A 142,034-nucleotide genomic window follows, 5' to 3' on the forward strand; every position below is an offset into this window, starting at 1 on the left:
CATATTATACAAATTTGTAGAGATGGGGTCTCTCTGTGTTGTCTAGGCTTCTTCTCAAACTCCTAAACTCAAGTGATCTGCTCACCTCGGCTTCCCAAAGTGCTGGGATTACAGGCATAAGCTACCATTTCGGCCCACATAGTAATTTAATAGGTCCACTCAGAGCAAACCAACTTGAACCTGTAACATTTCATTAATTAGAATTCAGCATGCTATTCTGGGAGGCTTCCCTCCAAATCATTCTGGCAAGATTGGCATAAGTCCAGCGCAGTCTCATCTCCATATTTATACATTTCTCCTGTATGTGCTGCCTTGGCCGTTGTGTATGGCTGTACAGTTTATGCACTGCCCAAGCATGCCTAGTCCAGAGGACGAGTAGGGTCTGGGCTGAACTCTAACCTAAGATCCACTCAACAAGCTGGCTGCCCCTTGGTACATCTGTGTCTATCTGGAGGAAGAGGCTCATTTTTCTAATTTGTTACCTGTGCGGTTTGGTCAGGACACTTTGTTTGCAAGTAACAGAAAGTGACCCTGGCTACCTTAAAGACAAAGGGAATTATTTCAAGCTGCAAAGAGAACTCACAAGATTAAAAGGAAGGCTGGACAGATAGAAGCCATTCAACTACCAAGGAAACTTGATAATAGCAAGATTTATTAATGGGTTACCCCAGACACCACCCTGAAATGAATGAATGGACAATTATCTTTTTCTATCTTTGCATCACTTAAGATTCAAAGCTCCTGCTGAGCATGGCGGCACGTGCCTGTCGTCCCAGTTACTTAGGAGGCTGAGGTGGGAGGATCACCTGAGCCCAGGGAGGTTGAGGCTGCAGTGAGCTGTGATCACACCACTGCACTCTGGCCTGGCCGACAGAGTAAGACCCTGTCTCCAAAAAACATCACACCACTGCACTCTGGCCTGGGCGACAGAGTAAGACCCTGTCTCTAAAAAACAACAACAACAACAACAACAACAACAGCAACAACAACAAAAACATTAAAAGCCCCAACATCCCAATAGAAAAATGACCAACGGAGTCGGAGTAGGTTGTGAGAGAGACTAGAAGAGGGTGACACATAAACTATCAGGCTTGAGTGCTCTCTAGGGCAGAAGCCAGGTCCCACTGCCTTCTCTAGGGCTCCCCATCAGATACTTTGTGTGAATTAGCTCCTTTAATTGTCACAACAGGCCCAGCGGTGGCTTATGCCTATAATTCCAGCACTTCAGGAAGCTGAGGTGGGCGGATCAACTGAGGTCAGGAGTTCGAGACCAGCCTGGCTAGCATAGTGAAACCCCATCTCTACTTAAAAAAATACAAAAATTAGCTGTGCATGATCACAGGTGCCTGTAGTCTCAGGTACTCAGGAGGCTGAGGCAGGAGAATCACTTGAACCCAGGAGGCAGAGGTTGGAGTGAGCTGAGATCACACCACTGCACTCTAGCCTGGGTGACACAGCGAGACTCCATCTCAAATAATAATAATAATAATAATAATAATTTTTTGGGGGGGGATTTTCTTTTTTCTTATTTTTTTAAATTTTACTTTAGGCATATACTATATCCAGCATTTCTCCCCATGTTATCCCTCCCCACCCTCCCCACCCCCTGCCGTCCCTCCCCTACCCTCCTCATCATTGCAGCTCTGTGTATAATAGCAAAGACCTGAAACCAACCCAAATGCCCATCAGTGATAGACTGGACAAGGAAAATAATAATTATTACTATTATCACAACAACCTGGTAAGAAGAGTGCCAGTGTCTTCCAGTTGTCCAATGAAGAACCTGAGGCTCAGAGAGGGGTGATAGCTAGCCAGAGAGGTTGTCTAGCTGGGAGGTGAGAGAGCTGAGGCTGACCTCATAGCAGTTATTTCTCCTGTACGTGCTGCTTTGGCTGTTGTGTATGGCTGTACAGTTTATGCGCTGTATAAGCATGCCCAGTCCAGAGGACGAGTAGGGTCTGGGCTGAACTCTAACCTATGATCCACTCAACAAGCTGGCTGCCCTTTGGTAAATCTGTGTCTATCTGGAGGAAGAGGCTCATTTTTCTAATTTGTTCTCCCATGTAAAAATTCTTTAACCTCACCTCAACGTCTGATTCTTTGATCCCATCACCTTTTAACTAACTGTCCCTCAGTCACCTCATGTCCTCATTTCCCTCCTTACCCAGTGTGGTAGGAAGAATTCTCTGGTGACCCTCCTAGTATGTCTACCCCCTGTTATCATGCCCTATATAATCCCCTTCCCTTGAAGGGGATGGGAGTTGTGACTTGCTTCTAACTGATAGAATATGGCCAGGATGGCCGGGCGCGGTGGCTCACGTCCAGCACTTTGGGAGGCCGAGGCAGGTGGATCACGAGGCCAAGAGATAGAGATCATCCTGGCCAACATGGTGAAATTCCGTCTCTACTAAAAATACAAAAATTAGCTGGGCATGGTGGTGTGTGCCTGTAGTCCCAGCTACTTGGGAGGCTGAAGCAGGAGAATTGCTTGAACCCAGGAGGCAGAGGTTGCAGTGAGCCAAGATCGTGCCACTGCACTCCAGCCTGGCACCTGGTGACAGAACGATCCTCTATCTCAAAAAAAAAAAAAAAGAATATGGCCAGGATGATAGGATTTCACTCCTCTGATTTGCCCTGTCTGTCTCTCTCCGTATAGCTATGGCTCCATCTTGCTTGCAGGCAAATAACTCAAACTGATGGCTTTGAAGAAGCAAGCAGCTGCTATGCTGGTGCGTACTACCTATGGAGATGGCCACATGGCAGCCAGCACCTAGGGCCTGAGGGCTTTAGTTCTATAGCCACAAAGAACTAAATTCTGCCAACAACCATGTGAGTGTGAAAGAGGATCCAAACCTCATGTGATGCCATCGCCCTGGACAATAAATATCCTGATTGCTGCCTGTGTGACCTGAACAGAGAATACAGCTAAGCTGTGCCTGGATTTCTAATGCATGGAAACTGGGAGATAATAGATATGTTTTTGTAAAGCTGTTAAATTTGCAGTAATTGGTTATGTGGCAATAGAAAACTAATACACCCAGCTTTGATTTCCTTATCTGTCATTATAATCACTCCCTTGCAAACATCCTTACCATTCTAGCGCTTGTGGCCAACAGATGCTAAAGTGACCTCCAGTAATCCCCACCACCTGGTGTTTATGTCCTGTGTAGTGTTCTGGAGTGTCAGCAGGACCTGTGACTTGCTTCTCGCCTTCTAGAATATGGCAGGCCAGGTGCGGTGACTCATACTTGTAATCCCAGCATTTTGGGAGGCTGACGTGAGAGCATCTCTTGAGCCCGGGAGTTTAATACCAGCCTGGAAAATGTAGCAAGACTGTTTCGACCAAAAAAAAAAAAATTAAATGAAAAACTATAGAATATGGCAAAGGTGATGGGATATCACTTTGCTGAGACTCCATCTTGGTATACTAGAGTTACAGAGATTCTCTTTTGCCAGCTTTAAAAAAGTAAGCTGGCAAATTATGAGAGGGTCACGTGGCAAGGAACTCATTACTAGCAGTTGCAAGCCACCTCTGGATGAAAGCCAGCAAGAAAATGAGGATCTCGGTTCTATAGCTTCAAGATTAATTCTTCCTTGATATGATATAGGAGATGTTAAACAAAAGATGAATTCTTCCAACAACCCAAGGGAGCTTGGAAGCAGATATTTTCCCTAGTTAAGCCTCTAATGAGACTGCAGCCCTGACTGATACCCACAATGCAGCCTTGTTAGACCCTGAAAGAGAGGACCCAGATAATTTGTTCCTAGACTCTTGACTCACAGAAACTGTGAGATAATACATGTGTGTTGTTGTGTGTCTCTAACTTTGTGGTAACTTGTTATGCAGCGTGGAAAACAAATACAGTTCCTGTCTCTCATCTTTGTACTCATGTGGCCAAACACAACCCGGGATACTCGGTACCTCTGTAAGACAGCAGCGGAACACTGTTAGAGAAAACAGAATGAAACAAAACCCCACACAAGCCAATGATTTCACTCTAAAGTATTGATTGCAGACCTCAAATAGGTATTACTAGCAAAGCAATCCTGCTATCATTACCTCCCCACCATCAGAGATAACTATTTTTTTTTGAGACAGGGTCTTTCTCTGTTGCCCAGGCTGGAGTGCAGTGGCTTGATCTCGACTCACTGCAACCTCTGCCTCCCGGGTTCTAGCGATTCTCCTGCCTCAGCCTCCCGAGTAGCTGGGACTACAAGCACCCACCATGATGCCCAGCTAATTTTTGTATTTTTAGTTGAGACGGGGTTTGACCATGTTATCATGGCTGGTCTCGAGCTCCTGACCTCAAGTGATCCACCCACCTTGACCTCCCAAAGTGCTGGGATTATAGTCATGAGCCACTGCGCCCAGCCAGAGGTAATTATTTCATACCTCCTCCTCTCCTCCCAATCCTTGCTCATCCCAGCCTCTATCCTAACCTTCAGTTGACGGCCTCACAATACCCTTCATTAAGAAGGTAGAGCTGGTACACAAAGAGAAATAAGACAAAAAGAAAAAAAAAAGAAGGTAGAGCTGGGCATAGTGACACACACCTGTAGTCCTAGCTACTTGGGAAGCTAAGGCGAGCTTGTGAGAATCCCTTATGTTCAGGAGTTCCAGCCTACAGTGAGTTATGATGGCACCACTGCACTCTAGCCTGGGTGACAAAGTGAGACCCTGTCTCAAAAAACAAAAAACAAAAAAAAAAAAGAAGAAGAAGAAGGGAGATAGAAAAATCAAATGGGAATTTCCTTATCTCACCATGAAATCTACAATCCTCTCTGCACCCAACCTCCTCTTTTGACTTCTCACATGGAGAAACTGTCCCTCCTCATATCAAAGACCAGGCCCTCTACTTTGGCTTTTGACCCCTCTTATCTACTCAAAAGCTTTGCTCTTCGGGTGAGTCTCATGTCACCAGCATCACCAGCTTCTCCTCTTTGAGCCCATTCTCATCATCACGTGCACATGCTTTATTATATACCACATTTTTTTTTTTTTTGAGATGGAGTTTCACTCTTCTTACCCAGGCTGGAGTGCAATGGTGCAATCTCGGCTCTCTGCAACCTCTGCCTCCCAGGTTCAAGCAATTCTCCTGCCTCAGCCTCCCGAGTAGGTGATATTACAGGTGCACCACTACTCCTGGCTAACTTTTTTTGTTTTTTTAGTAGAGAGGGGGTTTCATCCTGTTGGCCAGGTTGGTCTCGAACTCCTGACCTCAGGTGATCTACCTGCCTCAGCCTCCCAAAGTGCTGTGATTACGGGTGTGAGCCATTGCGCACAGCTTGTTTGTACTATTATAGTAGCTTCCCAATGCTCTCTGCTTCCACTTCTGCTCTTCTATAATTTCTTCTCCATATAATAGCCAAAGTGATATTTCAAAAACGTAAGTCAGATGACTTCATTCCTTGGCATAGAAGATTTTCCGTTGTATTTAAAATAAAATTCAAACTTCTTGCCATGAGTAACAGGGCCCCTACCTGTGTCGTTCACCTCATTGCCTGTAGCTCTTTCCCTCTCATACTAAGCACTGCCACCCTGGCCTTTGGGTTTGTTCTTCCCTTTTCTTGGAATCTTCTTCCTCTGGCCGTCCTTAAAATTTTTTTTTTTTTTTTTGAGATGGGGTCTTGCTCTGTCACCCAGGCTGGAGTGCAATGGCTTGATCTTGGCCCACCGCAACCTCTGCCTCCCAGCTTCAAGCGATTCTCCTGCCTCAGCCTCCCGAGTAGCTGGGATTACAGGCGCGCACCACCATGCCTGGCTAATTTTTATACTTTTCAGTAGAGATGGGGGTTTCACCATGTTGGCTAGGCTGGTCTCAAATTCCTGACCTCAGGTGATCCACCCACTTCGGCCTCCCAGAGTGCTGAGATTACAGGCATGGCCCACCTTAAATGTTATATCCTCAGAAGTGTCTTCCCTGACCACCCTCCCTCCCCTGTTATCCTCACTTGAATGTAAGTCCTGTGGAAGCAGAGGCTTTGTCTGTCTTACTGGCTCCCAGTGCTTAGCACAGTGCTTGGCCCATAGTCAGCATTCAATCAATATTTAATGAATGAGTGAATAAATGAGGCAGTTTCTCTGAGGATCTGAGTACAATGTATCCAGGTATAAGGATGGAGACTCGTGGTGTGAAAGGTAAAATGCAGTGGACAATTGAGCTTATTTTATTCAGGCCATTGCAATAGGGAGACCATAAACTATTGAGAAACATCTCAAAGAAAAGGAAGAAGACTGGAATTTTATGGAGGCAAGTAGACAATGGTTGGCAATCTCAGAATCTTATGGGGCAATTAGGAAGGATAAAGACAGGTTTTGTCTGCGTCATTGAGGAAAGGTGAAGGTGAGTCTTATCTTGGCCTATGTGGAAGTAGGGAGGTCTTTTGTGGTGAACCCTTTCTGGAGAGCAAAAGGGTGGAGGAATTTTTTTATTTTTTATTATTTTATTATTTTTTATTTTTTTAGACAGAGTCTCACTCTGTCACCCAGGCTGGAGTGCAGTGGTGCGATTTTGGCTCACTGTAGCCTCTGCCTCCCCAGTTTAAGTGATTCTCCTGCCTCAGCCTCCCGAGTAGCTGGGACTACAGGTGCATACCACTACGCCCATCTAATTTTTTGTATTTTTAGTAGAGACGGGGTTTCACCATGTTGGCTAGGCTGGTCTTGAACTCCTGACCTCAAGTGATCGCCTGCCTCAGCCTCCAAAAGTGCTGGGATTATAGGCGTGAGCCACCACACCTGGCCAATTTTTTATTTTTATTAATCGTTTATTTTTGTTTTGTTTTCAGATTCAGACCTATAGAAGGGTTGGGAAATTTTTGACCATGGCTGATTTCCAGGAATACAGGGTTCAGATAAGTTTCAACATTGTCAGTGGTTATTTCAATTTCCCTATAGGGACTTCGTCTAGAGATTTCAATCTGGGGAATCAGTTTGGTGGCCTACTCTAGGCACTCACTCTGGAGGCCTATTCTTGGATTCAATCTGAACAACCTGAGCGGTCCTGAGTGGACCATCTAGGGCTGTCATCGCAGGTCAGTCAGTCTGAGGTCCTAGCCTGAAGGACTCAATTTGAGGACTTCCTTTCGGCAGATTAGTTTCAGAGAACTCTACCTGGGAAATTTAGTCTGTAGAACTCATTTTAGAGGCTCTGACTGCGAGGGGTACTCTGTCTGTTAGGCACAGTCAAGGGGCTCATTCTGGATATGACAGGTTGGTGCTCCATCCAAGGGCTCATTCTAAGGTTGGTAGTATGACTTTCATTCTGCAGAGCTCAGAGTATGGCTTTGGTATGGAGATCTGAAACTTCATTCTGCAAACTGACCCTTGTACTGAGCTTGGGGAACTTCTTCAGGGGGCTCTGGGTCTTTTCTCTGGGAACATCATTTTAGGGGTTTGGTCTAGAAACTGTTTGGGCGACCTGATTTATGGTAGTTTGTCCAGAGGCTCAGGCGCTCAGAGCTTAGCACCTGAGATTGATCTCACTGTATTAGTCAGTCAGGAGCTCCGTCTGGATCACTCACTATTGGGTACTCAGCATAGGCATTCAAACTTTTTTTTTTTTGAGACAGAGTCTCGCTCTGCTGCCCAGGCTGGAGTGCGTTGGAACGATCTCAGCTCACTGCAACCTGTGCCTCCCGGGTTCAAGTGATTCTCCTGCCTCAGCCTCTCGAGTAACTGGGATTACAGGCGCCCGCCACCAAACCCAGCTAATTTTTTGTATTTTTAGTAGAGACAGGGTTTCACCGTGCTGGTCGGGCTGGTCTTGAACTCCTGACCTCAAGTGATCTTCCCACCTAGGCCTCCCAAAGTGCTGGCATTACAAGCGTGAGCCACCCTGCCTGGCCATGGGCATGTTATTTCCAAGTTCAGACATTAGGTTTTCAATCTGTTTCATCAGGTTTTCTAGGATGCTGTTTCAGAACATAGGCTCAGTCTACACTTTCAGTGGGGGGACGAGTTTAATATGAGATGGGGCTTTAATATGAGATGGGTTCTTCTGGGAACTAACCCTGGGTCCACTTGCAGGATATGAGTCCCCACACTCCAAGGAGCTAGGTTTGGGGACTCATTCCTATGGCTCTACCTAGATGCTCATTATGGGCATTATGGGGACATGACTTTAGGGTTACGGGTTTACATGTTGATGGTTCACTTTTTTTTTTTTTTTTGAGACAGGATCTGGCTCTGTCACCTATGCTGCAGTGCAGTGCTGCCATCTCTGCTCAGTGCAACCTCCGCCTCCTGGGCCCAAGCTGATCCTCCAACCTCAGCCTCCAGGGTAGCTGGGAGATGGCAGGCATGTGCCACCATGTCCCACTAATTTTTGTCTCAAACTCCTGGACTCAGGCAATTTGCCCGGATTGTTCACCTTTGAGACACTCCTTCTAGTGTTTCATTTGAGAGAGGATTTGATATGGGAGCCTGACATTTTGTCTGATATGTGACTAAGTCTCTCACCAAGTAAGTGCCAGTTTCAGAGCTCAGCCTGCTCAGGTATTAGAAGCTTAGTCTGGAGATTTAGCCTGAGGTCAAGCCTAGGCGATGTGGATGTCATGGCCTCACCCAGGGATGTCTGTCTGGTGGGCTCTGTCTTGGGATCCCAGGCTTGGTCCTTATCTGAAATCAACTATCTGGAAGCATCCTCTGCATATTCAATCTGGTGGTTCAACCTGCATTTTAATCTTGGAGCTCAGTCTGAGGTGTGCTGGGGCTGAGTTTGGGCTTAGGCTTTGAGAGTTCAGTCTTGGACATGTCAGTATGGCCACCTGAAGACTTCATGTAGCTTGAAGTTTGCTCTAGGGTGGGGTACTTAAACTGGGATACATGGACTTATAAAGCATCATGCATAGAATTTTGGGGTATCTCTGTCTTTCTTTTCCCCCTCCCTTCCTTCTTTTTTTTTTTTTTTATGGATTCTCACTCTGTTGCCCAGGCTGGAGTGCCGTGGCGCCATCTTGGCTCACTGCAACCTCCACCTCCCGGCTTAAGAAATTCTCCCACTTCAGCCTCCTGAGTAGAGTAGCTGGGACTACAGGTGTGCACCATCACGCCTGGCTAATTTCTGTATTTTTAGTAGAGACGGGGTTTCACCATATTATCCAGGCTGGTCTCGCCCTCTTGACTTCAGGTGATCCACCCACCTGGGCCTCCCAAAGTACTGGGATTACAGGTGTGAGCCACTGGACGAGGTCTGATTGCAATTTTAAAATTTGCAAAGAAATATACAACTTGGAATGGTGTTTTTTGTAATATTTTGATAACTGTATTTTGGTGTTTTGTAATATTTTGATAACTGTATTTTAACACGCTTGACTTCCTTTGTAAACCTATATTTTATTTTATGCATTTAAAAACATTATTCTGCACTAGGCTCACGCCTGTATTCCTAGCACTTTTGGAGGCTGAGGGAGGATCACTTGAGCCCAGGAGTTTGAGACCAGCCTGAGAAACATAGTGAGAATCTGGTCTCTGCAAAAGAATTTTTTTCCCATTGCAGTGGTGCAATCTCGGTTCACTGCAACCTCCGCCTCTCGAGTTCAAGCAATTCTCCTGCCTCAGAATTTTTTTTTTATTCCCCACTCTACTGGTAGAAATTTTAAAAATAAAATAAAAACATTCTGGGAAGGGTTATATTGACTTTACCAGATTGCTGTTGGGGGTTCAAGTCACAGAAAAAATGAAGAAGTATGTTACTTAGGATACTCGGCCTTGGGCATCAGTCTCAAAGCTAAATCTCAAGGTTCATTCAGAGGCCTTGGTTTGTTACGTCTCAGAGAGGGACTCCATGTGTAGGGAAATCTAGCAGGCATAGTCTCTCTGTGTATGTTTGAGGCCTCAGACTGTGGGAACTTGAACTGAGGTTTTCAATATCTTCACTTGGGCCTCTCTGGACTCAATCTACATTGCTAACTACAAAAAATGAGTCTCTGGAGCTATGGAGGAGGGTATGCCCCTGAGGTTCTCTCTCAGCCTGGAACTGCTCATAAGTACCATCACACACAATGTTGCTTCCCGCCTCTGTGTATTTGCACACATTTTTTTTCCCTGCACAGAAGGCTCTTTCCTCCTTTCAGTAACACCTTCCACCCCCATACACACACACTCCCCATCAGGCAGCAAAATTCTACTCAAACTTTTTTTTTTTTTTTTTTTGAGACAGAGGCTTGCTCTGTCTCCAGGCGCCCAGGCTGGAGTGCAGTGGTGCAATCTCGGCTCACTACAATCTCCTCCTCCTGGGTTCAAGCAATTCTCCTGTCTCAGCCTCCCGAGTAGCTGGGACTATCGGTGTGCACCACCACTTCCAGCTAATTTTTGTATTTTTTAGTAGAGATGGGGGTTTCACCATGTTGGCCAGGATGGTCTCGATCTCTTGACCTTGTGATCCGCTCACCTCAGCCTCCCGAAGTACTGGGATTACAGGCATGAGCCATGGTGCCCGGCCAATTCTACTCAAACTTTAAGAATCAGCTCCCGCGTCATCTTCTCCGAGAGGCCTGCCACAACCCCCGAGGCTGGGTCAGGGACCCTCTGCTGAACTCCCATGAGCCCCTGTGCTCTTTTCTCCTTAGGCATTGCACAGAGATAGATTTATCATAGAATTTATCTATTTGAAGAGTGTTTAAGATTTGTCTGGCTGGGCGCGGTGGCCCACGTCTGTAATCCCAGAACTTTGGGAGGCTGAGGTGGGCAGATCACCTGAGGTTGGGAGTTCAAAACCAGCTTGGTCAACGTGGAGAAACCCCATCTGTACTAAAAATACAAAAAAAAAAAAAAAAAAATTAGCCAGACATGATAGCGCATGCCTGTAATCCCAGCTACCTGGGAGGGCTGAGGCAGGAGAATCACTTGAACTCAGGAGGCGGAGGTTGTGGTGAGTTGAGATGGCACCATTGCACTCCAGCCTGGGCAACAAGAGTGAAACTCTGTCTCAAAAAAATATGAAGTTTGTCGCTGCGCAAGAAAAGTTAAAATAACCTGAAATCTTACAGCTGACGTGTAAAAGAAACTAGAGATTTTCCCGAGTTTTACAACAATCTTAAAACGTACTTTACTAATAATGAGTTGTGAAATTGAAACTTTTCTAAAATACCAATAATAAAAAAATTTGTTCAATTGAATTGAATTGAAATCAATTGAATTCTTTGTATTTTCTCTAGAAAACATTATAAAATACTTGTCATATGAAGATATCAAAAAGTTTATAGAACTCTTTGATATCAAAATAATGTAGAAAAATTAGTAGAGAGGTGAATCAGGTAATTAATAACAATATTTTATTTTGGCCAGGCGCGGTGGGTGGCTCATGCCTGTAATCCCAGCACTTCAGAATGGTGAGGCGGGTGGCTCACCTGAAGCTAGGAGTTTGAGACCAGCCTGGCTAACATGGTGAAACCTCGTTTCTACAAAACAAAAGCAAAACGACAACAAAATAATATTTTATTTTTCTGGATTAGAAGATGTTTGTGACATCTGTCAGTTTTTAAGAATTTGTAATTTGTAAATTAGATTTCTAATTTTAAGGAAATACTTTCATCAATAAATCAACAAATAAGTAAGTGTACAATTCAATGGCTTTTAGTATAGCTTCTTCTGATTTGCTCCTCGGCTTCCTCCTTAGCCTTCTCGCTGTGTATTCACTTCGTCGTCTCTGTGTGCACACCTGTCTGGTGTCCCTCTTTGCCTGTGTCCTCATCTCACAGGGTTTGTTCTGTTGCCCATGCTGGAGTGCAGTGGTACAATCATGAGTCACGGCAGCCTCAACCATCTGGACTCAAGTGACCCTCCCTCCTCAGCCTCCCGAGTAGCTGGGCCTACAACCATGACACCCAGCTAATTAAAAAAAAATTTTTTTTGTAGAGATGGGGGTCTTGTTTGTTGCCCAGGATGGTCTTGAACTCCTGGCCTAAAGCAATCTGAGCCATGGCACCAAGTTCTAATCTCCCCTTCTTTATTAGGACCTCAGTCATATGGATTAGGGCCCACTCATAGAACCTCATTTTACCTGAATTACCTTTTTAAAGGCTCTATCTCCCAGTACAGTCACATTCTGAGGTACTGGGGGTTAGGGTTTCTACACACGAATTTGGGGGGTGGTGAACACAAATTAGCTCATAACAGCAACCATTACCTCATCTAATTTTTAGAACATTTTCAACACCTCCTAAAGCAGCCCTGAAGCCATTTAGAAGTCACACCTACCCTTTCCCCATCCAAACCCTGGGCAACCATTCATCTATTTTCTGTCTCTGTAGATTGACCTATTCTGTATATTTCATATAAATGGTATCATACAATATATGGTCTTTTTTGACTGGTCAATAATTATACATCCTCTTTCATTCCTGATTTCAGTAATTTGAGTCTTCTTTCTTTTATTTCTTCCTCAGTCTAGCTAAGGGTTTGTAAATTTTGTTGATCTTTTCATATAACTGACTTGTCCAGTTACAGTCGCTCACATCTATAATCCCAGCACTTTGAGAGGCTGAGGCAGATAGATTGCTTGAAGTGAGACCCCCCTCCCAACACACACATGCGAGCGCGCGCGCGCGCGCGCGCACACACACACACACACACACACACACACACACACACAGAGTAGCCAGGCAGGGTGGCCTATTCCTGTAGTCCCAGCTACTTGAAGCGGAGGCAGAGGATCCCTTGAGCCCAGGAGTTTGAGGCTGCAGTGAGCAATGTTTGCACCACTGTACTCCAGCCTGGGCAACAAAAAAAGACTTCATCTCTAAAAACAACAACAACAACAACAAAAAACAATAACTAGCCAGGCCCGGTGGCTCACCCCTGTAATCCCAGCACTTGGGAAGGCCGAAGTGGGCAGATCACTTGAGGTCAGGAGTTCAAGACCAGCCTGGCCAACATGGTGAAACCCTGTCTCTACTAAAAATACAAAAATTAGCTGGGCGTGGTGGTGTGTGCTTGTAATCCCAGCGACTCAGGAGGCTGAGGCAGGAGACTAGTTTGAACCTGGGAGGCAGAGGTTGCAGTGAGCTGCACTCCAGCCTGGGTGACAGAGCCAGACTCCATCTCAAAAACAAACAAAACAAAACAACAAAACAAAACAAAACAAAACCCTGACTTTCGGTTTCACTGTTTTTTCTTTTCTCTATTGTTTTTCAATTCTCTAATTTATTGATTTCTGCTCTAATATTTATTATTTCCTTTCTCATGCTTGCCTTGGGATTACTTTCCTCTTCTTTTCTGGTTTCGTTAGGTGGAAGCTTAGGTTATTAATTTGATATCATTCTTTTATTTTTTTGAGACAGGGTCTTGCTCTGTCGCCAGGGTTTTACCATGTTGGCCAGGCTGGTCTCAAACTCCTGACCTTGGCCGGGTGCGGTGGCTCACTCCTGTAATCCCAGCACTTTGGGAGGCCGAGGTGGGTGGATCACGAGGTCAAGAGATGGAGACCATCCTGGTCAACATGGTGAAACCCCGTCTCTACTAAAAATACAAAAAATTAGCTGGGCACGGTGGCGCGTGCCTGTAATCCTAGCTACTCAGGAGGCTGAGGCAGGAGAATTGCCCGAACCCAGGAGGCGGAGGTTGCGGTGAGCCGAGATTGCGCCATTGTACTCCAGCCTGGGTAACAAGAGTGAAACTCCGTCTCGGAAAAACAAAAACAAAAACAAACAAAAACAAACTCCTGACCTCAAGTGATCTGCCCACCTTGGCCTTCCCAAGTGCTGGGATTACAGGCGTGAGCCACCGGGCCTGGCCAGTTATTTTTTTTAGAGATGAAGTCTTTTTTGTTGCCTAGGCTGAAGTGCAGTGGCACAATCACAGCTGACTGCAGCCTTGAACTCCCAGGCTCAAGCAATCCTCCCACCTCAGCCTCCTGAGTAGCTGGTACTACAGGCATATGCCACCATGCCCAGCTAATTTTGTTTATTTGTTTGTTTGTTTGAAACAGAGTCTCACTGTGTTGCCCAGGCTGGAGTGCAGTGGCATGATCTTGGCTCACTGCAACTTCTGCCTCCCAGTTTCAAGTGATTCTCATGCCTCAGCCTTCCAAGTAGCTTGGATTACAGGCGTGTGTCACCATGCCTGGCTAATTTTTATATTTTCAGTAGGGGCAGGGTTTGTCAATATTGGCCATGTTGGTCTCAAACTCCTGACATCAGGTGAAATGCCTGCCTTGGCCTCCCAAAGTGCTGGGATTACAGGTATGAGCCACCATGCCTGGCCTAAGTTTTAATTTTTTTTTTTTTTTTGAGACAGAGTCTCGCTCTTTCTCCCAGGCTGGAGTGCAACGACGCGATCTCAGCTCACTGTAACCTCCGCGTCCCGGGTTCAAGCCATTCTCCTGCCTCAAGGCTCCCAAGTAGCTGGGATTACAGGTGTCTGCCACCATGCCTGGCTAATTTTTGTATTTTTAGTAGATACAGGGTTTCACCATGTTGGCCAGTCTGGTTTCAAACTGCTGACCTCAACTGATCTGCCTGCGTCAGCCTCCCAAAGTGCTGCGATTACAAGCATGAGCCATCACACCCGGCCTAATTTTTTTTTTTTTTTGAGACGGAGTTTCTCTCTTGTTACCCAGGCTGGAGTGCAATGGCTCGATCTCAGCAACCGCAATCTCCGCCTCCTGGGTTCAAGCAATTCTCCTGCCTCAGCCTCCTGAGTAGCTGGGACTACAGCCGCATGTCACCATGCCCAACTAATTTTTGTATTTTTAGTAGAGATGGGGTTTCACCATGTTAACCAAGATGGTCTCTATCTCTTGACCTCGTGATCCACCCGCCTCGGCCTCCCAAAGTGCTGGGATTATAGGCGTGAGCCACCGCGCCCGGCCACCCGGCCTAATTTTTAAACTTTTTTGTGAAGATAGGGTTCTCACTATGTTGCCCAGGCTGGTCTCGAACTCCTGAGCTCAAGCCATCCTCCTGAATCAACCTTCCAAAGTGCTGGGATTACAGGCATGAGCCACCACACCCGACTCTTCTTTTTAAATACTAATGCTTACAGCTAAAGATTTCCCTCTAAGTGTTGCCTTAGCTGCATCTCATACATTTTGTTATGTTACGTTTTTGTTTTCATTCATTTAGAGTGTTTTCTAATTTTCTTTGTGATTTTTTTTCTTTGATCCATTTGTTATTTAGGAGTGTGTTAATTTCCACATCTCTGTGAATTTCGTAAGTTTCTTTTTACTAATTTTTAACTTCCTTCCATTGTGGTCAGACAACATACTTTGTATGTTCAATCCTGTTAAATCTGTTGAGGCCTGTTGTATGGCCTAGTGTATGATCTGTTCTTGAGAATGTTCTTGTGATCTTCAGAAAAACGTGTACAGTTATCCGTGGGTATCTGTGGGAGACTGGTTCCATGACCTCTGGAGAATACCAAAATCCATGGATGCTCAAGCCCCTGATGTAAAACGGTGTAGTATTTGCGTATAACCCATGAATATCCTACTGTATACTTAAAATCATTTCCAAATGGTGATTCACACCTATAATCTCAGCAATTTGGGAGGCCAAGGCAGGTGGATTGCTTCAGCCCAGGAGTTTGAGGCCAGCCTGGGCAACATGGTGAAACCTGTCTCTACTAAAAACACAAAAATTAGCCTGGCGTGGTGGTGGGCACCTGTAATCACAGGTATTCGGGAGGTTGAGGCAAGAGAATAGCTTAAAATTGGGAGATCATGCCGTTGTACTCCAGCCTGAGCCACAAAGTGAGACTCAAAAATAAATAAATAAATAAAAATAAAAATAAATCCAGGTTACTTATAATGCCTAATAAAGTGCAAATGCTATGTATATAGTTGTGGTGGTTTTTGGTTTTGTTTTGCTTTTTGTTGTTTTTTGAGACGAAGTCTCGCTCTGTTGCCAGGCTGGAGTGCAGTGGTGCCATCTCGGCTCACTGCTGTCTCTGCCTCCCAAGTTCAAGCGATTCTGCTGCCTCAGTCTCCCAAGTAACTGGGACTACAGGCGCGCGCCACCACGCCCAGCTAATTTTTGTATTATTAATAGAGATGGGTTTTCACCATGTTGGCAAGGATGGTCTCTATCTCTTCCCATCCAAGTACTAACCAGACACCACCCTTAGCTTCCGAGATCCGACGAGATCCGGCGCATTGAGGGTGGCATGGTCATAGACGATTGTCTTGATCTCTTAACCTGCTGATCCGCCCGCCTCAGCCTCCCAAAGTGCTAAGATTACAGGCGTGAGCCACCACGCCTGACCTCGTATATAGTTGTTATACTGTATTGTTTAGGGGGATAATGACAAGAAAAAAGTCTGCACGTGTTCAGTGCAGATCCAATTTTTTTTCCTGAATATTTTTCATCTGAGGTTTGTTGAATTCAGGGATGTGGAACCCCCCGACAGGAAGAGCTGATTGTATTTTACTGTTGTTGGTTGCAGTGTTGTATACAGATGTTAGGATGCTTTTTTTAAATGAAGATTTTTAAGGCTATAGTCACCGAGTCCTCTGCCCCAGGGCCCGATATCTGTATTGGTAATAAGTTCCCCACATATTTCCTGCGCCGTACCCACGGATCCGGAATCCATGGCCCCACAAGTCCTTCAGGTCTGGTGTCCTTTGATTTAAGTGAGTAACTCTGGTGGTGTCATCGATCGCTCTGACAGATTTTTCTTTTGCTCTAGTCTTTCAGCCAGGTCTGCGGGAAAAGAGAATCCTGTGTTCTCAGGCTCGGCTTGCGTCTCATTCTGCCTGGGCAGAGCTACCGAGGTATTAGGCCGCCGGGACGTCACGTGGACTGGGGCCGGATAATGGCGGGCGCTGCAGAAGATGCGCGATCGCTTTTTCGGGCTGGGGTCCGCGCGGCCCTGGAGGCCTGGCCGGCCTTGCAGGTCAGTGGGGCCACGGCAGGGTCAAGGTTAAGGCCCGGGGCGGAACAGGAATTGGTTGGGCTAGGTGCCTGAGGCTTGGCTAGGCTGCTTAAGAGGGGTTTGCTGGGTGGCGTAAGCGGCCTCCGGGCTACTCCAGTCTTCTCCCAAGTTGACGTGGTGGGCTTGGGCCTGTGTTTGCAGATCGCTGTGGAGAATGGCTTCGGGGGTGTGCACAGCCAGGAGAAGGCCGAGTGGCTGGGGGGTGCAGTGGAGGATTACTTCATGCGCAATGGTGAGTGAATGTGAGGCACTGCGACCTGCCTGTGGGGGGGGGGGGGGTGTGGCGAGGAGGAGCCCCCTCCCGCAGAACCTGCATTTTCTCTCGAGCAGTTGTGGATTGATACCTGAAGGCGAGGTGAAATGAATTCAGGTTTTGGAATTAGAATCCTGGATTCCAGTGCTTTACAGGCTGTACCGCTAACTCGTGGCATTACTCTGGACAAGGCAATTTACTTCCCTAAGACTCTGTTTCCTAGTTCCTAAAATGCGTATGCAAGTATCCAGCACAGCGCTGTACAGCAGAAATATTCTAGTCACATGTAATTTAATTTTTTTAGTAGCCACTTTAATAAAGCAAAAAGGAGATGAAATCAATCTTAGTAAATTCAGTGTATACGAAGTATTTCAACATGTAATCAGTATAAAACATTGAGATATTTTACGTTTTTTAGTATTGTTTTCAAAATCTGGTGTTTTACACTTTTAGCACATTTCGATTTGGCCTAGCCATATTTCAAGCGCTCAGTAACCACCTGTGGCTATTCGGACAGCGAAGATCTACGCTGTAGGCTTGTCTTGAGGGATATAGAGAGCAAGATGCCCAGTAGAGGGCCTGTTGCGTAGTATGCTTTTCCAAAATAATCTTCATTCGCTTTCCAGCTTTGGAGATGATATTAGGTAGAGTAATTTCTCTTAAGAAAGTATACTCTCCAGTGAGGGGATCCACACAAGTAAATAGTTACAGCATTGATAGATTTTCTGATAAAGAGGAGGTCAGGGTGCATGGGTTAACAGGCTGGGGAGACAGCTTCTCAGTGGAGGTGGGAATTGTGCTGGGTCTTAATGAGCAGGAGTTAACTGGGGTTGGGGGGAGCAGAGAGAGCAACACTCAAGTTCTGTGGCATGAGGATATAATTTGTTATATTTGGAAAGTATCGGGGAGCTCAGTATTGGAGTATGGGTGTGTGTGCATGGAGGGTGGAGGAGTGGTAGAGAATGAAGCTGGGGTGTGGGAAGCCCCCTTGAGAAGCCTAAGACATGGAAGGCCTTTGATTTTATCATTTAGACCAGTGTTTGCCAAAATTCATGCTAACTAGTCCTGTTAGATGTTCCGTGAAGAAGCTTCTCCAGTCAGGTTTTGTTTAAAAAAAAACTCTTTTCTTCGACTCCCGCTGAAAAGTCTTAACACTTGTCAACATATTAAAGGCTTGGATAAGAATGAGAACCACTAAAAAAAACCTGTTTGCTTTTGTTTCTCATTAGGTTTTTATGGATAGTGTCCCTTAAAACCTAGCAGAACAGATATTTCTCAAAGGCAAACTATAAAACACTGCAGTAGGTGGTAAAAGTTCGTGGGCAGGTTCTAGGTGAGAAATAGGATGGGATTTGCTGGCTAGAAAGTTCAGGAAGTCATCAGTATGAAGCATAGACTGGAGGGAAAGACTGATGAGAATGCTGCTTTTGTCTAGAAACTGAGTAGGCCTGAAGTAGGACAGCGGCAGAGGCATGGAAAAGAAGGGGTGGAATAGGGCTTTCGAGATTGGTTGGCTGTAGACAGGGAGGGAAAAAGAGGCAAGTTCCTGGTTTGAGTTGATGGGTGGATTAGGTGTCTTTTCACAGAGTAGAGGAACCCTGGAGGATGAGAAGCAGGTTTGAGGAGTGAGGTGATGAGTCTGGCTTTGGATATGGAGGGTCTGAGGCACCTGTGAAACATCCAGGCACAGAATAGTCTCAGTTAGAGATAGATTTAGGGGCTATTGTTTGAGTGGTAGGGAAAACCAAGAGTGTGGATGAGCTCTCCTAGGGAGAGCACATAAGAGGGGAGAGGGAGCTTTGTGGAAGACTTTGAGTTACTCTCTAATTCAGAAAAAGTAGAGCGTAGGCCCATAGGTAACTGAAGCCGAGAAGAAGTGGGGCTTGGCCAGAGTCACACAGTAGGATGTCAGTGTCAAGGCTATGATTTCATCATTGGAATTACTATGTGCATTTCTTCTTACCTCTCCCATTGGTCTGTGGCTTCTATTATCAGTGGAGCCACAGTGGTGAAGGTTCTTTACACTTCAAAAACTTCAGCTTTTGCATAAAAGTGAACATGGATTATGGATCTTCACTGTGCTAGGCATTGTGTTGGATGGTTCCTCATAACAGACCTTTGAGGAGGCCACCATTAGCCCCAGTTTACAGATGAGAAAACTGAGGCTCAGAAAGAAGTAGCTTGCTCAAGGTCTCATGGAGAGGAGGCTGGTTAGAATAGGCCAGATGAAAGAGGGCTGGGAGTTAAGAGAAGAGGCCTTGGGTAGGATGCAGGAGATTGGAAATGAGGTATTAATATTTAGTGGTTCTTAAACAAATGTTAAAACCTGAAATTCAGAGCACTTTAGCAGATAAAAGGCTCACTGTGCCTTTATCCACCCGGTTGCAGATCCACCAAGTAGTTATTGAAGAGTAGTGGGCAGGGGTGATGAAGTTGGCTGGTCTTTGACCCAAGGTCCCTGTCCTTTCTACTCAGCCGACTTGGAGCTACAGGAGGTAGAAGACTTCCTTGGGGAGCTGATGACCAATGAGTTTGATACAGTTGTGGAAGATGGGAGTCTACCCCAGGTGAGCTAATCAGGGCACAGCTGCCATCTCCCTACCTGCAGTCTGTCTTCTCCCCAACTATTTCAGGCCAAGACTCCTGGCTGTGAATCTCTGTTGCCTAGAGGAAAAGGTGTAGCTTTCCCCAACCCTGCCTGCCTTCTTTAATTTCTTTCTATACATCATTCCCATCTAGGCCTGTTCCTCACCCCCATCCCAAGGGCAGGTCAGGCCAGTCCAGGTCCATTTTCACCCCCGCTCTGGTTACCATTGCTCCCCAATAAGATTACCTTTCCTTTTACATCTTCCTTCTTTCAAAGCCCAGTTCTAGAGTCTTCCCTACTAGTAAGGTCCTGTTTTGATGCTTTAGGCCCTCACTTTAGCCCTTCATGTGTGGCAGTTTCATTGGTTAATTCCTTGGGGAGAAAAGAACCCCATTCTCTTCTGGAAAATTCCAACCTATTCCCCACTGTTGCTTCAGACACGGGCTGTTTGTCTAGTAGATTCTCTGGAAAACCCTAACTGGTTGAATGTTTTCTTGGTAGGTGAGCCAGCAACTGCAGACCATGTTCCACGACTTCCAGAAGGGCGATGGGGCTGCTCTGCGAGAGATGACCTCCCGCATCACTCAAAGAAAATGCAAGGTCACAGCCACCGCACTTAAGGCAGCTAGAGAGACTGACGAGGATGAAGATGACGCGGACAGTGTGGAAGAGATGGAGGTGAAGTGGGTGCCCCTGGGTTGGGGGGGATACGGATGTTTTCAATTTTCTGGGAGAGCAGCTAGATTCACAAGGAAGTGATAAGGGGATAGTAGTGGTTGGTGGTGGTAGTTATCCAGAGAGGGCAGGGAACTTTCCTCAAGTCACACAGCCAATCCTGGAAAAGCTGGAGCAGAACCTGGGTCACCAGTTGTCAGTGTATTCAGCTCTCTTTTCTATCTCCCCTCCAGGTCACAGCTACGAGTGATGGGGCTGCTACCGATGGGGTCTGCCCCCAGCCTGAACCCTCCGATCCAGAGGCTCAGACTATTAAGGAAGAGGATATAGTGGAAGATGGCTGGACCATTGTCAGGAGAAAAAAATGAGCGGGGTTGGCTGGAAATGGCTTTGGGCCCTTGTTTGCTAGCCCTGAGTCGACGACTGCAGACCTATGGACTGGTTACCCCATTCCCACCCTCTCCACTATTCCCCTGTCTAGCTCACTCCAAGGGAAGGAAAACCTAGGGTCCTCAGTCTTGGTGGTGGGGGGACCTGGTCCAGCACATTCCCTTGGGCCTTTAGTTAGCATCCAAGTGACGAGGCTGGGTTCCCCAGTACTGTGTCTTTCTAGAAGAAGGGGATGAGTGAGTGTGGGTGTAGCTGGGGGAGGAGCTAGATGCTGGTGGACAGTGGGCAGCAGGTGGATTTGGGGAGGAGAGGACCAGCAGCAGCAGCACTCAGTGATACAGGGCTGGCTGGGTCAGGAATGGTGAGATGAACATGCAGGTGGAAGAGAGAATAGTTGAAGATGTGACTGAAAATAGCTCTGGAGCCTCTCCCTTACCCCACCCCACGCACTCGCAACAGCTCTGTACCCCCATCCAGAACTTGCAACCTCCCAGGAATGCTCCCTTCCTGTAGCCCAGCCTCCAGCCCTGGGTTCCCTCAGGAATTCAAAGACTTTGGCTAGGTGGTAAGCTTGGAAGAGCTGGGCTTTGTTTTCTGTCTTCTCTAACCTCTTTCCTCCTTATCCCATCCCATTTGAGTTCAGGGGTGAGGGTTAAGATCTTAATAAATAACACCTTACTGTTTAATCTGTGGCTTGGCCTGTGAGTAGTGGCCTTAGAATCAGCCTTCTGGGAACTGAGCTTCAGAGTTTACATGGGAGCGGTTTCTGGGCCCACCCTAGCAGCCTGGCACTTTGAATGACCAAACAGATGGACGAACGGAGCACAGCAGTGCTATGAAAGTTACTGTAAGCCTGAAATAAACTGTATTTTTCTTTAAAAAAAAAAAAAGTATCCATTGTCCTCCCCCCATTCCCCTGTCCTGCCCGGTGGCCCTGCCATGGGTCTGGACGATAAAATACTGGGTAGCCTTGGGGCCGGGTAGAAGCTGTAAGCCATGGGAGGCAGGAGAGGTCTAGTTGCCACCCCCACGTGGAGTTGAATGTGTGAAGACACTGGCTGAGGAGGCAGGGGTGGGTTGGGGCCCCAGGGTCAGTGGCAGAGCTGGCACTTGAATCCAAATCTCCTACCTCTGGTGCTTTGTGGGAATTGGGTAGAGGCAGGATCTGTGGTAGGGTATTGGGGGATGAGGGGAAAAAAACGACCTAATTCAGGTGAGTCTAGCAACGGCTCCCACCCTGCCTTGGGACAGGGATTAATAAAAATTAACATCACTGTAGGAATATATTTTTTAAAAGCCCACGTTTTGTGAAAAGATGAATTAAAAAACCCAAGACCCAGCATTCAGGATTGAAAGTGCCCGTGATGGGAGTTCAAGTATTGACTGAGCTGGGAGGGAAGGGGCTGGAGCCCCCAGTCAGACATGGGCAGCTAGAGTGTGGGGTGGGGGCTCCCAGTTTGCCCCAAACCCTCTAGGTCTTATCTCGGGTCTGGGGGGATTCAGGGGGTTCAGCAGTGGCTCCTAAAGCGGCCACTGGTGCCTCCTCCATCTCCCTGTCCTCAGACAGTGTGGGCCGTGGGCAGAATGTGTCCCCACGGCCTGCCCGACCAAGCACAGCCATCCAGCGTCGCTGTAGTTCTTCTGTCTCAGGGCTGAAGTACCAGCTGAGGTGGCTCTGGGTGATCTTGAAGACATGCCTTCTGTCAGGCCGCTCCCCTGCCTCCGGTGGTCCCACCTCAAAGCCAATGAGGGGCAGGCTGCGCTGGGCTTTCACATCCTGGGCGGAGGAGGGACAGAGCTGGGGCCACCGTGGGGCTAGACCTTTCCCCCTGCCCCAGCTTCTAACTGGTTTGCATATGCTGTGTCTTCTGTCCCCTGCTCAGGAACCTTCCGTGGTTCCAGTGTTATTAACAGGAACATGTCAGAACTGGGGCTAAAATGTAGGCTGGTTTAAATACCTGTCTCCCCGCATTCCACAAAACTGCTGGGCTGGTCTCTTTAGCCAAATAATGTTTTCAGGCCTTTGTCTATGCTATTGCCCCTATCTGCATACTTTTTTTTGGGGGGGGTGGGGGACAGAGTCTTGTTCTGTTGCCCAGGCTGGAGTACAGAGGCACGAATGTGGCTGAAACCTCCACCTCCCAGGTTCAAGCAATTCTCCTGCCTCAGCTTCCTGAGTAGCTGGGACTACAGGCACACGCCACCACGCCGGGCTACTTTTTGTATTTTTAGTAGAGTTGGGATTTCACCATGTCGGCCAGGCTGGTCTCAAACTCTTGACCTCAAGTGATCCAGCCTCTCAGAGTGCTGGGATTACAGGCATGAGCCACTGCGCTCGGCCCCATCTGGATACTCTTACCCACTCCAAATTGGACCTAGCAGTTCCCCATCTCCACTCCTTCCAGGAAGCCAGGCTCTTTTTTTTTTTTTTTTTTTTGAGACAGAGTCTTGCTCTGTTGCCAGGTGCCAGGCTGGGGTGCAGTGGCATGGTCTCGGCTCACTGCAACCTCTGCCTTCCGGGTTCAAGCAATTCTCCTGCCTCAGCCTCCCGAGTAGCTGGTACTATAGGTGCATGCCACCACGCCCAGCTCATTTTTGTATTTTTAGTAGAGATGGGGTTTCACCATGGTGGCCAGGATGGTCTTGATCTCTTGACCTCGTGATCCGCCCGCCTCGGCCTCCCAAAGTGCTGGGATTACAGGCGTGAGCCACAGCGCCCAGCCCATCCTGTTTTTCCCTATGTACCTTGGCCTACAACCACTCCTTGTCTCTATAGCCAGTCTTCGTCTCTCAAGGGTTGGGGTTCTGAGTTCCTCATAGAGATGGGCTCACCTTATCCTCCAAGGCCAAGGAGAGGTCAAGGACCGGAGGTAAAGGGGTAACCTGGCTTTGCCAGGTGGCTGAAAGGACCCGAAGGAGTAGGATGCACACCTGAGGGGCTCCGTAGATATACAGCACCAAGGGTTCATTTTCAGGGACCACGAACCATGCCTTGTGCCATCCTTTGCCACCCTTCTCCATGTAGTGCAGGAAGCTGCAGATCACACTGTTCTCCGCAGCCACCGAGGCCTGTTTCTGTGGCCAGAGACACAGGAAGCATCAATGTTGACAGAGGGCGTAGCCTGGCTCTTGACTTTAACGCTCCCTCAGTATGGGGACTCCTATGCCCGTCTCAGATGAAGACGCTCAAGCTCAGGTGCAGGAGTGATTTGTCCAGTGCTACCCAGGGAATCAGCTAGAGCCGAGATTCAAAGCTAGGTCTGTCTGCCTGATTTGAGCAACCGCTGCTGCCTCTATAGGCCAGTGCAAGGAGTGTGCGGATCTCAGCAGGAGCATCTAAAATGCCAGTCAGGCATTCTTTCTTCAGTCAGGGCTTTCATACCTCAAGCCATTCATACATTTATGCCTCACATTTTTTTCTGTCTTTCATCATACATCATTTCCTACACTCAGTGAGAGGTAATCTCGCATTGCGGTTTTAAGGGAGTCTGTGGGTGGTTAATGAAGTCTGGCTTAGAGTCCCAGCTCTAGATGAAAATGCATTGACTTGGAAGGAGAGCAGAGAGGGCTGATGTGATAATTAAATGAATTAATAAACGCAAAATGCTTAGAATAGTTCCTGGCACAGAGTAAGTACTCTTTTAAGTGTTAATACCTATACTTGTTTTTAAAAAACTCCAAAATTGAGTATGAATTCTCCCTAATGTAAAAAAAAACCTCCAAAATGTACGTATGTGCATATATGCCTAGAAAGATAGGATAAGCCGTAACAGTGGTAACTTCGGGGTAGAAGGGATATGGGGTTTTTATTATGTTTTGTTTATATCGTCCTACTTATCCTACTTTGTAATAACAAAAGACAATTTTTTAGTTTAAAAAAATCTAGTTCTGCCACTCATTTACTGTGTGATTTGGGCAAATGACCTCCCTGGGCCTCATGGGCAGATTGGTTGCCCTGGGATTAAATGTCTAAGTATTAAAGATGACTGTCTTTCATTCACTCTTGCCCTCATTCTACTCACTCCAAGCCTGGGTCCCGTGATCACTACTGTTTCCCAGATGCCCGGACCTCCTCAACTCACTGGGTAGAGTTGCAGCCCATTTGCCCACTGTGGGAGAGTTAGTCAGGGGCCTGGCTCTTACCTCCAGGATGGACCTCCGGCGCTGGGGTGTATGCTGGCTGCAGGCTGGACTGCTCCCAGGCACCCCGTGCAAGGCCACATAGCAATCAGTGCACACACGGTTGGAGCGGTTGTTGTCATAGACGAGGCGGGCCCGGAACTCGGAGCATTTCCCACAAACCACCTGGGGTGGCAAGTGGGCAAGAGCAGCCTGATTCCAGCAGGTCTTCCCTTCAGCATATCAACTCCCACAGCAGACTTGCAGCCTCCCCCCGCTTGGAGGGAACCCACTCTGCGGCAGGTCTTTGGGCTGCCAGGCTGTCCCCTCCCTAGCTCTGCCCTTGCCTCCCAACACTCACATGCCCGCAGGCCTTGCAGTGGTGCCTGCGTTTGGTGATAGAATTGAAGGGCTCCTGGCAGCGCATGCACATGGTGACTTCCTTTTCGCGGATGGGAGTAGGTGCCCGCTTCCCAAGATCCACATTCTGTGGGGAGGGCCAGGTCTCAGGTCAGAGACAGGTACTCCCCAACCCAGTCCAGCCAGCCCTTGTCCCTGCTCCAAGGCTTGGATTATCATGGGGTGGGGTGGGGTGGGGTTAAGGGGAGCAGCCATATTCAGAAGACCTGCCTTTAACTCTTGGCTTTGCTCCTAGCTACTGTGCTACTGAAGACAAGTCACTTCTAGTACATTTTCTGGGCCTTGGTTTCCCCAGTGACTTCTCTGTGGCCCTACCAAGGAATGATTGCTTCTGAGGTTATGCATTGCCTCCTTGGTCATTACTCTCTGGGAAGAGGAAAGGATCATCTCAAGGTCAGGTGGGGACCTGGAAGTCTGGAAGAGGTCCCAGTGCAGGGGAAAGAGGGCGGGGACTCTTACCGGCGAGTTGGGCGGGGTGTCTTCATCTTCCCTGTTTGTTGAGTTCAACAGTTTGAAGGTCTCCAGCGTCTGTTCATGCTTCAGGAGGGTGGAGTTGATGGCCTGCGGAGGAGGTGTAAGAAATGAAAAGTCAGATCACCCCACAAACCACCCATTTCTACCCTCGCCTCACCTTCCTACACCCTAGCCTGAAGTTAGGAAAGCTGGGTTTCAGACCCAGCTCTGTCACTGGTAGGTGGATGACCTTGGATAAATCCCCTCCCAAATCCAGGTCTCAGTAAATAAATCTCCTCCCAAATCCAGGAGGAGGGGGAGTGGTGGCTGAAAAACCTCAGGTGGCTTTCCTGGCCACCTTCTGGGCTTAAGATTTTTTTTTTTCCCAAAGACGGGGTTTCACCATATTGATCAGGCTGGTCTCGAACTTCTGACCTCAGGTGATCCGCCCGCCTCAGCCTCCCAAAGTGCTGGGATTACAGGCGTGAGCCACCACGCCCGGCTGGGCTTAAGATTTTACAGAGCTTGACAGTTTCACCTTATACACCCTCAGAGAAACCAGCTTCCTAAAAGAAGAGTTTGTGAGTTTCTGCTCAACCTCTGCACCTCAGTTTGCTTATCTGTAAAATGGGGATGGTAAAGTTTGTTGAAAGATAGGGGTCCAGGACCATTCTGGTTAGAGGTGAGTTTTGAGGGAGAATCCAGCAACCCCTAAGAGACCCGTTAATACTTTTCTAGCCCTCTATCACAAAGCCTTGGATGTTACCTGGACCCAGTCTTTCTTCTCCTCCTCAGTCCTTGAGGTGGGGAATAAAAAAGAAAGATGTTTGGTTAGGCAGGCCCACAAAAAGCAATTGGAGTGGTGAAGAGCAGGTGTTCTGGAGTCAGAAAGACCTGAGCTTAACCCTCTGCTTATTCACTTATTACTAATATGACCTTGGGCAAGTCACATAATCCGTTTGGGTTTATTTATTTAACAATTACTAATACTTGCCAGACCCTGTGCTAAGAACTTGGGCTTCAGAGAGGACCCTCCCCTCAAGGAGCTCATGGTCTAGTAGAGGAGATAGATACAGGGAGATGGATACTATGATGGTGAAAATAAAGCCAAGGAGCCCAGAGGAGACATGCCCCTGTCTGAAGTTGGCGAGAGGACTTTCCAAGGAGGTGCTAGGCCTCAGGTAGAGGGGTAAGGGTGAAATGTGTGGGAGAAACAGTAGAGAACATACAAGAATGCCAGGTGCGGTGGCTCACACCTGTAATCTCAGTACTTGGGGAGGCTGAGGTGGGCGAATCACCTGAGGTCAGGAGTTTGAGACCAGCCTGACCAACATGGTGAAACCCCATCTCTACTAAAAATACAAAATTAGCCATGCGTGGTGGTCCATGCCTGTAATCCCAGCTACTCAGGAGGGTGAGGCAGGAGAATCGCTTGAACCCGGGAGGCGGAGGTTGTGGTCAGCCGAGATCGCACCATTGCACTTCAGACTGGGCAACAAGAGCAAAAATCCATCTCAAAAAAAAAAAAAATACAAGAAACTGTGTCAATAATTCTCAGTTGGCTGGGCATGTTGGTTCATGCCTGTAATCCCAGCATTTTGGGAGGTCAAGACGGGAGGATCATTTGAGGTCGGGAGTTGGAGACCAGCCTGGCCAACATGGTGAAACTCTGTCTATATTAAAAATACAGAAATTAGCCGGGTGTGGTGGTGGACACCGGTAACCCCAGCTACTCAGGGGGCTGAGGCATGGGAATCGCTTGAGCCTGGGAGTCAGAGGTTGCAGTGAGTGGAGATCGTACTCCAGCCTAGGCGACAGAGTGAGATTCTGTCTCAAAAAGGAAAAAAAAAAATTCTCTACTGCTGGGATGCCAAGTTTGAGAAAGGGGGACAAATTTTTTCATTTGTAAAATGGAGATAATGGTGAGCACCCTCTGGGCTGTTCTGAGCAGTAACTGAAGTAACATATACAGTGCTGAGCACAATATATGACAATGTCTGGCACAATGGACACTCAATCAGTATGAGATCCCCCGCCTTTGGCTTCCTTCCCTGACTCTTCTGCTCACTAAGAATGAGACCCTGGCTTCTCTGCTGCCTCTCATCTGGCCTCTTCTCATTTCCTTCCATATCTACACTCTAGACATCAAAAATATTTTTCTAATATGAAAGTCTGACTATATCTCTAGAACCACTTCATGAAAAATCAAGAATGTGAGTCAATATTTAGCTACAAGAATATCCATTGCAGGCCGGGTGCGGTGGCTCATGCCTATAATCCCTATACTTTGGGAGGCGAGGCGGGTGGTCACTTGAGGCCAGTCTGAGACCAGCCTGACCAACATGGTGAAAACCCCATTCTACTAAAAACACAAAAATTAGCCGGGCATGATGGTGCAGGCCTGTAGTCCCAGCTACTGAGGAGGCTGAGGCAGGAGAATGGCTTGAACCAGGGATGTGGAGGTTGTGGTGAGCTGAGACCGAGCTACTGCACGCCAGCCTGCATGACAGAGCAAGACTCTATCACCAAAAAAAAAAGAATGTCCATTGCAATGCTATTTATTATGGTAAAAAACTGGAAGCAGCTTAAGTGTCTAACAATAGGATATCAGGTTAAAAAACTGATGGCATTGGTCAGGCACAGTGGCTCACACCTGTAATCTCAGCACTTTGGGAGGCTGAGGCGGGCAGATCACTTGAGTTCAGGAGTTTGAGACCAGCCTGGCCAACATGGCGAAATCATAAAATTTATGATTTTATGAAAACATAAAACATAAAAATTAGCCAGGCATGGTGGCACATGCCTTTAATCTCAGCTACTTGGGAGGCTGAGACAGGAGAATTGCTTGAACCTGGGAGGCAGAGGTTGCAGTGAGCCAAGATCGTGCCATTGCACTCCAGCCTGGGCGACGAGTGAAACTCTGTCTCAAAAAAAAAAAAAAAATGATGGCCCGTTGCTACTGCAAGAGAACATTAATAATGTAGAAAGATGTTTATAATATGTTAAATGAAAAGAACATACATAAATTATATCTATTATCCCATTAAAAAATTTTATGTTATGTGAGTGTGTTCCCATTTGTCAAAACTCACCCATGGAACACTTAAGACCTGTGCATTTCACTGTATGAAAAGTTTGCCTTGTAAAAAGAGAGGGCTTTAAACAAATATTAGAATCTAGTTAATAATTTTCCATGCCAAACTTTTTTTTTGAGATGGCGTTTCCGTCTTGTTGCCCAGGCTGGAGTGCAATGGCATGATCTCGGCTCACCGTAACCTTCGCTTCCCAGGTTCAAGTGATTTTCTTGCCTCAGCCTCCTGAATAGCTGCGATTACAGGTGCCCACCACCAGGCCCGGCTAATTTTGTACTTTTAGTTGAGACCGGTGTTTCTCCATGTTGGCCAGGCTGGTCTTGAACTCCTGACCTCAGGTGATCCACCTGCCTCTACCTCCCAAAGTGCTGGGATTACAGGCATGAGCCACCGCACCTGGCCTACATGCCAAACTCTTGATGGGTGATGTATAGTGATGTCTGCAACTTATTTTGAAATGCACTAAAAACATCTGACGGATTGATGGATGAATAAAAGGACAGATGCCCATATGTGATAAAGTAAATTTAGCACAATGCTAACACTTGTAGAATCTAAATGGTAGGTTTATGGGTGTTCACTGTTTGATTCTTTCAACTTCTGTGTTTTGGAAAACTTTGTTTTTTAAATTTTTTTCTTTTTAATGTTCTTGAGTCATAGAAAACTTTTGAAATAAAACAGGGAAAGAAAAGGCCTAAAAGGGGTTCTGACAACACATCAGCACAGGTTGTTTCCGGGTGGTAAAGGTCTAGGGAGACTTCACTTTATTCTGATTATATTCTTTTTGTTTGTTTGTTTTTTGAGACGGAATCTCACTTTGTCACCCAGGCTGGAGTGCAGTGGTGTCATCTTGGCTCACTGCAACCTCCACCTCCTAAGGTTCAAGCCATTCTGCCTCAGCCTCCCAAGTAGCTGGGATTACAGGCGGTCACCACCACACCTGGCTAATTTTTGTATTGTCAGTAGACACGGGGTTTCACCATGTTGGCCAGGCTGGTCTTGAACTCCTGACCTCAGGTGAGCCACCCACATTGGCTTCCCAAAGTGTAGGGATTATAGGTGTGAGCTACTATGTCTGGCCTAGACTGACTGTATTGTTTTAAAAAATTATTTTATTTATATCTATTTTATAATTTAAAATTTATTTGCAGTGAACAAATGTTGCTTTTTATTTTCAAGAGCCACAACAGACTGGGAGTGGTGGCTCCTACCTGTTGTCTCAGCACTTTGGGAGGCTGAAGTGGGAGGATCGCTTGAGGCCAGGAGTTCAAGACCAGCCTGGGCAGCATAGTGAGACCTCATCTCTACAAAAAGTACAAAAATTAGCTGGGCATGGTGGCATATGCTTGTATTCCCAGCTACTTGGGAGGCTGAGGTAGGAGGATCACTTGAACCCAGGAGCTTGAGGCTGCAGGGAGCCATGATCATGCCACCCAGAGCCTGGGTGAGAGGGAGAGACCATATCTCAAAAAAATAAAGAAGAAGAGCTACAGTACAGTAGTGTTTTTTGGCTATTCATGCTGAAGTGTATAGGGGTGAAGGGTCCTGATATTTGTAACTCACTTTAAAATGGTTCAGCAAAAGACATATAACATAATGTCAATAGTACTGACTCTTAAAACAGTGGTTCTACACCCTAGTACACACATTAAAATCACCTGAGGGCTGGGCGTGGTGGCTCAGGCCTGTAATCCCAGCACTTCTGGAGGCTGAAGCAGGCTGATCACGAGTTCAGGAGTTCGAGACCAGCCTGGCCAATATGGTAAAACCCTGTCTCTACTAAAATTACAAAAATTAGCCCGGTGTGGTGGCACGTGCCTGTAGTCCCAGCTACTCAGGAGGCTCACGCAGGAGAATCGCTTGAATCTGGGAGGCAGAGGTTGCGGTGATCCGAGATTGCACCACTACACCCTGTCCTGGGCAACACAGTGAGACTATGTCTCAAAAAAATATAAATAAAAATAAAAAGTAAAATAAAATCCCCTGGGGAGCTTTTAAAGCTCTCCATAGTCAAGCTGTCCCCCAGACCAATTAAATCAGAATCTCTGTGGGTGGGTCCCAGGCATCAGTATTTTTTAAAAGCTCCCTAGCTGATTCCAAAGGTTGCCAAAGTTGAGAACAAGCTGTTGAAGTTGTGGGCATCTATCTGGGTGCTTATTGTACTTCCACTTTTCTGCATATTTGAAAGTTTGCATTAATTTTTTTTCTCCTTTAAGGGCAGTAAAAGTGATTACAAAGCAAAGCAAACCCTCCACACTTTTCTGCTGCCACTAGGAGGAAATCCTACACTGCTTGGCTGCTCCTTCTGGGCCCAGTGTCCCACTGCAGCCCCTTTCCTCTCTACAGATGAATCCCCGTCACAAGGCTTGTCAATCCGGCAGATGTGCAGGGCATCCGCTTTGCTCTCACTTTCCCTGCTGCAGGCCTCTATGAGGCTCTCATCTCCCCAAGCTTCAAGACTCACTTCATCTGCCAGGAGGACACCGTCTATCTCACATTCATCTCTCTCTCCCACCTCCTTGCAGTCCCAGCCAGTCATTTCTCTCTTCCTCACAGCCTGTCAGAAGCAGGCCATCCACTGACATGCATCCATCCTCTGGCCCTCACCATGACCCTGATACCCTTTCACCTGGGCCCTCAGAAGGCAGCATAGACAGTGGTTAGGAACGTGGACTCCAGGGCCAGATGACCTGAGCTCCAATCTCAGCTCTGCTCCTTTCTAGTTCTGGGATTTTGGGCAAGTATATAACTATTCTTTTTCTTTCTTTCTTTCTTTTTTTTTTTTTTAAAGAGGCACAATCTCGTTATGTTGCCCAGGCTGGTCTCGAACTCCTGGCCTCAAGTGATGGTCCCACCTTGGGCTCCCAAAGTGCTGAGATTACAAGAGTGAGCCACCACACCCTGCATGCAGAACTGTCCTACACCTTAGCTGCCCCAGTTGTAAAGTAGATTTATGATAACAGTAGCTACTTCTAGGGCTGTTGTAAGTTCCTGGCTAGTCAACTTAGACTTAAAATTTTATGTTAACATTAACCTAAAACAGTACTTGGCAAAAAGTAAGTCTTCAGGAAATATGAGCTATGATTACAATCATCCAAGTAGAGACTGGATATGAAAGGTCCCTCTGTTAAATGGCTGGCCATTATCCCATGCCATTATTTTATTTTATTTATTTATTTGTTATTTTTACTGTTTTTTTTTTCCCCTATGCTATTATTTAAAAATGTTTATTATAAAAAACTTTAAGCAGCTGGGTGTGGTGGCTCACACCTGTAATCCCAGCACTGGGAGGCCGAGGTGGGCGGATCACGAGGTCAAGAGATAGAGACCATCTTGGCCAACACGGTGAAACCCCGTCTCTTCTAGAAATACAAAAATCAGCTGGGCGTGGTGGTGCGTGCCTATAGTCCCAGCTACTTGAGAGGCTGAGGCAGGAGAATCACTTGAACCCAGGAGGTAGAGGTTGCAGTGAACCAAGATCACATTGCTGCATTGCAGCCTGGCGATAGAGCGAGATTCTGTCTCAAAAAACAAAAACAAAACTTCAAGTATACAGAAAAGGAAACAGAATAGCACAAGTACAATACCTATCTATATGCCCACTATAGAGATGCAAACATTTTTTATATTTTGCTATATTTACTTCATATATATATACATACAGTCATGTGTAACCATGGGGATGTGTTCTGAGAAAGGTGTCGTTAGACAATTTCATCATTGTGTGAATTATCAGACAGTGTACTGACACTAGTACACTAGATGGTCTACTTAGTACACACCTAGGTTATATGGTACAGCTTATGGCTCTTAGGTTACAAGCCTGTAAAGCATGTTACAGTTGTACTGAATATTGTAGCAATTTGTAACACGCTAATTATCTGTGTATGTAAACATATCTAAACCTAGAAAAGGTATAGTAAAGCCGGGCACAGTGACTCACACCTGTAATCCCAGCACTGTGATAGGCCGAGGCGGGTAGATCACTTGAAGTCAGGAGTTTGAGACCAGCCTGGCCAACATGGTGAAATCCTGTCTCTACTAAAAATACAAATTAGCTGGGCGTGCTGACATGCGCCTGTAATCCCACTTACTCAGGAGGCTGAGGCAGGAGAATTGCTTGAACCTGGGAGGCGGAAGTTGCAGTGAACCAAGATCATGGCCCCGCACTCCTGGGTGACAGAGCGAACTCTGTCTTAAAAAAAGAAAAAAAGAAAGAAAAGATATAGTAAAATATGGTACTTAATTTTTTTTTTTTTTTTTTTTTTTTTTAGAGATGGGGTTTCACCATGTTGGTCAAGCTAGTCACGAATTCCTGACCTCAGGTGATCCACCCACCTTGGCGTGAGCCACCATGCCCGGCCTTACTTAATCTTATGAGGCCACTGTGTATATATGGTCTGTCATTTACCAAAAATGTTATGTGGTATATGACTATATATGTGTATGTATGCATATGTGTGTGTATGTATGGTTACATATGTATTTTTTGGGTGCTGAACCACTTTATTTTATTTTATTTTTTGAGACAGAGTTTTGCTCTTGTTGTCCAGTCTGGAGTGCAATGGCATGATCTTGGCTCACGACAACCTCTGCCTCCTGGGTTCAAGTGATTCTCATGCCTCAGCCTCCCGAGTACCTGGCATTACAGGCATGTGCCACCACGCCCAGTTAATTTTGTATTTTTAGTAGAGACAGGGTTTCTGCATGTGGGTCAGGCTGGTCTTAAACTCCTGACTTCAGGTGATCTGCCCACCTGAGCCTCCCAAAGTGCTGGGATTACAGGCGTGAGCCACTGCGCCCGGCCTGAACCATTTTAAAGTAATTAACAGACATTGTGATACTAAGCCCTCAGCATACACTGCTGCAAAATAAGGACATTCTTCTGCGTAACCACCATACCATTATCACACCTAAGATAGCAATACTTTCTCAATATATAACGTTCACTTTACATCCAAATTTTCTCTTATCATCCTACAAATGTCTTTTAGGGCTCTTTTTACCAAACCAGGCTACTGTCATGGACCAAGTACTGCATTTGATTATTTCTCTTAGATCTCTGAATCTACAATAAACTATTTGTGGTGGTATTATTCATGTTAGAATTAGCATCACGTTCTTCTCTCTCCTCTAACAAAACCCACCAGAAGAAATTCTTGCTTTAATTAGGGGAGAGCTTATTCATTTTCCAAAAGGCTCTCCTGGCAGGAGTGCCACCTTTCCCCACATCTCGAAGTTACTCACCCTGAATCTAAATGGCATCTAGCCCTTAGGGATCACCCTCACCGCTGAAGAGCAAACCTGCATCTTTGGGGAAAGGTGCCCATCCTTTCTGTGGAACAATCTCTGGGCCTGGAATGCGTCAGCATATCTGAAGAAAGGGGGGTAGACGCTGGAGGGAAGAATAGGCAAGGACAAGTACCTGGCCTGGAGCTCCAGGGAGCGCTGCTTTCCTGACACCAGGAAGGTTCGAGGCAGATTGAGGTTGGAGCTCTCCTTTAGCTGAATGGAGGGAGAAAGGGGCATGGTGAGGCCGTTGAACTCCACAGGGCCCTAGCTGTCTACACACATACAAATACAGACTGGGGGTCAAAGCCAGCATCTTTGTTCCTCCCAACACCAATGCCCCATTCCAGGTTCCACTTCCCACCTTCTGGTTGCTCACCTCCATGCCATCTACATCAATGCGTGCCCGCACGCTAAACTTCTGGCCAAGGAGCCGCAGCCTGGGCACGCAGTAAAGGAGGCGGTCGTTGAACTAGGAAGGAAAAAATTTGGGATGTAAGTGCGGAGGGCCTAGTGGGGATGTGGCCCAGCTCCCTGCCCTATGGGACTCCTGAAGCTTTACTGCTGAGGACTGTAGGCAATAGATGTAGAAAAGACAGCTGAGATTGGGCACAGGGGTCAAAAGGAAAGAGGCTAGGCATGGAAGAACTTCCTGGGGGGAGCCTTAGGCAAGTCACGTCTCTGCAAGGCCTAGTTACCTTATCTGTAAAGTGGAGGAATAAAAATCCTAGCTAGGTCGTGAAAATACAATTTGTTGCTAGAGAAGAGAATGGCTAGCAGGAGGAATGGTCTTTTTTTTCCTCTTTCAGGAATGAAAGGAAGTATAGTCTTGAGGGAGTACCAGGCCACTATGTGTGTGTGTGTTGCAGGGGGCATGACCCACCCGCAGTTTCATGCTTGGCACTTACTAGTATGAGGTATCGGTCTTGAGTGGTCCCATTCTTTGCTGACAGCTTAAGGATGTGGCCTTCTTTTATGAGCTCTTTGGTGGGGCTGACAATGTCCTCCTCGCCCCCTAACAGCTCATATACCTTTAGCAGCTTATGCATTCGCTCCTGGCAGAAGACAGGGAACAAAAGGCATGGTTGGGGTGCCAGCCTCCTGTCAGATGCCCACAAGTCACAACACCCCCACCCCAGGATGGAGATACCACGGATGAGTGGCCAAGGAAGGGCAGGGGCAAGAAGGGCCACTCACCATTTTGCGGATGGCAGCATTCGAGTGCTCTGCTGCTGTGGCTATCAGCTCCAGAGACTCTACAGGCATAGAGAAGTGAGGTCAGATGGGGGACAAGCAGAGAGGAGCCTCTTCAGGGTTTCTTTCCTCCCTGATTACCTCATCCTGGCCTGACCACACCCTCCCATCTTAGAAAGTGCCACCCTCAAAGATGTTCACAGCAACATCATTTAAAATCAGAAGCCGTCCAATGTCACAATGGCAGAATCACAATACACGGAATAGTCGGCAGCCAAGACTATTGTCACCACTAATAATAACAATAAGTTACTATGTGACCAGAAGGAAACACACCCATGTTGTCTCTGGATGGTGGGACTATGGGTGGTTTTTATTGTCTTCTTTATGTTTTTCTGCATTTTCCATATTTTTTTTTAGATGGAGTTTCGCTCTTGTCACCCAGGCTGGAGTGCAATGGCGCGATCTCGGCTCACTGCAACCTCCGCCTCCTGGGTTCAAGCAATTCTCCTGCCTCAGCCTCCCGAGTAGCTGGGACTATAGGTGCACACCACCATGCCCAGCTAATTTTTGTATTTTTAGTAGAGACGGGGTTTCACCATGTTGACCAGAATGGTCTCGATCTCTTGACCTCGTGATCCACCCACCTCGGCCTCCCAAAGTGCTGGGATTATAGGCATGAGGCATTTTCCATATTTTTGACAAAGAACATGTATTACTTTTATAATCAGAAAAAGCCATATGAAAAAACAATGAGATGATCCTGTTCTTTGTCGCAAAGATTCCGATTCTGGTTGTCTACGCTAAGAAAATACACACACTGTGCTCGCTTCGGCAGCACATATACTAAAATTGGAATGATACAGAGAAGATTAGCATGGCCCCTGGGCAAGGATGACACGCATATTCATGAAGCGTTCCATATTAAAAAAAAAACAACAAGAAAATACACATACTACACATGAACACACTTTTGTCATATTGGTATTTACAACAATTCCAAATGGGAAACAAAAACATTCATCTATAGGGGAGCACACCTTCACTTGCACTGAAGGCTGTGCCTCTTCCCTGCTAAAAAAATGCCCAACTGTAGGGGTTCAGTTAAATACATTATGGTGTCTTCACATAACAGAATATTAAACAACCTTTACAAATGATTCTTATGCAGGGCTTTTAATAATCTGGGAAATGCTCAGGGTATTTTAAGAAAAGGATATGAACATGTTTATACAGAATGATCTCACTTTTGCAAGTATACACGTCTGAAAAACACCAGCAAGAATTTATGTCACAACGTTCATTGTGCTTATTCTCTGGGGTCTCAGATCACATGTGATTTTTCTCCTATTTCTTTCATCTTTGTCTGTAATTTCCACATTTCCTACAGTGATCAGGTATCATCAGAAAAAAAAAGCTGAAATGAGTCCCTATACAACTCCACACACTAACAAATCCCACCTATGCTTAAGGCCTGGCCATAGCTTCCGTGTACCCCACTCTGTATGTGCTAGATCTCCCTACTCAGATCAGCCCATGCTGGAGGAGCACAAGTGCTTCTGAAGAAGGTCCATATGGCTGGCTAGCCAAGTCTTGTTTTCCTAAGAGGCTCTCTCTTCATGACCAAGTTTTGGTGCTCAAGGAGCTCTATGGCCCCTGTCCCAGCTCAGGCATCCACATGCCTTTCAGGTGCTGGGCTCCAATCTCCCACCCTTCTTCCATTCCAGCTGCCAGAAGGAGCTTTCTCCCATAGCTTACTGCCACTCCTCTATTCAAATCTGTCAATGGCTCCCCTGTGCCTTCAGGGTAAAGATCTAGCCCTTTAGCCTGACATTCAAAGTCCTTGGTGAGGCTGGGCGAGGTGGCTCATGCTTGTAATCCCAGTACTTTGGGAGGCCAAGGCAGGTGGATCACCTGAGGTGAGGAGTTTGACACCAGCCTGGCCAACATGGTGAAACCTTATGTCTACTGAAAATACAAGTTAGCCAGTACTGTGATCCCAGTACTTTGGGAGGGCGAGGCAGGCGGATCACGAGGTCAGGAGTTCAAGACCAGCCTGGCCAACATAGTAAAACCTCGTCTCTACTAAAAATACAAAAAGCCAGGTGTGGTGGCACACACCTGTAGTCCCAGCTACTGGGGAGGCTGAGGCAGGAGAATCACTTGAACCCGGGAGGTGGAGGTTGCAGTGAGCTGAGATCATACCACTGTACTCCAGCCTGGGGGTCAGAATGCGACTCCATCTCAAAAAAAAAAAAAAGCCAGGCACACCCAGGAGTGGTGGTTCATGCCCGTAATCCCAGTACTTTGAGAGGCCAAGGAGGGCAGATCACCTGACTTCAAGACCAGCCTGGCCAACATGGCAAAACCCCGTCTCTACTAAAATTACAAAAATTAGCCAGACGTGGTGGCACGTGCCTGTAATCCCAGCTACTCGGGAGGCTGAGGCAGGAAAATCGCTTGAACGCTGGAGGTGGAGGTTGCAGTGAGCCGAGATTGCGCCACTGCACTCCAGCCTGGGTGACAGAGCAAGACTCTGTCTCAAAACAAACACAAAAACCTCAAAGCCCTTGGTGATGTGGCTTCTGCTGACCACTCCAGCTTCCTGTGCTTCCCTCAACATGTCCCGTCTTACTTCATCTGGCCAATTGTCACTCTGTCTTCTGGATCCAGCTCACGTCTTCTAGTGAGCCTGCCCAGAGTTCCCAGGCTGGGTTAGGACCCTGTCTGGGTTCTCACATTCCCTTTTGCTCCCTTCTGTCCCACTAGTCACAGTACTCATCGTGTATTTATACATCTGCATCCGTATTCCTCAGTAGACTAGGAGCTCCCTAGGACAGGGCCAAGGTCCCACTGCCCTCTCCAGGGCTCCTCAACAGATGAGTTTAAACAGATTGACATTCAATTTCTTAAACTCAACCTGGGACTGATTTTAGGGGGATGGGCACTAGCCAGGGCATTTAGTAATAAAAGCAGCTAACATTTATTGAGCCTTTACCATGTGCCAGCCACTGTGCTAGAAGCTTCACCCAGATTATCTCATTAATTCTCAAAACAACCATATGAGGTAGTATTGTTATCATCCCCATTCTACATGTGAGAAAACTTAGGCTAAGAGGCTGAGCAGCTTGCCCAAGGATACACAGCTAAGAAACTGGACTGTATCTGGAGCCCACTCTAGGCCGCTTTCACTGGCAGCTCACTTTGGGTCTAGTGCAGGGAGCTTACTTGGAGAATTTTCACCTGGGGATGTTATGCTGGAGATCCACTGTGGAAATAAAATTGCAGAACTGAGTCCTGGGAGCCCAATGTGGACATGTGACTAGGCACTTAGCCAGGTGGCTTAATTTGGGGGACAATCTAATCTGGGGCATTAGTCCTGGAGCTCAGCATTGGACTCTCCATCTAGTAAATGAAAAATAGGGGTCGTCAGTCTAGGGGACATGGGCTGGGGAGAAGAGAGCTGGAATCTCTGTCTGGAGCTCAGTCTGGGCTGCTGAATTTCAGGGTTCCCTCTGGGGAACTCAGGGAATCCAGTCTGAGGGCTCAGCGGGGCTTCAGTCTGTAGGGTGGACCTGGAGAGTCAGTCTTTTAAGTTCCGGCTGAAAGTTTCAGGCTGAGGGATATGAAATGGAGAATTAATCTAGGGTGCTGTTTGGCAATACTTGTGTATAGAATGGTGGCCAAGGAGATCAGACTGGGAAGCTCTTTGGGGGATCTCAGGCTGAAGCCTATCACTAGGAACCCACTTTCAGGGTTCAGGGTGGGAAGAGCATTCTAGATGCCCAGTCCGGGGATCTTAGTTTGAGAAACCAGTGTTGGGATCTACAATTGGGACCTCAGACTGGACTTAGTATGAAGGTTCAGTTTGGAGATGTCAGTCCACAGGGCTCATCCCAGGGAATCGGTCTGGAAGGCCCATTCTAGAAGTTTAGGCTGGCACTTCAGTGAGGGCTCTTTTTCAGCATGAGGAATGAGGTAGTTTCTTATGCTGCAGATGTATGTCTGTAGAGCTTAGCTATTAAACTTTCTAGAGGCCTAATTCTTTCTAGGGGTCCAGGCTTCATGTGTCCCATCTGGCTTGGGGGAGGAGGCTCAGTTTGGGAGGTGGACACAATTGTCCACTCCCAATTCTTTTTTTTTGTTTTGTTTTTTTGAGATGCGAGTCTTGCTCTGTGGCCCAGGTTAAAGTGCAGTGGCGCATTCTCAGCTCACTGCAGCCTCCACCTTCCGGGTTCTGGCAATTCTCCTGCCTCAGCCTCCCGGGTAGCTGGGATTACAGGCATGGGCCACCACACCCGACTAATTTTTGTATTTTTAGTAGAGATGGGGTTTCACCATGTTGGCCAGGGTGGTCTTGAACTCCAGACCTCTGGTGATCCGCCTGCCTCGGCCTCCCAAAGTGCTAGGATTACAGGCGTGAGCCACTGTGCCCGGCTTCACCCCCCCATTCTTATGGCCTTTAGGACCCCACACTTTCTTGGTTTTCCTCGGATCTTTAGGGCTGCCCCCCACTTTTTTTTGATAAGGAGTCTCGCTCTGTCACCCAGGCCTGAGTGCAGTGGCGCCACCTTGGCTCCCTGCAACCTCTGCCTCCCAGGTTCAAATGGTTTGAGATGGGGTGAACCATGTTGGCCAGGCTGGTCTCAAACTCCTGGCCTCAAGTGATCATCCCACCTTGGCCTCCCAAAGTGCTGGGATTATAGGTGTGAGCCGCTGTGCCCAGCCTAGGGCTGCTCCTTCTAAGTCTCCTTTGCTGATTCCACTTCCCTGAGCTTTGTCCTTGGCTGTCTTTCCCCTCCTTTTACACTCACTCCCTTAGGTGATCTCGGCCAGCCCTAAGACTTTGAATACTATCTATGTGCAAATGACATCCAAATCTCTCCCTGGAATTCTAGATTCATCTAACTGCCTGACAAGCCGCTCACTTTGAACATGTCCAAAATCAGACTCCTAAGATCATCTTAGGAACCATCAACACCAGTCAAAAACCTACAAGTCAGTCCTGACTCTTTCTCCCAAGCCCAGCATCCACTCCACCCTCGTTCTCTCAGTGCTGCTTCTGAAGAGAATATATCCTGAATCCAACCATTTCTCACCGATTCTACTGCTACTGTCCTCATCCAAGCCAACTTTTCTCACTTGGATTATTGCAAAGGCCTTCTTACTGATTTCTCGGCTCTCTCTCTCTTGCTTCCCAAGTAATCCAGATCAAAACCTTCCCATGGGCTACCCACCACATTCAGAATAAAATCCATCTCCTTATCTTGGCCTTCCAAGTCTTTATTCCTGTCTCCAACTCCACTTCTACCATTCTACCCTCACTTGTCACGTTCAGGTCACACTGACCCTTTTGCTGATCCAGAGATACACAACCTGTCCACCACCCCACCTCCCCTAATCTCTCCCCCTGCCTTAGACACTATACATGCTGCTGCCTCTGCCTGGAACATACTCCTCTCCAATAGGCATGTGCCTACCTTCTTTTTATTCAGGTTTTGACTCACTGTCTTCTAGTCAGAGAGGCCACTCAGTCTCAAATAGGCTCTCCAGCCACTGTCATGCCACCCTCTTCCAATACTATGAATGACACTTAGCACCTATCTAATAATCTACTGTGTATTTATTTACTTATTTATTTATTTTTCAGATGAAGTCTCACTCTGTCACCCAGGCTGGAGTGCAGTGGTTCAATCCTGGCTCACTGCAACCTCTGCGTCCCAGGTTTGAGCAATTCTCTGGCCTCAGCATCCTGAGTAGCTGGGATTACAGGTGCGCGCGCTATCACGTCCTGTTTTTTTTTTTTTTTTTTGAGACAGAGTCTCGCTCTGTCACCCAGGTTGGAGTATGGTGATGTAATCTCGGCTTACTGCAACCCGTACTCACTGCAATTGCTGAATGCCTCCTGGGTTCAGGCAATTCTCCTGCCTCAACCTCCCGAGTAGCTGAGATTACAGGTGCCCACCACCACACCCAGCTAGTTTTTGTATTTTTAGTAGAGACAGGGTTTCACCATATCGGCCAGGCTGGTCTCGAACTCCTGACCTCAGGCGATCCGCCCGCCTCGGCCTCCCAAAGTGCTGAGATTATAGGCGTGAGTCACTGCGCCCGACCTCTACTGTGTATTTATTACTTTTGTTTATGGTGTCTCTTGCGGACTAGAATATATGCTCCCTAAAATCAAGGACCTTGTCTGTTTTGTTCACCTCTATATCCCCAGTACCTAGAACAATGCACAAAAACATGGAGGTGCTCAGGAAGTAGCTGTTAAGTTAATGAATGAATGAATGAATGAAAATAACAATTTGGGGAAGACAAAGTGGGGCAGACCCTCGGGAGTGACCCTGTGTGGTTGAGGCTGATACTGGAGGCATCGGGATGGAAGACTTTTCTGGTGGTTCAGTGTGTAAGGATTCAGTCTGGGGAGGAGGTATCTCAGCCTAGAGATCCAAATTTGAGAGGTGAAAAATTTGGGGTCCAGTCCTAGGGTGCTCAGACTTGGAGGTTCTTTTAAGAGATTCGTTCTGTAGTGGTTGGTGGGCATGGAGGAAAGCTCTAAATCTGGAGGATGGAAAACTGATGAGCCAGGGCTCTTTCTGGGGAGCTCAGCTGTGGAGATTCTGTGATGAGAGCTTGGCCTGAGGGGTCAGTCTGGGCTCTCATTTGGTTCAACTTCATTTGGGGGTAAGTCTAGGGGGCCAGCCTTGGGGGTCTTGGCCTAGGAAATGGATGAGTTCCTTTAGGGGATCATAATGGGCATGCCCCTCAAACTCTGGGGTTCCAGTTGGGAAGTTCAGATTGGGGATCTCCTTTTGTATGTTCTCTCTGGGTATTCAGACAAGGATCTCAACTTGGAGGTCTCTGGCTGAATACCCAAACAGAACATTCAGAAGGAGGATCTCATCCTGGGGTCTCACTTCAGAACCTTGATGTGGACCTTTCAGTTTGGAGATCCTCCTCTGGGATCTCAATCATGTGGCAATGGAAGGCTGACCCTGTGATTTAAGCCTTGGGGTGCGCCTCAGAGGTCTGGCCTAGAGCTATTAGTGTAGGGGTGTAGGAAGGCGCCTGGGTGCACACACTCACTTTGGGCATCCTTGCTGTCCGGGGAGCCGTGGGGCAGCTTTAACAGATAGTCCTTGAGAAGAAGCTCATAGCGGGGGATGCGCTGCACAGGCTCCAGCATGTGGTGCTGCAATGTCAGGTTGCCACAGGCTTCCTCCTTCTGTGACAGGCAGAAGCAGAGGGGCTGAGATCTGGCTCCAGATCCCCCACTCGTCCCGGCAGACTTCTCCTCCCCGTCTGTTCCCTCCAGCTTGACCACTTACCTGCACCTCATGGATGATGACTTTAAACTGGGTGGAGCGCTCTGTCCAGGTGTTGACCAGCTCCACGGCCCGGTCAAAGTTCTTCACATACTCGCCATACATCTTGAGGAAGGGGGCCAGTTTCTGCAGGATGTCTCCAATGCGTGGGTAGCGGTCCCTGGGGTGGAATTCGGGGCTGATGTAGTCCTGCTGCTCTCTGCCCCTTAGGATCTTCCCCCACAGGTCTCCAGCCCCAGGCAGACACCTTTCATCTCAGTCCTAGAAACCTACTTCTCAGCTAGTCTGGTCCTTCAGAAATGCTGCTTACATTATAGGCCAATGAGGCCAAGAGGCTCCGTTTGACTTCAGACCACAGCCTGGGATGCCACCTGCGTCAGCTCTGTGCTGCCCAAGTATTGGTTGGAATACCCACCCTGAGACCTTACTCCCAGGACCACTTCATATACTGATTATCAATTGTGTGCTGAGTGATGCTGGGGACACAGAAATGAGTTACACCCATTTGATCCCTGAGAGGGTCACCATCTGGTAGGTGAGACAAAGAGACCAGGCCTGGCCATACTCCTCACTGGTCGGTCTGGTGCAGGAGAAAAGCAAACCAGACCTGGCCCCAGCCCTCAGGGGTCACAGACTCATTGGGAGATATAGGAACGCAGCTTCATGCTGGTCCTCTGTGGTGACAGCCTGGTAAGGGGGATACACTTGACTCTGTAGGTGTGGGGAATCTGTAGGTGTGGGGAATGTGGACATGATTTTAGGAAGGGAGACACATGGTCTGACTTGTTTAGAAAGACCATTCTCACAAAGGGTGTGGACTGTAAAGGCTGAATTGGAAGAAGGCCTGGAGGCTGGGAGGCTGCCTGTAAACCCTGCCTTTCTACTTCAGGGCTCAGTTTAGGCATCACCTCCTCCCTGAATCCTCCTGTAATCCCCAGGCTAGGCTTAGTCCATTTGTCTGGATTCCCACAGCCTACTATTCTCTGCTCTAATATAGCACTATAAAAATAACAAGAGCTCACATCCATTGAGCACTTATTGTATATACCTGGTACTGTTCTAAGCTCTTTTATGTATTAAGTCAGTTAATCCTTAAAATAGCCCTATTAGGTAGGCCGTTATTATTATCCCCATTTTAGAGATGAAGAAACTGAGGCAAAGCAATTTAAGAAACTTGCTCAAAGCTAACAAGTGGCACAGCCGGAATCTGAACTCAGCCAATTTGGCTCCTAATCTCATACTCCTGCAGGCTACGCTATTCTGCTGTACTTTCCTGAGTTCTGGTCTGTGTTCCACATCAGACTGGGAGGCCCTGGAAGGCAGAGCTTGAGCCTGATTCTTTTTTCTTTTCTTTTCTTTTTATTTATTTATTTATTTTAAAGATGGGGTTTCACCATGTTGGTCAGGCTGGTCTTGAACTCCCAACTCCTCAAGGTGGGCAGGTGATCTGGGCGCCTTGGCCTCCAAAGTGCTTGCATTACAGGTGTAAGCCACCATGCCTGGCCTTTATTTTCTTTTTTTAAGACAGAGTCTTGCTCTGTGGCCCAGGCTGGAGTGCAATGGTGCAATTTTGGCTCACCACAACTTCTGCCTCCCAGGTTAGAGCGATTCTCATGCCTCAGCCTCCCCAGTAGCTGGGACTACAGACGTGCACCATCACACCTGGCTAATGTTTTATATTTTTAGTACAGATGGGGTTTTGCCATATTGGCCAGGCTGGTCTTGAACTCCTGACCTCAGTTGATACACTGCCTCAGCTACCCAAAGTGCTGGGATTACAGGCCTGAGCCACCATGCCCGGCCCTGGTTCTTCTGTCAAAAGTCACTAAGAGGAACAGCAAGCAAGCAGAATTGAAGTCTTGTGTACACTTCTGGGTCTGGGCTTGGCAGGCAGGTGGACAGGGGATTGGGCTGCTTAGGTCTGGGGCCCCTCACCATTCCTCCATGCGCTTCTCTAGCTCAGGCAGCAGGAACTGCTGGTGGAAGCAATAGATGGAGCAGATGTTAGAGAAGATGCCATGGACGACGTCGGCCGGGAAGGAACTGCGGTTCCGAGCTTCTTCCAGCAGCCGGGCACAGAACACCTGTGGGGCAGGGCAGAGGCACTCAGCCCAGCTGGGCCTGGGGCTTGGCTGGTGAAAGGGCAACTTGTGGGTCAGAGCAGTATTTGTGGGGAGGCTTGTGGAGCTTTGGGATCAGCATTGGTCTTGAGACTGAGGAGACAGGAATGGGGTGAGGGTTATATATTGGGGAGATGGATTTCAGGTTATCCCGGCAGTCCCTGGCTTTGGCCCCACACTTGAGCTTGGTCCTGGCAGAGCAAGTATTCTGTCTGAGATCTACCTCAAGTGTGAGGGTGCCGTCTGAAGAAATGTTAGGGTACCGGGGCACAGAAAGGGGTCCCTGCTGCCAAGAGTTAGGCTTTGGAACAATTAGAAGTCAGGCTCAAGGTCAGGCTTAGCATTAGATTCAGGGTCAGAGAGAAAGTTGGAATTAGATCTGTTCATTTAATGAATATTTTTGAGTGTCTGCTGTGTGCTAGGCACTGTCCTATAGGCTAAGATAGAGCAGTGAACAAAGATAAAAATCTCTACTCTCAGGATTCTAGTGGATTTGGGATCTGGAATACGGGCCAGAGTTAGAATGAAGTTCACAGCTAGGGATAAATTCAGGATCTGGGTCCGAGACGGCACTAGTGTGAGAGTCGCAGTTAGGGCTGGTGTACCTGCCCAGCGTTAGGAGTGAGGGTTGATATCAGGATCAAGCTTGGGACATAATCAGAGTTGGCTTCAGGGACAAGTTGACTTCAAGGTCAGAGAGGAGTCTTACCACCTCTAAATTCTGGCTCCAATGGTGGGGTTGAACTCAGGCCCTATCCCTTCCTCCTTGAAACACACCTACAAGGTCCTGGGGCCCGGCCCTCCAAGAGGCTACTCACCTGATCCAGGAGATGGAGCCTGGAAACGTAGGCCTTCTCAGTTTGCAGGAGCTCATTGGCAATGTGAAACACCTTTTGCTGCACAGTCAACTGGAAAGGAGAAGCAGTAACCCCTGATCCATCTTCCTCTATCCTAACCCTCACCCAAGCCCCCAGAATTCTTAAAACTGTTCCCATGCTACTTTAAGCCTAATACTACCCTAGGATAACCCTGACCCCCATCTCTAGATCTGTAAGTCCTTCAGATTCATCCCTGACTCCCCAGTCCACCGTAAAGCCTACCCCTCAATTCTGATGATGTGCACTCCCTCACTCGATGACTTATTCCCCTGCTCCCTCTAGTCACTCAGCAGAGTGTAGTGGTTAAGCATGTGGGATGGTAAGTCAGACTTCCTGGGTTCAAATCCTAAGCTCTGCCATTCACTAGTCTGCGTAAGTTCTTTAACAGCTCTGTATTTAAGACGCCTCATCCATAAATACAGATAATAATGGATCTATTTAATGTAAAGGCTGGCGAGAAGCAAAAACAAAACAAAATAATAATAGGACCGAAGTCCATTGGTAATGGAGACAATTAGATAATTTAATATAAAAAAACATAGCAGACTATAGATTAAATGGTCTATAAATGTTAATTAATCATGTATTCACCCACTCAGTATACTATCAGCAAGGGCCTGCTGAGTACCTGGGCATGAGAAAAGCACAAAAGTATAACAACGTATAAAACTCATTGCCTGCTGGCCCAGTTTCCTATTCATTAGATATATTTGTTGAGTATCTGTCATCTCGGCAGTCCCTGGTTTTGGCCCCACACTTGAGCTTGGTCCTGGCAGAGCAAGTATTCTGGCTGAGATCTAACTCAAGTGCGAGGATGGTTTCTGAAGAAATGTAAGGCTGCATGGGCACAGAAAGGGGTCCCTGCTGCCAAGAGCCTTCACCTGCACAGCCTCAGGCCCCTGCAGGGCTCTAGCTCTTGCGCCCCTCCTCCAGCTGTTGAGAAGTCTCTATGGATGTGACAGACTTTCCATTTTACAAATAAGGAAACTGAGCTTACGGTGGGGGGAGCGGAGAGGGAAAAGACTTGCCCAGTGTCACAGAGCTTGGAAACAAGGTCCTAGTTTGAGAAATACTGAGCTAGGGGAAGAATCAAGCATAAAAGGCTCCCGGGTTCTCCACATGGTCCTGCCTCTCGGTGAACACATGTCAGTACCTCCACAGACTCCTGTCTCTCCATCAGGGGCACTGGGATTTCTCTGTCCTTCTCTTCCTCCTCCTCCTCGTCGTCCTCCTCCTCCAGGTCACTGTCAACCTCTTGGGAGCCAGGCCGGTGGGGGTCGGCCAAGGCAACAGGCACACTAGCCAGGGCAGGGGGCGCAGGGCAGAGGCTGTGGCTGGGGGGCCCGTCATCACTGACGAAGCAGGTCTCTTCGCTGTTGGATGGCGAGCTGATGCTATCAATGCCGCTGTCCCGGTTGGGCACCTTCTCGCCGTCCCGGGGCCCAGGAGCCAGCAGGAACAGGCAGCGGGAGCCCTCGCCCTCGGGGATCTGGGGCACTGGTGGCTGTGAGGGTGGCTGTGGCAACATGGCTGGCTCTGGGGGACCTGGGCTGGGGCCAGGGGCTGGCCTATCCGAGGCGACAATCGCAGGCTCTCTGAGGTGGGTGGTGGACACACATGGAGGCACGGTATGAGCTTGACTGAGAAACCTCTCCTGACTATCCCTTCCTGTCCCAGGCTCCCCCTTCCCCCTAGAGGGTGCCCTAGGGACCAGACTCACCTTTCAAACTTCTCAATCAGTGAGGATACTGCTGCAGAACTGGAGCTGGCCTCTGCCCTGGGGGCCAGGCCCTTGGCCACTCGTGGGTCAGCAGGCAGTGGGCGTGATGGTGGAGGGGGAATGGGCTCTGGTGGAGGGGGCATCCGGGGCATCTGCAGGTAGCTGGGCTTTGGGGGCACTGGAGAAACGAATGGGGAAGACAGAAGGGAGATGTCGTGAGCTGGATTTGAGCATGGCTAACATGGTGAAACCCCATTTTTACTAAAAATAAAAAATTAGCTGGATGTGGAGGCATGTGCCTGCAGTCCCAACTACTTGGGAGGCCGAGGCAGGAGAATTGCTTGAACCTGGGAGGCAGAGGTTGCAGTAAGCCAAGATCATGCCACTGCATCCAGCCTGGGTGAAGCGTAAGATTCTGTCTTAATAAATAAATAAATAAATAAAGAGCTGGATTTGGAGGTGGCTGTCATGGCCAGGCAGCAACCTCCTCCACAAACCCCAATCTGCACCTTTGCATGAGGTAGACACAAAGGGGCTGAGGTGAGATCGCTGTATGGACACATAAGCCTCAGGCTACAGCTGTCTGTGCACTAGGTAGGTAGCACTGTTCCGGGAGCACGGCGCCTCCCATCCTTCTAACAAGCCCTCTTCTCTGCCACTGGCTAACCTCTCCCCTCCTCTGTCCCCTCCCCTGAGCCTTTCTCTGCTCTTTTCCGGGACCACTTACCCTGTGGCTTCGGGCCCGGTACCCGCTTCAGTGGTGAAGGACGCTGGCTGGGGGTTTCGGTGGGGGGACCTGGGTCTGAGCGAAGCCTCTGGGGACCTTCTGGATGAGGCTCTAGGCTCTGGCCAGGGTCAAGGGACAAACTTTTAACCAGGATCCGGTTTCCCTGGAGCAGCCCTGCAGGAAGAGAGAAAATAGGTGTAAAGCAACTGAATTTAACCCAAATGGGACTGGGGTTCAAGTTAAGACTGGCATGTCTCAGCAGGTATCTGGGGTGTTGGGTTTCTCTGAGCCTCCTTACTGGTCCCAGTGTTTTTCTGGGAAGCCCCTATCCTAGCCCTCAGATGGAGAGCCAGACCCAGGGCTGGGGCTGGCCGTTTTCAGCAACAGATAAAAGTTCTTTGTAACTAGTGCATTGATTCCGTGTGTGTCAGCAGGCAGTATTACTAGGGAGTTTAACCAGGCTGGGGGTGGCTGTGAGCACCCTACAATTTATATATGCATTTGCAGCCCTTGTTTATACAGTCACACAGGTATCCTGGGCATCAACCATTCTTCAACGTTTTGAGAAAATCTAGACTTTCTTGTTTACAATGTTGTACAGCTGAGCGTGCTTAAAAATGACAAAATTGTGTTTCATGAGCAAAAGTTTTGCTTCTTGAAATCCTAGCTTCTGGTTGGGCACAGTGGCTCATGCCTGTAATCCCAGCACTTTGGGAAGCCAAGGAGGGAAGATTGCTTGAGCTCAGGAATTCAAGACGAGTTTGGCAACAAAATGAGAACCTGTCTCTACAAAAAATATAAAAGTTAGCTGGGCATGGTGGTGTGCACCTGTATTCCCAGCTACTCAGGAGGCCGAGGTGGGAGGATCACTTGAGCCCGGCAGGTGGGGGTTGTAGTGAGCTGAGATCACCCCACTGCACTCCAGCCTGAGCAAAAGAGTGAGACCACGTCTCAAGGGGGAAAAAAGAAAGAACAAAAATGAAAAAAAAAAATCCCAAGTTCTCACCAATCTGTACTACCCTCCTCAACTTCCACATCTACACAGACCCACACGCATCTTCCACCCCTGCCACACACACACTTGTAGCATCCAGAGTTCAGGTCACAGAAGTAACTTTAAGTCAAGCAGCCAGTTCAGAAAAAAGGGGAGGACGTTTTGTATCGTCCCTCTTCCCTCACTGTATGTTCCCTAAAGCCACCTCTATCTTTGGCTCTAGAGGAGATGACGGTCATGCTTAGGAGAGGATTTGGTCTGGGAGACAGTGAGGGACCCTTCACCCCAGGGATGACATGTCCCAAAGAAAGGAATGTGGGGCTCATGTGGTCCTGGCTGGGCAGGGGGCTGTGGGAGGGCCTCAAATGATAGAGAAGTCAGGTGGGGCCAGAGAGGAGAGGGAAAGGCCTTGGATGCCAGGCTAATATCCATCCTGTAGCAGAAGGGAGCCACAAAAATCCCTTGCATAGGGAGAGATGGAGGCAAACAGGTGTGAGGACAAGAGGGAGAGGTAGTGAAGAGCCCCTGGAGGTACCGCCATCACATGGTGTAGGTTATGCTGTGCCACAGCCACATGGCCTCCCACTCACAGCCACAAAGGGTGTATTACCTTGTATCACACAGTCTCATAAATGACTAGTCACAAATGGGCCCACTCAGTCACAGAAACAACTGGTGTTATTTACATCATTTCACACAACTGTAGGTGATCGCCCTTCTGAAAACCTAGTTACAAACAGTCACAAAGACCTGCAGTCACAACTTCACATATGATCACACAGCCTCACAGTATCACACATACCTGCAAACATGGTCATGAAGTCACAAAGACACACAGTCACACAGTGGCAATTCCATCTTATACACAGCCTCATGCAACCACCCAACCACATACGACCACATACCCAGTTATGTATTCTTCAAACATGGTTTCGCTGAGTCACAGAGATATATACATTGTCATTTAAACTGTGTCTCATAATTGCAGGACCATGGAGTGTCATACACACTATAATGTCACACCTGCAAACATGGTTACGCACAGACTATAGCCACAGAGTCAATTATACCTTGTCAGACACAATCACATACAGTGGCAAAACAGCATAAAGTCACATGATACTACATACTCAGAAACACAAACTCACAATCACAGACATGTGGCATACAGGTGGCTCTCCATATCCATGGGTTTTGCAACCTGGGCCTCTGCATGGAGGTTGATTGATCAAAAATATTTGGAAAAAAAACCTAAAAATAATAATACAACAATAAAAATTATATAAATAAACCCAATATAGTATAATGACTATTTACATAGCATTTACATATTATAAGTAATCTAGCGATGATTTAAAGTATACAAGAAGGGCTGGGTTCGGTGGCTCAAGCCTGTAATCCTGGCACTTTGGGAAGCTGAGGCAGGCAGTTCACCAGAGGTCAGGAGTTCTAGACCAGCCTGGCCAGGATGGTGAAACCCTGTCTCTACTAAAAATACAAAAATTAGCCAGGCATGGTGGTGGGTGCCTGTAATCCCAGCTACTCGGGAGGCTGAGGCAGGAGAATTGCTTGAAACCGGGAGGCAGAGGATGCAGTGGGTGGGCATAGATAGTGCTACACTGCACTCCAGCCTGGGCGACAGAGTGAGACTCCATCCCCCCAAAAAAAAGTATACAAGAAGATACACATAGGCTGGGCGTATGGCTCACGCCTGTAATCCAAGCACTTTGGAGGCCAAGGTGGGCGGATCACCTGAGGTCGGGAGTTCAAGACCAGCCTGAGCAACATAGTGAAACCCTGTCTTAAAAAAAAAAAAATGAAGATGCACATATTTTATATGCAAATAACATGCCATTTTATATAAGGAACTTGAGTGTTGGCAATTTTGGTATCTTCAGGCTGTCCTGGAACGAATACCCCATGGAGACCAAGGGACAACTGCAATTTACTATGTCATACTCATCTAACAAACACATCCACGGTGTCCCTGAGTCTTAGCCATAGGCCCAGGAATACACACACTTGTGGGAGACTTGCCTCCTCCTAAACAGTCACTGTGTCACATGCAAACTCTGCTGTGAAAACATACACATACAAAGACCTCTGCACCCTCCCCTCCAGGGTCACACAGGCAGAAAGAGTCACGGGATTTTAGCTCTCCCAGTCCAAGAGGGAAGAATAGCCCAACCCACAGGGTTCCAACAGCCTCCCTAGGCCTCTGACCTCACTCGTGGCTACATCCGAGCCAAGTCCACCCCAGGGGACAGACTAGGGTCATTTCCCAGCACTGAGGGAACAGGGTACCACAGGCCCCAGGCCGAGCGCCCCTCCCTAACCCTGTACCTTGCTTTGGGTGTCGTTCCTCACTTCCTTCCCCATCTGAGCTGGCAGGGCCCGGCCAGGATGGAGGAGGCGCTCCTCTCTGCTCAGCTGTGCCACTTACCCTGTCCTGCTCAGCACATCCTGGCCTGGTCTTGCCCTGCCCTCCCCCTGGGTGTGGAGGTGAGGAAGATGAATCACCTGGAGGGTGGCACAGGCAGAGACGTGGTTGGAGAGACACACGGCCAGAGCAAGGGAGAGAAACAGAGAAGAGCTCACAGGGCCAGAGACGCAGTGAGTAATGCCAGGCACCTAGCCATGCAAAGACCCCTCCTCAGATTTACACATGTAGGGGCCAGGGTCGCTGGTGCCCCTTGTCTGCCTCCTTGGGACTGGAGGAAACCACCTGTTTCCACACCTCAAAGCAGGCAGGACTCTGGGAAGGCCTTCCCTACCCTATCTGTAGCAAAGCAGCAGGGCCCCTGGACGAGGCTGCTCTCCTTCTGCTCCAGTGCTGGTCCTTGGGATGGGGTGACCACACTCGCCATCCTCTATGGCCCTGCCCTAGCCCACCGTTTGCTCCCTCCTCACCCATCTCATCTGAGAGCTGACAGGCGGGCCTGCCTCTCCATTCTCTGCCTCCTTGCAGGCAGCCCTGCTGAAGAGGCTGAATGAAACGCAGATTCCCTGGAGTCCCGGGTGAGAGGAACAGGGATTGTCAGCCCAGTTTCTAGTGAGGAGATGGAGACAGAGAGAGAGGCAGTGACTTGCCCAAGGTCGAAGAGCAAATCCATGAATGGTCCACTTTCAGGCAGACTGCTCATGGACTGGATTTGTTTCTTACTAACCCTGCTCTCCAAGGGGAAGCTGGAAAAGAGGGGAACCAGGAAGCGCGGGGTGGACCCCAGAAAAAGTCACAAACCACAGTGTAGCTAGTGAGAGGGACACCCCCAACCTTGTCCACAGGGCGATGAACAGGGGTCCAGTTTAGGAGCCTAGGCCCGGCCAAGAACCAAGCTAGGTTTCCCTGAGCAGGCTAAGGTTCAGGATCCCTCACTGTCGTTTCAGAACTCCCTCTAACTTGTGTCTCTGCCTACATTTCCCTGTCTCCTGTTTTCCCTCAGTGGTCTCCTTGGCCCCAAGTCTTGCTTCCTCCAGGTGGCTAAATGAACTTTCTTACAGGCCAGCTCAGATCATGCCACTTACCTGCACAAGAACCTTCTGTAACTCCCCGCTGTCCATGGGAAACTAGAAACTTCTCAGCTGCCCTTGGCAGCCCCTCATGACCATGCTCTATGACTTTCCTTGGCTGAGTTTGGTCTCCGAAATGTTTTTGAAGCTAGCAGACACTGTGCTTGGGGATGAGAAAATCCCATCCCTGCCCTTGGGGAGCTAAGGGTAGGTCCCCCTCCTCCTTCCTAGAAACCACAGCCCTTCCCACTGCCCCATCCCGTCCCTACCCAACAAGGTCCAGGATTCATTTTCTCCAGCCCATTTTTTATTTTTGAGACAGGGTCTCGCTGTGTTGCTTACGGTTAAGTACAGTAGTGTGATCAGCTCACCATAACCTCAAATTCCTGGGCTCAAGTGATCCTCCCCCCTCAGCCTCCCAAGTAGCTGGTACTACAGGTGCTCACCACCATGCCTGACTATTTTTAATTTTTTTGTAGAGATGGGGGTCCTTCTTTGTTGCCCAGGCTGGTCTCAAACTCCTGGCTTCAAGAGATCCTCCTGCCTCTGCCTCCTGAGATTACAGGCACGAGCCCATTTTTCCTGTGGTTGATAATCCACAACATTCTCACACCCACACTCACACCTCCACACCTGACAAGGTCCTCCACCAGCACCACCCCTTCCACCAATGGATTTGCAATTCCCCAACGCCCATTAGAGCAGAGATCACCAAAGAGCCCCCCTCACATGCATTTGGTCACACCACCAAATCTTTTTTTATTTTTCACTTTTGAGGTGAGGTCTTACTGTGTTGCCCAGGCTGGTCTCGAATTCTTGGGCTAAAGCAATCCTCCTGTCTCAGCCTCCCAAGTAGTTGGGACGACAGGTGTGCACCCCCACACCCAGCCACCACGATACCACTCTGTGGAAATATACCCAGCCACGCAGCAACTGTGTACATCCCTCAAAGACCTAGAGAGAGAACCACAGAGCTGCTCATGTGTCTGTGTGCACCATGCTCAGCACAACTGCACACACAAAACCACCGCTGCCACTCGGACACCTCTTGTCACTTACTGTACCAGCTATGCTGTGAGGATGGGGGTGGGGTGTGCACCCTTCCTGCCCCACTCTCAAACCCCCGCCCCCCAGCCATTCAGCAGACCAGAAGGGCAATCTTGACCGTTACCCTCAGGGAGTTCCCAGTTTCAAAGACAAAAGACTCTAGCTCAGGAAAGGTGGCCAGACAAAATACAGGACACTCACTCAGTTAATTTTTTTTTGTGAATGGAGTTTCCCTCTTGTTGCCCAGGCTGGAGTGCAATGGCGTGATCTCAGCTCACTGCAACCTCCTCCTCCTCCTGGGTTCAAGCTAGTCTCCTGCCTCAGCCTCCCAAATAGCTGGGATTACAGGTGTCCGTCACCACGCCGAGCTAATTTTTGTATTTTTGTAGAGACCGGGTTTCACCATGTTGGTCAGGCTGGTCTCAATCTCCTGATCTCAGGTGATCCACCTGCCTCAGCCTCCCAAGGTGCTGGGATTACAGGCATGAGCCACCCCACCTGGCCGCTCAGTTAAATTTGAATTTCAGATAAACAAGGAATGTTTTAGTATAATATGTCTCAGGAATATTTATAGTAAAAATTTATCAAGGTATACTTTAAAAACGACTTGCTGTATGTCTGAAATTCAAATCTAATTGTATTAAATACTTTTTGGGGACTAATTCTGGCAACCCTAGTCAGGGAAATCTTCCAAATGAATGTGGCAGAGCTGAGCTTTCAATATAACACCTGGTGGCCAGAGTCCCCCAAGACTCTTGTCCACTTAAGCCTCAAGTATGTTGGGGACTCTGCCCAATTTCCCCTGTAATGGGCATCTGAATGCTCAAGACAGTGCCGTTATTTCAGGGATGGCTTTGAATCTGTTCTTATTTTTTTAAAAAGTCAGTAATTTAAAAACGATGGTACTTGACTATTCCCAAGAAGGGTGGTGTCATCATGATCACTGATTGGACTGCCACAGCACCTGTATTAGGAACAGCTGGCTTAGGAGGTGCACAGACCTCACTTGAAATCCCTTTTACTAACTTTTACTAACTTTGTAACACTGGGCAAGCCTCACCATCTATCTGAGCTTAGGTTTCTTTATCTGGAAAACAAGACAATAATATCGGTTCCCTGGTTTGGGGGGGCCTATGGGAAGTGACCCCCCCACTCCCCAGCGTGCACATGTGCACACACACACAGTGTGATATGGGTTAAACTTGAAAACCAACAGAATCACACATCCACAAAGCCACAAAACTACACACAGAGATACAGAAGCCCAAGGGCTGCAGGCTGCAACCCAACGTAAAACCGTGGATACACTGAGAAACGCAAACAAACCTAGCCAGAGACAGACACAGAACCTAGCCCCACTCACCAGGAGGGCTCCGCAGATCAGGGCAGGATTCCTATGAGAGGTGGTAGGGCAGTCAAGAGACAATAGTGCCCTGTCCTCCCCATTCAAATTCAATTCAAAATGCAAACCAGAAAAAACTGTCAAGTAAGTGTCCCAGAAGTGTAGCCGAGGTTTGAATTTTCCCATGACAACCTGTTGTTGTTAAAATAGGAAAATCCTTCCAAAAATTGTTTCTGGTCGCTGCATGCCCCTGTGTGGCAGGTGCCCCGAGCACATGCTTCCGGGTTTACTGGCATAGCAGGTCCAGCATCTAGCTGAGTTTGAGGACAAGGACTCCTATTGCCCAATTCCCACTGGAACTGGACCCTGCATCTCCCTCACCCCTCACCCCTTCCTGGGAATTTCAGCTGCCAACTTTTCCCCCTCCCCAGCTAGTAGCAGCCTCCTCTTGCTTCTCCCAGCTGTAGCCTTGGCTTAATCTCAAGACAGCTATTAGGGCCCCAGACTGGACCTTGGCCATTAACTCTCTGGTGTCCTGTGACAAGGGGCTTCAAAGCTCTGGGCCCCCATTTCCCCATTTGGGGCCCAGAGCTATGAAGGATAGCTCTGGAGAGATGTGAGAATGGGAGAAAACAGGTGCGCTGCTTATGAGCAATCAGCGAGGTGCTAGGGTGGGCAGAAGACAGCTCCAGCACGAAGGCCTCCTGACGGCCCAGGCAAACTTCTCCCTACAGCCCTCAAATCTCTGCCATGTGTGTACCTATGCAACTGTCTTGCATGTTCTGCACATGTACCCCAAAACCTAAAATGCAATAAAAAATTTAAAAAAAAAATCTCTTCCTTTCCAGGCTGCCGAGAGGTAGGCTCCAGGGACAGCTGGAATTCCTGGGGGTGGGGTAGGGAAAGGGAACAGAGGGAGTGGAGAAGAAAGAACAGCAGAAAGGAAAGTGCCTTTTGGGAAGCCAATTCTGTGGGGGGAAGGGACATCCCTCCGCCTGAGGGAAAAAAGCCAAAGCTGTAACTTCCCCACCTCTTCCCACCTGCCCCTTGAAAGTAAGCTGCAGCCCAGCTGCCCCACTCCGCCTTCAAGGCCAGACTGCACCCAGGCCTCGCTTGACCTGGCAGATGTTGTCTCTGAAAGTTCAAACACAAAGCTCGGTCAAGTGTGAAATGCACAGAAGGAGCTGTTTACAGGAACCCTGTGGGTAGCTCAGGGGCTCCTTCCCTGAAGACCACTATTCTTCTGAACATTGGGAATCTGCAGAAAAATGAAAGCACTTTCTGCAGCGTGAAGACACTTTTGGAAAGTGGGGGCAATTCTGGCAAGTCAGGAGCTTCCTAACTCTTGAGAGTTTCCTGAAGAGCGTTCTATCCTGCAAAATGGAGACACTACGTGAAATGGAGGTCTCTCCGATAAACAGAAGGCCCTTCTGTAAAAGGAAGAAGTTTTAGCAAAATAGTGGAGCCTTCTTCAAAGTGGAAGGACATTCTGTAAAGTGAGGCGCGGTCTCTAAAGGCCCTTTTGTAAAATGGATGGCCTATTTGTAACTGACTCTGAAGGATCATGACAAAACAGAAGACTGTTACACAGGGGAACTCCTTTTTGTGAAGTGAGGCCCCTTCTGAAAAAGAGAAGGATGTTTCTGTAAAGTGCGGACCCTTGTATGAAATGAGGAACTTCCTGTAGAGTGGGACAGTCTAAGGCCATAGGGAATGGTGGGGACTGGGTTAAACTGGAAAGCATATGCCTCACCTAAAGTAGCAACAGCAGCTTCTCCCCGCCACCCAGGTGTCACCTTGCAGAAATGCGGCCCTGTATTGTCAAATCTTCCAATATTTCAAGAGAATTCAGAAATCCACATCTTTCTTTTCTTTTCTTTTTTTGAGATGGAGTCTCACTCTGTCACCCAGGCTGGAGTACAGTGGCACGATCTTGGCTCACTGCAACCTCTGCCTCCCGGGTTCAAGCGATTCTCCAGCCTCAGTCTCCTGGGTAGCTGGGACTACTGGTGCGTGCACCACTGCATCTCCCTAATTTTTATATTTTTAGTAGAGACAGGGTTTCACCATGTTGGTCAGGCTGGTCTTGAACTCCTGACCTCAGGTGATCTACCCGCCTTGGCCTCCCAAAGTGCTGAGATTACAGGCATAAGCCACCATGCCCAGCTGGGAAATCCAGGTTTTTCATGTGGAATCCCTTGATTTTAAAAACTGTGAGCAGGCCAAATGAAACTTGTGAGTCAAATTCAACTTGTGGGCCATCACGTTGCAGTATCTGAGTTAGATGGTCCTGAAGGCTGGTCCTGCCCCTGCTGTTTATGTCTTCCCCTATCTCACATGCTCTCTCCCTTGAGTAGAAGCCTTGCAGTTCCTGTCCCCCACTCCCTGCAAGGGCCCAGTCTCCTCTGTGTCTGAGCAGGCTCAGGGCGCTGGCCCATACGTTACTTGTCAGAAGTTCCCTGAGTTGGAATCTGCCTTTTGTTCTGTCTGACCCAGTTCACCTTCTGCCTTGTGTAGGATGCCTGAAGAGAGCAGGGGATTGTTAAGAACATGCAAAAATCTCTGGAACTCAAGCTGTTCACTTTTTAATAGAGGATATAAGATATGAGGATTTAACTGCTGAACACCTACTCTGGGCCAAGTGTTGTGTTGATGTTTTCTCGCATGGCATCCTCCTAACAATCTGGTAAGCTGTTACCCATTTTACGGATGAGGAAACTGATGCACAGAGAGGGAAAATAATTTGCCTGTGGACACACAGCTAAAAGTGGTTGAGCTGGGACCAGATCCCAAGTGTGTCTGTGTCCAGAGTCACAGAGCACATCTTCAGTGACTGCTGAGTTGGGAAGAGATCACATTTGGAGCGGGGAAGAGAAAAGACTTCCCAAAGGAGGTGGTTTTTAGTTGCGCCATCCAGGATGGGGTGTGTTCTTTTCAGGTATAGATGGGCTGAGAATGGTTCTGCAGACAAGGGAAGAGTGGGCAAAAATGTGGATCCTGGGTTGGGGGAGTGTGAGTGAAGCATATATTTGAAGGACATAGCGTCCTAGGTTTGCAAGAAGGCTCCACAGCAGGAAGAAGGATCAGGAAAGGCCAAAAGATACAAGCAGGCAGCCACCCACCTCCCACACTACAACCACCACCATAAACCTATAGGGGGCATGCAGAGACAGACGCAGGCACAGGAACAGACACATCCGCAAGATCTCAGGAGACCCACACACAGAAACATTTAGAAACTCCCACATGCTTAGCGCCAAGGGGACATACAGCTAGGCACAGAGAAGCACATAACACATACAGACCCAGAGACACACATGGATCTATATGCAAACACACAAGGCCATACAAAAACAAGAACATGAAGACACACGAAATAGATCCATAGGGACAAAGGCCAGACACATGCACGCATGCACACATTCACACACACACACACACACACACACACCCGCAGCCACAGGAGAGCACAAGCAGCCCATCCCTCTTCCAGTAGTTTGATTACTGTGAGGACCCGGCTACCTCCTCCCAGCTTCTCTGGACTAGAGGCCAGAGAAGGATAGGGGGTGGCAGCTCCACCCTCCGGGAGGAGCTGGGAACTTCAGAGGACAGGAAGGGAAGGGAGTGGAGCTGCAGCTGGGAGCACTGGGAGCAGTAATTACCCGGTTCTGGGGCTGCCACGCTGGCAAAGCCGCTGGGGGATGGTCCCTCTGACCCTTGCCTCAACCCCAGGGACCCTGACACCCACCCATTTCCCTTCCCATTCACCAGAGGCCTGGCCAAATCTGAAAGTTGGAGACACAGAGGGATTATGAGGGGAAAAGAGAGATGATAAGAGGAAGACACTGGGACAAAGGCAAAGGAGGGAGAGGAAAGGAAAACCACAGAGACCCAGAGATGGACATAGAGGGAGACGGACAAAAGGAAGGGGCAAGTCAGAAGGGAGACAGAGACAGAAAGGTCCACACAGGGCATGGTAGTCTCTGAGGGATACAGGCCCAGAGAGGCAGAGGGGCAGGACAAAAAGGGCAGGCCAGGGCCATCTGTTGAACATGGTGACAGTGTGCCATACTGAGGGCTGTGGGATGGATCTGTGGCATTGAATCTTTACAACCACCCTAGAGGGTGAGAATGGCAATCTCACTTTTCAGATGAGAAAACCAAGGCTCAGAGGGGTGAGGTGACTTGGCCAAGGTCACGTGACACTTTAGAAGTGGCAGACCTGGGTCTGGGGGGCTCTCTCTGCTGCCAGCCCCTGCCAGAGACAGGGAGGCCCAAACAGAGATCCCTGAGGGAATTATCCAGAGAGAGAAGCAGTCAGCGAGCCTGGGAGATGCTCCCTAAGAGTTGCGGTGAAAGCGACCCCAGCCTTCCCTGCCCCTCTCGCACCCGCGCGGTGGGGGAGGGGCTGCATCTACACCTGGAATGCATTAGGTAGGGGGCCCGGCCTAGGGAGCGGGGAAGGAGCTGGAGGGGGAGCAGGGAAGGCAAAGGCAAAGGCGGTGGTGTGGGCGGTGGCGGCCCAGGCCTAGCAGGCCCTGGGCAGGCGGAAGGGCTTCCATGCCAGCTGCAGCTCCCAGAGGCCAGCCCTGCCAGTCCCGCCTTTCCCGCTTTCCACACATGCCTTCCCTCCGCGATTTAACCCTTTCCCTGCAGATGCCATGGGGAAGCGCCAAGGAGGGCTCTTTCCTCTTAGTCTCAGCTACAAACCTGTGCCCGTCACCCACCTGCCCTTACTCTGGGACCCAGATAGGCACATCTGATGCCAACTGGGTGCTGTCAGTTAGATGTCCTGTCTTCAGGCTCCTCAGCCTCAGCACATCGTGAATGACACTCCCACCGCAGCCCGGTCCTCTGTCCTCTTCTTCTCCTGCCTTCCCATCACAGGAAGGACACCTCCATCCGGCCAGCTGCCCAAGTCCTAGACTTCTGCCTTTCCCTCAACCCACATTTCCTGCCAGGCCCCAAGTCTCTTAGACACACTGTGTGTGGTCAGTTGCTCTAGAATCCCTATGCTTCATTCCCTCTCTTTAACTGGTTTCTCTCCCATCTTCCAAGTCTCTATGAGGGATTCTCCACACCACTGCCAGCTTTTGGAAAACACAGTCCCCTTTAATCCCTTCAGCCTTGTGAAGGTCTCCCCTGGCCTTGGGAACTCCAAACTCCTGAGTACAGGGACCAGGAAGGCCTAGCTCAGGAACACTTACTTCCCCGCCCTCGCTCCAGCAACAATGGCCGTTTGTCTGTTCCTCGAAAGTGCTCTCTTCCGCCTAGGGCTTTGGCACATGTTGTTTCTGTGACCCCAAGTGCTTGTCTGCTTCTCCCTACCTCTGGACTCCTGTTTATCCTTCAGGTCTCAAAGCAAGTATCTTCTTTGCCCTGTCCACCCACTCCCCCGATGCTAATGTGTTCTTCCTTTTTTTTTTTTTTTGAGATGGAGTTTCCACTCTTGTTGCCCAGGCTGAAGTACAATGGTGCAATCTCGGCTGACCGCAACCTCGTCTGCCTCCTGGGTTCAAGCGATTCACCTGTCTCAGCCTACTGAGTAGCTGGGATTACAGGCATCCACCACCATGCCTGGCTAATTTTGTATTTTTTACTAGAAACAGGGTTTGTCCATGTTGGTCAAGCTGGTCTGGACCTCAGGTGATCTGCCCACCTCGGCCTCCCAAAGTGCTGGGATTACAGGCGTGAGCCACCACGCCTGGCCCCTAATGTGTTCTTGCAGAATCTGCACTTGAAATTGCTTGTAGTATGTCTTTCCTGCTAGGTATCAGCTCCATGAGGACGAGAATAGTGACTTGTTGCCTACCTGGCACCTAGCACAGGGCCTAGCACATAGTAGGCACTCAACAGATACATGTTAAATAAAGAAATGCCCCCCTTCCTCCCCTCTTTCACTATCCCTTCCCCTCTTCCCTATTTGCTCAGCAAGTATTATTTTACTGATGCCACAATGACTAGGTCTGTGATATTACAAATGGGGAAACTAAGACCCTGAGAGGGGAAGGGAGGCCTGGAGGCACAGTGAACCAATGGCAGAGCCAGGAGTGCTGAGGCTCCCTTGGCTACTGCCCTGCAGCCTTGTCTGAGGAGCTGTGTGTGTTTTCAGACACCTTTTAGAGGTGTAACACCTTCCAGGTCCAAGGAACTGGGCACCAGAGCCCAGAGAGGCTGGACTCATTGCTCCAGAGATGTTTGCGCTCTCCAGATGAGGGAACTGAACTCTGCGGTGCTAGCCTATGGCAGACTGCATTTCCTGCCCTCATTCCAGACAGGTCCTAGCCCCACCCAGCCAGCGTCTGGCCAGCTCCACATCTGCCTAAGGCATTTAGCTAACTGGCCCCCAGAAAGCCATGGCTTGGGTTTGTCTGGGGCATTGTTAGCTGCCACTCCACTCTCCCTTGAGGGAGCAGGCAGCCCCAGTTGGGCCCTCCCCCAGGGACAGAGGGGACTGAAAAGGCCAAGAGCGGACTGCCATCTGCAATTTGGAAGTTTCTATTCTTTTAGTCTTGTCTGGGGAAGTCCTTTTCCCAGCTACCCACAGTTTTTACATTTTGTTGTGTTTGTCTGGAAGGCCCTAGCAGACTAGGAACCAAATCTGGTTCTTTTCCCAGACTCTCCCCTGGAATCTCAAACCTCTGCTCTCCAAAACTCCCCAAATAAAACATATTATTTTTTTGAGGCAGAGTCTCATTTTGTCACCCACACTGGAGTGCAGTGGCACAATCATAGTTCACTGCAGCCTGGAACTCCTGGGCACACGTGATCCTTCCACCTCAGCCTCTCAAGTAGCTGGGACTAAGGCATACACCACCATGCCCTGCTAATGTCAAAATATTTTTTGTAGAGACGGGGTCTCACTATGTAGCTCAAGCTGGTCGTGAACTCCTGCTTTTCAAACAGTCCTCCCTCATCGGCCTCCCAAAGTTCTGAGATTATAGGTGTGAGGCACCGTGCCTGGCCTCAAATATGTTTTATTTTTATTTTGTTTATTGTTTTTGTTTTGAGATGGAGCCTCGCTCTGTCGCCAGGCTGGAGTGCAGTGGCGGGCGTGATCTCGGCTCACTGCAACCTCTGCCTCCCAGGTTCAAGTGATTCTCCTGCCTCAGCCTCCCAAGTAGCTGGGATTACAGGCTTGAGCCACCGTGCCCGGCCCTCAAATATGCTTTAAAAACTGCTGGGTCTTAGCTTCATGCAAATATACTTATGGCTTTCCCCCGAAAAAAAGACTTTCTATGACAAAGTTTCAGGAGGTACTGAATAGTTCACCTGAGTGTGACCCTGCCAACCTCACTGTCTGTCTTCAAGGATGGGACTGGCCCCCAGATTTATACATGGTATGTGTTGGTGGTGAAAACTCCCAAACGTCACTGACCCCAGCCTCTTTCCTGAGCTTTCCAATCCTACATCCAAATGCCTGCTGGTGAGATGACACAAACAAATGGAAAAATATTCCTTGCTCATGGATGGGAAGAATCACTATTGCTAAAATGGCCATACTGCCCAAAGTAATTTACAGATTTAATGGTACTCCTATCAAACTACCAATGACATTCTTCATAGAATTTTTAAAAACTATTTTAAAATTCATATAGAACCAAAATTGTCCAAATAGCCAAGGCAATCCTAAGTAAAAAGAACAAAGCCAGCCGGGTGTGGTGGCTCAAGCTTGTAATCCCAGCACTTTGGGTGGCCAAGGTGGGTGGATCCCCCGAGATCAGGAGTTCGAGACCAGCCTGGCCAACATGGAGAAACCAGGTCTCTACTAAAAATACAAAAATTAACCAGGCTTGGTGGTGGGCGCCTGTAATCCCAGCTACTCAGGAGGCTGAGGCAAGAGAATAGCTTGAGGCCAGGAGGTGGAGGTTGCAGTGAGCTGAGATTGTACCACTACACTCCAGCCTGGGTGACAGAGTGAGACTCAGTCTCAAAAATAGAAAAAAAAACCCGACAACAAAAAACAAAGCCAGAGGTATCACTCTACCAACCTTAAGCTATACTTACAGGGCTACAGTAACCAAAACAGCATGGTATTGGACAAAAACAGATACGTGGACCCAGTGGAACAGAATAGAGAGCCCAGAAATAAGGCCACCCACCTACAACCATCTAATCTTTGACAGAGTTGACAAAAAGAAGCCATGGGGAAAAGACTCCCTAGTCAATAAATGGTGCTGGGATAACTGGCTAGCCATATGCAGAAGACTGAACTGGATCCCTTCCTTACACCATATACTAAAATCAACTCAAGATGGATTAAAGACTTAAATGTAAAACTCAAAACTATAAAAACCCTGGAAGACAATCTAGGAAATACCATTTTGGACACAGGACCTGGCAAAGATTTCATGATGAAGGCACTCAAAGCAATTTCAACAAAAACAAAAATTGACAAACGGGACCTAATTAAATGAAAGAGCTTCTGGGCCGGGCGCGGTGGCTCGCGCCTGTAATCCTAGCACTTTGGGAGGCCAAGGTGGGTGGATCACTTGAGGTCAGGAGTTCAAGACCACCCTGGCCATCATGGTGAAACCCCATCTTAAAAAAAAAAAAAAGAAAGAAAGAGCTTCTGCACAGCAAAAGAAACTATCAACAGAGTAAGCAACCTACAGAATGGGAGAAAATATATGTAAACTATGCATCTGACAAAGGTCCAATATCCAGAATCTATAAGGAACTTAAATCAACAAACAAAAATCAAACAAACCCATTAAAAAGTGGGCAAAGGACATGAACAGACAATTTTCAGAAAAAGACATACATGTGGCCAATAAGCATATGAAACATCGTCCAGGCGTGGTGGCTCACACCTATAATCCTAGCATTTTGGGCCTCTGAGGTGGGAGGATCACCTGAGATCAGGAGTTCAAGACCAGACTGGCCAATATGGTGAAACCCCTTCTCTACTAAAAATACAAAAATTAGCCAGGTGTGGTGGTGTGCACCTGCTACTTGGGAGGCTGAGGTGGGAGAATTGCTTGCACCTGGGAGGTGGAGGTTGCAGTGAGCCAAGATCACGCCACTGCACTCCAGCCTGGGTGACAGATAAAAAAAGAAATGAAAAAAGAAAAAATGCTCAATATCACTAATCATTAGAGAAATGCAACTCAAAACCACAGTGAGATACCTCCTCATACCAGTCGGGATGGCTATTACTAAAAAGTCAAAAAATAAGATGCTGGCCAGGTTGCAGAGAAAAGGGAATGCTTATACACTGCTGATGGGAATGTAAATTAGTTCAGCCATTGTGGAAAGCAGTTCGGTGATTTCTCAAATAACTCAACTAGAATGACCATTCAACCAAGTAATCCCATTATTGGGTATATACTCAAAGAGTATAAATTGTTCTACCATAAAGACACATGCACGTTCATCACAGTGCTATTTACAATAGCAAAGACATGAAATTAACCTAAATGCCCATCAATAGTAGACTGGATAGAGAAAATGTGTTATATATATGCCATAAAATACTATGCAGCCATAAAAAAGAATGAGATCATGTCCTTTGCAGGAACATGGATGGAGTCAGAGGCCATTATCCTTAGCAAACTAAGGCAGAAACAGAAAACCAAATGCTGCATGTTCTCACTTATACATGGGAGCTAAACATTGAACACATATGGACACAAAGAACAACACCGGAGCCTATTTGCGGGTGGAGGGAGTGAGGAGGGTGAGGATCAGAAAAACTACTGGCCAAGCTCGGTGGCTCAGGCCTGTAATCCCAGCACTTTGAGAGGCCGAGGTGGCCAGATCACCTGAGGTCAGGAGTTTCAGACCAGCCTGATCAACATGGTGAAACGTCTCTACTAAAAACACAAAAATTAGCTGGGCATGGTGGTGCGCACCTGTAATCCCAGCTACTCAGGAGAATCACTTGAACCCAGGAGGTGGAGGCTGCAGTGAGGTGAGATCACGCCATTGCACTCCAGCCTGGGTGACAGAGCAAGACTCTGTCTCAAAAAAAAAAAAAAAAAAAAAAGAGCTGGGCATGGTGGCTCATGCCTGTAATTCCAGCACTTCGGGAGGCCAAGACGGGTGGATCACAAGGTCAAGAGATCGAGACTATCCTGGCAAACATGGTGAAACCCCGTCTCTACTAAAAATACAAAAAAATTAGCTGGACATGGTGGTGGGCACCTGTAATCCCAGCTACTTAAGAGGCTGAGGCAGGAGAATCACTTGAACCTGGGAGGTAGAGGTTGCAGTGAGCCGAGACTGTGCCGCTGCACTCCAGCCTTACGATAGAGTGAGACTCCATCTCAAAAGAAAAAAAATTAACTTTTGGCCGGGTATGGTGGCTCATGCCTGTAATCCAAGCACTTTGGAGGCCAAGGTGGGCAGATCACCTGAGGTCGGGAGTTCAAGACCAGCCTGATCAACATGGTGAAACCCTGTCTAAAAAAAAAAAAAAGAAAAAGAATAACTACCTGTCAGTTACTATGCTTATTATCTGGGTGACAAAATAATATATATACCAAAATCCCTGACATGCAGTTTACCCATACAACAAATTTGCAGATATACCCCTGAACCTAAAATAAAAGTTTAAAAAAAAGATTATGGTAAATCCATACAATGGCATATTATTATGCAGTCATTAAAATGTTAAAAAAAATACAATGTTCATGAAAAGTTTTTTATGATGTTAGAAAAATACATTAAACGAAGCATGATATAAAATTGAACATATAGTAAGATTTCAATTACATAAAATATATATCAATATGCAGAAAAAGATCCAGCAGAAAATATACTAAAATATTCAAAGTGATCATCCTGGGTAGTAGAAAACAAAAACAAAAATGAAGCAAACCCACAAACGCCTGCTGACCATCGTCACCTGGATGTACTCCCAGGCCTTTCAAATTCAAATAGTCTCAAACACGGTTCACTATCTTCCCTCAAACCTCCTCCCTCTCTGGTATAAAGATGGCTCCACCAACATCCACCAGGTCACTGTAGTTGGTTTCAGAAAACCACATGGAGCAATCTGGACTTTGCCTTCTGTCTCAGCATCTACATCCACACTACCATCCAGGCCTGTTCATGCTAGCACCTAAATATCTCTCAGATCTTACCCTCCTTACCTGCCATTGCTCTAACCCAAACTACTATCACCTCTCTCTGGGAAGACTGCAACACTCACCTGCCTGTCTCCCCGATTCCACTCTTGCACCCCTTCCATCCATTCTCCCCATGCAGCTAAGGAGAACTTCCGAACACCCCCATCTAGGCACTTCATTCCCATTAATAAACCCTTCAACGGTTTTTCTTCGCCCTCAGAAGACAGTTCCTTGTCAGCCTTGTCACTCCACTCCTCCCAATACCCGTCCTATGCCCCATGTCTCGCTGCCTTTGCTCCCACTGAACGTCTTACCTGGATTGTCCTCCATGTTCCTCTCTAGCTCTACAACCCTTTCTTGACACCCTCTAGACCCTTTCCTTAGGGCCAGGCCCTAAACTGAGCACTGATGACGCCAGGGTTTCCTCTGCCTAGAGTCCCAGAATGATAACTGCCTTCCCATTTTAACTGCCAAATGGCAGCCATTCACGAGAGCTGGGAATAAAGGGTAAACTGAGGCTGCCAGTGTTTATGTGTATGAGGGTGAGAGGTTGATTCACTCCCTTTGTATTTAATCCCGTGCCTCCATTTGGAGTTGGGAATAAGTTGACAGAAGCCCACAGGGGGCCTTGAGGAAAGGGACTTGCCCTAGTGATGCTGATTCACTGTAGAACCACAGCTAAAAAATCACTACCTCGGCCGGGCGCGGTGGCTCACGCCTGTAATCCGAACACTTTGGGAGGCCGAAGCGGGCGGATCACAAGGTCAAGAGATCCAGACCATCCTGGCCAACATGGTGAAGCCCCTTCTCCACTAAAAGTACAAAAAACTAGCGGGGCGTGGTGGTGCGTGCCTGTTGTCCCAGCTACTCGGGAGGCTGAGGCAGGAGAATTGCTTGAAACTGGAAAACGGAAGTTGCAGTGAGCCGGGATCGCACCACTGCACTCCAGCCTGGCTATAGAGCAAGACTCTGTCTCAAAAAAAAAGAAAAAAAAATCACTACCTCTCTGAGCCTCCACTGCCCCATCTGGAAAATGGACTTAAGTGGTGGTTCCTACTCTACGCTGCATATCACAATCACATAAGGAGCTTTTGAAAATAGATTCTTAGAATTCTCACCTGCCATGCTGGAGGCCCGGGTTCAATTCCTGGCCAATGCACCAAATAATTTTTTTAATTTTTAAATTAAAAAAGAAAGAAAGAAAGAAAATAGATTCCTTGGTTCCAACCCCAAGATTCTGGAGCTCTGAGGTGGAGTCTGGAGTCACATTTCTTTCTAAGGTCAACAAGAGATTCTAATGCTCACTCAGTTTGGGAAATGCAGAATGAGAGAGTATCTAGGGTCTTTTCCAGCTCCAATTTTTACTCTTGGAGTCTCTGAAGAGGCCTCAGGATCCAAATGAGAAAGAGCCAGCCCCTCCCCTTGCCCCCCCTCAACTGAGTCAGTTTCCCCCATTACCTGCAAAACAGTTCTAACATCAGCGACAACTCCTTTGACTTAGCTAGGGTCAGACACCAATATCCCCATAACCCCCCGCATCTGGAAAGACATTCTAGGCCTCAACCCTGAGGAATGGAGTGAGCCTCTCCTCGAACACCTGCAAGCAAACCCCTTTCAGACTCTCTCAAATCCCTCTCTGGCATTTCACTGGGTTTTCCCAATGACCCAATGAGGCTTTCGGTTTAATCAACCTGGAAAATGGGCATAATAACAACTGTCCCTTTCCCCACCAAAAAATCAGACAGGATCACTAAAAGAGAAAGCACTTTGAAGCAATTCAAGGCTCTTCGCATGGATAAGATACAATTATTATTTTTAAAAGCCTCCCCTCCACCTCCAGGATGAGCCACTGAGCCCTAAAGATGGTGATTCAATAAAGGTCTCAGCAGTGTGAGGGAGGAAGTGAGCAGACACACGGAAATCTTAACATGTGGACCAGAATGTTTCAACCCTTTAATTGAAGCTCAGGAAACCCTCTCTCTCTCTCTTACACACACACCCTACAACCACTAACCCTGCCCTCTTAGGGCCAATTATAGGCGAGTGCTGTGGAGAAAGAAGCAAGTCACTTGTGCCTACCCCTGGGCTGGCTGGGCAGTGGGGGAGGCGGGCCTCTCACAATCCATGCAGCAGTGAATCACATGGCCTGGCGCCCGCCTAGTCAGGGCCTGAGTAATTCCTCCACCTCCTCTTCAGAAGGTTTTTCTCTTATTTTTTAACTTAATGTTTTTAACTCCTGGTTGCTGAGGACTTATACCATGCTGCAGGCTTTACAACCATTATCTCATAGACTTCTCATTGCATTCTCTAGATGAGGAAACTGAGGTTCAGAGAAGGGAAGTCACTCACCCAGGGTGAATTAATCAGAATAAGAGGCCAGGTCCTTCCTTCCCTGACACTTGCCCTATTCCCAATCCCCATCTTGAATTAAAAAAAAAAGACACCCACTATGCAATTACAGAGACAGGGACTTCACTGGGGAGAAGGATCCTGGGAACTCTCTGTTGCCTTTTTGGGGGAGGAGGAGAGTGGTTTAGGAAGGGTATTATGATTTGTAATTTGAATGAACTGGTGGACTGAGAAGGCATACTCAGAATCATCACCATGTATTGATTACAGAGGCCGAGACCAGGGGTCTAGACATTGCCCAGCTACTGACTTTCAGATCAAGAGTATCTGGAGGGCAGGAATTCAGTGTCTTTTTAGGCAATAGTTACTGAGGGCCTACTATATGCTCTTTTAGTATCTGTTTAGGCATTTATTTAACAAGGATTTATTGAGCACCTACTGTGTGTTAGGCATTGCGCTAGTTGCTGGGGATACAACAGTGAGCAAAAGAGATATAATTGCCTTGACCCATGGAGCTCACATTCTAGTGGAGGAAGACAGGCAATAAACAAGTAGACACATACAATAAGATAATTTCGGATTGTATGAAGCGAAAGGATGGAAGCACACTCGTGGCTTTGATGGAGACTCGCAAGTGGCCTACCTAAAGTGGGCAGGGACGGTCTCTTGGAGGAGGTGACATTTGAGCTGAGACATGCGAGATGAGGAGCAAGCCAGGTGGAGGGTGAGGGGAAGAGCTCCCAGGCAGACGGAAAAGCCAATGCAAAGGTCCTGGGGTGGGAGTGCTTGTGGCCTGTTTTGGCATCTGAAAAAAGGCACTGGCTTTACATAGTGTCAAGGGGAGTTTGGAAAGTCAGCAGAAATAACATGCAGGCCAGGGTGTTAAGGGCCTGTTATCAGGTGGTTATCTTCAGCCCACACGGAGGGAGCCCCCTGAAAGCTTCCAGAGGTTCCATGACTAGCCCAAGGTCATGACAGCAGCAAAAGGCACATCCTGACCATGCTTTATACTTCACTGCTGCTACCTGGTGCTACGCCACGGTCCCAAAGATCTGTGGAGCCTGGGGTGTGAACCCGAGAGACCCCAGAGGCTGAACAACTCCTTCAGTCCCAGTGGAAGGCAGGGCAGACTTGCGTTGTTCTTCTTCCGTGGCTCCTGGGCTCAGGCCTATATGAGAATGTCCCCAGATGGGGGAGGTCCGGCTGAGCTCCTCAGACACTCAGGTCTGTGTAGCACAAAGACAGTGGTTTGTGGCCTCAGCCTGACCTCGAGCTGCTCCAAGAAACCATCCTGATTTCACCTCACAACCAACCCTATGGCCCTGCAGCTCTCCAGCTCCTGCCACAACTGGCTTCTGCCTCTGTTGGCTTTTCTGCTGTCTCCCTACCTACCAGCCCCTCCAGCCTTCTGTAGCCTGACTCCCAAGACCCACCTCTTCCACCTTTCTCTGTCATCAGCACCTTCTGCTCCTTCCTTTCCTTGTTCTCTTGCCACACACACCTGGCAAAACCCCAACCTTGGATCAATCCACCATCGTTCTTTTTTTTTTTTTTCCGCTCATACTCCAGGGCTGCTGAATAGTACAGGAGAAAATCACATAAGCAGAAGGCTTGGCATTACTTTCATGGTCTCCAGCCTCAGTTTGGGGAAGCAGAAAGATCACAGACTTTGGACACAAATAGATCTGGTTTGAATCCTGGCTCCATACTAGCTGTGTGACCTTGGGCAAGTTGCTTAACTTCTCTGAGCTTCAGTTTCCTTCCCTACAAAATGGGACTAATGGTATCTATTTAATGAGGGTTCCTGAAGCTGAAATGAAAATCCATGTAAAGAACCCAGTCCAGTGCCTGGTACAATGTAGGAGCTTGGCAAATGGAAGACTCCTTTTTTTCTTCTGTTCCCCCAACTAAACCCTAGTTTCCCCAACCAAATCTCCGTTGCTACCTTGCAATCCTCCCTCTTTTTCTCGCGAGTGCTCCCTCTCCCATTAGCCTCAGCAGACGGATGGGAAGGGGGTTGGAGAGGTTGAGGGGCACACGGGACAGAGAGAGGAGATGGGGACAGAGAGAGGAGATGGGGACAGAGGTTGAAAGGACTGGACACAAGGCCAAGGGACGAGGGGAGAAGGAGGAGGTTGAGGGGACCCAAAGGGCCTGGGTGAGCTAGCCTGTCCCGAGGTGGAGCTTAAGGGCTCCCGAACAAGAACCCGCTCCCAGTACCAGGCCCGTGGCCCGGGCTCCCATGCTCTCTCGGTCACTTACTCACCAGGCCGAGGCTGCGAGCCCTCCAGGTGGTAAGAGAAGCGCAGGGCCCGGTGGTGCTGTGGACTGGGGCCGCAGGGCAAGACCCGGTGGCCTGGAGCAGCGCCCAGGCTGGCGTCCGAGGGTCCGACAAACTGGGGATCCAGGGGGCCGCCAAGAGCCGAGCCTGAGCCCCTGCGCGCCGGCAGTCCGGGTTCCGAGGCTCCAGGGTCCGAGTCGGCACCGGCCGGCGGAGCGGCGCCCGGGGGGTTCGCGGCCGGGTGTTCGAGCTCCGAAGGCCCAGTGCCCCCCGGGGCTCGGTGGCCATGCATGGTCCGGCCCTGGGCGCGGGGCCCGAGCTCCCCGCTTGGCTCCAGCTCCTGGGGCGGAGGCGCGGGCGGAGGAGGCCCGGCGCCCGGCGGAGCAGCGGCCTCAGGATCGGGGGGCGGGGCTGCGGGCTCAGCCCCACTGCGGAGACGCTAGCCCCCGGCCCGGGCCCGGGCCAGCAGCCGTGGCAGCCGTGGCAGTAGCAGCAGCAGCCGCGGCCACCGCCGCTGCCGTGCCAGGCATCGCCGGCCCCGGCCCCGGCCCCGCGCGGGGAGTGGGCTCGGCGGGGCTGGGGGCCCGCTGGGGAGCGCTATCTATGCGGCTGCGGTTGGGCGAGGGTCGGAGGGCTGCGCTCGGCGGGGCTCTCCGGTGGACTGAGAGCCACTTCCGTGGCCCCGGGGCGAGAGGTCGGTCGGATCAGAGTGCGGGGTCTCTTCCTTCTCCACGAATGGGAATCGATCTGGGCTCTCCTGGCTGGTCGTAAAGCGTTCTTCCTCCCGCCGCAGCCGAGGCCGGGGGCGGAGGAGAGGGGAGGGGAGAGGAGGGGAGGAAAGAGAACGGCGGTGGCCGGGGGCGCGCGTCTGCGCCGCGCTTGGGCTGCGGGGCTAGCCTTCAGCCAGTAGTCCCAGACGATGCTCCAGCCGCGGGGGCAGGAGAACGGCCTGGGCCGGGCTCCACAGTCCTCCCCAGCTTCAGCCTGGGTCTCGGCGGCGGCGGGCGGGAAGGAGCCCTGGGAAGGGGGGTGGGGAGGCGCGAGCCTCGCAGAGGCAGCCGCAGCCACAGCGGCGCTGGGACCCAGTTACCGGGGCCCCGCCCCCTCGCCTGGGATGTGCGCCTGACCACGCCCCCTCGCTCAAGCCCGCCTCACTTCTCGCTGCGACCGCCCTCAAGGCCCTCCTGCCTCTTAAAAAAATTCCCCCTCAGCCTTTCCCCACATGCAAGTCTCCGGGCTCAACCCTCCTCCCCCCATATCTGCCCTTCCATCCCATCTCAGGTCTTCCCACCACCTCCGCTTGCCCTTCACTCTTTTTTCCAAAAGCTTTTCCACATGTTCCAGAGTGTTCCTAGGGCTTGGCTCCTAGAGGACCTGTCTCTTGATTCTCCTTCACTCTGCTCAGACCAGATATCATGGTCCTTTACTTAGTCACTTTCTTAAATACCTTCAGTTCCCTGATTTGTCGCATCCGTTTGGCCACATCCCAATCTTGGATCAGTCCAACTGTCCGCCTTTTCCATGCCTGCGCCCAGGCAGCTAAACATTGCTGGAGAAAACTATTCAACTTCACAGATTTGTGCCACTATAAACCCATGATTCCCAGCTTCTACCAGGCCCTCAGTTTTGACCCACAACTCTGCTAGTCAGCTCTCCCTCCCACTCTCCACAGTGGCCATTTCAAACCTTCTCCTTTCCCCTCAAACCCCCAACTTCTCCATCTGCCCCATAACCCTCAGCAAATAACCCGACCCACTGCACAGAGTAAACAGAAGCCACCATAGAGGAAGCTCTTGACTTCTTGCTACTAAGCCTAGGAATTTGCCCTTGCTCCTTCCCATCAGCATCTAAACATATTCAAGCCTCTTCCATCTAAAAACAAATAAACAATTACCAATAATTCTCCCTCTCCAACCACCTCCCTATCTTCTCTTCTACAAACTTCTCAAAAGAGTTGCCTACACTCAACTGTCTTTTTTCCCACCTCCCACTTAACTTTCAACCCACTCCAATCTGCCTCCACTACTTGCTTGAAACTGTTCTCTCATCAGGGTCTGTCATGAAACATCTCACTAAATCCCATAGAATCTTTTCAGAGGTTATCCTACGTGGCTTCTTGATACCATTTGGCACTGTTGACCACTCCTTCCTCCTTAAACCACTTCCATGACACTGCACTTTCCTTGTTTTTCTTCTACTTCCTTAGTAATTCTCTTTTACTCTCCAGGTTTCTCTTTGTCCAACCCTTTATGCTGCTGCTCTTTAGGGCTTGGGCCTGAGCTCTCTTGTCTTCTCTCTCTCTGTGCTTTTTTTTTTTTAGACAAGAGTCTGGCTCTGTCGCCCAGGCTGGAGTGCAGTAGCGCAATCTCGGCTCACTGCAACTTCCGCCTCACGGGTTCAAGCGATTTTCCTGCCTCAGCTTCCCAAGTAGCTGGGATTACAGGCATCCACGCCCGGCTAATTTTTGTATTTTTAGTAAAGACGGGGTTTCACCATGTTGGCCAGGCAGGTCTCCAATTCCTGACCTTAAGTGATCCACTTGAAGAAAGAGCAGTTTGGGATTACAGGCTGCTCTTTTTATTTTTTTGAGATGGAGTCTGACTCTGTCTCCCAGCCCAGAATGCATTGATGTGGTTTTGGCTCACTGCAACCCTTCGCCTTCCGGGTTCCAGCAATTCTCCTGCCTTAGCCTCCCAAGTAGCTGGGATTACAGGCGCCCGCCACCACGCCCGGCTAATTTTTGCATTTTAGTAGAGATGGGGTTTCACCATATTGGCCAGGCTGGTCTCGAACTGCTGACCTCAGGTGATCCGCCCGACTCAGCCCCTCAAAGTGCTGAGATTATAGGCATGAGCCACCATACCTGGCCCCCCTGCTCTTTTCTTTAGCTCATTTGCTCCCATGGCTTCAATAATCATATCTTTACCGACTCCCACATTGATACCTCAAGACCAGATATTTCTCCTGACCTATGCATTAAACTGGTCATCAGGCAGTTCTACCTGAATATCCCAGAGATACTTAAAACCTCAGCTTCTTCCCAACTCAAGGCATCCTCCTCCCAACCTGTTTGTCCTTCTGTCTTACCATAGGAATGACCCCAGTCAAAGCAGAAACCTGGGCTACACCCTTAATTATTTTCTCTCCTCCATCCCCCATGCAATCACCAAGTCCCATCATTTTGACCTCCTACCAAATTTATTTATGTAGTCTTTATTTCTGCTGCCACTACCCTGGTTTAGACCAGAACCATTTCTAACCTGCAATACTGTCACAGCCTCCCTATTTCAGTCTTGTTCTCTGGAATCTATTCTCTACACTATAGGCAGTGTGTATTTTTTTTTTTTGAGACCGAGTCTCACTTTGTGGTTCAGGCTGGAGTGCGGTGGTGCAGTCTCGGCTCACTGCAACCTCTGCCTCTCGGGTTCAAGAGATTCTCCTGCCTCAGCCTCCCGTGTAGCTGGGACTACAGGCATATGCCACCACACCTGGCTCAATTTTTTTTTTTTTTTTTTAGTAAGACAGAGTCTCGTTTTGTCACCAGGCTGGAGTACAGTGACATGATCTTGGCTCACTGCAACCTCTGCCTCCTGGGTTCAAGCAATTCTACTCCCTCAGCCTCCTGAGTAGCTGGGACTACAGGCACGTGCCACCATGCCCAGCTAAGTTTTGTATTTTTAGTGGAGACAGTTTCACCATGATGGCCAGGATGGTCTCAAACTCCTGACCTCATGATCTGCCCGCCTTGGCCTCCCAAAGTGCTGGTATTACAGGCGTGAGCCATCGTGCCCGGCCTCTTTTGTATTTTTTAGTAGAGACGAGGTTTCACCCTATTGGCCAGGCTGGTCTCAAACTCGTGATCCGCCCGCCTTGGCCTCTCAAAGTGCTGGGATTACAGGCATGAGCCACCGCTCCCAGACATCAATGTGTATCTTTTGAAAACAAAAATAAGGCTGGGTGTGGTGACTCATGCCTGTAATCCCAGCACTTTGGGAGGCCGAGGTGGGCAGATCACTTTAGGTCAGGAGTTCGAGAGCAGCCTGGCCAACATAGTGAAAACCCATGTCTACTAAAAAATACAAACATTAGCCAGATGGTGGTGTGCTCCTGTCGTCCCAGCTACTCGGAGGCTGAGGCAGGAGAATTGTTTGAACCCGGGAGGCAAAGGCTGCAGTGAGCCTAGATTAGGCCACTGTACTCCAACCTGGGTGACAGGGTGAGACTCCATCTCAAAACATAAAAATAAAATAAACGTTAAATCAAATTATATCACTCCCATGTTTAGGACTCTCCATTGAGTCTCTACTGGCTCAAAAGGAAATCCACCTTCCTCAGCCGGGCGTGGAGGCTCATGCTTGTAATACAAGCACTTTGGAGGCCAAGGCGGGCGGATCACCTAAGGTCGGGAGTTCAAGAACACCCTGAGCAACATGGTGAAACCCTGTCTTTAAAATAAATAAATAATAAAGGAAATCCACCTTCCTTAACAGGAAAAGTTAAGCTGGGCCCTTCATGATCTGTCTCCTTGCCAGCCTTTCCATGCTGAAATTCTTAGACTAGGCCGGGCGCAGTGGCTCACGCCTATAATCCCAGCACTTTGGGAGGCCGAGGCGGGTGGATCACAAGGTCAAGAGCTCAAGACCATCCTGGTCAACGAGGTGAAACCCCGTCTCTACTAAAAATACAAAAATTAGCTGGGCATGGTGGTGCACGCCTGTATTCCCAGCTACTCGGGAGGCTGAGGCAGGAGAATTGCTTGAACCCAGAAGGCGGAGGTTGCGGTGAGCCGAGATCGTGCCATTGCACTCCAGCCTGGGTAACAACAGTGAAACTCCATCTCAAAAAAGAAAAGAAATTCTTAGACTATTCCTTAGTCTTTCTAGCCTCCAAGTTTTTGCATATGCCATTCTCTCTGAGTGAAAGTTTCTTCACATCTACCCAATTCCACTTCATTTGTTCTTCAGATCTTAGCTCACTCAACGAATGTCTTTTGAGCAAAATCTCTGGGCCCAGGCACATGATGAAGTAGCTATGCAGCAGTGAATAAGGTAGACATGAACAAGACAATGGTGAACAAACTATCCTCAGAGTTACTGGCTGGTACCGGAGAGGATGTGAAATAAACACATAATTACAACACATAAGCACACATAATTACAAATTGTGATAACTTTATAAAGGGACAGAACAGGGTGATAGGAAAGAGAATAACGGGTGTGTGTGTTGGGGGGTGATTTAGCCTGACGGGTCAGGCAAGGGCTGCTATTTAAGCTGAGCCCTGAAGGAGTGGGAGTTGGCAGATGAGGAGTGGAGACAAAAGTGCTCCAGGCAAACCATACAGCAAGTGGGAAGGCCCTGAGGGGGAAGAGAAATGGTCTATTTAGGAGCTGTAGAAGGCTAGTATGGCTAAAGCTTAGCCCTTAGAAGGCAAGAGGGGTGGGATATGAGATTCAAAAGGTAGGCAGGAGCCAGATTATGCAGGGCTTTTTAAGCCGTGTTAAGAAGAATAGATTTTATTCTACAAGCAATGTAAAGGTATTGAAGCAGTGCTTTTAAATGTGGGTCAAACTGGAGAAGGTACTGAAATCAATTTAAGAATAGAAAATATGGACCGGGTTCGGTGGCTTATGCCTGTAATCCCAGCACTTTGGGAGGCCAAGGCTGTTGGATCACGAGGTCAGGAGTTCAAGACCAGCCTGACCAATGTGGTGAAACCCCATCTCTACTAAAAATACAAAAAATTAGCTGGGTGTGGTGGCATTCGTCGTAAGTCCCAGCTACTCGGGAGACTGAAATGGGAGAATCGCTTGAACCTGGGAGGCAGAGGTTGCAGTGAGCCGAGATCACGCTATTGTACTTCAGCCTGGGTGACAGAGCAAGACTCTGTCTCAGGGGAAAAAAAAAAAAAAGGCTGGGTGCAGTGCCTCACGTGTGTAATCCTAGCACTTTGGGAGGCCGAGGCATGAGAATCACCTGAGGTTGGGAGTTTGAGACCAGCCTGACCAACATGGAGAAACCCCATCTCCACCAAAAATACAAAATTAGCCAGGTGTGGTGGCGCATGCCTGTAATTCCAGCTACTCAAGAGGTTTAGGCAGGAGAATCGCTTAAACCCGGGAGGCTAAGGTTACTGTGAGCCACGATCATACCATTGCACTCCAGCCTGGGCAACAAGAGCAAAACTCTGTTTCAATAAGTAAAATAAATAAATAAATAAAAAGTGTATCATAGGATCATGTAGGAAGGGTAAATATGTTTCATGAAACTCTTCAGTTTGTATCGTGTGTGAACTGGATCAGGAGGAAATAGTATCTGTTTTGCAGATACCTCACGTCCCCAAATTGCTGAAATACTCATTGAAAGGTTTTAAGCTTGAGGTTTACAAGGTATATTTAACATTTTACAAAGATGACTTTGGTTGCTCTAGATTTAATTGGAGGTGGGCAAGATTAGGAACCTACTGTAGCCAGAGATGATGGTGAGCTGACTAAGGAGGTGGCAGTGGCGATGGAGAGAGACAGACAGATTTGAGAGAAATTTAGGATTGAGAGGGCTTGGTGTGAAGGCCTGGGAGAGGAAGGGGGAGGGAGGAATCAAGGATGACTCCAAGGGATCTGGTGATGGTAGGCCAGTCACTCACTGAGATGAGGAAGGCAGAAAGAGGAGCAGATTTTCAGGGGAAGATCAAGAGTTCGGTTTTGGATATGCTAACCTGGACATGCCCTTGAGATATCCAAGTGGAGAAGTCAAGTGGATAACGGTATATACAACCCAGGGGAGAAGTCTGTTTCAGATATAAGTGAGAGATGTCAGCAAAGAGATGGCATTAAAAGTCAAGAGCAGAAAAAAATTAGCCTGAAACAGTAAACACAGAGAAAGAAAGAGGATCCAGGACTGAGCTCTGACGAACTTCAACTTTATAGGTTGAGTGAAGGAGCAGGAGTTGGCAAAGAAGTTGAAAAAGAAGTAAAGAGGCAGTGACATAACCAGCAGTGTGTCAAGAATGTTCCAAGAGTGCTGAAAAGTAAGATGAGGATTTAAAAGGGTCCACTGGCGATGGCCACACTGATATCATGGGTGACTTTGATAGTAGTAGTTTTGGAGGAGTGGTGGGGGTGAACACCAGAATGGATGAAGAGTGAATGAATACCATTGGTGGGAGTGTAAATTGATACAACCACGCTAGAAAAAGTTGGGCATTTTCTAGTAAAGTTGAATGATGCACATACTCTGTGACCTGGCAATTGTAGGTATATACCCCAGAGCAGCAGGTCTCACAGTGTAATCTGGGAATCCTGTGGAGGGGGGGTCGTGCGGAGAACCAAAGCCATAATATAGCAAGATGCTACTTGCTTTTTTACTGTCATTCTCTCAAGAATGTAGTGGAGTTTTCCAGAGGCTACATGACACGTGATATCACAACAGATTGAACGCAAAGGCAGATTAGAGAATCCAGCAGTCGGCTGGGCGCGGTGGCTCACGCCTATAATCCCAGCACTTTGGGAGGCCGAGGCAGGTGGATCACGAGGTCAAGAGATCGAGACCATCCTGGTCAACATGGTGAAACCCCGTCTCTACTAAAAATACAAAAAATTAGCTGGGCATGGTGGCATGCACCTGTAGTCCCAGCTACTCGGGAGGCTGAGGCAGGAGAATTGCTTGAACCCAGAAGGCGGAGGTTGCGGTGAGGCGAGATCGCGCCATTGCACTCCAGTCTGGGTAACAACAGTGAAACTCAGTCTCAAAAAAAAAAAAAAAAAAAAAATAGAGAATCCAGCTGTCTTCTATTAAGCCATACAGTAAAGAGATTTACAAAAATGTAAAACAATGCCACTCCTCACTAAAATTTTTGTTTTGTTTTGGAAAATAGTCGTTTCATAAAAAGATGTTATGTTAAATGTAATGGGTTTATTATTATTTTAAAGTTAATGTATTTAAACTTTTTCAGCTTTAATTTCGAATACAGCAAATATCAATTGATATAAACCACATAAATCAAAGCTCTTTGGGGTCTGAAGTACTTTTTAAGACTTAAAGGGGTCCTGAGACCAAAAAGTTTGAGAACTGCTTCTTGTTTTTTTTGAGATGGAGTTTCGCTCTTGTTACCCAGGCTGGAGTGCAATGGTGCGATCTCGGCTCACTGCAACCTCTGCCTCCTGGGTTCAGGCAATTCTCCTGCCTCAGCCTCCTGAGTAGCTGGGATTACAGGCATGTGCCACCATGCCCAGCTAATTTTTTGTATTTTTAGTAGAGACAGGGTTTCACACTGTTAACCAGGATGGTCTCAATCTCTTGACCTCATGATCCACCTGCCTTGGCCTCCCAAAGTTCTGGGATTACAGGCGTGAGCCACCGCGCCCAGCGAGAACTGCTTCTAACAGCAACTCTTGCACATGTGTATTGGGAGTCATGTACAAGAATGTTCACAAAAGTCTGTAATAGCAAGAAACTGGAAACAGGAGTATGGGATAAACACACTCATACATATATGTCTATATTTTGAGACGGGGTTTCACTCTTGTTGCCCAGGCTGGAGTGCTCACTGCAGCCTCCACCTCTTGGGTTCAAGCAATTCTCCTGCCTCAGCCTCTGGAGTAGCTAGGATTATAGGTGCCCGCCACCACGCCCGGATTATTTTGTATTTTTAGTAGAGACAGGGTTTCTCCATGATGGTCAGGCTGGTCTCCTGACTTTAGATGATCCGCCCGCTTCTGCCTCCCAAAGTGCTGGGATTACATGCGTGAACCACCGTGCCTGGCCCACTCATACATATTTACACAACAGAATACTATAAGGAAATTTTAAAAATGAATGAACTGTAGCTACATGTATTAACATGGATGAGACTCAGGAAACCTAACACTGATCCAAAAAGTCATGGAAGAATATGTTTATATAAAGCTGAAAAACACACAAAATTAAACAGTATGTGGATGTTATATATGTTTTATAGCATGTTATAAAACAAGGAAAGCAAGGAATGAAAAATGAAAAATTCAGGACAGCTGTTACCTGTCACAGAATTGAAGGAGACTTGACTGGGGAGAGTCATACAAGGAGTTTTGTCATTAGTGAATGATCTCTTATTGAAGCTAGGTAATAGGAACACAGATTTTAAAAATTATTTATTCAAACTGTACAGATATGTATATTATGAAATTTATAATGTATATCATGAAAAATAAATACATTAATTAATTTAAAAAAACATGACTGGTGGGGGGCAGTGGCTCATGCCTTTGGGAGGCCAAGGTGGGTGGATCACTTGAGGCCAGAAGTTCAAGATCAGCTTGACCAACATAGTGAAACCCTGTCTCTAAAAACAACAACAACAACAACAACAAAAAACCCACGACTAATTGGCTAGAGGGCCGGAGGGAGTGTAGATTGTTATAGGATCCTCACTGAGGTTAGAGGGAACAGAACATCTCCTCCCACCCCAGTGAAGTGGGGTTACGTGTGTAGGCAGTTCCCTTGAGAAAGGTGGCTGTGAAGGGAAATAGATCCCAGGGAGATAGCATGATCATAGAAAGAGGATCAAAGAATGATTTTATTTTTTAAGATGAGAGATGCTGGACTATGTTTGCTTCTGGGAATGATCCAGTAGAGAGGGAGAGAGGGAAAGGGAATAACACAAGAGAAAGGAAAGGTTGGGGTTGGGATCTAGGGTTCTGAGCCTCAGAGAGTCCCTGGACCCTTAATTGTAACAGGAAGGAATGAGAAAAGGACAAATTTAGATAATGGTGGCTTTACAGATTAAGTGGTGGGAAGATTAAGGCCCTGTAACAAATTCTTTTTTTTTTTTTGAGACGGAGTTTCGCTCTTGTTACCCAGGCTGGAGTGCAATGGCGCGATCTCGGCTCACCGCAATCTCCGCCTCCTGGGCTCAGGCAATTCTCCTGCCTCAGCCTCCTGAGTAGCTGGGATTACAGGCACGCGCCACCATGCCCAGCTAATTTTTTGTATTTTTAGTAGAGACGGGGTTTCACCATGTTGACCAGGATGGTCTTGATCTCTTGACCTCGTGATCCACCCACCTCGGCCTCCCAAAGTGCTGGGATTACAGGCTTGAGCCACCGCGCCCAGCCCAAATTCTTTTTTTTTAATTTTAATTTTTTATTTTTTTACAAAGATGGGGTTTCACCATGATGGCCAGGCTGGTTTTGAACTCCTGACCTCAGATGATCCACCCACCTTGGCCTCCTAAAGTGCTAGGATTACAGGCATGAGCCACCACGCCTGGCTCTTTTTTATTTTATTATTATTTATTTGTTTTTAGGGATGGGGTTTCTCCATGTGGTCAGGCTGGTCTCGAACTCCCAACCTCAGGTGATTCACCTGCCTTGGCCTCCAAAGTGCTGGGATTACAGGTGTGAGCCACCACACCTGGCAACAAATTCTCAATGTTTGATGGATTCTATTTGTCATGGATGCATGAAGTAAGGTCATTTGCTACAGAGAAAATAGAGGGCCAGACACGATGGCTAGCGCCTGTAATCCCAGCAGTTTAAGAGGCTGAGGCGGGAGAATGGCTGAGCCCAGGAGTTGGAGACCAGCCTGGGCAACATAGTGAGACCTGTCTCTACAAAAAAATTTAAAAATTAGCCAGGCATGGTTTTGCCTGCCTGTAGTTCCAGCTACTTGGGAGACTGAGTCAGAAGGAGCCCTTGAGCCCAGGAGGTTGAGGCTGCAGTGAGCCATGATCATGCCACTGCACTCCAGCCTGGGTGACAGAGCAAGACACTGTCTCAAAAAAAAAAAAAAAAGAGAGAGAGAGAAAAAAGAAATATTAGTCTTTCTGAATAGCATGGTTGATAGAAATTTGTTTTTTACTACTGACAGCTTAGCAAAGTTTCAGTTTCATATTATAGTATTTCATACATTTTTAGGACTGCTATCAAATTTGGGAAATTTCATCTAGTTTCTTTCATATATGAGCTGTAAGATTTCAGGGCATTTTCATTTTTTTGTAAAATGACAAATCTCCAGTACTTTGATTGTTCACTGTTCATTAAACAGGGCCTTGGAAGAGACCTGTGCGAAGGAGGGGCCCTGAAGCTTAAGGTTCATTGACATCTATGTAAATCCACTTCTGGCCTCTTTCAATTACCTCCCTCCTCCAGGAAGTTTTCTTTGATTTTCCTAGACCAAGTTTCTCCCACAGGGCTTTATTTCTGCTGTTTCCCTAGTCTTTCTGAGCTTTCCCAGTTTCTCTAAGCTAGGTAGGTCTGCGTCCTCTACTAGAAGGAGGGAGCTCCAGAGGATAAGGAGTCAGGACACACTTGCCCTAGAGACCGCAGTCTTCCGTAAGTCTGTCAGCAAGCCTTCAATTGAAGTAGTATGGCATGGTGGTCAAATATATAGGCCTTGGAAGCAGGCAGACTAGAATTTGGCTTTTTGTATCTTCAGTGCAAGGAAAAGGATTCATCCCAATCCTTGGTTCATGTTATACTCTCACCATTGGTCTGGGCTGGAGCTTCATTCACTCTTAGCTGCTCTGTGTGATGCTGGGCAAGATATTCATTGTCTGGAGTTTCAGTTTCCCCATGTGTAAACTGTGGATGATAATACCTATTACATCAGAGCTGTGAGGTTCTGATGACATAATCCACGCACAGGTATGCACAGTACCTGGTGCCTAACGTTTAATAAATGGGAGCTCTGCATGTGACTGGCACTCTATTATGGGTGTAGGACACAGTAACGAATAGCAAAGGCCTGGGTTGATAGTCCAGTGGGCCCCATACAGCCCAGTGCTCGCCCTCATATAGCCAAGAGAAAGATGTCATCCTTTTGTTTCCATTTCTTTTTTTTCTTTTTCTTTTTCTTGAGACAGTCTCCCTCTGTTACCCAGGCTGGAGTGCAATGGCACGACCTCAGCTCACTGCAACCTCTGCCTCCCGGGTTCAAGTGATTCTCCTGCCTCAGCCTCCGAGTAGCTGGGATTACAGGTGTGTGCCACCACGCCCGGCTGATTTTTGTATTTTTAGTAGAGACGAGGTTTCTCCATGTTTGCCAGGCTGGTGTTGAACTCCTAACCTCAAGTGATCTGCCTACCTCAGCCTCCGAAAGTGTTGGGATTACAGGCGTGAGCCACCTCTCCCTGCCCGTTTCTAAATTTCTATGTGTTCCAGAATTTTGTCTTGTCTGTTTTCCTTTCAATTTTCCTTGGCTCCTTGGCCTCTTTTCTCTCTTTCTAGACGTCTCCATCACTCTGTCCCGATTTACCCTATTTCTGGCTGTCTCTCAGTCCTCTCTTTGTGTGGCTGCATTCGTCTGTCCTTGCTCCCCCTACCACCGACTTTCTCTCTCTCTCTCTCTTTTTTGAGACAGAGTCTTGTTCTGTTGCCAGGCAGCAGGCTAGAGTGCAGTGGGGCAATCTTAGCTCACTGGAATCTCCACCTCCTGGGTTCAAGCAATTCTCCTGCCTCAGCCTCCCAAGTAGCTGGGACTACAGGTGTGCACCACCACGTCCAGCTAATTTTTGTATTTTTTAGTAGAGACGGGGTTTCACTATGTTGGCCATGATGGTCTTGATCTCTTGACCTTGTGATCTGCCCACCTCGGCCTCCCAAAGTGCTGGGATTACAGGCGTGAGCCACCATGCCCAGCCCACTGATTTTCTCTATTCTCGCCTTTCTGTTCCGATCTCTGTATCTCTGTCTTCATCTTTTTCCTCTGAACATTTGCATTCTTGTTTCTTTCTCTCACACACACACCTCTATGTTGGTCTTCTTGCCTCCTTCTCCCTGTCTGATTCCCTCTCCTCATCAATCTATATCCAATTTTTACCTTTATTTCTCTGTCACCATCTCTCTTATTGGGCTGTTTTCCTCATGTGTCTGACTCTTGTCCCCAGCTCTCTGCCCCTAGGTGTGCTTCATCTGCTATCTTGTCCCCAGCTCCATGTCCCTCTTTCTCTACCTGTGTCACTGACAAGGCAGTCAAGAGTATGGTCTCTGGTATGTGACTATTTGGATTCTGATCCTAGATGTGCCATTGACTTGCTGTGCCTGTGTCCTCATCTGTAGAACAGGGCTGATAACAGTACCTGTGCTTCGTAGTGTTATTGCGAGGATTAAATAAGTTAGCACGTGTACACCTCATAGATGATGTTTCGGACAGAACAAATGCTCAAACATGTAGACTTTGACATCATTGGCATGTTCCTCTCCACTGTCATCACCATCTGTTTCCAGCTTTGTCTAATTCCAGTCATTCTGCCTCCATCTACTTGGCTGTTATTATTGCTTTTTCTTCCTGCCCACAATTGTTTTGTTTATAATTAATTTAATTTATTTATTTATTTTGAGACAGAGTCTCACTCTGTTGCCCAGGCTGGAGTGCAGTGGCGTCAGCTTGGCTCACTGCAACCTCTGCCTCCTGGGTTCAAGCGATTCTCCTGCCTCAGCCTCCTGGCTAGCTAGGATTATAGATGCATGCCACCATACTTGGCTAATTTTTTGTATTTCTAGTAGAGGTGGGGTTTCACCATGTTGGCCAGGCTGGTCTGGAACTCCTGACATTAGGCAATCCACCCACCTTGGCCTCCCAAAGTACTGGAATTATAGGTGTGAGCTACCATGCCCAGCCTAATTTTTGCATTTTTAGTAGAGACGGTGTTTCACCACATTGGCCAGGCTGGTGTTGAACTCCTGACCTCAGGTGATCTGCCCACTTCCGTCTCCCAAAGTGCTGGGATTACAGGTGTGAGCCACCGTGCCTGGCCGGAGTACATATAATTTTAAAAAATGCTTAGCCAGGTGTGGTGGCTCACGCTTGGGAGGCCCAAGCGGGTGGATCACCTGAGGTCAGGAGTTCGAGACCAGCTTGGCCAACATGGTGAAACCCCACCTCTATTTGAAAAAATAGTTTATTGGCCGGGCGCGGTGGCTCATGCCTATAATCCCAGCACTTTGGGAGGCTGAGGCGGGTGGATCACGAGGTCAAGAGATCGAGATCATCCTGGTCAACAAGGTGAAACCCCGTCTCTACTAAAAATACAAAAATTAGCTGGGCATGGTGGTGCGTGCCTCACGCTTGTAGTCCCAGCTACTCAGGAGGCTGAGGCAGGAGAATTGCTTGAACCCAGAAGGCGGAGGTTGCAGTGAGCCGAGATCGTGCCATTGCACTCCAGTCTGGGTAACAACAGCAAAACTCTGTCTCAAAAAAAAAAAAGTTTAATTTTTTGTTTCCAGATAGGGTCTCACTCTGTCACCCAGGCTGGAGTGCAGTGGCATGATCTTGGCTCACTACAGCCTCTACCTCCTAGGCTCAAGCGTTCCTCCCACCTCAGTCTACTGAGTAGCTGGGACTATAGGTGTGCCCAACACGTCTGGCTAATTTTTTATTATTTATTGTGGAAATGGGGTCTTGCTGTGTTGCCCTGGCTGGACTCCAACTCCTGGACTCAAGCAATGTACCCACCTTGGCCTTGGCCTCCCAAAGTAGTGGAATTACAGGCATGAGCCACTGCACCCATCCACGTATGATATTTTAATACATTTAAATAATTTTTAAAAATCAAGTAAGTGTGATTGGGATATCCATCACCTTAAATATTTGTCTTTATGCTAGAAACATCTGAATCATTCTCTTCTCGCTATTTTGAAATGTATAACAGGTAACTGTAAACTATCATAACCCTACTGATCTACCGAACACTAAGTCTTATTTCTTCTATCAAATGATATACTTGTACCCATTAATCTCTCACTCATTTTTAATGTAGCTGCTTCTCTGACCCCAATCTCTGTCTCTGTCCCCATCTCTCTACGTCTCTCCCTGCATTCCTGCCTCATTTCAGCCAGTCTCTCATTCTTCACTTTGCTCACTTCATCTCTCTGTACATCTGTCTCCATCCTTCTGTTTCTTCATATTTATATAAAGAAATATTTGAGACAAGGTCTTACTCTGTTGCTTAGGCGGGAGTGCAGTGGCACAATCTTGGTTGACTGCAGCCTCAACCTCCCAGGTTCAAGTGATCCACCTACCTCAGCCTCACAAATAGCTGAGGCTACAGGCATGTGCCACCACACCCAGCTAATTTTGTCTTTATTGTTCTAGAGACAAGGTCTCACTGATGTTGCCGAGGCTGGTCTTGAACTCCTGGGATCAGGTGATCTTCCTGCTTTGGCCTCCCAAAGTGCTAGGATTACAGGGGTGAGCCACTGCACCCAGCTTATTTAAAAATTTTTTTCTTGAGAGATGGGGTCTCCTTATGTTGCCCAGCTTGGTCTCGAACTTCTGGGCTCAAGCAATCCTCCCACTTCAGCCTTCAGCTTCCCAAAGTCCTGGGATTACCAGCGTGAGCTACAGCACCTGCCCTCCTTCTATTTGTTTTTTTCACACAAGGTCTAACTTTGTCACCCAGGCTGGAGTGCAGCCGTGTGGTTGTGGCTCATTGCAGCCTCAACCTCCTGGGCTCAAATGATCCTCCTGCCTCAGCCCGCTAAGTAGCTGGGACTACAGGTGCAAACGAACATGCTTGGCTAATTTTTTTGTATTTTGTAGAAATCGGGTTTCGCTATGTTGCTGAGGCTGGTCTCAAACTCCTGGGTTCAAGTGATCTGCCCACCTTGGCTTCCCAAAATGTTGGGATTACAGGCATGAGCCACTGCACCTGGCCCTCCTTCTGTTTCTTTATCTCCTTTTTTTACTGTCTGCTCTCACCCTTCAAACCCGATTTCTTGGTCTCTGTTTGTCTTTCTGTCTTATATCTCTCTTTATTTATTTACCTAACACAAGCCTTATGCTGCTTCTTTGTCCCCATCTCCATGTGTTTTCCTCTGGCTGCTCTGGATAATTTAGAATGGAATTGTTCTGGTAGATAATGTGGAGCTATAAAAGGTTCAAGAGGAAGAAGTAGGCCTGGCAAGAGGTGAGTGGCAGGGTGTGGAATTTCATGGGTCTGCCAAATCCTCCTGAAAGACTTGGCCTCTGAGGTCAAGGTTAGCATAAACCCCCTCAACTCAGTCTCTTGAAAGACAAAGAATGCTGCATTTATTGGGAGGACCAGGAAGGGGTACTTTTCTGAGTGAAATTCCATCCGGAAGCTGGAATCCAGAGCATTTCCTGTTGTAATGTTTCTTCCAGACTTGGAGAGTCTGAATTTGCCACGTAGCACGTGCACTCCATGCATATGCTTCTACAGCGAAACACAGGGATGCATACAGAATCTCCTATCCTTAGAGATGCAGACGTGTGCAGAGACATAGAGACACACATAAAATCACAGACTCTCACAGATGCAGGTACTCTGAGACATGGAAAAGCACACAGAATGAATCACTGGTTGGCAGAGGTGCAGACGTACATAGGGGCATTGAGAGACCCACGTGATTACCCCTCTCGGTTCAAGGACCTGTGTGAACAAATACAGAATAGCTACACAGAGGATAATTTAACCAATTTCCTTTTGAAAAATTGTTCTCCTTCAGTGTTATATTTTCATATAAACAGAAGCACAGCAGAACATCATGTATAAACATACACATTCCTAGAAGTACACACAATCACATACAGTCACAAATATCCAAAGTCACAGAGAATATCATTCCTTTGCTGGAAGTACAAAGGTAGGCAAACTCCCTCTGTTCCCCAAATGACAGGCATGCTGTTCCTCTGGTGCCCCTTCTCTGTGAAGGCACCAGGCACTCAAGTCAGAAACCTGACCATTTGGAACTAGATAGGCTGGGTGCAGTGGCTCATGTCTGTAATCCTAGCACTTTGGGAGGCCGAGGAGGTGGGCATATCACTTGAGGTCAGGAGTTTGAGACCAGCCTGGCCAACATGGTGAAATCTTGTCTCTACTAAAAATACAAAAATTAGCCAGGCGTGGTGGTGCATGCCTGTATCCCCAGCTACTTAGGAGGCTGAGGCAGGAGAACTGCTTGAACCTGTGAGGCGAAGGTTGCAGTGAGCCAAGATTACACCACTGCACTCCAGCCTGGGTGACAGCGAGATTCCGTCTCAAAAAAAAGAGAGAGAAATATAAAATAAGAAAAATGGTATCTGAAGAAATAGAGAACTTGAATAGACCGTTATGTACTAATGAAATTAAAATGGGCCAGGCACAGTGGATCACACATGTAATCCCAGCCCTTTGGGAGGCTGAGGCAGTTGGATCACCTGAGGTCAGAAGTTTAAGACCAGCCTGGCCAACATGGTGAAACCCTGTCTCTACTAAAATTACAAAAAAAATTAGCTGGGTGTGGTGGCGCGTGCCTGTATTCCAAGCTACCTGAGAGGCTGAAGCAGGAGAATTGCTTGAACCCAGGAGGCAGAGGTTGCAGTGAGCCGATACTGCACCATTGCACTCCAGTCTCGGTGACAGAGTGAGACTCTGTCTCAAAAAAGAAGTGAAATTAAAATGATAAACAAGGATGTACCCCCAAATTCAGGCCCAGATGGTTTACAGGTATATTGTGCCAGACTCTGAAGGGAACCCTTAATTCTCTGCTTGTAGAAATTATTCTGGAAAACAGAAAAGGAGAGAAAGCTTTCTGGTTCACTTTATTAGTCTAGTACAATCTCGAAATCTTGATTCTAAAACCCAATAAGGACAACACAAGAAAAGAAAATTTTAGGCTCATTTCACTTATAAATATAGACGCACAACTCTTAACTGCCTGGGCAACATGGTGAAAACTCACCTCTACAAAAAATAATAAGGCCGGCACAGAGGCTGACGCCTGTAATCTTAGCACTTTGGGAGGCTGAGGTGGGCAGATCACTTGAGGTCAGGAGTTCAAGATCAGGCTGGCCAACATGGTGAAACCCCATCCCTACTAAAAATACAAAAAGTACCCAGGTGTGGTAGTGGGCACTTGTAATCCCAGCTACTTGGGAGGCTGAGGCATGAGAATCGCTTGAACCTAGGAAGCAGAGGTTGCAGTAAGCCAAGATGGCGCCACTGCACTCCATCCTGGGCAACAGAGCAAGACTGCATCTAAAAATAATAATAATAATAGAATTAGCTAGGCATGGTGGTGTGTGTCTACAGTCCCAGCTACTCAGGATGCTGAGTATCCAGAAAACAGAAAAGGAGAGAAAGAATCGTTTGAGTCCAGGAGGTCAAGGTTGCAGTAAACCAAGGTGATGCTACTGTACTCTAACCTAGGAGACAGAGTGAGACCCTGTCTCAAGAAAAAAAATAAAACAAAACAGAAAAAAAAGAAAATACAGGCCAGCGGCAGTGGCTAATACCTGTAATCCCAGCACTTTGGAAGGCTGAAGCAGGAGGATCACTTGAGCCCATGAGTTCAAGAGCAGTCTGGGCAACAAAGTCTGGGCAACTTTGTCTCTACAAAAAAAAAAAAAAAAAAAAAAGCTGGGTGTGCTGGCATGCCCCTGTAGTCCCAGCTGCCCCAGAGGCTAAAGCGGGAGGATTCCTTGAGCCCAGGAGGTCAAGCTTACAGTGAGTTGTGATCATGCCACTGCATTCTACCCTGGATGACAGAGTTGAAACCTTGTCTCAAAAAAAAAAAAAAAAAAAAAAAACCCAGAAAAGAAAAAAGTAATAAAAAAATACTTAAAATTAATCAGCAGACCAAAATATAAACTTTTCTAAGTGTCAGGATAATTTACAAAAACAAGCAAACAAAACAGACTATATAGTGAGATACTTTTAATATATAAACATATAGAAAGACGTGGTCGGGCGCGGTGGCTCAAGCCTGTAATCCCAGCACTTTGGGAGGCTGAGGCGGGTGGATCACAAGGTCTAGATATCAAGACCATCCTGGCCAACATGGTGAAACCCTGTCTCTACTAAAAATACAAAAAAAATTAGCTGGGCATGGTGGCGCGTGCCTGTAATCCCAGCACTCTGGGAGGGTGAGGCGGGCAGATCATGAGGTCAGGAATTTGAGACCAGCCTGGCCAACATGGTGCAACCATCTCTCTATTAAAAATACAAAAATTAGCCAGGTGTGGTGGTGGGTACCTGTAATCCCAGTTACTCAGGAGGTTGAGGCAGGAGAATTGCTTGAACTACGGAGGTGGAGGTTGCAGTGAGCCAAGATTGAGCCACACACTGCACTCTAGCTTGGGTGACAGAGTAAGACTCCACCTTGAAAGAAAAAAATAATGTGGCAATACTAATACCAAACATCTTTCATAGATATAAATATAAATTGTCTTAGCTCAAGTGTTTAAGGAAATATATTTTCCTATTGGATCACTGAACAGAACTCAACTGCTATATTCCAGAGAATCAACTAAAACAAATTGACTCAGAAAGGCTAAAAATACAACAAAGGGCAAATGCATACCAATCAAAGGCAAAGGAAAAAAGCAAAAAAGTTGTATCTTAATTTCCAATAAGTTAGGAACTCATAACAAAAAGCATTGTCTGTCAAGAAAAACAAGGGAAGACAGGGAAACTGTCACAGATTGGAGGTGATATGGTGACTAAATGCAATGTCGTATCTGAATTGAAGCCTAGGATAGACAAAGGATATCTAGTGGAAAACTGGTAAAATCTGAATAAAGTTTGGAGTTTAGTTAATAGTAATGTACCAATGTTAATCTCTCAGTTAACTCAGGTGAATATAGTCATACAAGATGTTAACATGAGGGGCAACTAGGTAAAGGGTATATGGAAACCTTGTAGTATCTTTGCAACCTTTCTGTAAATCAAAAATTAAGCAAAAATAAAAAGTTTATTACAAAGAAGCATTAATTGAGACAAAGAAGGGCACTGATATGGTTTGGCTATGTCCCTACCCAAATCTCAACTTGAATTGTATCTCCCACAATTCCCACATGTTGTAGGAGGAACCTGGGGGAGGTAATTAAATCAAGGGGGCCTGTCTTTCCCATGCTATTCTGGTGATAGTGAACAAGTCTCATGAGATCTGATGGGTTTATCAGGGGTTTCCACTTTTGCTTCTTCCTTATTTTCTCTTGCCGCTGCCAAGTAAGAAGTACCTTTTGCTTCCCGCCATGATTCTGAGGCCTCCTCAGCCACGTGGAACTGTAAATCCAATTAAACCTCTTTTTCTTCCCAGTCTCGGGTGTGTCGTTATCAGCAGAGTGAAAACGGACTAAAACAGCCACAATTCACAATGAAGAAATAAAGTTATGAATATGTTTGTATCACATAAAATAGCAATTTTCCCAAAGCTGATATAATGAGATACAAGGAGAAATAGATTATAAATTGAAACACACTAAGAACAGGAGAAATTAAACTCAACTTTCTCATTCCAGAACAGAGCAAAGGAACAAAAGTCCCAGTAAGAACACAGAAAACCTAAACAGCAAACTCAATATTAGGACAAGAAGAAAATCTCAGTAAATGCAAAAAGTAAAACTATTTATATATATATATATATATATATATATATTTTTTTTTACACCCCACTTTGCTGGTAAAAACTACTATAGACAATGTTCTCTGATCACAACTGAATAAAACTAGAGATCAGTGTAAAATGGATCTGAATATGTGAAAACTCTTAAACAACTCTTGGGTCAAGGGGAAATTCAAGCTGGCTTCAGTGGCTCATGCCTGTAATCCCAGCACTTTGGTAGGCTGAGATGGAGGGATCACTTGAGGCCAAGAGTTTGAGACCAGCCTGGGCAACACAGTGAGCTCCCTATCTCTACAAAAAATAAAAAATAAAAAAGTAGCTGGGTATCATGATGCATGCCTGTGGCCTGAGCTACTCGGGAGGTTGAAGTGGGAGGATCCCTTGAACACAGGAGTTTGAAGCTGCAATGAGCTACAATTGCACCACTACACTCCAGCTGGGGCAATAGAGCAAGACTGTCTCAAAACAAAAAAAATGAACAAACAAAAAACAAACCAAGCAAGAAACCAAAATTGCTGAATTTATAGGCAATAATGGTAATAAAAACACTCCGTATCAAAATCTATGGATAGCTAAAGCAGTGGTCAGCGGAAAGCTCATAGCCTTCAAATACTTATATTATAAACAAAAAAAACTAAATGAATCAGCATCAGATATAAAAAGTTAGAGAGAGAAAGACAAAACAAATCCAAGGGAAGCAGAGGAAAGAAATGACAAAAATAAAATTTAAAATAAAGGAGTTAGAAAATAGGTAACAGTAGGACTGATAAATAAGTGGGTTGATTCTGTAAAAAAGAATTATATAAGCTATTAGATAACATAATCAGGAATAGAAAAAGAGAAAGCACAAATACTCAAAATAAATGAAAAGTTGCACATAACCATAGTGAGAGGACATTTTAAACATCACAAAATACAACTCTATGGAAATCATTTAAAGATCTGGAAGAAATGGGTAATGTCCTAAGAAAACATAATTGACCAAACTGACCCTAAACGTCCATGTAGATCAATTTTCTTTCTTTTTTTTTTGAAACAGAGTTTTGCTCTTGTTGCCCAGGCTGGAGTGCAATGGCATGATCTCGGCTCACTGCAAACTCCACCTCCTGGGTTCAAGCGATTCTCCTGTCTCAGCCTCCCGAGTAGCTGGAATTACAGGCATGTGCCACCACAGCAAGCTAATTTTGTATTTTTAGTAGAGATGGGATTTCTCCATGTTGGTCAGGCTGATCTCAAACTCCCGACTTCAGGCGATCCGCCCACCTCAGCCTCCCAAAGTGCTGGAATTACAGGCATGAACCACCGCACCTGGCCTTGTAGATCAATTTTCATGGAAATAGAGAAAGCTATAAAGAGCTCCCCAAACCCTCAAAGCACCAGATAGACCAAGATCCTTTCACAAGGGGAAGTGTTTTCACACAAAAAAGCCGATAATTCAAATACTATTCTTATTTTCCTGAGCCTAAACGAAGAACACTTTAAAAATGTTTTTATCAAGTGAATATAACACTGATATCAAGATCTGACAAAGATTCCACAAGAAAAAGAAAACCATATAGACTAATTCTTACTGATGAATATTGACACAATATCCTAAATATTAACAAATAGAATCCATGACTGTATGGGATTTATTGCAAGAATGCAAGAATTGTTCAATATTAGGAAATCCAATGATATAATCTAACTTATTATTATATCTAAGTAAAAACATTCTATCATTTTATTCAGAGATACCAAAGAGTTGCTCGACAAAATTCAACACCCATTCTTTTATTTTTCTTCTCCTTCTGTAACTTTGGTATCAATACCCTTTCTTTATAAAAACATTCAATAAAAGAATATGTGGTTTCTGGCTGGGTTCGGTGGCACACGCCTGTAATCCCAGCACTTTGGGAGCCAAGGCGGGTGGATCACGAGGTCAGAAGTTCAAGACCAGCCTGGCCAACATGGTGAAACCCCGTCGCTCAAAAAAAAAAAAAAAGAAAAAAAAGAATATGTGGTTTCTTCCCTGATATATCTATCTCATTCTCTATCAATAGATCTCCCAAATCCAGCATTTCACTTAACCAGTTTATATTTCACTTACCAATGTTTATATGCTAAAATCAGAAACCAAGTAAGGGTACCTACTCTCTCCACTACAATTTAGCATTGTATTGGAGGTTGTCTGGGCGCAGTGGCTCACACATGTAGTCCTAGAACTTTGGGAGGCCAAGGCGGGTGGATTGCTTGAGGCCAGGAGTTTAAGATCAGCCTGGCCAACACAGTAAAACTCCATCTCTACTAAAGTTATAAAAATTAGCCGGGCGTGGTGGTGCATACCTGTAATTCCAGCTACTCAGGAGGCTGGGGCATGAGAATCACTTGAGGCTGAGAAGTGGAGGTTGCAGTGAGCCAAGGTCATGCCACCGCACTCCGGCCTGGGTGAGAGAGCAAGACCCTGTCTTAAGAACAAAAAAACCAAGGGCCGGGCGCGGTGGCTCACGCCTGTAATCCCAGCACTTTGGGAGGCCAAGGTGGGTGGATCATGAGGTCAAGAGACCGAGACCATCCTGGTTAACAGTGTGAAACCCCGTGTCTACTAAAAATACAAAAATTAGCTGGGCATGGTGGCAGGTGCCTGTAATCCCAGCTACTCAGGAGGCTGAGGTAGGAGAATCACTTGAACCCGAAAGGCAGAGGTTGCAGTGAGCACAGATCGTGCCATTGCACTCCAGCCTGGGTGACAGAGCAAGATGGCATCTAAAAAAAAAAAAAAAAAAGAAGGAATAAATGAGAAGTATACCATTAAAATGGAGGAGGTAAAGCTATCACCATTTTTATTTATTTAATTTAAAAAATATTTTTTGAGATGGAGTCTTGCTGTTCCCCAGGCTGGAGTGCAGTAGCATGATCTCGGCTCACTGCCACCTCTGCCTCCTGGGCTCAAGTGATTCTCCTGCCTCAGCCTCCTGAGTAGCTGGGATTATAGGGGCCTGCCACCCTGCCAAGCTAATTTTTGTATTTTTAGTAGAGATGGGGTTTCACCATCTTGGCTAGGCTGGTCTCAAACTCTTGACCTCGTGATCCACCTGCCTTGGCCTCCCAAAGTGCTGGGATTACAGACGTGAGCCACTGTACCTGGCCTACTATCACCATTTATAGATGGTCAGATTGTATAGCCACAAAATCCAAACAAACCAATAGAGAAACTACTACAAAGAATAGGATTCATAAGGTAGTAGGATATAAAATTAATACATAGAAATCATTCAGTTAGAAGACAGATGGAAGAGAAGGCTCCATTTATTAGAGCAACAAACAAGATAAAATACCTACAAACAACCTTAACAAGAAATGTCCAAAACCTTAATGAGAAACATTCAGAACACTCTGAAGGAACTAATGGAAAGGCATGCCATGCTCTTAGATGGGAAGACTTGAAATCATAAAGATGTTAAATTAATTTATAAATTTACTATGAGCCCATTAAGAATATCATATTTTTTTCTTTTTCTGGAACAAGACAAGCTGATTCTAAGTTTACATGGAAAAATAACAAGCAACCATAGCCAGCATGATCTCTGAAAAGAACTAAGAATGATGGGGGCCTAGGCCGGGCTAGTGGTGGCTCACGCCTGTAATCCAAGCACTTTGGAGGTCAAGGCAGGCAGATCACCTGAGGTTGGGAGTTCAAGACCAGCCTGACCAACATGGTGAAACCCCGTCTTTAAAAAAAAAACAAAAAGAATGGTGGGGTCTACTGCAACAATAATGCTGTGTTATAAACCAAAGTGAATAATTACGTACCAAAACTTAGAGACTATGGGTCAGCTGGGAAGTTCTACGATCTGGACCAGGCTGTGTTCACCTCAACTGGGCTAGCTTATGTTTCTGCACCCAATTGGTGGCTTGGCTGGAGGCTGGTTGGCTGCTATAGGACACATCGGCTGGGATGACCAAGCTCATTTCTACATGTCTCTCACATCTCTCCAGCAGGCTAGTCTGAATATATTCTCACAGCTGTGGCAGGGGTCCAAGACAGGAAGCAGAATATGCAAGAGCTTTTTCGAGTCTCTGCTTATATCAAGTTTGCTACTATCCCATTGATTAAAGCAAGTTGTATGACCAAACTCAAGAGTCAGTGTGGGAAGGCGCTACCTTTACCAAAGGTAGACAAAGAGATAAATAAAAAATTGGGGTCATGAATGCAACCTATCACAAAACTATGACTCAGTATCTAGAATCCATCAAAGAAAACATAGATAAATTATTTATATAAACATAAAATTTTTGGCCAGGCGCAGTGGCTCACGCCTGTAAATCCCAGCACTTTGGGAGGCCGAGGTGGGTGGATCACCTGAGGTCAGAAGTTTGAGATGAGCCTGGCCAAGATGGCAAAATCCTGTCTCAACTAAAAGTACAGAAATTAGCCGGGCGTGGTGGCAGGCACCTGTAATAACAGCTACTCGTGAGGCTGAAGCAGGAGAATCGCCAGAACCTGGAAGACAGGGGTTGCAGTGAGCTGAGATTGCACCATTGCACTCCAGCCTGGGCTACAGAGTGAGACTCCATCTAAATAAATAAATAAATAAAATTTTGCTTTGGAAAAAAGTCCATTAGCAAAGTCTAAAGAATGGTGAACTAGGAAAAAAGATTGATAACTGAGATCACTGACAAAGGTCTAATCTTTTTTTTTTTTTTTTTTGAGACGGAGTCTCACTCTGTCACCCAGGCTGGAGTGCAGTGGCGCAATCTTGACTCACTGCAACCTCCGTCTCCTGGGTTCAAGTGATTGTCCTGCCTCAGCCTCCCAAGAAGCTGGGACTACAGGCATGTGTCACCACGCCCAGCTAGTTTTTGTATTATAGTAGAGACGAGGTTTCACCATGTTGGCCAGGATGGTCTTGATCTCCTTACATTGTGATCCGCCTGCCTCCACCTCCCAAAGTGCTGGGATTATAGGTGTGAGCCACCGTGTCTGGCCATCTATTTTTTTAAATTTTTATTTAAAGGAGTTTATATAATCTTTCTAATTATATAACGAAGTCCTAGAAGTGAACGACAGACCAAATACTGAACAGAAAAAGGGACAGAGGATATAAATAGATAATTAATAGAAAAAGACATACAAAGTCCCTTAAACACATGAAAAAATTATCCACATCACTCATAAAAAATGTAAATCAAAACTACACTGAGATACCTTTTTTTTTTCCCTTGTTGCTCAGGCTAGAGTGCAGTGGCTTAATCTTGGCTCACTGCAACCTCCACCTCCCAGGTTCCAGCAATTCTCTTGCCTCAACCTCAAGAGTAGCTGGGATTACAGGTGTGTGCCACCACACCTGGCTAATTGTTGTATTTTTAGTAGAGATGGGGTTTCGCCATATTGGTCAGGCTGGTCTTGAACTCCTGACCTCGCGATCTGCCTGACTTGTAAATCCCAAGTGCTGGGATTACAGGCGTAAGCCAACGCACCCGGTCTATTTTCCTTTTAATCTGTAATTTTCCTGTTCTTTTCTTCCTTCCATTTATTTGTTGAACATACTGGCTCATCTGTCCTGTAGAATTTCCCAAGTTCTTGCTTTGGTTTATTGTTTCTGCTGGTATCATTTAACATGTTTCTCTTCCTATATTCCCTGAATTTCTTGTAAATGAAGTGAAACATAAATACTTGATTAAATTGTTCTTTTTTCCTCCTTGTTTAAAAGTATACGTCATGAATAATGCTGTATACTTCTTATTGCACAACATAAGAAGGCACATATGTCTTGTTTTCTCTTAAATGATAAGTACGATGAGTAGGATCAGATGTTATCAGCCTAATTTCTTTGTTATAATTCCTCAAATGTTTTTCACCTCATGGCTTCAGCAGTCATTGATGATTTTTTCTTAAACCATTATCTCATTAGAGATTGAATTGTAACACTTCCATTTCCCTTTCATTTATAAGTTGTGAGTCTTCCATAAAGAAGCTCTTTCCCTAATTATCTATTTGATTAACCTGAAATATGATTCATGTGGAAAGGCAGAATAATGCCAGATTTTTTCCATTTTTGATTAATTATCAGCAGAATGAGTTGATGCCTTGGCAACATCTATGGTAACCAATTCATTTTTACTTTTCTTAAGACAGAGTCTCCTTGTGCCACCCAGGCTGGAATGCAGTGGTGCAATCTCGGCTCACTGCAACCTCCGCATCCCAGGTTCAAGAGATTCTCCTGCCTCAGCCTCCCAAGTCGCTGGGACTATAGACGCCCACCACCACGCCTGGCTAGTTTTTGTATTTTTAGTAGAGACAGGGTTTCACTATGTTGGCCAGGCTGGTCTTGAACTCCTGACCTCATGATCTGCCTGCCTCAGCCTCTCAAAGTGCTGGGATTACTGGTGTGAGCCATAGCACCCGATCGCATTTTTATTTTTTAAAATATACAATTCTTAAGAGAAAACTTTAAACTCTAATAAAGAACACAGAAGAGGATGAACTGAATAAATTGCAGTATATTCCCTATTGTTGGATGAAATGAGTAATTATTACAATGATGGCAGTTCCTCCAAATTAATCTGTAAGTTTAGTGTAATCCCAATCAAAATCCTAGTTGGATTCTTGAAGACCTTGATAGACTCATTTAAAAATGTATGTGGCAATAGATCTAAAACAACCTAAAAAGAAGACTAAAGAGGAGGAAATGCTCCATGTGGTATTTAGATACATTCCAAAATACTAAAACCAAGGTGGTATTAGCCCAAGGACAGACAAAAATGTATGTGTGTGTGTATATAATGACATATGATAATGGTGGCATGGCAAATCAATGGGAAAAGGAGGAATTGTTCAGTATTTGATGGTGGGAAATCTGGCTCACCCTGTGGAAAACAATAAAACTATGTCCCCACGCATTACCACGTATGAGGGTGGAATCTAGATGGACTAAAACCTAGTCCACCTGTTTGAACCTATTACAGCTATCAGACTGGAAAAAATCAGCAAGCTTGGCTGGGCACAGTGGCTCATGCCAGTAATCCCAGCACTTTGGGAGGTGGAAGTGGGTGGATCACAACGTCAGGAGTTTGAGACCAACCTGGCCAACATGGCAAAACCCCGTCTCTACTAAAAACACAAAAATTAGCTGGGTGTGGTGGCGGGCACCTGTAATCCCAGCTACTTGGGAGGCTGAGGCAGGAGAATCACTTGAACCTGGGAGGCAGAGGTTGCAGTGAGCTGAGATTATGCTATTGCACTCCAGCCTGGGAGACAAGAGCCTGGGCAACAAGAGTGAGACTCCATCTCTCAAAAAAAAAAAAAAAAAAGCAATCTAGAAAATGGCAAGTGTTGGTGAGGATGTGGGGATACAAAAATCTTGACACATAGCGAAAGTGTGAATTGGTACTGCCGTCCCAGAGAACCATCTAGAAGTATTGGTGTTCTTAGTCAAACTAAGTATATGCACACTTTAGAATGTAATCATTTGGATATATGTTCCAAAAGAAATCCTCACGCAGGTCAATAAGAGCACATGTACAAGGATGGTCACTGAAGTAGTATTCGAGAGCTGGAGGCCATCTATGCAGTAAAGGCACAGTATGGTTACCATGAGCAGATAAAAGCAATGGATTAGGTCAGGCACAGTGGCTCATGCCTGTAATCTCAGCACTTTGGGATGCCAAGGCGGGTGGATCACCTGAGGCCAGTAGTTCAAGACGAGCCTGGCCAATATGGCGAAACCCTGTCTCTACTAAAAATACAAAAATTAGCCGGGCACAGTGGTAGGCACCTATAGCCCCAGCTACTCAGGATGCTGAGGAGGGAGAATGGCTTGAACCCGGGAGGCCAAAGTTGCAGTGAGCCCAGATAATGCCACTGCACTCCAGCCTGGGCAATACAGTGAGACTCCACCTCAAAAAAAAAAAAAAAAAAAGCAATGGATTACGTGTATACACAGCAATATGGGTAGACCTTAAAAACATGAGGCTGAATGAAAACAGTAAGAAACTGAGGTTTTTTTTTTTTTTGAGACAGTCTCACTCTGTCGCCCAGGTTAGAGTGTACTGGTGCGATCTCAGCTCACTGCAACCTCTGCCTCTCAGGTTCAAGTGATTCTCATGCCTCAGTCTCCCCATTAGCTGGGATTACAGGTGTGCACTACCACACATGGCTAATTTTTGCATTTTTAGTAGAGACAGGGTTTTGCCATGTTGGCCAGGCTGACTCCTGGCCTCAAGCAATCTGTCTGCTTTGGCCTCCCACAGTGCTGGGATTATAGGCATGAACCACCTAGCCTGGCCAGAATGAGATATTTATGTAAAACAAAAACAAGTACAAAGTATGCTCAGTAGTGAGACAATCTGCTATCATGTGCCTCTTGAGGTGATATGATATGAAGTAAAAAGGATATCCCCTATGTACTGTTCTTGCTGAAAATATTTATTCTGAATCTAATCCTGTGGAAAGAACAAATGAATCCATAATATGGGACATATTACCAGACAATTGGCCTGGACTCTTCAAATGATAATGGAAGAGTTATCATGGAACTCTTGAAAACTCAATGGAAGGCTGGTCTCAAATTTCTGAACTCAAGCAATTCACCCGCTCCAGACCCCAAAGTGTTCAGATTATCTTTAAAAACATAAATGTCATTTGAAACACAAAAAATATAGGAGTATTATTCTAGATTAAAAGAGGTTAAAAGGGATATAACAATCAACGTAATACATAAATGCCGGGCATGGTGGCTCATGCCTGTAATCCCTGTACTTTGGGAGGCCAAGGTGGATGGATCACTTGAGGTCAGGAGTTTGAGACCAGCCTGGCCAACATGCAGAAACCCTGTCTCTACTAAAAATACAAAGATTGGCCAGGCCCGGTGGCAGGCACTTGTAATCCCAGCTACTCGGGAGGCAGAGGCAGGAGAATTGCTTGAACCCAGGAGGTGGAGGTTGCACTGAGCCAAGATCACACCACTGCACTCCTGCCTGGGCAACAGAACGAGACTCTGTCTCAAAAAAAGAAATGTAATAAATAAACCTTGATTAGATCCTGGGATCAAGAAATGAAAGCATATACACAGCATATGTATAATTGGGGATAATTAGGATATTTGATAATGGGATATACGTGATGGCATTACAGAATCATAGTTAAATTTTCTTAGGTGTGATAATGGCATTGTGGTTATGTAGGATAATATTTTGCAAAGTATAAGTGTATATGGGCTTTCATTATACTATTCTTTCAACTGTTCTGAATTTAGAAACAATAAAAAATAAAAATTTGGCCAGGTGCAGTGGCTCACGACCATAATCCCATCACTTTGGGAGGCTGAGGCAAGCAGACTGCTTGAACCCAGGAATTCAAGACCAGTACAAAAATCTTTAAACATTAGCTGGGCATGGTGACGTGTGCCTGTAGTCCCAGCAACTTGGGAGGCTGAGGTGGGAGGACCCCTTGAGCCCAGGAGGCAGAGTTTGCAGTGAGTGGAGGTCATGCCACTGCACTCCAGCCTGGGTGACAGAGCAAGCCCTGCTTCAAAAAAAAAAAAAAAAAAAAAGGAGGAAATACACATAAAGCAATAATACATATTTTGCAAGAACGCATATATACAGGTCGGGCATAGTGGCTCACACCTGTAATCCCAGCACTCTGGGAGGCTGAGGTGGGCGGATCACCTGAGGTCGGAAGTTCAAGACCAGCCTGACCAACGTAGTGAAACCCCATCCTAAAAAAAAAAAAAAAAAAGCCGGGCGTGGTGGCTCACGCCTGTAATCCCAGCACTTTAAGAGGCCGAGGTGGGCGGATCATGAGGTCAAGAGGTCGAGACCATCCTGGCCAACATGGTGAAACCCCATCTCTATTAAAAATAAAATAAAAAGAATGCATATATACAAAAATATGCATAAAATATCTTAGAATGGCTGCCTATAAGGAAATTAAAGTGGGAAGTAGAGATGAAAGAGATTTAAAAAAATAACACAATCTCTCACTAAAGTAATAACATATTCATCCAATACATGGAAAACACAGAAAAGCACAAGGAAGAAAATTAAATTCACTGATAATCTCACTTTGACTTGTTAGAAATGCAAATCCTGGGCCCTAAACCAGATTTACTGAATCAAAACTCTGGGCATGAGGCCCTGTAATTGGTATTCTAACAAGCCCTCCCAGTGAGTCTGATGCTGGCCAAAGTTAGAGAAACACTAATCTAGAGTTAACTATTATTAACATTTTGTTTCAGATTCTTGTAGTCTTTAAAAAAAAATGGAGAAGTGGCCCTCAAAAGCAGAGTGCCAGAGAGTGGCAGTGGCGACCAGAGTGGTAGGAGCAGCAATTTATCCGTGTGTAGTCCCAAACTGGAACGAAGATGCTAAAGTGAAGACGCTGACCGGAAAGGAGATTAAGATTGACATTGAACCTACAGATAAGGTGGAGCGAATCAAGGAGCGTGTGGAGGAGAAACAGGGAATCCCCCCACAACAGCAGAGGCTCATCTACAGTGGCAAACAGATGAATGATGAGAAGACAACAGCTGATTACAAGATTTTAGGTGGTTCAGTCCTCCACCTCATGTTGGCTCTGAGAGGAGGAGGTGGTCTTAGGCAGTGATGGATCCTCCATTTTACTTCCTTACCCTGTCGCTCATAATGAGGCATCATATATCCTCTCACTCTCTGGGACACTAGAGCCACTGCCCCCTCCCTTGGATGCCCAGTAATGTATGTCTACTGGTGGGAGACTATGAGGACCCCAGGATGCAGTATTCCTAGCCCAGAGAGCCCTTGTTGGCTATTGGGTGTTAGTTTGCAGTCCTGTGTGCTTCCCTCTCTTACGGCTGTGTCCCTGGTTGTCAATAAAATATTTCCTGGCCAAAAAAAAAAAAAAAAAAAAGAACTCTTTCAGACATACAAATAAGTATAGAGAATATAACAAAAACAAACCCACGTACCTACTACCTAGCTTACAATGTAAACTATTAGAATGTAAACAGTTGAAGTCCCCTGTGTATCTCTCTCTCATTTCGTTCTTTTGTTTTCTTCCCCAGAGGTAATCATTATTCTGGATTTAGTATTTCTCTTTAAAAATTATTTCGTGGTGGCTCAAGCCTGTAATCCCAGCACTTTGGGAGGCTGAGGTGGGTGGATCACGAGGTCAAGAGATCAAGACCATCTTGGTCAACATGGTGAAACCCCGTCTCTACTAAAAATACAAAAAATTAGCTGGGCATGGTGGCGCGTGCCTGTAATCCCAGCTACTCAGGAGGCTGAGGCAGGAGAATTGCCTGAACCCAGGAGGCGGAGGTTGCGGTGAGCCGAGATCGCGCCATTGCACTCCAGCCTGGGTAACAAGAGCGAAACTCCGTCTCAAAAAAAAAAAAAATTATTGTTGGCTAGGGGCAGTGCCTCACACCTGTAATCCCAGCACCTTGGTAGGCTCAGGTATGGTTGGATCATTTGAGCTCAGGAGTTTGAGATTAGTCTGGGCAACATAGCAAAACCATCTCTTCAAAAAGTACAAAAATTAGCCAGGCATGGTGGTATATGTCTGTAGTCCCAGGTCCTTGGTAGGCTGAGGTGGGAGGATGGCTTGAGTCAGGGAGGTGGAGGCTGCAGCGAGCAAAAGTCAAGCCACTGCACTGCAGCCTGGGCCACAGAGCAAGACCTTGTCTCAAAAAAGTTATTGTTTATATATCTATATAATCTATAAACAATATTATTCGCTGTTTAAAAACTTTGTATAAATGGTTTGATATTTTATGTATCCTTCTGCAATTTGTATTTTTTTTTTTTTTTTGAGAAATCCTGACCTCAGGTGATCTACCCGTCTCTGCCTCCCGAAGTGCTGGGATTACAGAGCCACTGCACTTGGCCTCTGCAATTTGTATTTTATCTCAGTATTGTGTTTTTGAAATTTAGCTGGGTTGATGCACGCAACATGATTCACTCTTTTTCATTATAGTATTCTGCATAGTATTCTGTCCAATGGCAATACCATAATTTTTTTATTCATTCTCCTGTTGGTGGAATTTAAGGTTGTTCACATTTTTTTCCTCTATTACAAACAGTTCTGCAATGAACATTCTTTCACATGCTCATTGAGCAAACATGTAAACATTTCTCTACGAGTTAAAGTTTAGGGGTGATCTCTATTTATCTATCTATTTGTTAATCAGTCATCTCAAATACTAGAATTGCTGGGTCCCAGGATCATCTTCAGCTATTCTGGATACTTCCTAATTGTTTTCCGAAGTCGTAATAACTAGCTTCCACTTCTATCAAAGATTTCATTGTATTTTTTTCCTTATAGTTTGTGCATTTTGGATTTTGTTTAAAAAGTCCTTCCCCAGTCACAAGTCACAAAGATATTCTCCTGCGTATATTAACTTCGTAGTTTTATCTTTCACATTCACAGGTCACCCTCTTAGGTAGAATAAAGATTCAGTTTTATATTTCTTTTCATGGAGAGCCAAATTTCCCAATGCTATCTACTAAACTGCCCGTTTCCCATTGATTTGTGGTGCAGGCCTGTAAACTTGCCCAATTAACATTTGTTGGCCGGGCGTGGTGGCTCACGCCTGTAATCTCAGCACTTTGGGAGGCCGAGTTGGGCGGATCACCTGAGGTCAGGAGTTCAAGACCAGCCTGGCCAACATGGTGAAACCCTGTCTTTAAAACAAACAAACAAAAAACCATTTGTTGAAGACTGCCTCCTACCAGTCTTGTCCTGGGTCTTGTTGAAGGCTTGAAGATACATAGCCCCTGTAGGGAGTTCACTCTCGTGTGGAGACACAGCCACATAAACAACTACAATATTAAGTGATAAGTGCTAGCTTAGCTGCATAGGCAAGGTGCTCTGGGTTTCTAACTCATCTGGGAAAGTCAGGGCAGGTTTCATAGAAGTGACAAGAGTTAAGTCTTAAGGAAGCAGAAAAAATTTGCCAATGCAGGGGTAAAGGTGAAGGTGGTCAGGGCTGGTTTGGGGTCCAGCGGAATTTCATGTGTTTCTAGGATGAGAGGTTAGAAACCCTCCAAAGATGTAGAGAGGTAGTGAGTCCTGTTTATGTAAGGGGTAAAGGGATAGAGGGAGTCCTTTTCAGCCCATCCATGCTTGAAGTGGAGAAAGAAACCCACCCTCACAGGCACAGTCCCACCTACTCTGTGCCCCACCCCACAGTTTAGGTTTGAGGAAGAGGAGGGGCTGGAATGAAACCATCAGGAAAGAGGCATTTCAGACTAATATTTACTGTTTTCTAGGGGAGACCTTACTTCCCAGCTAGCTCCTTGAGATGGTTTCAGAAACCCTTACTTGCCCCAGTCCAGAGATATAAATTCATTCCCTTCTGCAGGCGCTGCTCCGTGATTAAGGGAAGGATGGAGTAGGAGGGGAAGAAGGCAAACGGGTGGGAGAGGCTTCTAGTTGTGCTGCTCCATTTCGGGTCGGGTCTGGCCATAGATCTGAACTTACGCATAAAGAGCTGGGAGTGCTCAGGGAGTGTCTGGGGCCCAAGGACCCGGGAAAGTCGTTGGGAACAGCTAACCATTCACTTTAGGTGGGGAATACTCGGCCAGACATGTGACCCAGGCGGCCATTTTCTTACACCCTGCTGACGCCATCTTCCATGCAGACAAAGACATCATCCCCCACCCTTGTTTGATTCGGGCATGGTGCCTGCCTGGTTACTGAGGTTTGGAAGTACGCATATTTAACCCCAGACAGATCCCCGCAGACAAAATTTTGACTTGCAAGTAGGGTATATGGCCGCAGTAGTCGGCCCGCCGCTTCTTCCTGTCACTTCGCTGTCCTCCCTCTACCTCCTCAGCTGTTTCCTTAACTATGGGGCAGCCAGGAGGCGGGGCCAGCGTGGTAGCGAGGAAGGGACCGGCGGGCGCGAGCTGTCAGTCAGAAGCCCGCCCCCCGAGGAGAACGCACAGTGGGCGGAGTCGGGCGCCGCCGGCCTAGGATCCGGAAGTCTGAGCCTAGCTGCGCCTGAGCATTTGCTCGCGCAACCGAGTTGTCGTGTGGCTGTTTCTTCTCACATCCCCGCCGGAAGTATAGGTAAGAAACTACTCTCTTTTCTCACGGTGTGCGCTCACGTAGACGACTGGGCAGTTAGGATCCTGTATTGAAGGTGAAACCACAAATGCCCGCCAGCCTGGAATAGAGAGGTAAACAGCCGGATCCTTTCTAGGCTACAAGGGCCCAGCAGAGGAGCAGGGATCGCAGCACACGTGGAGACGCGCCGAATTGCCTTTTCGCGGGGTGGAGTTCTCTGGGAGAGGGGCATTGCCGCATCGCATCTAGAAAGGTGTAAATCCGGGACACACTGTGTAGAGAGGCACAAACCTCACTTGTGTGGTGAAGCGTTGATCGTCCTCAAGATAGTGAGGCTCCATTCTGCGTTAACCCTGTATACACAGGAGTCGACTCACCGAAGGCATAGGGGACATCCACCCCAATCTTATGTATAGAGACATCTCTTTCCACTCAGCTGAGCAGTGCAGACTTCTCCCGGTTTAAGGCACTTCCTTGGCCTGGCTCTAGACAGCCGCCTCGAGGCACCTCCGACCTCTGGACAGACCAAGGCTTTGATGTATCTGTCCCCATACCAGTATAGAGGAGCTCAGAAACATTTAATACACAGGTGGAGGGCAGCTCCTCCCCATTCGTGTAGACCTACAGCCCTCAGTATCACTCCCCAACTCACGCATCCCCAAAGTGGTTGCAGATACAGTTGTGGACAACTAAGCCTATTGCCTCCTCCTCTTAGGTTAAAGTGAGTCCCTGTTGCGGAAAATCAGATCTGATCCCTACCTCCGTAGCCCCCGTTTTACCGAATGTGTATTTTTTTTTTTTTTTTTGAGAGGGAGTCTCGCACTGCTGCCCAGGTTGTAGTGTAGTGGCGCGATTTCGGCTCACTGCAGTCTCCGCCTCCTAGGTTCAAGCAATTCTCCCGTCTCAGCTTCCTGAGTAGCTGGGACTACAGGCGTGTGCCACCACGCCCAGCTAATTTTTTTGTATTTTTAGTAGAGCCAGGGTTTCACTGTGTTGGCCAGGATGGTCTGGATCTCCTGACTTCTTGATCCACCGGCCTTGGCCTCCCAAAGTGCTGGGATTGCAAGCGTGAGCAACCATGCCTGCCCCCGAATGTGTAATTTTTTGAGGCACCCAAAGTGCTTCGAAGCAAGCAGGAACAGACCTTAATCCATGAAGAGACAGTCAGGTCTGCCCCTTGAGGTGCCATGGAGGTAGAGGGGCTCAGATGTGTTCCTCTCCCTTTGACATAGACACACATCATCCCCCAACCTCCTCCAAGGATTTAGAATCACTAAATGTAGCAAGTGAGATACCCCACAGGAGCAGCGATGCATGCCCCCCTCCCTGTAATGTTGAGAGGCAGTGATATCATTCATTACCTGGCAGTGCAGTGCATATGGTCTCTCCCCTTCGTCCAACGTAGTGGAGCTCAGATCTGTTTCTCACCACCCAGGGTAGAATCATTGATCCCCCCTCCTGCCCCCAAGTATTAGGGCTGATCTATTAATTTATAGCTGTATTGCCTGCCCCCTCCACACACCACCCATGCAGAGAACCAGAGGCCTTATTTCTTTCAGTGTTAGTGTGCTGCTGACTTCAATCAGCATAAAAGATGAAAGCTGTCACAGTCTACTTCCCACAGAAGGGTGCAGAATAACTCACTGAAGGTAAGGTGCAGACCCACTTATTCAAAGCTTCATTGTTGTGGTGTCAGGCATATCGATCCTGCCCTACAGCCCTTTCCAGGGTAAAGAGACCCAGGACCCATCCCCACAATCTAGAGATAAACAGATCTGTGGTTCTTTTCCCATGTAGCAGAGATGCACACAGCCACTTTGTGAGTTTCCCCAGTTTCTCTGTACCCGAGTAGAGGGACAGTTGGTAATCCCCCCAACTCAAGTCACCAAGGTATAGACCCCAGGCAAATGCAGGCACAGATTTTTTACCCCCTCCTCCAAGATTTTGTACTTATCTCAGTCCATATAGACACGCAGGTAAAAATCCCTGTTCTCAGGCCCCCTTTCCCCAGGGTAGACTCCTGGGATCTATTTACCCCCTTCTCCACCATCTCTCCTAGGTAGATGAGATATAGAATTCCCTACTTGGGAAAAGAGGCACTATTATTGGCCCATGTAGAAATGGACCATCCTTGCATGCCCCTTTCCCCTCAGTGTGAAGGGGTTTAGCACTAGTTTCCTACCTAGGGTTTAACACTACGGTGTGGAGGAATAAGGACCAAAGGCCCCATCTGATGCGTTGAGGCACTGACTCCACCCGGGATGAGGTTGAGACCTATCCCTCCCTTTGGGTAGTGTGGACTCCCTTCCCTGTGTGGACTCAGCCATATGAGGCTCTAGCTCCAGCTTCTCCCAGTTTTCCTAATTATTATGGCTTCTTCATAATGTGCTTTAACATTTTACCTTTAGGGGACTTAGGTGAAGGCTTGTGGCATTGTGGTTCCCCGCTGTCTTCAAATTGCTTCTCCCATTCTGACAGGAAGAGAGCAAGCAGATTTGAACCTGCTTTCAAGCTGGTCGTCATGATGAAGCTTAGACACAGTGAGTTTCCTTTACCACCCCTACCAATCCTGTGCTTTTAATGAATGTTCATAGAATTTCACAGTAACTTTTTCTTTTTTTGTTTTGAAACAGAGTCTTGCTCTGTTACCTAGACTGGAGTGCAGTGATGCGATCTCAGCTCACTGCAACCTCCACCTTCTGGGTTCAAGTGATATTCCAGCCTCAGCTTCTCGAGCAGCTGGGATTACAGGTGCCCACCACCACCACGCCTGGCTAATTTTTGTATTTTTAGTAGAGACAGGGTTTCACCATGTTGGCCAGGCTGTTTTTTTTTTTTTTTTTTTTGAGACAGAGTTTCGCTCTTGTTACCCAGGCTGGAGTGCAATGGCGCGATCTCGGCTCACCGCAACCTCTGCCTCCTGGGTTCAGGCAATTCTCCTGCCTCAGCCTCCTGAGTAGCTGGGATTACAGGCACGCGCCACCATGCCCAGCTAATTTTTTGTATTTTTAGTAGAGACGGGGTTTCACCATGTTGACCAAGATGGTCTTGATCTCTTGACCTCGTGATCCACCCGCCTCGGCCTCCCAAAGTGCTGGGATTACAGGCTTGAGCCACCGCGCCCGGCCCTTCTTTTTTTTTTTTTTTTTTGAGATGGAGTTTTGCTGTTATTACCCAGACTGAAGTGTAATGGTACCATCTCGGCTCACCACAACCTCCACCTTCTGGCGGAGCCTCCTCAATTCTCCTGCCTCAGCCTCCTGAGTAGCTGGAACTACAGGCGTGCACCACCATGCCCAGTTAATTTTTGTATTTTTAGTAGAGATGGGGTTTCACCTTGTTGACCAGGATGGTCTCAATCTCTTGACCTCTTGATCCACCGCCTTGGCCTCCCAAAGTGCTGGGATTATAGGTGTGAGCCACCGTGCCTGGCCTGGTTTTGAACTCTTGACTTCAGGTGATCCTCCCGCTTTGGCCTTCCACAGTGCTGGGATTACAGGCATGAGCCACTGCTCCCAGACTATTTTTATTTTTTACTTAAAAAAAGTATTTTATTGAGATGAAGTTTTGCTCTGTCCCCCAGGCTGGAGTGCAGTGGTGCCATCTTGGCTTACTGCAACCTTTGCCTCCTGGGTTCAGGAGATTATCCTGCCTTAGCCTGTAATTCCTGTGGCTGGAATTACAGACGCCCACCACCACGCCTGGCTAATTTTGTATTTTTAGTAGAGATGGGATTTCACCATGTTGGCCAGGCTGGTCTTGAACTTGTGGACCCAAGTGATCTGCCCGCGTCAGCCTCCCAAAGTGCTGTGTTTATAGGTATGAGCCACCACACCCGGCCTAGTTTTTATTTTTTTGAGATGGAGTCTTGCTCTGTTGCCCAGGCTGGAGTGCAATGGCATGATCTCGGCTCACTGCAACCTCCGCCTCCTGGTCTCAAGTGATCTTCCTGCCTCAGCCTCATGAGTAGTTGGGGTTACTACTACTAGGATGTGTGTACCAGCATGCCCAGCTAATTTTTTTGTATTTTTATTAGAGACGGGGTTTCATCATGTTGGCCAGGCTGGTCTCCAACTCTTGACCTCAAGGGATCCCCTGTTTCTGCCTCCCAAAGTCCTGGGATTACAGGCATGAGCCACTGTGCTGGGCCACTGTTGTTAATTTTTGAGTGGCTATTTTAAGAGGAGAATGTTTTATCACTTAAAAAGTTTACAACTATCGGTGTCGGCGGCACAAGTATATAATCCATGGAACTTTTCTGCCTGCCTGTCTGCCTGCTGGTCAGTTAGTCGCCAAACACTGGTAAAGATGTCATAGTAGGGCAATGGGAGGGGCAAAGGAATTGTGGCTTTGTGCAGGAGCACAATTGTAGTAACAGACTGTGGAATGTTAGCTGGACAGGGAGGGAAGAAGGATGGCTGACAAACAAGGAATCGAGTAGAAGGTTCAAGCCTCTAGGAGGTTGGACAAATGAGCTTGAAGATAGGAGAGAGGGGTGTCTGAGACTGCTTTCAGAAGTCCAAGCAGTTACAGGTGGTTCCCCTATAGGTGTAACCATAGGAATGGGTGGGTAAGTGGCTGTGATTGAGTGGAGATCCCTGGAGGTGAAGATGTCAAGGAAGTGGGAAATCTAGATTGTTGGAAGGGTTGTCCAGTGATCGCCAAAGTTACCCAGGTTGTTGGTGGCAGGAGTTGGGTCAAAAGAAAAGCAATGAGCCAGGTGCTTCAATAGATGAGGAAAAGTAAGTCATAGATGACAGCCTCTACCTCTTGGGCCCAAGCTATCCTCCTGCTTCAGCCTTCTGAGTAGCTGGGACCATAGGCATTTGCCACTCTTGGGCCCAAGCTATCCTCCTGCCTCAGCCTTCTGAGTAGCTGGGACTATAGGCATTTGCCACTATGCCCCACTAGGTTTTTTTTTTTTTCAGTAGAGATGAGGGTTTTTCTATGTTGCCCAGGCTGATCTTGAACTACTGAGCTCAAGCAATCCTCCTACCTTGGCTTCCTAAAGTGCTGGGATTACAGGCATGAGTCACTATGCCCTTTTTTTTTTTAATCCTTTTTAACGAGAGGCAAAAATAGTCTTAGCTTGGCAGTGGTGAGTCTGGAGGACTATGTTCTCTACCTACTGACCCCAGGATAAACATTTGCCAGAGAAAACAACTGCCACCTTTTGACAGGCCTGCAAGTGAAGCATTGTCCTTGGGAGAGCCAAGTCTCAAGGCAGGAGCTTGGGGAAGTGATCCCAGGGAGAGGTTGTTAGGGGAGTGCTGATCACCCAGGTTGGGAGTTTCAGATGATATTGTGGGAAGTTTGATGCTAGGGCAGAGGAAGGATGAGGGGGATGAAGTCAGTGGGTGTACAGGGACATCTGTGGGTGAGGGTATTCGAGAAGAGGGATTAATGAATACAGAGATTTGCTTTTGAGTACTCATGTGAGAATTAGTGATTTTAGGGGATGTCTGGTGGATGCGGACATTGAGGCTCAGAGAGGTTTTAAAAAATTCTTCAAGGTCGGCCGGGCTCGGTGGCTCACGCCTATAATCCCAGCACTTTGGGAGGCTGAGGCGGGTGGATCATGAGGTCAAGAGATCGAGACCATCCTGGTCAACATGGTGAAACCCCGTCTCTACCAAAAATACAAAAATTAGCCGGGCATGGTGGTGCATGCTTGTAGTCCCAGCTACTCGGGAAGCTGAGGCAGGAGAATTGCTTGAACCCAGGAGGCGGAGGTTGCCGTGAGCCGAGATTGCGCCATTGTGCTCCAACCTGCGTAATGAGCGAAACTCCCATCTCAAAAAAAAAATCTTCAAGGTCATATAGCTAGGTTGTTGTTGAGCCAGAGTAAGAATGTCTGCTGGTTATAAAATGGTAGCTATTTTCTCTCTGGAGTTGTTGAAAAACCTATGAGCAGAGGCTCCTGAGTGCTGGGAGGGATGACTGACTGCACCCTCTTCTCCTTTTCCCCTCCTCCCTTCTCTTCCCCTCTGAAGTACATGCTTTTTCTTTCCAAGTGATGTATTTTCTTTCATTGTGTTTTTGTATCCATTGCAGGCACTCAGTTTCCAGGGAAGTTCGGCAGATGGAAATTGTTGAGTAAAATGCCCAGACCTGGTTCATTCCAAACCTCACATTTTTTTTTTTTGTTGCAACATGAGTGCTTTAGAAGAAAGGGAGACTGGGGGTCTGTTTTGTGTTTATTTAAACTGTGTTTATTTAAATTTGACCCATTCACATTTGTTATGAGACGTTTATGTCTGGTCAGATTTCTACCATCTTATTTTGTATTTGTTATTTATTTTGTTTCCTCTTATTCCCTTATTTATTTATGTTTTGCTAACCTGATGAAGTTTTTAAACAATCCTCCATCAGTAATTAAAGTTATGTTAGTAATTGCATTCATATTTATATCAAACATAATTAATTCTGTATTTCTCTATCACTTTACCAAAGTTAAATAATGACAGTTTTGTAACCTGCCCTTTCAATATGAAACCCTTAGCATGCTTTCATGCTTTTGCTTTTCCAACCCCCATTACTTGATTCCTGGATTATGTTGAAATAATTTGGTATTTCAGTTCTGAGCTATTTCCTTATGATACGCTTCTTGGATTTTATGAATCCTTTCTTCATTGTTTATTTGAGACAGGGTCTCACTCTGTTGCCCAGGCTGGAGTGCAGCACTGTGATCACGGCTCACTGCAACCTCTGCCTCCTGGGTTAAAGTGATCTTACTGCCTCAGCCTCCTGAGTAGCTGGGACAACAGGCATGAGCCATCACACCTGGCTATTTTTTTTTCTTTTGTGACGGAGTCTCACTCTGTCTCCCAGGCTGGAGTGCAGTGGTGTGATCTTGGCTCACCGCAACCTCCACCTCCCAGGTTCAAGCAATTCTTCTGCCTCAGCCTCCTGAGTAGCTGAGATTACAGGTGCATGCCAACACGCCGGCTAATTTTTGTATTTTTCGTAGAGATGGGGTTTCACCATGTTGGCCAGGCTGGCCTTGAACTGCCAACCTCAAGTGACCCATCTGCCTCAGTCTCCCAAAGTGTTGAGATTACAGGTGTGAGCCACTGCGCCTGGTCCCCAGCTGATTTTCCCATTTTCTTGTAGAGACAGGGTTTCACCATGCTGCCCAGACTGATTTTAAACTACTGAGCTTAAACGATACATCTGCCTTGGCCTCCCAAAGTGCTGGGATTATAGGCATAGCTGCCACGACCGGCCCTTAGAATCCTTTCTTAATATATCTTCCAGTTCTTAGCCACATGACATCTTTCATTTTTAGATTCAGTGATTTTTTTTTTTTTACTGCCGTATGCAGCTCTTGAGGCTGCCCTGCATGCTAGGAAACACTGCTCATACAGCAGTGCCAGCCTTCCAGGTAAGCCACCCTTCCTAGGGCAGGGTTGCCTAGAGGTGCTTTTGTGTAAAAGATTTTTTTTTTTCTTTATGAGATGGAGTCTTGCTCTGCTGCCAGGCTGGAGTGCAGTGGCACCATCTCGGCTCACTGCAACCTCCACCACCCAGGTTCAAGCGATTCTCCTGCCTCAGCCTTCTGAGTAGCTGGGACTACAGGCATGTGCCACCCATGCCCAGCTAATTTTTTGTATTTTTAGTAGAGACGGGGTTTCACCATGTTGACCAAGATGGTCTCGATCTCTTGACTTTGTTATCTGCCTGCCTCAGCCTCCCAAACTGCTGGCATTACAGGCGTGAGCCACTGTACCACTTGACCTCTTTTTTTTTTTTTTTTTTTTTTGAGATGGAGTCTTACTGTGTCACCCAGACTGGAGTGCAGTGATGCCATCTCGGCTCACTGCAGCCTCTACCTCCCAGGTTCAAGTGATTTTCCTGCCTCAGCCTCCTGAGTAGCTGGGATTACAGTCATGCACCACCACACCTGGCTAATTTTTGTATTTTTAATAGAGATGGGGTTTTGCCATGTTGTCCAGGCTGGACTCGAACTTATGACCTCAAGTGATCCACCCGCCTCAGCCTTCCATAGTGCTGGGATTACAGCTGTGAGCCATCGCTCCTGGCCTCAGTGATAAGTTTTAATAGATTTCCTGCCCACCACTGTTAGTTTTCTTTAGCTTGGGATCTTTGTTCTGATTTAATTTTTATTTTGCCAGTAGTTTTATCCCAAAGGAAACACAGGGCCGGGTGTGGTGGCTCATGCCTGTAATCCCAACACTTTGGGAGGCTGAGGCAAGCCAGTGACTTGAGGTCAGGAGTTTGAGACGTCTGGCCAACATGGTGAAACCCCGTCTCTACTAAGAATACAAAAATGAGCTGGGAATGGTGTTGTGCATTTGTAATCCCAGCTACTCTGGAGGCTGAGGCAGGAGATTTCCTTGAACTCAGGAGGCGGAGGTTGTAGTGAGCTGAGATTGTACCACTGCACTCCAACCTGGGTAACAGAGCGAGACTGTGTCTCAAAATAAAAGGAAACGCAGGTGGCAATCTTTGCTCACCTGCAAATGTCTTTTTCTTATTTATTTATTTAAAAAAAATTTTTTTTTTTTTGAGACAGAGTCTCACTCTATCACCAGGCACCAGGCTGGAGTATAGTGGTGTGATCTCGGTTCACTGCAACCTCTGCCTCCCGGGTTCAAGCAATTCTCCTGCCTTAGCCTCCCAAGTAGCTGGGACTACAGGCGCATGCCACCACGCCCAGCTAATTATTTTGTATTTTTAATAGAGATGGGGTTTCACCATGTTGGTCAGGATGGTCTCGATCTCTTGACCTCGTGATCCTCCCGCCTCAGCCTCCCAAAGTGCTGGGATTACAGGCTTGAACCACTGTGCCCGGCCGAAAATGTCTTTTTCTTAACTTCATATAGTAAGAGTGGCCTATTGGTTAGAATTTTATCTTTTTATCTTTGGAGTTTAGAAATTTCATCAGGATATGTCTAGGGTATTCTTTTGGTTGTTAATCTTTTTTTTTTGTTGTTTTGTTTTGTTTTTTGAGACAGAGTCTCTGTTGTCCAGGCTGGAGTGCAGTGGTACCATCATAGCTCACTATAACTTTGAACTCCTGGGATCAACCAGTCTTCCTGCCTCAGCTTCCTGAGAAGCTAGAACTACAGGTGTGGACCACCACACCTGGTTAATTAAAAAAATTTTTTTGTAGAGATGAGGTCTCACTATGTTGCCTGGATTAGTCTCAAACTCCTGGCGTCAAGCGATCCTCCCACCTCAGCATCCCAAAATGCTGGGGTGACAGGGTGAGCCGTAGCTCCTGGCCTTGGTTGTTAATCTTGCTGCTCCCTGTGTCTTTCCAATCTGAAACCTCAAGCTTATGTTCAACTTAAGGAACTTTCATCTGTTATTTCAGAAAATTATTGCTTTTCCACTTGTACCATTTTCTCTCTTAGAAACTCCTGTTGTTTAGATTTTAGCTGTCTTGGCTGTATTCTCCATTTTTTATATTTTTTATATTTTTGCTCATCATTGCCATTTCTTTGAATTTTTGCTCTAAGTAAGCTCCCTCCTTTGGTCTTCTAGCTTATTAATTTGGTTGTTAATGATGCTTTTTTTTTTGTTTTTCAGTACTTCTATTGAATTTTTTTAAGAGACAAAGTTTCACTATGTTGCCTAGGCTGTTCTCAAACTCCTAGGGTCAAGTGATCCTCTTGCCTCAGCCTTTTAGCTAGCTACAGGCAGGTGGCACTGTGCCCAGCTTAAGTTTTGACTGTTAGAGCAGTCCGTGTTTATGTATTTCTTTAAGAGATGGGATCTTGCTTTGTTGCCCAGGCTGGATTAGAACTCCTGGGCTCAAGGGATCCTCTCTCCTACCTTAACCTTCCATGTAGCTGGGATGACAGGCATGTGGCACTGCACCTGGCTTTTGAATTTTTATTCAATATCAAGTTTAGGGAAATCTTTTTTTCTTACACAGTTCCTTTAAAGTATCTTCTTTTTTTTTTTTTTTTTGAGATAGAGTTTCGTTCTTGTTACCCAGGCTGGAGTGCAATGGGGCGATCTCGGCTCACCGCAACCTCCGCCTCCTGGGTTCAGGCAATTCTCCTGCCTCAGCCTCCTGAGTAGCTGGGATTATAGGCATGCGCCACCATGCCCAGCTAATTTTTTGTATTTTTAGTAGAGACGGGGTTTCACCATGTTGACCAGGATGGTCTCGATCTCTTGACCTCGTGATCCACCCGCCTCGGCCTCCCAAAGTGCTGGGATTACAGGCTTGAGCCACCGTGCCCAGCTAAAGTATCTTCTTGATTCTCCTTAAGAATTTGCAGGCCAGGCGTGGTGGCTCACGCCTGTAATTCCAGCCATTTGGGGGCTTAGGTGGGCGGATCACCTGAGGTCTGGAGTTCGAGACCAGCGTGACCAAAATGGAGAAACCCCCCGTCTACTAAAAATACAAAAAAATTAGCTGGGCGTGGTGGTGCATGCCTGTAACCCCAGCTACTCAGGAGGCTGAGTCAGGAGACTTGCTTTTAACACAGGAGGTGGAGGTTGCAGTGAGCCAAGATTGTGCCGTTGCACTCCAGCCTGGGCAACAAGAGTGAAACTCTGTCTCAAAAAAAAAAAAATAGAATTTGTAGTAGCCCGAGACCAGCCTGTCCAACATGGTGAAACTCTGTCTCTACTAAAAATAGAAAAATTAGCTGGGTGTGGTGACAGGCACCTATAATCCCGGCTACTCAGGAGAGTCGCTTGAACCCAGGAGGCAGAGGTTGCAGTGAGCCCAGATCACACCACTGCACTCCAACCTGGGCAATACAGCAAGACTCAGTCTTGGAAAAAAAAGAATTTGTAGTAGAATTTAAGTTCTGTTTCCTACATTAACTCTGCAGTGGGAGCCAACTGATGTGATTGTGGAGCCTGTTCTCTGTGTGGTAATCTTGAGCTACTCATGTAATATATTTGTTTGTATTTATCCTGATCTTCTAGAACCTCTCTCCCTAGGAATTCCTTGAGCCCTGTGAAGGTGGTAAGAATTAAAGAGAACCATTCTTTTCAATAGGGCAACTGTGAAAGGGATGAGAGATGGGACTTCTTATTGAAGAAGGGGAGAGGCCTCCTAAATCCTGGACTCCATGACTGGAGAAGTGGCAGGTCTCTCCTTTTGGTATCTGAGGGAGGCCGTAGCATTTTGGCTGAGTAGGTCAAGTCCCTTTGGAGGCAATGGCCTGAGCAGCGTCAGCAGGAAGGGATAGTTCTTTCCCCACATACTGATGGCATCTGCCCAGGCTTAGTGGGCTGGGACTCCTCAGATTACCTTCTCATGCTGCCAGCTCCCTCACCTCAGCTGGCATTGAAATTCTTGAGTTGCCCCCAGCAGGAAGTCCTGGGGGAGGGAGGTGTCACAAGCATACATTCAGGTTACTTTCTTTATAGAATTCATCTCAGAATTATTTGAGTTTGCAATGAAATAGTGTTGCACACATTATATTCAGTACTTCCTCTGATATTGCTGCCATCTGCATCTCTGTCTTGTGCTCGATCTAGATAGACATGGTATCTGGTGCTTCCTAGCTAGGTTCCCAATGTGGCCTGGCCTTGATTAAGGTGTCAACAAATATTGAGTAGGTGAATGATTGCTCTTTTCTTTCTTTCTTTTGTAGAAAATAAAAAGCCAGGTGAAGGCTCCAGGGGCTACAGGAAGGTAAGTTGGCCCTACCCTCAGTAACATATGCCTTTTGTTTTTGTTTTTGTTTTGTTTTAATTATTATTTTTTTAAAGACGGGGTTTCACCATGTTGGTCAGGCTGGTCTTGAACTCCTGACCTCAGGTGATCTGCCCGCCTTGGCCTCCAAAGTGCTTGGATTACAGGCGTGAGCCACCACGCCCGGCCACCTTTTGTTGAGGATAAATCAGGAACAGGTTGCTTGTCCTGGGAGAGGCCCGCTAAACCCAGTAGGTATTGGGTGACTGTGGACAGAGTGCCACATTTGTGTCAGTGGATCTGGCCGCAGCATAGAATCAGCAGCATTTTTCCCAAGCCATATGCTGCTTTGTGCTTGATTTACCTTGGTAGGCTTTATCATTATCCCCATGTTTTAGCTGAGGAAATTGTTAGTGAGAAAGTAATGCAACTGGGATTTGGGACTGTCTGATTCTCAAGTCCCTGTTTCTAATGGAGAAGCGGGAGGCAAAAATATCATCTTTGACCCCAGCTCCTGGGTCTCCTGGTCCTGCTGGGAAAGGTGTGGGTAACTAAGGCTTGGGAAAAAGCAATGAGAAGGTATAAGCCAGAGAAGGCTTGGGTTCTCACAGTTTAGGGTGGGGGAAACTCAAACTTTAACCAGCCCTCTAGCATCATCTGGAGGATGAGTGAAAACATCGCTTGCTGGGCCCCACCTCAGGGTTTCTGATTCAGTAGGTCTGGCATGGCATCTGGTTATTTGTATTTCTAGCAAGTTCCCAGGTGCTGCTGCTACTGCTGGTCTGAGGACCGCACTTTGAGAGCTATTTAGAAAGGTTTTCCCTGGGCCTTGGGAAACCTTCCCAGCTGCCCTTGCCCTCTGAGAGGTCTCCCATCAGTCCCTGCCCGGCTGTGGTAGACAGGCGCTCTAACCAGCCAGATGGGCAGATCTTTGGGGATGGAGCCCTTTTTGCCTACCTCTCTCCTTTCTTTGTCCCCACAACTATCCTTCTCTGAGAAGCTTTAACTCCTGCTGTTCACCTTGTGAGTGAGACAATGAGAGGATTGAGAGGTAGAAGGAGCATTTATGAGGGGATGCTGAATTCCTTCTAGGGCCTCTTGCGGCCATTTTGAGGTGATTTCCATGGGTTAATTACCTCTGTTTTTTTTTCTTATGTGGTGGCCAGGCTGCAAAGCAAAATGGGAAGAAAGCAGCCCCCAAAGTGCCCTCTGCACCTCATTTGGTTCACTGCAATGGTCATGCCAATCGAGAGGCTGAATTGAAGAAGAAGAGGGTAAGCTTTTTGCCTTGGTGGGGAGAGAGAGGTCCTGCCTTGAATGCCAGATCCACAGAAGTCTTGAATGGATGGGCAAAGGCAAGAGTTGTTAGGGTTGTTGAGGCTACTGGTCGAAGCTAGGAGAGAGGGAGGTTACCATGATACTGGATTTATGTCTCCATTTGCTCACCACCCAGTCCATTGCTGTCTGGCTTGTGCTTCTACTGCTCCGCTGACACTACCACTGGCCTCATCAGCGCCTTCCCTGACATCACATTCATGGGTAGTGTTCTTCTCTCATCTTATCGAATGCTCAGCATTTGTGGCCACGCTTTCCCTAAAGCATCTGGACTTTCTTGTCATCTCAATCTCCTGGATGTCTTCCTCTTTGATTAGCCATTGGCAGTCTCTTTTGCTACTTTTTCTTCTTCCTTATCCTTTTTCTTTTTTCTCTCTCTTTTTTTTTAAAGATGGGTTATCACCATGATGGCCAGGCTGGTCTTGAACTCCTGGCCTCAGGTGATCCACCCACCTCGGCCTCCCAAAGTACTTGGATTACAGGCGTGAGCCACCGCGCCCAGGCTCTTTTTATTTTTTGTTTTTTTGAGATGGAGTTTCGCTCTTGTTACCCAGGCTGGAGTACAATGGTGTGATCTCAGCTCACCACAACCTCTACCTCCTGGGTTCAAGCAATTCTCCTGACTCAACCTCCGGAGTAGCTGGGACTACAGGCGTGTGCCACCATGCCTAGCTAATTTTTGTATTTTTAGTAGAGACGGAGTTTCACAATGTTGACCAGGATGATCTTGATCTCTTGACCTTGTGATCCACCCGCCTCAGCCTCCCAAAGTGCTGGGATTATAGGCGTGAGCCACTGCGCCCAACCCTTTTTATTTTTATTTTTTGAGATGGAGTTTTGCTCTTGTTGCCCCGGCTAGAGTGCAATGGTGTGATCTCGGCTCACTGCAACCTCCACCTCCCGGGTTCGAGCAATTCTCCTGCCTCAGCCTCCTGAGTAGCTGGGACTATAGGCGCTCACCACCATGCCCGTCTAATTTTGTATGTATATATCTTTTGAGATGGAGTCTTGCTCTGTTGCCCAGGCTGGAGTGCAATGGTGCGATCTTGGCTCACTGCAACCTCTGCCTTCTGGGTTCAAGCGATTCTCCTGCCTCAGCCTCCTGAGTAGCTGGGATTACAGGCGCCCGCCACCACGCCCGGCTAATTTTTGTATTTTTAGTGGAGACGGGGGTTTCATCATTTTGGTCAGGCTGGTCTCGAACCCCTGACCTCAGGTGATCTGCCCACCTTGGCCTCTCAGTGTGCTGAGATTACAGGTTTGAGCTACTGTGCCCAGCCTTCTTCCTTATCTTTAAATGATGGAGCATCAGCCGGGTACAGTGGCTGATGCCTGTAATCCCAGCACTTTGGGATGCTGAGTCAGGTGGATCACTTGAGGTTGGGAGTTCAAGACCAGCTTGACCAACATGGAGAAACCTCATCTCTACTAAAAATACAAAATTAGCCGGGTGTGGTGGCGCATGCCTATAATCCCAGCTACTTGGGAGGCTGAGGCAGGAGAATGACTTGAACCTGGGAGGCGGAGGTTGTGGTGAGCCGAGATGGCACCATTGCACTCCAGCCTGGGCAACAAGAGCAAAACTCAGTCTAAAAAAAAAAAAAATAATGGAGCATCCCAGGACCTTGATCTCTCTCCGTCTCTGGTATTAAGTGGTTCTGCCTGCCTAGGATACCTTCTCTCTCTACTTTATATACCCTGTTTTTATTTTTCTCTGCTACTCTTTTCTTCCCTTCATGTCCTTTTCTTCTTCTCAAACCATCATCTCCTGCTATCATATCTTCCCTCTCCCTGGACCCTGCTCCTCCCACCTCTGCCGTGTTGCGCCATTTCCTCTGTCACCCATCCCTCCCTTAGTGCAGACCCAGTCAGCTCCAGTCCCAGTGTGTGTTCCCTTGTTAGGTTGAGGAGATGAGGGAGATGCAGCAAGTTGCCCGGGAGCAAGAAAGACAAAAACGCAGGACCGTGGAGATCTATTGTCAGGACGTCCTGAGACGCCAGGAGGAGTTTGAGCATAAGGTAAGAGTGCAGCGCTGGCTCCTGGGTGGGCTTGCTCAAAAGCATCTTCTGCCTTTTTTCTGCGAAAGGGAAGAAGGAAGGGTATGAAGTCGTTGGAGGGGGATGAAGGGAATCAGTGCAGAGAGGACGGAAAACCTTGGGGATGGATGAAGGGAGGGAGGGAGGGATAGAGAGAGATAAAGGGCCATTTTGAGCCTTACCTGTGACTGGATACCTCTGGAGAGCTCCTGTCTCCCAAGGTTGAGCCTAAAGACTGGGGCTGGTGGTAGGGCTGGGGGCTGGGAGAGGTAGGTGTGTCCAGGGGATGGGGTTGGGGGAGAGGGAGTGAGAATATGAGGGCAGGATTGAGAGACAGAGAGGAGCACATGTGAGGGGATGTCGTCTTCCTTCTAGGGCTTCTTGCTGCTTTTTGGCAGATGTTCTTGTCTCACACACACAACACACGCTTGCCAACTCACACTTCCCTTCCTGACATGCAGTGTGTGTCTTGCCTCCCCCATCCTATGTCCCTCATAGATTGTTGTTTTTCACACCTCCCTCCCCCCTCACACCCCTGTGCACATTCAGGTCTCCAGCTGGTGCTCGAGCACACACATACACATAGGCACACACAAGAGCCATGGGGGATCTGTTCATTTTCTTCCAGTTCCCAGCTCTATTGGTTGGTCAAAGCTACTTTTTGGTGGGCTGAGACTCACATGGTTTTTTAACCTCCTGTAGTTTCCAAAGCTCTGCTTCTCTTATCTCTCTCTCTCTCCCCCACTCTGCCCCTGGACCATTCTCTTTTTTCTCCTTTAGGAGGAAGTTTTGCAGGAATTAAATATGTTTCCTCAGCTGGATGACGAGGCCACGAGGAAGGCTTATTACAAGGAGTTCCGTAAGGTACAGCATTCCGTTTCTTCAGAGTTTCGGGGAGGGCTCTAGTCCAGCCCTATTGCCTCTCCATTTCTGGTTTTTCCTGACAGAGATGGAGACTTTCTGTTTCACCGGCCTGTATCACTGCTACCCTATTCTTTCCCTGCCCTCATCCCCTGGTCCTCTGCCCTGTAGGTGGTGGAATACTCTGATGTGATTCTGGAAGTCCTGGATGCCAGAGACCCATTAGGCTGCCGCTGCTTCCAAATGGAGGAGGCTGTCTTGCAAGCCCAAGGCAACAAGAAGCTGGTCCTGGTCTTGAACAAGATTGGTGGGTGTTAGGCAGGATTGAGTGTGACAGGGAAGGGGCCAGGCCATCTTGAAAGTTTAGCTTGGACCAGACCCTGAACCCAGCATTCAATAGTACTCATAATAGTCATGCAAAGTAGAAATTTTAGTTCCAATTTTCAAAGCCTGTATCACAGAGTATGGTACAAGTTAGGTACGGAGTCCAAGCCTGTCTGCCTTTCAGTCCCCTGTTCTTGCTATTTTGAGCCTTTTCTGTGACTGGACAACCCTGGAAAGTTCCTTTTGCTCAAGCTGGAACCCAAAGACTGGGGCAGAGGAGCACATGGGCTTAGGAGTCACTCAGGTCTGGGGCTCAGCTTCCCACCTGTCCTGATTCTTTTCTCTGAGATACTGGATAAGTCATGAGCTCCAAGAGCTCCTGTTTCTCCAGCTGTAAAATGGGCCACGACTATCCCAACTTCACAGATTTGTTGTGAGAATTAATGATTAAATGCTTGGTACATGGTCATTACTTCACACATGATAGCCATTCTTGTTACGGTGATCTTTGACATTCGGCCTAACCTAGAATGATCCAGAGAGGGGATGGGAAACACAGCATTTGGGAGGCCTCTGATGCTCCAGGCGCTGTTTTGCAAAGAGTACATTTGGGACCAGACAGCTAGTTTGTCCATTTGCCCTGAGGGAACAGAGGCCCGCTCAGGGAGGGCTAGGACATCTCATAGACCAGACTGCTTTCTATCTCCATCCTGAGGACTGCGTAGGACTGACAGGGCCAGTGTAGAGACCTGTTGATGGTAGGTGGACCTGGCTTTGGGTGTTGGTGGAGGTGTCTTTGGAGGGAACGTGTTGTTCTGCTTACCAGCCCCATCTGTTCCTATATTTATCCTAGACCTGGTCCCCAAGGAGGTTGTGGAGAAATGGCTGGATTACCTTCGGAATGAGTTGCCAACCGTGGCTTTCAAAGCCAGTACCCAGCATCAGGTCAAAAACCTGGTAAGCCTGGGGCTAGCGTCAACTAGCCTCTTTCAGGGGAGCTTAGGGCCAGAGTTGGGGGTTCGTGACTTGGTCTGGGACCTCCAGCCCTTTAGTAATTGAACTGGGCCTTCAACTTTGAGCCTTCTGCTCCACCGAGTGACTTTTTTTCTCTTTTTTTGAGATGAAGTTTTGCTCTTGTTGCCTAGGCTGGAGTGCAGTGGTGTAATCTTGGCTCACTGTGACCTCCACCTCCTGGGTTCAAATGATTCTCCTGCTTCAGCCTCCTGAGTAGCTGGGATTACAGGCACATGCCACCACACCCGGCTAATTTTTGTATTTTTAGTAAAGACGGGGTTTCTCCATATTGACCAGGCTGGTCTTGAACTCCTGACCTCAGGTGATCTGCCCACCCTGGGCTCTCAAAGTGCTGGGATTACAGGTGTGAGCCACCACACCTGGCCAGTGACTTCTTTTTTTGTTTTTTTCTTTTTTGAGATGGAGTTTCACTCTTGTCGCCCAGGCTGGAGTGCAATGGTGCATTCTCGGCTCACCACAACCTCCGCCTCATGGGTTCAAATGATTCTCCTGTCTCAACCTCCCAAGTAGCTGGGATTACAGGCATGTGCCACCATGCCCGGCTAATTTTTTTTGTATTTTAGTAGAGACGGGGTTTCACCATGTTGGCAAGTTTGGTCTTCAACTCCAGACCTCAGATGATCTGCCCGCCTAGGCCTCCCAAAGTGCTAGGATTACAGGCATGAGCCACCACTCTTGACCGAAATGGGGTCTTGCTTTGTTGCCCAGGCTGGTCTCGAGCTCCTGGCCTCAAGCAACTCTTCCACCTCAGCTTTCCAAAGTGCAGAGATTACAGGCATAAGCCACTGTACTTGGCTTTCCTCTAAATGTTATTCTGTGCTTCAGATATACATACAAGTATATATATATAAAGAGGGAATATTGTTTGGAAGTCTATGTGTATGATAATATGTCAAAAACACATAATACTATGTGTTATTTTTTTCTCTTGGACATCTTTCTATAGAGATGTGCTTTTTTGTTGCTGAATACAATTAGTTTCCAGTTTCTTATTGTTACAACCTGGGCTTCCACAAACACCCTTTCACATGTCTCCTTGGCATGTGGGCAAGTGTGTGTGTAGGTGAGGTAGAGACAGGGAGTGGCTGGGTCATGGCTTTTCTGCATTTTACATTTTCCTAGACCCTGATATTGCCCTCCATGATGGCTGTAGCAATTTATATTCCCACCACTGGAGTAGATGAATGTGTGAGAGGGCCTCTTTTCCTATACCCTTGGCAACATTTGATAGTATTAAACTTTTTAAATCTTTCAGAAACATGATACCTTATTTATAATTCTTGCCATTTCTTTTTTCTTGAGACCGAGTTTTGTTCTTGTTGCCCAGGCTGGAGTGTGGTGGCGCGATCTCCGCTGACTGACACTTCCGTCTCCTGGGTTCAAGCAATTATCCTGCCTCAGCCTCCCGAGTAGCTGAGATGACAGGAATGCGCCACCACGTCTGGCCGGTTTTTTTTTTTAAGTAGAGACGGGGTTTCACCATGTTGACCAGGCTGGTCTCAAACTCCTGACCTCAAGTGATCCACCTGCTTCAGCCTCTCAAAGTGCTGGGATTACAGGAGTCAGCTACTGCATCTGGCTTCTTGGCCTTTTTGATGGCAAAAATAGAAGCTACCTTTTCTGTGTTTTTTTGAGATTCAGTCTCAGATCTATTGCCCAGGCTGGAGTGCACTACTGCAGTCTTGGCTCACTGGAACTTCCGCCTCCTGGGTTCAGGCGATTCTCCTGCTTCAGCCTCCTGAGTGTCTGGAATTACAGGCGCATGCTACCACACCCAGCTAATTTTTGTATTTTTAGTAGAGGTGTGGTTTCACCATGTTGGCCAGGCTGGTCTTGAACTCCTGACCTCAGGTGATCCACCCACATTGGCCTCCCAAAGTGCTGGATTACAGGCGTGAGCCACCGCACCCAGCCAGAAGCGGCCTTTTCTGATAGCTGTATTTTGTTTTTATTCCACTTTAAGGATATAGCTTTTTTTTTTTTTTTTTTTTTTGAGACGGAGTTTCGCTGTTGTTACCCAGGCTGGAGTGTAATGGCATGATCTCGGTTTACCGCAACCTCCGCCTCCTGGGTTCAAGCAATTCTCCTGCCTCAGCCTCCTGAGTAGCTGGGACTACAGGCACGTGCCACCATGCCCAGCTAATTTTTGTATTTTTAGTAGAGACGGGGTTTCACCATGTTGACCAGGATGGTCTCGATCTCTTGACCTCGTGACCCACCTGCCTTGGCCTCCCAAAGTGCTGGGGTTACAGGCATGAGCCGCGGTGCCTGGTCCAGATGTAGCTTTTTAACCTGTTTTCTTACTGATGGATATTTAGGCTAATTCCAATTTTGTGATACTAGGAACAATGCTGTGGCCAGGCATAGTGGCTCATGCCTATAATCCCAGCACTTTGGGAGGCCAAGGTTGGCAGATTGCTTGATGCCAGGAGTTTGAGACCAGCCTGGCCAAAATGGTGAAACCCTGTCTCTACTAAAAACACAAAAATTAGCCAGGTGTGGTGGTGCATGCCTGTAGTCCCAGCTACTTGGGAGGTTGTGACATGAGAGTCACTTGATCCTGGGAGGCGGAAGTTGCAGTGAGCCGAGATTATGCCACTGGACTGCTGCCTGGGTGACAGAGTGAGACTCTGTTTCAAAGAAAAAAAATAATGGAAGATGAAGGAGGGAATTCTGGGCAGAGGAGGTGGCATCAGGAGTAAAGAGGTGGCATTAGGAGTAAAGGTTTGGATGGCTTTGTCCTGTGTGAGGAATTTAGGGAGAGTAGGCTGTGGGCCAGACACCCTCTTACCCCTGCGCAGGCAGGGAGGGTGGGCATCCCTGTTGTACACACAGGTCACTGAGGCCTGGAGAAAAGAAGCCGGCTTTGCTGAGAATAGGCCTGTGAGAAGTAGACCTGGAACTCAGACCTGGCCTATCTAGAGCCAGGATGCCATCCTGCCATTGCCAAGGGAGGCAAGGGACCTGTGTCCAGCCAGAGGCAGGGGCAGAGAAGCCTGGATACACAAAGTGGAGGGGAATGGGGAAGTGACACGTGTTCAGGATGTGTGTGAGAAGCCTTCTGTTTCAGGCTGAGGAGCTCAGTGATCATAGGGAGGCCCTGAAAGTTGGAAATCTGGGGTCAGACCTCATCTGCCACCTGTTGTCTCTTCTGTAATATTCATCTGTTTTCCAGAATCGTTGCAGTGTACCAGTAAATCAGGCCTCTGAGTCAATGTTGAAAAGCAAAGCCTGCTTTGGAGCTGAAAACCTCATGAGGATTCTGGGGAACTATTGCCGCCTTGGTGAAGTGCGCACCCACATTCGTGTGGGCGTTGTGGGTAAGACCTGCTGGGTGGTCATGGGGCCCAGGCTTCTTTCTTAGGGGGTCACTTCATTGGGGGAAAGGATCCTGGGAGTTTCGTTGTCTTTTGGGGGAAGAGAGGAGTGGTTCAGGAAGGGTAAATTGGATTGGTGGGCATCACTACATATTGAGTATTAGAACCATGGAGCAAATGCAGGGTACCAGGCTTGGAGTTGTCACCATCTCATCTTATCAGAGCCATGGAAGGGAGGGCTGACCATCTAACTTTTAGAGATGAGAATACTTTGTGAGGCCCAGAGAAGGACTTGTGGAGCCCAGCCCTATGTGAGACAAGGTAGAGCTGAGGATCAAACCTGGGCCTTTCTGGAACACAGGTTCCTGAGGGAGGGATGTTGAGAATGGAGTAGAGAAAGTGAGAGAGGCAGAGATATAGATCATCAGAGAGAGAAAGTGAAGTGTGAAGCCACGAGAGAAAGACATTGGAGAGAGAGCTGGACATGGAGAAGTTACAGGTACACATACCGGTATAGACACCTGGAGAATGAACTGGGAAGCCAGATGGCAGGGTTGGTGGGGAATGAAAAGACAAATTTACATGAAAGAGGCATGCAAAGAGGGAGATAGAATCAGAAATACCAAAAGGGACATAGAGACAGGCACGCATACAGAGATCTGCAGAGAGAGACATAGGAAGGGTAGAGATACCCCATGCATGTGGAGAGGCAGATGTGTGTTCCCAAAGAAAGAATGAGAGAGGCAAACACGCTACAGGGATAGAGACAGATTCAGAGAGAGATATACATGGAAGTAGACTGGACAAGAATGTAGATACAGAGTACATGTAGCTCTAAGTACACATACAGATCCACAAACACACGGACCCACGCTGGTCACCCAGAGATCCGGAGGAGGCGCATCTAGAGAGAGAGATTCAGAGTCAAAATAATGCGTGCAAACCAAGCCCTTCCCACACATACCCACCCTAACTCTGCTCCCGCAACGCACATAGAAACACAAGGAGGGCTGGATGTGGCGGCTCATTCATGCCTGTAGCCCCAGCACTTTGTGAGGCTGAGGTAGGCCAACCACTTGAGGTCAGGAGTTTGAGACCAGCCTGGCCTACATTGCAAAACCCCATATCTACTAAAAAATACAAAAATTAGCCTGGCGGGGTGGTGGGCGTCTGTAATTCCAACTACTTGGGAGGCCAAGGCAGGGGAATTGCTTGAATCCGGGAGGTGAAGGTTACAGTGAGGCAGTATCGCGTCTCTGTACTCCAGCCTGGGAGACAGAGACTCCATCTCAAAAAAAAGAAGACACATATGCCTACATACACTTTGACCTTTGAACATAATCACGTACCCAGAGTCACAGAGGAACACAGATACACAGACATGTCACGATGAGGCAGATAATGTGTACCTGTGCAGAGAGAAATAGACATACAGAGAGGAGGTTAAGGAGGCACAGACAGGCAGACAGTAGAAGAGACACCGTGAGACATACAGAGGGCCATCCCCAAAGTGACCGGCCCAGATAACAAAGGTGAGACAGAGAAAGAAACTGAGTGGGAGAGAGACAAGAAAAGGAAAAAGTGGTGATACTGAGAATGGGAATGACCGAGAGAGAGAGAGAGAGAGAGAGAGAGAGAGAGAGAGCGAGAGAGAGACAGCAGAGGGGAGGGTGTGCAGAGACTTCCGTGTGTGGTGATATTTAGAATGAGAATGAGCTAGAGAGAGGGAATGGGAGAGAGGTGTGCAGGGACTTCATGTACAAGAGGTATACTTAGACATATACTTTTTTTCTCTTTTGGCAATCAGCCTTCTCGAGTTAAAACAAGCATATGCTTGAGAGAATAGAACACTTATGTAAATTGAGCACGTACAGAAAGAGAATGGTGAGAATGAGGCCCAGTGAGGGGAAACAAAGACATCTACAGGCTGAGAATGGCTGACAGATGCCCAAACAGAAAAAGACATACCTCAGGTAGACAGTTGCACAGAGGGACTTGCATCTGGAGATGACCTCCATCCCTATCCATGGAATGATAAACACCCAGACAGGTGGTTCTCTGTTTCTTAGACATTTCTCGATGTCCACCTTCTGTTGGATTGTGTCACTAAGGCCTTGCATTGAGGACTTCTGCCTGGCTGGTTGTGGGTGGGAGGTTGGTGTCACATCTAGAGAGACGGCTATACCTATCTAGCATGCTTACAAATGGAGGGGAGAGGTAGAAAGGCCCTGTAGGGGCTGGATCAGGGCCTGGGATGGGAAGGGAGGAGGCCAGGCTCAATTTTTTGCCTTCCTCATGGCCTGGTCACTGCCCCTGGCGGGGCCTCCCTCATACGTGCTGGCCTGAGTGTTCCTGAGGGCCTCTCCTGCCCTGAGCCATCTGGTGCTACTTTGCAGGTCTTCCCAATGTTGGGAAGAGCAGCCTGATCAATAGCCTGAAGCGCAGCCGCGCATGCAGTGTGGGAGCCGTTCCTGGGATTACCAAGTAAGCAGCTGCTTGCTCCCCAACTCCACAATTCCTTGACTCTCCCATTTCCCCCCTTACTCCCATGCCTTCAGCCCCTGTCCCTTTCCTTATTGTGGACCATCCCCTGATGCTTTCCACAGGCATGGGAGTCTCAATAGTCCTCATTTTCCTGACACACCCTAGATGTAAGCCAGGTGCCCAGATGGGTGCTTCCCGTTAGTGGCTTAAAGCTTCTGAATAGCCATACCAGATTGGGGTACTAATGGGAGCTCTGTTGCCTGGATGAAGCAGCCAAGGCTTGGAGAGTCAAGCTTGCCCAAGGTCCTGCAGCTCAGTCCCCAGTGGCAGAGGCTAGAATAGAATCAGCCCCAAGTCTGTAGAGCCCCAGTCATCCCCCCTCCAGCTCTACGTCTCTCCACCTTCATCTCTAATTACTCTCCCGTCACTCCTTTACACCCCCACATCCCAGGCCCACCTTTGTGATCGGGGCCTCTAGGCTTTCTTCTTCCCCACCCTAGATTCATGCAGGAGGTCCACCTGGACAAGTTCATCCGGCTGCTGGATGCTCCAGGCATTGTCCCAGGGCCCAACTCAGAGGTGGGCACCATCCTGCGTAACTGCGTCCACGTGCAGAAGCTGGCAGACCCTGTGACCCCGGTGGAGACCATCCTGCAGCGCTGCAACCTGGAGGAGGTCCGCAGCAGAGCCCTGGCTGATGCCCTGCCCTACTCCAAGGCCCCTTCATTCGTCCTCATGACTTCTCTCCTTCCTGCCTTCACCAGATTTCCAACTACTATGGCATCTCTGGGTTCCAGACCACTGAGCACTTTCTCACGGCAGTGGCCCACCGTTTGGGGAAGAAGAAGAAGGGAGGCTTATACAGTCAGGAACAGGCGGCCAAAGCTGTCCTAGCTGACTGGGTCAGGTGAGGAGGGGGTTAGGGGTAAGGGTGAGGCCTGCTGGGAACCTGGCTCCACAAAGGGGTTCATCTGTGCCCATTGCAGCTGCTGGGGCAGCCTGGCTTCCTGGGTCTTAGGGCAGAGGATGGCCAAGGTGCTGAGTCATGTTCTGCTGGAGACTTTATGCCCAGTAATTATCCATCAACTCAACTCCTCCTTGTTCAGAAGCCACTGTCTGTGTTTTCTTGTTCTCTTGCTGTTTCTCTGAGATTGGTCGTTGGTTCTCTCAGTGACAGCACCACTAATCTCCCCTGTCTTCCAATGCAGTGGAAAGATCAGCTTCTATATATCACCACCACCTACTCACACTCTGCCCGCCCATCTCAGTGCTGAGATCGTTAAGGAAATGACCGAGGTCTTTGACATCGAGGATACTGAGCAGGCCAATGAGGACACCATGGAATGTAAGTGTGGGCAGGGTGGGTGCACTCAGCCTTGCACTAGTGGGACCACATAGACCTGACAGCAGATCCCACCTTTGACCTCCCCCTTCCTTGGCCCTACTTGGGCTTCGAGCAAGTTGCTTAGCCAGCTCTAAGCCTAATTTCTTTTCCTGCAAGGTGGGGAATTCTAACCTGGCCCTGGCATGGGGGAGCAGGGAGAGGATGATGGTGAGCTTCTGGTAAATACGAAAGAAAGTGCGTGGTACCCATTGAGGTGCTCTGGAAATAGGAGGCTCCATTCCTGTCTCTTAGGACCTGGAATGGACTGAGACGTTCTCTTAAAAACTCTCTCATGTTGCCTTAGGCTTTTTCACAAACATTTCAGGTCCATTTCTAGATTTTCCTGCTTATCTCCTTTGGTGAGTAAGGTACTCAAGTCACAGAAAGCTGACATTTGCCAAAAGGGTGTCAGCAGAGGTGGCCTTTGAACCAGTTCTGTCCTGTTGAAGACTCTTCCAGCTCCGATGAGCTGGGCGTCCAAAAGTATAGACTGCCTGGATTCACATCAAGTTTTGTTTCCTTTTTACTGTGTGATGCTAAACAAATTACTTCACTTCTTTGTCTCAGTGACGTCATCTGTAAAACAGGGACAGTAAATCCACCCGATAAGGTAGTTATAAAGATTTATTTAATATGTAAAAGACATTTAGAACAACAGTGCATGGCATATAGTAAATAAATGCTCAGTAAATGTTAGCTTTTATTGATGATTATTTGCTGGGGAACAGAGATGTGACTCTCAGAAACTCCTGGGAATGTTTGCTCTCCTCAGATATTACTCTCTGCAGCCCTGGCTTGTGGCTCCCTGCTTCATTCTCTTTGTTACTAGCTTTTTTTTTTTTTTTTTTAAGAAGGGGTTTCACCATGTTGGTGAGGCTGTTCTTGAACTCCCGACCTCAGGCGATCCGCCTGCCTTGGCCTCCAAAGTGCTTGGATTACAGGTGTAAGGCACCATGCCCAGCCCCCTGCTTCATTCTCTGCCCTGCCTAAGAAAGGTGCCCAGTGCTCTCTGGGCTTGTCAGTAGACACTCTGGGGTAGTTGAAGAAGCCTTGGCTAGCTTAACTTCTAGATTCTCTCTCTCTTTTTTTTTTTTCTTGAGGTCCAGTAGTTTTCCTTCTCTGGGTCTTTTAGTGTCCTTGTATCACACACCAGATTGAAAGGACTTGCCTGCTTTCTAGTTTATATTCCATGTGGGTTTGGGCAAGTCAGCCCCCTTTTCTGAATTTTAATTTCCTCTTTTTTTTTTTTTGAGACAGAGTCTTGCTCTGTCACCCAGGCTGGAGTGAAGTGGCATGATCTTGGCTCACTGCAACTTCTGCATCCTGGGTTTAAGCAATTCTCTGCCTCAGCCTCCTGAGTAGCTGGGATTACAGGCACCCTCCGCCACGCCTGGCTAATTTTTTTTTTTTTTTTTGTATTTTTAGTAGAGACGGGGTTTCAGTATCTTGGCCAGGCTAGTCTCGAACTCCTGACCTCGTGATCCACCTGCCTTGGCCTCCCAAAGTGCGGGGATTACAGGCATGAGCCCTGCGTCTGGCCTCTTTTTTTTTTTTTTTTTTTTGAGGCAGAGTCTTGCTTTGTTGCCCAGGCTGGAATACAGTGGTATGATGTGGGCTTACTGCAATCTCTGCCTCCTGGGTTCAAGTGATTCTCGTGCCTCAGCTGCCTGAGTAGCTGGGACTACAGGTGTGCATCATGCTTGGCTTATTTTCTTATTTTTAGTAGAGATGGGGTTTTGCCATGTTGGCCATGCTGGTCTCGAATTCCAGACCTGAAGCAGTCCACCTGCCTTGGCCTCCCAAAGTGCTGGGATTACAGGCATGAGCCATTGCACCTCGCCTTAGTTTCCTCCTCTGTTAAGTAGAGCAGTTGAGAGGGGTTTGAGCTTATGTTCTTATGATGATGCTTGACCCTGGCTGGACGTAAGGGCAAGAGGTGCTCCATCACTGAGAATGCGTTTTGGCAAAAGATTGAGGTCCGAGAAATTGAGGAGACAGAGGGGGACAGGTTAGTGGTGAGGGCTTCCTGGAGGAGTTGACCCTAGTGCTGGATCTTGAAGGGTGAGTAGGGATTAGAAGGCCCAGGGTAGGGAATAGGGGCAAAATTACAGAAGCAGGCACGAGGGTAGTGAGGCACAGGGCAGTGGGCACATCTGAGGTTTGCAGTGAAGGCCAGCTTCAGGCAAGGGGCCAGAGAGGAGGGGAAAGTCCTGGTCCTGGGGAAGGAATCCCAGTGCCTGCCATTCACAGAGCAGCTTCTTGGGCCCGGAGCATTACAGACATCTCCCATGGCTCACAGCAGCAGCTCAGTGTGACTAGGGCTTGTGGAATTCCCATTTTCCGAATGAGGAAGCTACAGCTCTGAGTCTATCTCCCAGCAAGTGAATGTCCTATTGCAAAACCCATGCTTTTAATTCTTGGTCATGTGGCCTCTCAGCAGAATTGAAAAAGTTCTTGCATCTGACTCTACTGGGAAGCATCCTCGTTTCCTTTTCACTGAGGCCTAACCAGGGGGCTGGCAGCAGGAGGAAGCCAGGGCCCTGACACCGGTGTTGGTTGTGTTAAAGGCTTGGCCACTGGAGAATCTGATGAGCTGTTGGGTGACACGGACCCACGTGAAATGGAGATCAAGTTGCTCCATTCTCCGATGATGAAAATAGCAGATGCCATTGAAAATAAAACCACCGTGTATAAGGTACCTGTCCTCTTTGTTCATGGCAACCCTCTTCTCTCCCCAGGGTTCTGGGAAGTGGTTGGTCCCTTTTACTTGATTCCCATGTTGTGAGATGCGGGAGGTTCATTCACTCCCTGTGGGCTTCTGGATGCCTGGTCTACAGTAGAGCGTCCTTTGCCAAGCAATGACAGGTCAAGGAAGCAGGCATGCTCTCTAAGACAGCTTTCCCAGCCCTGGTTCTAGCCCATAGAACAGGTCTTTACTGGCTGGGCGTGGTGGCTCACGACTGTAATCCCAGCACTTTGGGAGGCTGAGGTGGGCGGATCACATGGTCAAGAGATCGAGACCATCCTGGCCAACATGGTGAAACCCCTTCTCTACTAAAATACAAAAATTAGCTAGGCGTGGTGGTGCACGCCTCTAGTCCCAGCTACTTGGGAGGCTGAGGCAGGAGAATTGCTTGAACCCGGGAGGTGGAGGTTGCAGTGAGCCGACATCATGCCACTGCACTCTAGCCTGGCAGCTAGCGAGAGAGCAAAAAAAAAAAGAACAGGTATCACTATCTAACCACCCAGTTGTCCAACTTGTAAATGAGTCTTCTCCCTAACTAGTACCAGGATCTTTTTTTGTTATTGTTGTTTGAGACAGAATTTCACCCTGTTGCCCAGGCTGGAGTGCAAGGGCACGATCTTGGCTCACTCCACTCTACCTCCCAGGTTCAAGTGATTCTCCTGCCTCAGACTCCCGAGTAGCCGGGATTACAGGTGCACGCAACCATGCCTAGCTAATTTATTGGGGTTTTACCATGTTGGCCAGGATGGTCTAGAACTCCTGACCTCTTGTGATCCACCTGCCTTGGCCTCCCAAAGTGCTAGGATTACAGGCGTGAGCCAACGGAGTCTTACTCTGTCACCCAGGCTGCAGTGCAGTGGTGCAATCTCGGGTCACTGCAACCTCTGTCTCCCAGGTTCAAGTGATTCTCCTGCCTCAGCCTCCCAAGAAGCTGAGATTACAGGCATGTGCCACCACGCTGGCTAATTTTTGTATTTTTAGTAGAGATGGGGTTTTGCCATGTTGGCCAGGCTGGTCTCGAACTCCTGACCTCAGGTGATTTGCCTGCCTCAGCCTCCCAAAGTGCTGGGATTACAGGCTTGAGCCACCGAGCCTGGCCTGGGATCTTATACTTAGTCACCAAGACCTGTCTTCTTCCTCCTAAATCTTTTGACAAGCTGTCATCTTCTTTTCATCTCTACCATTCCCATAACCCTAAACTAACCTTCCAGTCCTCATTCACTTAGACATATGTCTCATGGTTTCTAATGGCCCAGTCTGACCATGTCACCTCCCCCCCTTAAACTTGTTTCATGGCTCCTCTGCACCTATAGGATCAAGTCCATATGCCTGCAGCCTTCTATTCAACATCTGCAGGGCTCCTTGAGGTTTTTTCAGCCTCTTCTTCTGCCAGTCCATCTCCCATCTCTGCTCTTCAGAAGTTCATATTTTGGTGGGTTACAGACACAGACATCCACACTGTGATAGGAGACTCACAGGGTCTGGATACGGGTCGAGGTTGGGACAGCATGGATCCAGGGACCCTAACCTGTACTACCTGTGGGTCAAGGAAGTCTTGCTCGAGCCATATATCAGTCCCTTTGCATACTGCTGTAAAGAACTGCCCAAGACTGGTAATTTATGAAGGAAAGAGGTTTAATTTACTCACAGTTCAGCACAGCTGGGGAGGCCTCAGGAATCTTACAATCATGGCAGAAGGTGAAGGGGATGCAAGGCATCTTCTTCAAAAGGTGGGAGGAAGGAGAATGAATACAGGAGGAACTACCAAACACTTACAAAGCTATCAGATCTCATGAGAACTCACTATCATGATAAGAGCATGGGGGAAACCACCCCCATGATTTAATTATCTCCACTTGGTCTCTCCCTTGACATATAGGAATTATGGGGTTTACAATTTCAGATGAGATTTTTGGGTGGGGACATAGCCAAACCCCATTAAACCATGTCTTGAAGGCTGAGCAGTTCTCTGGGCAATGGGGTCAAGCAGTGTATGGTCCAGGGCCCAGCCATGTTGGCCAGCGTGGTCTCGAACCCCTGACCTCAAGTAATCTGTCCTTCCCCGCCTTTCAAAGTGTTTAGATTACAGGCGTGAACCACTGCACCTGGCCAGAAACAGACACCATTTTTGGTACTCAGGTGTGCTCTATGTTTTTCCAGTGTTCAATCAGGAATGACCCCTCCCCATCAGTACTGTGTTGACCACCACTATCATCCCTTTCCTCTCAGTCACTCCTCCTTCATGTTTCTTTCTTTTTTTTTTTAATTTTTAAATTTAACTTTTGGTGCATACTATATCTGGCATTTCTCATCCTTCATGTTTCTAATGGGCAGTTACCATACTCCGATTTGTGGTATAGATCTTTGTATCTTCAGCTGGGTACGGTGGCTCACGCCTGTAACACCAGCACTTTGGGAGGCCGAGATGGACGGATCATGAGGCCAGGAGTTCAAGACCACTTTCCCCAACTTGGTAAAACCCTGTCTGTACTAAAAATGCAAAAATTAGCCAGATGTGGTGGTGTGCGCCTATAATCCCAGCTACTCAGGAGGCTGAGGCAGGAGAATCACTTGAAGCTGAGAGGTGGAGGTTGCAGTGAGCCAAGGTTGCACCAGTGCACCATTCCAGCGTGGGCAACAGAGCGAGACTCTGTCTCAAAAAATAAAAAAATCTTTCTATCTTCTTTAGCCAGGTTATTTTCTGAAGATGGAACTGAGGCCGGGTGTGGTGGCTCACACCTGTAATTCCAGCACTTTGGGAGGCCAAGGTGGGTGGATCACCTGAGGTCAGGAGTTTGAGACCAGCCTGACCAACATGCTGAAACACCATCTCTACTAAAAATACAAAAAATTAGCCAGGTCTGGTGATGTGTGCCTGTAATCCCAGCTACTTGAGAGGCTGAGGCAGGAGAATCGCTTGAACCCGGGAGGCGGAGGCTGCAGTGAGCCAAGATCACACAACTGCACTCCAGCCTGGGTGACAGAGTGAGAGTCTGTTTCAAAAAAAAAAAAAAAAGGATGGAACTGTGTGTCACTCACTTCTCTGTCTTCAGCATTGCTCTACACAGAGCTGGACACAAAGTAAGTGTCAGAATTTTTTTTTTTTTTTTATGACAGGGTCTTGCTCTGGCACCTAGGCTGGAGTGTAGTGGTGTGATCTTGGCTTACTGCAGCCTCTGCCTCCTGGACTAAAGCAATCCCCCTACCTCAGCCTCCCAAGTGCCTGGGATTACAGATGCAAGCTACCATGCCCAGCTAAATTTATTTTTTTTTTAAAGACAGGGTCTTGCTCTGTCGCCCAGGCTAGAATGCAGTGGTGTGATCTTGGCTCACTGCAACCTGCACCTCCTGGGTTCAAGTGATTTTCATACCTCAGCCTCCCAAGTAGCTAGTACAGGTGCCCCTGATGACGCCCAGCTAATTTTTGTATTTTTAGTAGAGATCGGGTTTCACCATGTTGGCAAGGCTGGTCTCGAACTTCTGACCTCAAGTGATCCGCCTACCTCAGCCTTCCAAAGTGCTAGGATTACAGGCGTGGGCCACTGCGCCCAACCTGCTAGCTAATTTCTTTTTTTTTTTGAGACAGAGTCTCACTCTGTCACCCAGGCTGGAGTGCAGTGGCACGATCTCAGCTCACTGCAACCTCCACCTGCCTGTGTGACCCTGAAAGGGAGGGTGCAGGGGTCTTTGTATGTGTATGTTTTCACAGCAGAGTTTGCATGTGACACAGTGACTGTTTAGGAGGAGGCAAATGTCCCACAAATGCGTGTATTCCTGAGCCTATGGCTAAGACTCAGGGACACCGTGGATGTGTGTGTTAGATGAATATGACATAGTAAATTACAGTTGTCCCTTGGTCTCCGTGAGGTATTGGTTCCAAGACAGCCTGAAAATATCAAAATTGCCAACACTCCAGTCCCTTATATAAAATGGCATGTTATTTGCATATAAACTGTATATTTTCCTGTATCATTTTTTATTTTGAGATGGAATCTTGCTCTGTTGCCCAGGCTGGAGTGCAGTGGCACAATCTCGACTCACTGCAACCTCCACCCTCAGGTTCAAGTGATTCTCCTCCTCAGCCTCCTGAGTAGCTGGGATTACAGCCGTCTGCCACTGCGCCCAGCTAATTTTGTGTGTTTAGTAGAGATGGGGTTTCAGCATCTTGGCTAGGCTGGTCTCAAACTCTTGTCCTCACGTGATCTGCCTGCCTCAGCTTCCCAAAGTGCTGGGATTACAGGCATGAGTCACTGTGTCTGGCCTGGAAAAGTGTTTTTTAATTGAGTAGGACCTTAAAGGGTCACTTAATCAGTGAATCATTATAATACCAATTGTCATTGATCAAGCAACTCTGCCTTTTCTTTATGTTCTTGTAAAAGCCATACAAACTACCCCTTATCTACCCTTAATTTGACAGATGAGGAAACTGAGGCTGAGAGTTAATTAAGCACCTGCTTGAGTGTTGTGGAGCCAGAATTGGAGCCTAGTTCTACATGGTTCCAGGCTCCTGTTCTTACTGAAGCCTGTGTTCCTGCCTTTTCTGCAGAAGTCTTTGGAGGTTTTCTTGGGGTCAAGACCTCATTATTATGTTTTCTCTCTCTCCCTAGATTGGAGATCTCACTGGGTATTGCACCAATCCGAACCGTCATCAGATGGGGTGGGCTAAACGCAATGTGAACCACCACCCTAAGAACAACAATATGGTGGATGTCTGCTCAGTGGACCGCCGCCCAGTGCTGCAGAGGATCATGGAGACGGATCCCCTGCAACAGGGCCAGGCTCTGGCATCCGCTCTGAAGAATAAGAAGAAGATGCAGAAACGTGCAGGTGGGAGCCCCTGACCATCCCTACCTGGGATCTTCTCTCTGCCTGTCGGGTTCAAGTGATTCTCCTGACTCAGTCTCCTGAGTAGGTGGGATCACAGGCACCTGCTACCTCTCCTGGCTAATTTTTGTATTTTTAGTAGAGCCAGGGTTTCACCATGTTGGCCAAGCTGGTCTTGAACTCCTGAGTTCAGGTGATCCACCTGCCTTGGCCTCCCAAAGTGCTATGATTACAGATGTGAGCCACCACTGCCAGCCCCACCTGAGATCTTGACTGGGGCTCCTGAATGAGTATCTTTCTGTGTCCAGCTCCAGTCTAGGGTTGGGGGCAGGAATGAGCTAGGAGGCTCAACTACTAGCACAGTGGTTCTCAAACTTCAGCTGGCAACAGGATTCCCTGGAGGGTTTGTTAACACACAGATTTTTGGACCCTTCACTCATAGTTTCTAATTAGTATGTCTTCTTTGGTGCCTATTAGGATTTGTATTTCTAACAGGTTCCCAGCTGATGCTATTTCTCTGGGGATTACACTGGGAGAACCGCTGGCCTGCCTAGTCTGTGTATCAAATAACCAGAATTTATTTATCAGGTACTCTCTATGTGTTAGGTAGCTTGCAGGGTATGTATAATTTTTGCTTCATCAATAGGCAGTATACTCAAAATCCTAAAGGTACAAGAGGATATACAGTAAAATCTCTCGCATCCCCTAGTCACCTAGACCAACCCCTAGTCAACCAGTTAGTTTCTTGTGTCTTTCCTGAGATAGGTACACAGGCAAATATCTATATATTCTTTGTTCTCTTTTTCTACTCAAATGCCAATCTACTGGACACATGGCTTTGCCCTATCATTTTTCCACTCAGTATATCTTAGGGATATGTCTACATCAATACACAAAAGAACTACTTTCCCTCGTTTTAATGGTGGTCCATTGTTTGGCTGGCCCATTCGGGTTTCCATGCTGTGCTTATTTTTTACTAACTCATTGCAAAAGTTTTACCCTCATTTGATAAGTGAGAAAACTGAGGTCCAGAGACATTAAGTGACACATCGAAGGTAAGACAACTAGTAGTTGATGGAGCCAAAATACAGACTTAGGGTTGATTGACCCATCAGCCCTATTTGAACTAGATTGTGTTCTGGAACCAAACATACACAATCAGACATTCACTCTTGGCCTGGCTTCACACTGAGCCCTGGGAATTCAGATGAATTGTCCTTGAACTCCTAGTCTTACTAAGGAGTTGGGAGGAGACGAGAAAACAGACCTTGGCGGCACAAGCACACAGTAATCACTTTGAAGACCCAGCAAGCACAGTGAGGGAACCTAACTGAACCTGGGGATGGTGGTTGGATAGCGGTGATCAGAGAAGGCCTCCTGGAGGAGGTGAAGTCTGAGGGGCATCCTGAGGAACAACTGTGTCTAGAGGATGGGAGTTGTGCGTGGTGAACATTCAGGCTCAGAGCCCCTACGGCCATGCTGGTCTTTGCTGTGAGAGCTTTGTTTTGAGGGTAATGGTAGAGCGCTAAGTTTGACACAGTAAAAGAAGATTACTGCTTTGGTATTTGGAAAAAAGTACTTGGAGCCCAGTGAGGCCGAAACCCTGAAATAGAAGCTATGTTGGGCTAATCCATTTTACAGATAGAAAAGTGGATTGTCTGTGTGTGAAGCTGAGCAGTGGCTTCCAACATGGTGCCAGTTTTGTTTAGTGTTTGCGGGTAAGTGAGCCAGTTGAGGAGATTAGTGCAGACCAAGGTAGATGTAGGCCAGCGTCAGCAGGCCTCCTGGTAGCAAGTCAGCCACCAAGAGATTGCTTATATTTCTCTATTTGCAGATAAAATTGCCAGCAAGCTGTCTGATTCCATGATGTCTGCTCTCGACCTCTCTGCCAGTGGTGATGACAGTGTTGGTGACTAATCGACTGATCTCACTTCCCTTCCGCTCCAAGCACCAGTTCCAGTGGTATGGGGGGAATACCAATGAGATAGTTTGGTTCTCCCTGAAGAGTCCCAAGGGGACTGCAGCTGCCAAATCCAATACCCTCTATTTAACCCCTACTGTTTTATAAGAGAAATAAAAGAAATCTCAGCAGAGCTCAGGTGCTAACAATTTATCCCTCACCTCGGGGTCCCACCTTATAGATTGGGCTGGTTGAGGGCTGACCTCCCACAAAACTCTCTTAGACAGGTGAATATGCCACTAGAGCTTAGGCTGCTGGAGGACCTGGGGGTCCCTGGGGGAGGGTGATGATTTCTTTACCACCCCACAGGAGACTTCAGTGGCAAGACATTCCTGTAGTGGGCTTTGGGCCGTCTATCTTCCTTCCAAGTCCATAGGTCTTCATGTGGGTGGCAGAGAGAGGAAGGAGAAAGTAATGAGCCTCCTGTGTCTCTGGAAGGGTCTAGGGATAGTGCAGAGGGAAGAAGAGAACAAACAAGCCTGGCTTGTGCTGAGTGTGGTTTGCACGAAGAGAAAACAAGGTACCTGCTTTAGGGGCAAACCCCATGTTGGGGCGTTTCCGGGCAGATTGTGAATTGGAGGAATCCCCCCCCTTTTTTTTTTGAGACAGAGTTTCACTCTTGTTACCCAGGCTGGAGTGCAATGGCATGATCTCGGCTCACCGCTACCTCCACCTCCTCGGTTCAGGCAATTCTCCTGCCTCAGCCTCCTGAGTAGCTGGGATTACAGGCACGTGCCACCATGCCCAGCTAATTTTTTGCGTTTTTAGTAGAGATGGGGTTTCACCATGTTGACCAGGATGGTCTCTATCTCTTGACCTCGTGATCCACCCGCCTTGGCCTCCCAAAGTGCTGGGATTACAGGCGTGAGCCACCGCGCCCGGCCCTGGAGGAATCCCTTTAACTAAAGTACTCCGGCCAGACCCTGCCCTCGTGTGACCATGTCTCCTATTGCACCAACATTTGAATTCCATGAACCTCAAGAGGGTTCTGGTACCATTTATTCACAGACTATATCCTTGAGATAGCTGCTATAGATGGGAGTATAGCAGCCAACTCCTTTTCCAGTGTCTGTAAGTCATCGCATTAAAGTATAATTAGCTATCTCCTCCAGGAGATCCTACCTCATCAGACAAGGGCAGTGAGCCCAAGCAGTGCCAGAGGCCCTCAGAGAGGGGCTGGGGTAGATGATTGCAACTGAACAGAATCTTCTGACTTTGCCAGGGTGTTTTGGGGTTTTTGCCCCCGACTTTAGTTCCTAGCAATCTACTTGAGTCGACACATTTGAAGTGGGTAAGCATACCATTACTGCAGTCTTGGACATCTACCCCAAACTTCCACACCATCCTTTGACCCACAGCTGCACCTCTTTTTTTTTTTGGCTCTGTTGCCCAGGCTGGAGTGCAATGGCATGATCGTGGCTCACTGCAACCTGTCTCCTGGGTTCAAAGTGATTCTCCTGCCTCAGCCTCCTAAGTAGCTGGGATGACAGGTGCCCGCCACCATGCCTGGCTAAGTTTTGTATTTTTAGTCGAGATAATGTTTCACCATGTTGGCCAGGGTGGTCTCAAACTCTTGGCCTCGGGTGATCCACCTGCCTCAGCCTCCCAAAGTGCTGGGATTATAGGCGTGAGTCACTGCACCCAGCCCCACAGCTGCATCTTAACCTTGCCTTTGCCTCTGCCTCTCAAGCTGGCACCTCCTAATTTACATCCTAAGAGTGGAACCATGTGACAAGGACTGGAGCGCCATTGGCTGTGGGCTGTTCAAGCAGGGAAGTACAGACCACTCTTGTATTCAGGGGCCACCAAAGGAGAGAATTATGTACTTGTTGAGTACAGACTGCACCAAGCCCTGGAGACCCATTACCACCTCGAACCCTCAGTATAGCTCTGCTAGTAAGGGATTCGTCTCCCCATAGGAAGAAAAGAAGTAATTTCAGAACGTTGGCCGGGCATGGTGGCTCATGCCTGTAATCCCTGCACTTTCGGAGGCTGAGGTGAGCAGATCACCTGAGATCAGGAGTTTGAGACCAGCCTGGCCAACATGGTGAAACCTCATCTCTACTAAAAATATAAAAAATTAGCTAGGTGTGGTGGCATACCTGTGATCCCAGTTATGCAGGAGGCTGAGGCAGGAGAATCACTTGAATCACTTGAACTCAGGAGGTGGAGGTTGCAGTGAGCCGAGATCACGCCACTGCACTATAACCTGGGTGAGACTCCATCTAGAAAAAAAAAAGTTGGCAGGATGGCCAGACCCAAGAGGGTGTATTAAGCAGTGATGCTAGGATGGGAACCCAAGCGTGATTAAAACCCTGTGCAGGCCCTTTCCTCTACATCGTACCGCCTCCTTAACAGAGAAACATTGATTAAGCCCCTACTTTGTGCCAGTCTCTGTTTTGAAGTCCTTTCAATGCATTTTCTGTTTTTTGGTTTAAAAAAACTCTTTAGTTTCTTAAACAATTAGTTTTTAGTGTCTTGCTAAAACTACACTCTGTCCTTTTGAATAGGCTACAACTTATTTCACACTGTCTCACTGAACTCTTCTGGTACATAATAGTGTCATATTGAAAAATTCCATACCAGGACAGCTAAGGCCATTTTGTGACCATACAGCATTTTATAATTTAGCATTTAAAATACAGACAGTCCTCAACTTTTGGTGGTTTGATATAGAATTTTTGGTGGAAAAGCAGTATACATTCAGAATGCACCTCTACTTATGATGGGGCTACTTTTTGATAAACCCATTGTAATTTTCAACTTAGGGTTCATCAGGAGGTGTCCTCATCTGTAGTGGAGAAGTTCTAGGAGGTAAATATTAGAAATAGAAGTATCTAAATGGGTAAGAAACAGCATGGGAACATACTTTGGCCAAAATCAAGCAGAACTAAAGTAGTCATGTAGGTAAGAGTTTGGCACTGCAGGTGGCTCTCACCTGTAATCCCAGCACTTTGGGAGGCCGAGGCAGGCAGATAACTTGAGGTCAGGAGTTCAAAACCAGCCTAAGCGATATGGTGAAACCTCGTCTTTACCAA

General features: G+C 47.4%; 3 protein-coding genes, 1 non-coding gene and 1 pseudogene across 20 annotated transcripts; 4 read left to right on the forward strand and 1 right to left on the reverse strand.

Moving 5' to 3' along the window:
* The first annotated feature begins 16,742 nt into the window (after positions 1 to 16,742).
* On the forward strand, positions 16,743 to 21,668 carry TSR2 (TSR2 ribosome maturation factor). Its single transcript, XM_002762910.7, has 5 exons — positions 16,743 to 16,834; positions 17,015 to 17,105; positions 19,602 to 19,693; positions 20,215 to 20,391; positions 20,622 to 21,668. Exons 1-5 carry the CDS (start codon positions 16,754 to 16,756, stop codon positions 20,754 to 20,756), a joined length of 576 nt encoding a protein of 191 aa, XP_002762956.1. The 5' UTR covers positions 16,743 to 16,753; the 3' UTR covers positions 20,757 to 21,668.
* On the reverse strand, positions 21,621 to 71,798 carry FGD1 (FYVE, RhoGEF and PH domain containing 1). Of its 2 annotated transcripts, none has more exons than XM_035289475.3 (18): positions 70,696 to 71,798; positions 48,116 to 48,289; positions 47,389 to 47,566; positions 46,822 to 47,263; positions 45,609 to 45,698; positions 44,606 to 44,754; positions 42,674 to 42,830; positions 42,432 to 42,570; positions 35,349 to 35,407; positions 35,060 to 35,206; positions 34,531 to 34,623; positions 34,288 to 34,367; positions 26,537 to 26,567; positions 25,777 to 25,878; positions 25,259 to 25,384; positions 24,922 to 25,083; positions 23,710 to 23,853; positions 21,621 to 22,555 (listed from the first exon to the last, which is right to left on the reverse strand). In XM_035289475.3, exons 1-18 carry the CDS (start codon positions 71,000 to 71,002, stop codon positions 22,250 to 22,252), a joined length of 2,886 nt encoding a protein of 961 aa, XP_035145366.1. In that variant the 5' UTR covers positions 71,003 to 71,798; the 3' UTR covers positions 21,621 to 22,249. The 2 variants fall into 2 exon arrangements, with proteins under 2 accessions (XP_035145366.1, XP_035145367.1); XM_035289476.3 differs by lacking the exon at positions 70,696 to 71,798 and adding an exon at positions 50,258 to 50,291.
* On the forward strand, positions 36,168 to 36,274 carry LOC118150729 (U6 spliceosomal RNA). The gene has a single exon (XR_004738881.1). It is a non-coding gene; the product is annotated as a U6 spliceosomal RNA (small nuclear RNA).
* A 29,473-nt stretch (positions 71,799 to 101,271) lies between the features above and the next one.
* On the forward strand, positions 101,272 to 101,868 carry LOC108589754 (ubiquitin-like protein NEDD8 pseudogene; annotated as a pseudogene).
* A 3,095-nt stretch (positions 101,869 to 104,963) lies between these two features.
* On the forward strand, positions 104,964 to 139,129 carry GNL3L (G protein nucleolar 3 like). Of its 16 annotated transcripts, none has more exons than XM_008989351.5 (19): positions 104,964 to 105,063; positions 106,620 to 106,709; positions 107,469 to 107,600; positions 111,115 to 111,151; positions 116,048 to 116,139; positions 116,649 to 116,689; positions 117,856 to 117,963; positions 119,927 to 120,043; positions 120,842 to 120,925; positions 121,094 to 121,229; positions 122,100 to 122,203; positions 125,457 to 125,601; positions 127,995 to 128,082; positions 128,583 to 128,757; positions 128,847 to 128,989; positions 129,291 to 129,427; positions 132,034 to 132,161; positions 136,820 to 137,039; positions 138,871 to 139,129. In XM_008989351.5, exons 5-19 carry the CDS (start codon positions 116,121 to 116,123, stop codon positions 138,951 to 138,953), a joined length of 1,728 nt encoding a protein of 575 aa, XP_008987599.1. In that variant the 5' UTR covers positions 104,964 to 105,063; positions 106,620 to 106,709; positions 107,469 to 107,600; positions 111,115 to 111,151; positions 116,048 to 116,120; the 3' UTR covers positions 138,954 to 139,129. The 16 variants fall into 16 exon arrangements, with proteins under 16 accessions (XP_008987599.1, XP_035145373.1, XP_035145380.1 ...); XM_035289482.3 differs by having other exon boundaries at positions 107,539 to 107,600; XM_035289489.3 differs by lacking the exon at positions 116,048 to 116,139.
* The last annotated feature ends 2,905 nt before the right edge of the window (positions 139,130 to 142,034 follow it).

This window comes from Callithrix jacchus, chromosome X (genome assembly GCF_049354715.1).
Source record: "Callithrix jacchus isolate 240 chromosome X, calJac240_pri, whole genome shotgun sequence".
Classification (NCBI taxonomy): Eukaryota; Metazoa; Chordata; class Mammalia; order Primates; family Cebidae; genus Callithrix; species Callithrix jacchus.

Excerpts from the sequence above, each read along its gene's own strand:
- GNL3L (XM_008989351.5), top strand. Across the intron at positions 116,690-117,855 it reads GCTCCAGGGGCTACAGGAAG|GCTGCAAAGCAAAATGGGAA; the intron begins GTAAGTTGGCCC and ends TGTGGTGGCCAG. Across the intron at positions 125,602-127,994 it reads CATTCGTGTGGGCGTTGTGG|GTCTTCCCAATGTTGGGAAG; the intron begins GTAAGACCTGCT and ends GCTACTTTGCAG.
- FGD1 (XM_035289475.3), bottom strand. The coding sequence starts at position 71,002 with ATGCATGGCCACCGAGCCCCGGGGGGCACTGGGCCTTCGGAGCTCGAA. Across the intron at positions 25,879-26,536 it reads AGAAGAAAGACTGGGTCCAG|GCCATCAACTCCACCCTCCT; the intron begins GTAACATCCAAG and ends CCTCCTCCGCAG. Across the intron at positions 23,854-24,921 it reads GCCGGAGGTCCATCCTGGAG|AAACAGGCCTCGGTGGCTGC; the intron begins GTAAGAGCCAGG and ends CTCTGGCCACAG.
- TSR2 (XM_002762910.7), top strand. The coding sequence starts at position 16,754 with ATGGCGGGCGCTGCAGAAGATGCGCGATCGCTTTTTCGGGCTGGGGTC. Across the intron at positions 17,106-19,601 it reads GGATTACTTCATGCGCAATG|CCGACTTGGAGCTACAGGAG; the intron begins GTGAGTGAATGT and ends CTTTCTACTCAG. Across the intron at positions 20,392-20,621 it reads ACAGTGTGGAAGAGATGGAG|GTCACAGCTACGAGTGATGG; the intron begins GTGAAGTGGGTG and ends TCTCCCCTCCAG.